Below are 133,776 nucleotides of genomic sequence, written 5' to 3' on the forward strand. Positions count from 1 at the left end.
GTGCGGGCGGTGGGCTCACGGGGTCTGTCGGACCCGGAGCCGGGTTCCCCATCAGCGGGTTTACTACGCTGGATAGTAAAGAAGGTTTCGACCAGGCGAACAAGAAGATCCGTGAGGCGATGCGCGAACGTGGCGAGCTGCGGCAGCGGAGGCAGCAACAACAGCACGGGAGGAAACGGTCCCAGGTGTTGTTGGGGGATGAGGATGGCTTGAGCAGTGGGAGTGAGGATGAGGATGGCAATGGGGCCCATGACGATGATGAAGATGGGGTGGAGAGTGTGGAGAGCGGGCTGGCCGATTATGAGGAGGCACGGAAGGCTCAGTAGGGTGTGGTCGGTCGTCTTTTTCAGGTCTGGAAGGGGTGGTGATGGTGTGCAGGTGGTATGATTGTGGAAGAGGATCGGAAGGAAGGGGAAGCAAGCTGATGAGGACAAGGGTAATGAAAGAGGTGTTCAGGCCGTTGGCTCTTCTATTTTTTGGACTAAAACTTGGAGGTAGCGTTGGCATGAATTTAACTCTGTTATGTTATTCGACTTCGGGAAATCTTCGCCCATGTATTGGAGGGGAGACTTGGTTCGAATACCTTACGGTCGACCCATTACACAGACACGGTAAGGAGGGCGTAACGGCCCCGGAGCTAGACGGACTTGCTCAGCCCGGCGTCGTCAAGCTAATGAATGAGTAGAGCCGTTCATGGGGAAAACAATGAATGTGTATTGAACTCCAGACGGAATCGCGAGGATTTTACCTGTCTATGGCTTGTATTCCTGTGCATCTACGCAAGCATGGTACATACATGCGTCTAGAGGATGGTAGAATTTCCAGCCCATCCTTTCATTTGAGTGGAAGAGTACGTACACAAAAGAATGAATACTACGCAGAAAAACGAAGTGCAGAGCGCGAGTTTAGCCAAGACAGGAAAGTAACACGCAACGGAAAATTACGCAGGACTTGTCTGATGATCTGATAAGCAATGATTACGCAATGCCTGCGCCAGCTTCCGTCAGCAGATTTCTCCTGCTCAGTCCGGAGGATGCAGTCTTCCCCAAAGGGTAAGTTTTAAGATTAACTCCCTCGAAAGGGTGGGAAGGGAAGGCCCCGTTCAATCTCTTTTGCTCGGCGTTACGAGGTTGTTGTCTAAGACGATGAGTTGGTCATGTTGCTTGTCTTGCCTGTCTGATCAACTCTCTCCTGTGTTGGGAAGGTGGGGGCGGGGCCGCATGCTGTCAACGGCCGGAGTTACGGTGTGCATCGGCTTCAAGACCAGGGGGTTTGTTTTTTTGAGGGGCCGTTGGCCGCGTCAGTGACTGAGAAGGAGTGAGGTTTCTCTATTTCGGGTACTTTTTCTCAGGAAAATACTACTATTCTATTTCCATTGGCTGGGTTGGTTTCTTCAATTATCAGTATTCCTCATTGTGTCGTATTGTTTGGTTGATTCCTGTTGGGGTGTGATTCTAGCTCGGGGCAGCTCAAGCAGCTCAAACACCTGCAGGGATATGGCCCGCTCAGGTGCAGATATCTCCCCGGCTCCACCAGATGTCTTCCGTTACCTCCGACCAAAGTCACCGACGCGGTCATTCGCGCATTTCAACACGCACGGATGATGAGCGGTTGGGGATTCCTTCTTTAAGGGTCCTACTATCCCGCCTGTTTGCCTCGAAGCGGGTTTCCAAATTGTCATTCTTCAGACAACAAGCCCACAGCAGCCTAAAGCAGGCTCCAAGATCCCACGCGCCCACGACGGGCTAAACACCACCGATAAAGCCCAACTTATTCAGACGGACAAAGGACGCTAGAGGCAAGATACAATGGCGGGGACCTTCAAATCACTGATCAACAGCGCCAAGGCGTTGGCCATCGGCAACTCGGGCAGCAAGGCGGGCTTGCAGGACCTGTTCCCCGTCGTGGACAAGGCGGTCGACGGTGAGGACTGCGACCGTGACTGCGACAGCTGCTCGGTCAAGTACCCGCGCGGCTTCAAGATTGATGAGTCGGACGAGCTGTACGGCTTTGTCAAGGGCTGGAGCACCCATCTGCTGGTAGCCACGGGCAAGTCCGACTGGGTGCGCGATGTCACCGATGAGAAGGGGAGTGTCATGCAGGCGATTGGTGCCGCCAAGGCACCTACGAATGGAGTGTGTATCCGCCTTTCAACCCCTCTCTTTTCTAGCTTCCCTCTCTAGCCTCCTAAGAAAAGCCGGGACCCATGACTTACAATATAACTCCAGCGCCTCATGCTCTCGGCCTCCAACATCCCCACGCCGCACCAGACAACCTCCTACTCCGAACCGACCACCGTCCTCCTCCTCCCAGCCTTCACCATCATCGAAAACGTCACACCAGCGACCGTCCCAACCCTACTCACCTCCATCGTCTCCCACGCGCCAACCAACACCACCCCTCTCGCGCCTTTCTCCCTCCCGCGCTCGTTACCCGCCCCGCTACCCGAAGGCACACCCGCAGCTATCAAGGACCTGACGACGCGCCCTTGTCCGCACAAGGCACTGATCCTGCTGTGCAGCCAAAAGACCCGCGATGCGCGCTGTGGGCAGTCGGCGCCACTGCTGCGGAAAGAGTTTCAGCGGCATCTGCAGCCACTGGGGCTATATCGGGACTTGGACGATGAGCGGCCGGGTGGGGTGGGGATTTATTTTATTAGCCATGTGGGCGGGCACAAGTATAGTGCGAATGTGATGGTGTATCGGAAGGGGGAGGCAAAGGAGGCCGATGGGGAAGAGAAAGGGAGAGAAAACAAGGATAAAGAAGAAGACAATAAGGAGACAGGGGAAAGTCAAGAAGAGGAAGGGGATGGGGAGGTTGGAGCAGCGCAGTGCATCTGGCTCGCCAGGGTCCGGCCGGAGGATTGCGAGGGTATTGTGAAGTTTACGGTGCTGCAGGGGAAGGTCGTCAAGCCAGATACCCAATTGCGGGGCGGGTTTGACAGGGAAAGGGGGCTGTTGAGTTGGTGAGATCTGCTCATAAGTTGACGAGGACCATGTTGAAGTGATTTTAGCAAAATAGAAAATAAATAATATAAAAATAGTGTCAAAAAACAACCACAAAAACGTCTCCCACGTGCCCAATTCCACGATGTAACAGAATCTCAGGATCCCGAGACAGATCACCCTCGATTCCCGTTGCCCAGGCGCCGCAGCGCCTTGCAGAACGCGCGGACAATTGCTTTTTGCGCACTCCGTCTTGTCCGTACGTGGAAGTGAGGACGCGGGATGCCTCCCCCAAAAGAATTTCTTGACCGCTTCTCAGCTCTGTCAAAAGTGACGCGGGGAAGTGGGGTTGATGTGCTGAGTGTGCGGGGCACTTCTTATTCCCGTAATGGGAATTCGCCAGCAGCGGGTGTAGCGGGGACCGTGGGACAACGGTCGGGGGTGCGTTAGTTGCCCGGCAACCGGGATGACCCCCTTGTAAACAACCGGACAAGCCCGCAACCCAATGCAGGGTCTCACTCGGAAGAAGGCCAAATCGCGCCCAAACTTGGGATGGAATGATTGATCCCCCTCCCCTCCCTTCCTTTTCTTCGCCACCGATCCAAAACCGATTTCTTGAAGAAAAGAAGAGCACGAAACGAAGAGAACAGACGCCCCCTTTTTTCGTTCATATAACGTTTTTCCACCGGACGGCCTCTTGGGTCTTCTGGGGGCATGCCGCTGAGATCTTTTTGCACGGCTTGAATGGCGATGGCATAGCGTCGGCGACTGCTTCTTCGCTTCATTCTCACCACCAGGTGTATTTCCACCTTCGACGCCCGCATCTTTTCTAGTGTCCGACTTTTTGTCTTTCCATTCTCCATTTTCGACTCGTTTTCCCTTTATTCTTGTTCGTTTCTAGCATTTGCATCGGCGTGTTCGCATTGGCACTGGCATTTGCATTTCCTCAAGCGACCCCCAAGCACGCAAGGTGAAGAAAGACGGCAATTGAACGGTTTTCCGAGACCAAGACCCCCCCAACGTTTCGAGTTGTCGGTCAGGTGCAGCAATTGTCTCGCACCCACCACGGAAACACGCATAGACCTAGCAAAAAAGGAGCAAACGAACAAACCCAACAATGGCCGGGTTCAACGCAATGCAGCAACAGCAGCAGCAGCAGAACGGCTTCCCGCTCCTAGCCCCTGCGCCAATCATCGAATCCCGACAGCGATCCAAGTCCAAGTCCTCCGTCCTACGGTCCCTCGTCGGCGGCGGTGGGCATAAACGAAACAATTCCGACGGCACGGCCCTCCCCGCCGCACCGCTCATCTCCCCGATCATGGCAACCCCCGCCTTCCACATGTCCCAGCAGAACCTCGCCCACGGTAATAGCAACCGGGACAGTAGCAGCAGCCACAGCAACGGCGGTGTCTTCCACGTCGGCTTCGACGCCGCAGCCGCCGCGGCCATGGAGCCACAACGATACGCCCACGCGCTGGGCGAGCTGCAGCAGAACCGGAAACATCACAATATCAACAGCAACGACCGGTCACCCGAACGACGGGGCCGCCGCGAGCGGGCCGGTTCGCATCTCCAACAAGCCGCGCTCCCACCACCATCTTCACCGACCAAGACAGGCGGGTTCTCGACCATCTCGCTGCGCCCGTTTGGTCGTGGCGACCGGGACACGAGCAAGCCGCCCAAGACGCGCGACAATTCGCCGACCAAGCCGAAGAAGGCCAAGTCAGCGACTAACTTGGCTTCGCTGCTGCGGCCGAAATCGATGAAGAATCTGAAGCAGTTGCTCACGGATGATAGTAAGGATAAAGAGAAGGACAAGGATAAGGAGAATAGGTCGCCCAGCGACTCTTCTGGTGTTCCTACTACTCCTGCTAGTGCTGGGGCAGTAGCAGCAGCTGGAGGAGCTATGCCAGGGTACCCGCCCACGCCCATCTACGCGCAGTTTTCCTCGCAACACTTCCCACGACACGGGTCGTCTGTTGATTTACCGATAGGAAGCGGCACAGGGATGGTCGCCGCGGCCGTTGCTGCGGCAGACAGGGCTGCTGCTGCCGCTGCCGCTGCCGCATCTGGGCCGACATCGTCCGGGCCAGACTCCTCGTTTCGCAAGAAGCCGCGGCCAAAGTCGTTCCAGCCGTATATCATGCGGAAGCGTAGTGATGATAGCAGTAAGACTGCGGGTAGCGGAGTTGGAGTTGGAGGGGGTAGAGAGAGCAACAGCAACAACAGCAGCAGCAACCGGGCGAAGCGGTTGACCTGGGGTAAGGGGAACTCGTCGTCAACGGCGGCGAATGGGTCTGCCAATGCTGCGTCGAGGCCTGGGATTGGATCACGCGGGGTGTCGGCTATGACACCAGCAGAGGGTCCTGGCGGTGATCTGTCTCAGACACCCGCGCAACAAGCGATTCAGCTGCCTGTGATTGACCCCAAGGACATCGACAAGCACCTCGAGGCGATGTTGGACCGCCGCAACATCCCTGAGAACCAGCGGTACAAGATGCGCAACTTGAGCGATACCATCAAGATGGAGTTTATCCGCCAGGACTGGGCCGAGATGCAGGCCAAGATGATGGGCCGCAGTGCGGGAGAGCGGCCGTCGTCGCACGACGGGCACATGCAATTGGGAGCTGCGGGTAGACGATCTGGCTCAGGGAGTGCAATGGGGAGTGGGAATGGCCGTGTGGCTGCGAACGGGAATGGAAATGGAGCGGTCAATGGCTTCGATCAACAGCAGGCACAGCAGCAGGACGAGCAAGGTGACACCGCGGCCCCCAAGAAGGACAAGAAAAAACACGGCCGTGGTCTCAGCCTCACGATTGTCCGCGGCAGCAACAAATCCAACGGTACGCCATCGTCTCCGACGAAGAAGCAGAAGAACAATGACGGCCACACTACCAGTCTCGGCCGACACTTTCGTTCCAAGTCCACGGAGAGCCTGGTCAGCAACGGTGATGGTACCATAGCCCCTTCTTCTCCCTTCCCTTCGGGGTATGGTAGCAGTTTTCTGGCTAAGGTGAAGGGCCAGCAGTTGCCAGGAGATTTTGTCGCGTATCTGCAAAAGGTGCAGCGACCGGAGTTGGTGGAGGTTGGGAAGCTGCATAAATTGAGGCTGTTGCTGCGGAATGAGACGGTGGCGTGGACCGAGGAGTTTATCAGGCTCGGCGGGATGGAGGAGATGGTTGAGTTGTTGCATCGGATCATGGCTGTTGAGTGGAGGTATGTCTTGTTTCTTTCCTCTACCTTTCTTCGGTTACTTTATCTTTTTTTTCTTGTTTCGTCGACGCTGACCGTCACCACAGAGAGGAACACGAGGACGCCCTGCTGCACGAGACCCTGCTCTGTCTCAAGGCGCTCTGCACGACCGACATGGCTCTTCAATACCTACACTCCATCCACACCACCCTCTTCCCAGCCCTGCTGCACATGATCTTCGACCCGGAGAAGAAAGGCCCTAGCGAGTTCACCACCCGCGGCATTATCACCTCACTGCTTTTGACCTACATCGAGTGTGCCACGCCCCTAGAGCGGGTAGCGCGTGCCAAGGCCGTGCTCGGGTTCCTGAGGGACCCCGAGCCCAAGGAGGAGGATCGGCCGGTGGATTTTGTGCTGGAGATGAGGCGCGATCGCCCGTATCGTGTGTGGTGTAAGGAGGTGGTCAACGTGACCAAAGAGGTGTTTTGGATCTTTTTGCACAATTTGAACATTGTTGCTTTGCCGGCGGATAACAACAATATCAACAACATCAAGACCGACGGTACCACCACCCCTGCCACCTCAGGCTCCACGACGACACCTTCAACCGCCGACTCCGACTCCTTCACCTACATGACCCGGCACTTCCCGCAAGAGCGGCCCCCCGTCCCTGCGGCCCCTTACGTCGGCGGCGTCGAATGGGACGCCACCAACTACCTGGCTTCGCACCTCGACCTGCTCAATGCCATCCTGGCCTGCACTGGTCCCACCGCGGCCGAGCGCAACGCCCTCCGCGCTGATCTGCGCATCTCCGGCTGGGAGCGTTGTCTTGGCGGCAGCTTGCGGTTGTGCAAGGAGAAGTTTTACGGCGGCGTGCATGACGGCTTGAGACGGTGGGTGGCTGCTGGGGTCGAGGATGGATGGTGTGTCAGGGATGTGCGCTATGGACCCCCGCCACCGGAAGGAGGGGCCAAATCGAGGGGCCAGAGTCCGGTGAAGAAGACCGCTGCTAACGGGAACGGGGGTGGTGAGGCTGTGGCGCCGCCGAGGATCGAGATGCCCCGGTTTGATTTTGGGGGCCCTGTTGCTGGTGCAGGAAGTGGAGGAGTGCGGCCCAACGAACCGTGGCTGGGCTGAGTCTGTGTTGTTCTCTTCGTTGTCTCCGCTCTTTTCGTCCTTTTCTTTATTTTTATTGTCTTTTCTTTTCGTTGCTTTTCCTCTTTCCGTTTTCCTGAACGGCTTTGGTACGTCCGGTTTGGGGCTCTGGATTGTTCGCTTATTTTCACGGTAGCTCGGGAAGCGCTTTTCTCAATGGCCAGCCAGGGCCGAGACAGGAGCAGAGCATCCCCTGGATCTCCCTCCCGCAAATCCGACAGCCGACGGGGTGGCAAAATATGGTTAGGGTACCCAGCCAGTCAGCCAGCTCGGGAGGTCTCAGACAGGCATCGGCAAGGGCGGGGACGATTCAAAGCCCGATGGCGATTCTCTACTGGCTACTGTGAAGGGGGGTGTCTTCTCGGGGGAAGAGAGGAAGAAGACGAGAGCACGCGACCGATTGAGCTTCCTCGGATTTGGTTGGTCACGCTGTCTTTCTTTTCTTTTCTCTTGTTGGTCCTTTCGCGACCAGACAAAATGAAACCGACTGTGCTCACGGGGGTTGCTTCATCACGAAACACCGCTACCCGAGGGAAACAGGAGGATGCGGGTCATTGATGAATGGCAAAGCCGGCACTGCGGCCGCCATCGCTTTTGCTTTCGTACGCCAACTTTTTAAGGACGATGGAGTTCACGAGGGTTTGTCGACTTCGATGGCCACGCCACTGAACGAGGGAAAAGCGTGTTGTGAATATGGGGGCAAAGGGGCATTTGCATTGGCAATAGGGTGTTATAGCTGGATTTGGTCTGGGTTTCTTGTTTTTGCCACACCTGTCTTCCCTAAGTCCGGGTCTACGCCACATAGGCGAAGGGAAAGGACGGAAAATGTAAAGGAGACGAGCACGGGAGAGGGGGGTATTTTTTTTTCGCTGAGGGTTCCTCCCTACCCCCGCCTCGGGCACTGGTCGAGGGAAGACTAGGTTTGATGAAGGTTATGACTGTATGCATAATGAGAGAAAGGGAAAATCTCAGATGTCACTCGTACAACATTCCTCAGGGTTCCTAGACGTGGTGTGGCGTATGAGGCTCCTGCTGCTGTGTTACCCCAACGTATTGACACATGACACGGCTCTGACTAAGATAAATAATAAACGATGCGCCACACGTAAACAAGAAGACAACAACTAGGAAGGACTTTGACGTGGAATTAAATGTTCCGAGGCAAAGAGACAATAAACAAAACCTGGAGCTGAGCACAAACAAGTCCGAAAAAGGCCGCCGAGGTCACGTTGCTCTCTTCGACACTTGGCGAAACCGCCACAGCCCCGTGCCTCCCTCTCCTGCAATAGGCCGCTGTCCCGCCGGCTTTTCCTCCATCGAAAGCGCCTCCGCGGACTGTCCCTATGCTGCTTGATTCATAGACACCCTGCGTCATCGGCAGGAACCAATTATATCCACAGCAGCCAGCGAGACAGGTCACAAGGAGACGGTCCGGGAGAGGCCTCCGTCTAAAATGGACTGGACTGGTAATTCCCTGTGAGCCTAGGTCAAGAGAACCGATTCATAGGCTCATCCGCCGTGTTTTGCACCTCATAGGATTGGCCACCGCCCCCTCGGTGCAAATCTCACTGTCTTAAAGACTCTCAGACCGATGCTGACCGACCAAGTCTGGAAGAATGCGGCCGGAAAAGGGGCGAGGTGAGGGACTGTTGAGGCAAGTGGTGGAACCAAACCCGTCCATAGGTCAAGGTAGACCATGCCGGCTGTGTACTGTGTGGTTGTTACTCGTGACCAGCCAGTCTTTTTGTTCAAGCCAGCAAACGGTTGGACCACATGTCCTCAATTCTCGTGGGGAAGCGGGTGTGTGACCGGGATCGCGTGTCAGGACTCAGGATAAACCACTGGCTTGTATTTCACTGCCCCCCCACGAAATATCCCGGTCACTGGACCTCGACCGGGGGACGGAGGCCGATTGATACCATGTTGGCATTGTCCGTTGGCCGCTGGCTGGTCGATGGCTTGCCGACGGCTGGCCGCCGAGAAGCCGCCGGTAACTCCCATCGCCGCCTTGGCAAAGCGGAAAGAGAATCGCATGAAGAACCAGCGCGTTCGCCTGTAGTCGTTGAGCTAGAGAGCTACGGAAGGTGGCTGTGTTGTTGGAGATCCATAGCCTAAGATATCTGGGAACCTTGTTCACAAGCGCAAGCGGCCCGTCAGAACTAAAGCACGGCGTAAGATAGAAGCTTCTCTAAGACAACGATCAAATGCAACAGCCGTGTCCTCGGGTATCCCAATTCTCAATGGCCAGGCCGGGTATGGTCTACGACAGGAGTCACTGTACTCCCTTCCCAGTGGGTGCATATCTCTTACCACACACAGCAAGACTACGAGCCTCGGCGTTCTGGCGAAGCCCTAGCATAACTTCACAGCAATGCGCAGTGGCTAGCAGTATTGGCAAATATCAACCCTCGCCGTCGTCGCGGAGTGATGAGGCTCCTGGACTGCATAAGCGTTAAAATTTGTGTGAAGTGAGGGCGTCCGTCTGGCGGGCTTCATTGCTCAAACATGTCGGTGAACTTTATCAAGCTATCCCCGTGGAAGACGCGGGGGTGCTCAGGGAGAGTAACCGGCGTGCGCATCTCTGCAAGCTCGCCAAGGACAGTCTCGCCTTTCTCGCCGTTATTGGGTGACGACGAAGAATGTTTGGTGGGTGACTAGACTATCCCGTGCCCCAGTTGAGAAGATGGGATCCAGCAGAGCGGATACTGGGTTTGATAGGGTTCGAGGAATGCAATAAACACGGCTAACTCACGGCAAGACCGAGCCGAAGTCGGGGATGAAGTCCGCAAGTGGAACTGGCAATGGCAAAACCGATGAGCTCCCGGGACGTCAATCCTGTTGTGGAACAAAGACCTGGGCCGCCTGTCCCCATCCGGATTGCTCAATCGAGATGTGCCGTTGCACACCCCAGGGCATGGAAAGGGTCCCATGGAGGATATTTTTTTCATGTGCCAGCCCCACGGACTGACCGGCAGGCAAAAACCACAGGTTGCCAGCAATCTCTCGTGCGGCCCGTCTTCTCTGCGGCGGGACCACCAGCCGGCGGCCGGAGGCCCTGGCCCATGGCTCGGCTCATCAGTTTGCTTTCCCCGGCGAACAGATCGCGGATTGTCAATGTGTTTGAATGGCAAAGGTTCTGTTCTCTTCTCGGGCCGGTCGCGGGTGAGGCAGTTCCCCACGTCCTGCTCGGCAAGGCCGGTCAGTGTCTGGTGTGGTTGACGAGCGAGGGGACGTGAGAGCTCCGGAAGGTGGGGCTGGACTCTTGCCCTTGCTGCCCTACATCGTCCTGGGCGGCGGTGAGCCGTCGACCAAGCTGGCGAAATTTGTACGTTTCGGGAAAGTGCCCTGTGTCCCTTGCCCTAGGTGTCAAAATTCCAACCAACCCCTGATAGGTGACGAGATGACGCCGAAGATGGACCCGTTGGCAACCCAGATTGAACAAATATGCACAGGAGGAAACAACGTCGGGGGACGGCGTAAACTTTGCCCCAGCACCTGGCCAACTAGGTCTGAGAATTCTGTGTCGGATATGTCGTATCTTCTTCCTCCGGGTCCGTTGTTGAGATTGCCGCTTGTGTCTTCGTACACTCGGCTTCACCCAAGATAATCCGGGCCGTGTCACAGGGAGGAACAATGAGGTCACCAACGGCGGTGGTGGATTGTTGGATCCCAGTGAATGCATGGTGGAGGGCGACCCGGAACACCGGAGCCACAAAACGGACAGCCCTGGGTAGCTTCATCAGAGTTAAATGACGTCTCGTGGAGGCATGGGTGCAGAGTGACAGGGGCCAGATGGAAGCTTGTCGTCCCAAATGCATTCCACGATCCACCGCCATGCTCTTCCTCCGGTGCTGAGTGGTGAGCTGGCGCTAGATGACGCCGACGAGACAAAAAGCGAACACGATCAGAGCGTGAGGCCGACAGGTTGGTTTGTGAAAAGAGAATCTGCGCGGAAGCCGGAAACTGGATGCCGGATGCCGGATGCCCGGGGCGATGGCTGTCGGGCTGGCGTTCCTTTCTCAAATGTGAGGCATGCCCCGAGAACAATATGATGGGGTTGAAAGGGAAACTAAAATTATCTTGGCTCGACTGCTTCATTGCCAGTTGGCCGGACGGCGAAGGGGAAGGAGGGTGCTGGGCCTGCGCGGGGGTTCTGTACGCCCGTGAGCACAAATCGGATATCTATCCCCATTCATCCATCCAGCGCACGTCGTCGAGGAATGCTCGCTTTGTTTTGAGTGACGGAATGGTTCCCGTGGCTGTGGTGTTGGTCGTGGTTGGACGATGACAGTCGCTCGTGGCTTGTGGCGATCGCCGGACCAGCGGCCCATCATACTACATAGTGTATGTAACTCGGGGGCTTGGGGGTCGAAGACATTTCTAAATAACCAGCGTTGCGGTATGTCGCGGGAGACAGTGGAGTGTTCGCTTTGGCGCGGTGCAGTTATGAGGGAAGCATGAAATTTTAACCTGGGCTGCAGAAGCAAAACCGGCGTCCCGTACCTTCCTCCCTAGTTGGATGGATAATTGGGGAGCGCTTCCCTGCCCTTTCCCGGACAAAACAAAACTCGGGGGAGTCTCCGAGTCGTCGTTGCCTTCCACGCATTCTGTCGAAGCTTCCGTTTGGCGGGAAGGAACTTCTTGCTAAGGGAAGTGGCCCGACATTCAGTGGACCGTGTCAGCAGAGCAGAATCAACTCCTTAGACAGACCGTGTCTAGCTGCTTCGGTCGGGATGCGTGCCTATCTCGATTTGACCTGCGATCTCTTCCTCGTTGAATTCCACTTGCCTGTCTTTCATTGTTGCAGTTCCTCGTCTTTGGTACCGAGACGGCGAGATACATGTCTGGAATATTTCTGTGTCATCCCATGGCCGCGGGGTTATGCATCTGCGGAGATATCTATTTTCAAGCTTCGGAAGTCCCTTGACGTCTCCCTTGTTCTGATATTAATGTTTTTCTGCGTTTGTTGGTTGACTGAAAATCGCGGCTTTCTTTGAAGCCATCAAACGCGCGTTTGCGTGTTAATGCATAGAGAGGTTAACTACCTCCCTTACCCGTCCAGCCGTCTTGCCGTCCGCGCCTTCCATGAGAACGGGTGTCACCGGCAGGTCCACTCCTGGAATGGGGCCCACAGTTCAACCGCTGCGGGCCACGGGTTGTTAGCGCGGGGTTCCAAAGGCCAGGATGGCACGCCACAGCAAGGGCTGTTGCTTGGCCTGTCCGTCCCCTGCCCATGTTCTGTCTACCCTGGACCTGGGAACCCATCCGGCAACCTTCCTCGCCAGTTCCCGAGTGTCAAGCTCCGGGACCACCACCCCGCAGACGCACAAGATCAACACACACGCGCAACGGCCTACACGATATTTCCTGCGCCTAGCTCAAGCCTGTGTGCGCTGTCAATCAATCGTTCTCCCGCCACGGATCGGCCTCGCGCTGGTTCCATCCATCCTCTTCGGACACCCCCCTCCTCAAGAGAGGCATCGTCTTCTTTTGCCTCGGCACCCGGCCTTCTTTTCCAGGCCCGGCAGGACGGACGGGGCGCAAAGAGGTTGGAAGTTGTGTTCTAGGTCGCCGAGGCGCATTAACAAGTCCCGCACCTCTATCTATCCACCGACCCGAGAATTCCACGCAATACTGGGTGCAAGAAAGGGCAAGGAGGGCAGGTAAACATAGGCTGCCAGCACTTCCAGCAAATCCGGCCCACCCCACAGATACCACAGCCTACGCATCGCTCCCAGACCTCTCAAGAAATCTCGGCTGGGTCTACTGCAGGCAAGGCATCGCCTGGTGCGGGAGGAACTGGTCGCTCCCCTTTTTTGCGTGTGCCGCTCCTGTGTGAACCCTGCGCTGGGGTGGATGGTGCTAGCGGGCACCGAATCTGACGAATCGAGACCCCATCGAACGGCCTCTTGTGGGACACCCAGACGACACCTCTGCGGGCACGGCGGGCCATTCTGCGGCCACCTCCCACCTACCTTACCTTCCCTAGGTACCAAGCCACCCGCCTCCTCAACATGTCAATAAAGTAAGTGGTGATTTTTTATCTTCCTCCATCCTCGAAAGTAGTGTTTCCGTACTCCTTGAAGCCTTTTTTTCTATACCTCCGAGCTGGACCATCCTCCAAGTCCTCGGTTCTCCCTCTCTCTCCCTCCTCCCCCCCTCCCATTCCATCTATTATCCCTTACACTTGCTGCCCACGACGCCTCTTCCCACCTGCTAGTGCCCTAGCCGCACATCACTTCCCTTACCTGACACGCCCTTTTGGCTTCTGTCCTGGGCCACACGCCGTCGACCCTGGTTTATCTCCTGCTGGATAATGGCAGACCAGTTCCTGGCGGAGCAGCACACATGGACGCTATTTCGAAATTCGCAATCTGACGAAGCGGACAGTTGGGTTATGTTGACCCGGGATGGTGAGATCGTTCCCATCCCAGGTGAGAAGATATTGCATACCTCACGGCCACGAGTGAGCCTCGAGGTGACAACACCCCGTGAGCTCCAGATCGCCGACCCGTTCTCCATCAAGTGTGACAACGGCATCGCCTACATCACGAATGAGCGAGTAAGTACACCGCCCTATCCGCCACTAGCTTTTCTTAGGTTGGCTCCAAACCTGGGTCCTTGGCCCCGGGTTTCGGAAGAGCAGGGCGGACTGGTCTTACTATGTAGAGCCCGAAGCTGACCAGGCCCAGGTGATCTTCTTGCCGGCTAGGCCGAGTGAGGATTTCAAGTCTTTTTTTACCCCCGCGCTGAATTTTACCGATACCCATGTTCATTCATCATGGATTGGTCCCTGGAGCTGGGGCGGGACAGTGAGACCGGTTCCTGGGGGAGGCATTCCCATGCATATTCCGCGGGTGGATGTCAAATTCGTCTTCCGGGACGGGGGCCACAGCGACTTCCAAGCCAAGTTTGAGTGGCTGAAGGAGCGCCTGCATCATGCCCAGGAATTGGGTCTGGTACCCGGGCAAAACCTCGAACCTCCGCCGCCGTACCAAGTCGACCGCCCGAGCCCCACTTCCACCAGCGACACTCAGCCTAGCACACAGGGACAACAACGGCAGGAGCCACAGCAGGAGCAGCAACAACAACAAGAAGCGCAGCAGCCCCAACCAGCTCCCGACGAACCGCCTCCGGATTACGTTCAGGCACAAACCCAAGCCATCAATATACGGTACGAGGAACGTGCGCGGGAGGAAGCTGAGAGGGGCTGAAGGGTTAAGATAGTGTTGAAATTGACGGGTTTTTAAAGGGGACTGGGGTGTGGGGGTTCCAAAGCCCTTTCTTTTTGCTCTGTTTAACCTTTCACTTCCCCCGCTTCTCCCTTTTCTTCTCTTAATTTTTGGGGGTTTCTTGTGACAGTCTGCAACTGTTGATACCATCCATCAGCTTTGAACGGTCTTGTGTTTTGAATTCAACTGCGGACGGTGGGTAATGAGGACGAGCGTTGCATCAATTTTGGCTGGCGTTTTTGAGTACAATGTTATTTCACAATCCTTCCGAAACTCCCCAAGAGTTTGGAAAAAAAGACAACTCGACGCTTCACCATTAGACCTTTTAACTTCAGCTAGAATTATACGTCCGCTACCCCTTAAACTCCATGATAATAATGTCGCCGTAGACACTGGGGTGTTTAGCGGACGCTGGTGTGGGCTGGCAGCTTGCGGCATGATGCCATAGGCCGGGGCTCACGGACCAAGCTTCAAAAAAAGAATGAGGGTTAACAGGGAGCTTTGAGCTGTCTCAAAATCACGTGATGAGCGGAATGACCCGGAGCTCGATCGGCCAACGAATCAACCAATCAGGGCCCGTCAATTGAAGAACCGGGCTGGTTTCGCCGACCCGATTTTTGCGAGAGCTCCAACGTCGCGCGATTGCCGACTCGACGCAAACCCCGTTCAGGCGTGCCCTGCCAAACCCACCAACCGAAGCATCGACAACCGCCGCCCACCGCTTGCCGCCAAACCCCGACCAGCCACATCGCAACAATGGGCTTCTGGGACACCATAACCGACCTCGTCGAGGCTGCCACCCCGTGGACAACGGCTGACGCCGAGGCCCCCGCCGACCAGGTATGCCGATTATGCGTCACTTTCTATGCCAGCTCCTAGATCCCGCCATGCCGCTGCCGAAACGACTGCCCAGGCTTGCCCAGCACCTGGGCTTCTCCATGATGCTATGAGGAAGGTTTTGGGAGCGTTGAGTGAGGGTATGGCTAACAGCTCGATTTCGTGATTTCGTAGCCCGAGGAGACCAGCACCGAAACCCCCAAGGAGGAGGCAACTGAGACCAAGCCCGAGGCGAAGGAGGCAGAGCCGGAGGAGGCGGCTGAAGAGGAAGAGGAGGAAGAAGAGGAGGAGGAGGAGGAGCCAGTTGACCCCAAAGAGACTCTCGAGGAAGGTGGGTTAATTGTTTTACCCCACCCCTGGCATCGCTATCATCACGATATAAGGTCGTTAGATCACAGCTGGGAGGCAAGGCGCATTGGGGGGTTAATGCTTGCTCCTGCTTGAAGAAAGGGTTACTGGGCACGGCTAGCCGTAACCCATATAACGACATGCGGATATTGGATGCGGCACACGACACTGAGGGTGGACTGTCGCTGACGATGAAATATAGAATGCCGGAATTCTAAGCAGTGCGCTCCGGCGAAGCACCACTTCGATGAGTGCGTTGAGCGCGTTACCAAAGCTGAAGCTGACAGCGACAACAAGGAGGACTGCGTTGAGGAGTGTAAGTCTTTTTTGTTTGCACCTCCCTCTTGTCTCCCTTGACCACGTTCACTAACCTGATGGATCAGTCTTCCATCTTGCCCACTGTGCGACCCAATGCGCTGCTCCCAAGCTGTGGTCTGTTCTCAAATAAACCAGCCCCAGCACGCCCCCCACGACTAGGCCGACCTACCCCCGGACCGACAACAACTACGACCAGCGATGCCCAGGAGTATAGATGGAGTGCTGATCTCTGGTTTCACGATGCGATGAATATGGTTTCTATAGAAGGTGCTTCTTCCTATAGACGAGACGGGAGTAGTTTGCTGGCCGGGTTGTTTGCGACACGAGGGTTGTTTGGCCGATGCACATCGTGAGACGGGGTTTTCATCCAGGACGGTGAGACGACGCAGCCCTGTATAACCGAACTCGCCCGGGTTTGTCTGGAGGTTCCGTCCGCTCGGGCTTGTTGTATCATTACCATCCCATTGTCGTCTCCTTTACACCGTGCGAAACAAAAATGACATACTCGAATATCACTGACCCCCAAGACCTCCGCTCTGAGTTCTCCGCCTTGGGCGTTTTCCTCCTCTCGATTATGACCCATTCGGGCTTCAAGTCGCAGATATCGTCTCGGATCTCCGCTTCCCCACTTCGTCTTCCCCGAAGATGAAGGTGTTTTTTCCTTTCTAGTAGGGCTGCATGGCGCCAACGGCGCTTCGATGGAGATATACAGACCAGATCCCTAGTGCCTTTTTCTCTCTCAGGCAGAATGCAGCCACAACCAAGATCAGAGGTGGGTGTCTCAACTTGTCAACCTTTTCTTTTTCTATCCCCTTCCAGACTTTCTAGCCCAGCCCCCTCTTTTCCCCTCTGGGCAGCGAAAGGTAAGAAAAAGAAAAAGCAGAAGACGTTTCCACGAGTTAAATCCTTCCACCCCCCGAACACGATTCCGGTGGACCCGGCTGCTTGCTGCACGCACACACCAAACCGGACATCGGAATGATGGGTAGTCGTAATCACCCTTCTTTCTGACGTCGAGTCCCATTGCCGTGGGATCGACGCCTGCGGGACATATCTCACATCAGGCCACACACGCATATGTACGCAGCAACGACAGATTACCCTAAGCCATTTCCATGCAGACACTTCGTGCGACCGTTGGGGGACCTTAACGTCATGGCTTTTCCGGACCAACTCAGCTCTTCCTAACCCCCATTCGCTCCTCTTCTCTGCCCTTCAACACCCCCGCCCCCTCGGAAACGATAACCAACCTTGCCAACGTAACGACTGGGCTTGCCCCTCTCCTTTTGGATTTCCTCTTAGCTGAAACGGGCTGCCGACATATTGGCGTCAAATGGCACAACAAGAGAGGCCCCGCAATGGTCGAGTTTCGGTCCCTACATGAAAGTCGTGAATCGAATGGGCGCAAAATGTCTTGCATACACTACAGCTAAGAGCTAGGAGGCTAGGTAACGTTGGATGGGATGGGGTGCCAGTGCATCATGCGAAGCACCAGGGATCGTCGTGAGCATGGCTATTTGTGTACCAAAGGGTCTTTTACAAAGTAAGCTCCGTTGGTCTAGCCTCATCTACGATGCGTCTGAATTACTCCGGATAGCAGTGATCGTTGGGGGTACCGTGTGGGCGGGGAATATCCCGATAGAATCGCCCTCTTTGGGTGTCTCGCTATGGCCAAAAAAAGCGGCACACCAAGTCCCTGGATAACTTTGCTAGAAAAGTGAAAAAAGACCAAAACGAATAAACCAAAAAAAGGGAAAGAAGAGAAAAAAGAATAAATCCAGAAAGTGAAAAAAGACAAAACAGAGTATATCAATCAAAATTTATCAAGATTGGATCCGATGTTGATGGATTAGACTTGAGCCCTCCGTTTTGGTGTGTCGCTTTTTTTGGCCACAGCGAGGGTGTGTATAAACGGGAGTTTTTCCGAGGTGAAAATACCGGCGGTGGTTTTTCCTTGAGAGATAAAGAGACAAGAAAAGGGAGGGGTTCGGTTCATCGTTTCCTCAATAGCTTCCGCAGTTCGTTTTCTTTTAAATCGCGTCCCTATCCCATTTCGTTCTTATTTACCTCTTTACTCAATTTTCGCTCACGACTCCTCTTCCTCAACTCTCACCCCGCCTCCTTACCCCTCCCTTCTTCATCGACGCAGAGCCCATTTCTGGGCTGGAACCAACCAAGTGATCAAACTCATCAGTGAAGGGGGGAAGGGGTGACATGAGAGGCTGAGAATAAGTTCCATCATCCATGCTGCTGCAGAAATATCCCCCGCATGCGTCGGCACCCTGTTGGGTTACACAGGAAACACATGGGAGAGACATGCTAATGCATGCCGTTAAGCGGTTGGGCTGGAATGACTTGCAGGTCGCGGGTTTTGGGGGTGCCGGGCGAGGGGGAGAGGGGAAATGGGGGGGCACGAGGTGGTTTTGAGGTCTTGGGGGGCAGCCAGTTGCGTAGTAACGATTTGTAGTCCGGAGGTGTGTTGGTGATTTTGGGAGGGAATTTGTCTGGCAATTGAGTCAACCCCGAAACAGGGCTGTCTAGAGTCGGATAACGATAGGTACGAAGTACCTCTGTGGTGTCCTGCGTCCGAAGAACAAGATCACTTGCTCGGCGCAGGTCGGCGCTTCGGACGAAAGCCTACTTACTACCTGATGGAGAGAGCTTGGATAAGGTACCCATCACATACAGGTATGTACCTCAGCATCTCAATGCACGGCTCTTGTCCGACCTTGTTAATTTGATCTGGTGCGTCGAATTGGAAGGCACTCGACCTGCAGGAGGATTTTCGATCTAAGCAGGGGCGCCTTCCTCGCTGAGATTTGAACCCACCATTTACTCAAAAGAGAAACTGTTGAAAAATGCCCGACAAGAAATTCGTCAGGTACCACGATCCCCCAAATCGAAGTCCGGTTGGTGTTGAGGATCGTGCACGTGGAGGAGCTCTTTCGATGTTTGAGATCACTTGACTCGACGTCTCTCGCACTTCTTCCCGATTCGGAAAGCGGTGGTGGTTCGGGTTCGGCTTCTGGTCGTCTTCGTTCGCTCTCTCGGTGCGGGGATCCCTCCAATTCGACAGGCCAGTTCCTTGTTTGGGTGGAATTTTGAGCTGCCAAGAACGGCAAAGGACTCGAAAATGGGACGATAGCAGGGAATCGGGACATTGGCACGCGCCCCATGCCGATGGCCGTTTCATCTGAAGGTTCAGAGCCGACTTCAGGCGGCCGAGTTGCTCGTCGGGGTCGGGTTCTCTATCATCGTGAACCTTTCACAGACGAGACAAGAACACTACAACCACCGCCGTCATTTTCACTGACGGCCTCAGTACTGGTCGGCGTAACCGTTCGCTGCAGTGTCGTTCTCGGTTCGAATAAGACCCGAGCCTGTTATCATATGCTGTGCGACACTCCAACCTAGGCATCATCGCACCGGGGCGGACGGCCCCCGGTATGGCCCATGGGAACCGCGGTACCAACTATAATGAAAAGCGACGCGGCCAGACATCAATAACCGATACTCACCTACCGAAATCTCATCCCTCACACTCACCCGACACCAGCCCCACCGTCAGCGAAATCGAGGAAGCGAGCCTTGGGTCCGGTGGGATGGGTAGCGGCCGTTCGCGCCGCTGGTTCAGGCTGAGGGAGGAACGCGCGGGTGAGACGGAAAAGGATTCTTCCCGGAGCAGCGACGGGAATGGCGTCAGCAATGCGGCCGGTGCCTCGGCGCTGCAGGGCAACACAGAGTCGATTGAGTTGGGCTCCGTTACGGCGGAAACAAGAAGTCCGGGCGGGCCGGTCCCGCGGAGGCCGCTTGGCCCTGGTTTGGTGAAGGAAGAGGGTGTTGAAGATGGGGGTGTGCGGGCCGGGGCCGACAACGAGACGACGGTGGAGTACAAGGTGTACAAGCGGCGGTGGTTCGGGTTGTTGCAGTTGACGCTGTTGAATATCATTGTTAGCTGGGACGTAAGTGGTGCCGTCTTATCACCCCCTTTTTTTGGTCATTTGTTGCACCGGAAGGTTGGTTGTCCGTGGGCGGGTCAAACGAGCTCCGGAAGATCGTGAGGGACACTCACTCCTTTTATCCTACTCGGCGAAGGACTGTTTGCCGTATGGGTGCGCTTAGTTAGCGTTTACCCGATTGTTTGCATCCCGTCTGCGCTTCCCGATTTGCCGAAACTGCGGGCTCGATGGTCTTGCGCTGCATCTTAGCACGCCACGAAGCAGCCAGCCGCATTTCTATCAGACCATCGACGCCTGCTGTTTTCCAGCTTGCTTCAAGGAGGGGGGATAGCCATAATGCAGTTCCTATCTGTGCTAACCTACCTTCACCTTTGCTAGTGGCTTACCTTCTCGCCCGTGTCCTCCCAAGCAGCAACCTACTTTGGCACCACGGATACCATCATCAACTGGCTGAGCACGGCCTTCCTGTTTGCGTTCGCCTTCTTCACCCCTGTGGTTATCTACGTGCTACATCTCGGCCCGAAACTGTCCATCGTTACGTCTGCCAGCCTTGTACTCGTCGGGAACTGGATCCGTTATGCCGGTTGCCATTCCAAGTCTGGCGGGCTCTTCGGAGTGGTCATGTTTGGCCAGATTCTGACTGGGCTAGCCCAGCCTTTTGTCCTTGCGGCCCCGGCACGATACTCAGACCTTTGGTTTACAAACCGAGGGCGGGTAACTGCCACAGCTTTGACAAGTCTTGCAAATCCTCTTGGTGCTGCGTTGGGCCAACTGATTAATCCTTTCTGGGTTTCGAAACCGGGCGATATCTCCAACATGGTCCTTTACGTCTCCATCATCGTAAGCCGACCCCTCAACTCTCTCCCATAGCAGAATCAAACTCAAGGATAACGGGCTTGCTCAACAACTAACAACGTAACAGTCCTCCGTCTGCGCAGTGCCTTCTTTCTTCATCCCCGCTCGACCACCTACGCCCGCAGCACCGTCCTCGGAAACCCCCAAACTCAGTATCCGCGCCTCCGCCCGCTTGCTATTTAGCCAGCTCGAGTTCTGGCTCCTATTCATCCCCTTCTCCATCTATGTCGGCCTCTTCAACTCCATCTCGTCCCTCATCAACCAGATCCTGCTTCCACACGGCTACACCGAGGAAGAAGCGGGCATCGCCGGCGCTCTGCTTATCGTCGTAGGCCTCGTCACGTCGGCGCTCACCTCCCCCATCATCGACCGAACCAAATCCTACTTACTCGCCGTCCGCGTCGCCGTGCCCATCATTGCGGCAAGCTACCTCATCTTCATCTGGATGCCTGGCACCCGTGCCTCTAGCGGCGGCAGTGTGGCCGGGCCGTATGTCATGATGGCCATCCTGGGCGCGTCCTCTTTCTCCCTCGTGCCTGTTGTTGTCGAGTATCTCGTCGAATTGACGCACCCCATCAGTCCGGCTGTGACGTCGACGTTAGGGTGGGCTGGCGGGCAGCTGTTGGGTGGGATTTTGATTGTGGCTTCGGGGGCGCTGAAGAAGGGTCCTGAGGGTGATCCGCCGGGGGATATGAAGGATGCGTTGGTATTGCATGCTGTGTGTGCGCTGGTGGCGTTGCCGCTTCCGTTGTGTTTGGGGTTGTTTGGGAGGAAGGAGAAGTTGATGCTGAGAAGGGTTGAATCGGATGATGAGGGGAGAGGTGGGGGTGGACATCATGGGCATCATGGTCATGGGCATGGGGATGAGAACCGCCATAGCCAGGCAGATCGGTTTGGCGAGGCGTGAGGTATTTGGGTTATTACTGGGATATGATGGGGCAGGGTCATGGGTTCTATTTTTTTTTGGATATGTATGCTTGTGAATGTACGGGTGGAAATGTATGGATGATGATGTGATGATAGGGGAGAAGGTGTTGGAGACAGGCGTGATTAGTGTGGCCATTTCCGTGTTTGCATAATTATATCCCCACGATTGGCATAGTTGTTTAGCATTACCATTACAATAAATCTTGGAATATCCAATTCATGTTCAATCCTCCCCTTCTACCCAGCCCAACGACTTCATCTCGTTTCATAAACCAACCTCACTTTGCCTAGTTCCCCTCCTTCACCGCCTTCAACGTCCTCTCCTCCCACGTCGCCCGCAACGCCTCCATCTTCTTCCAGCACGCCGCCCCCAACTCCTCAAACTGCGCCAGCCTCTCCTCCGTCACATCCACCGCGTCCCACTTCCGCCCCTTTATCTTCTGCTCCTTCTTCAACTGGTCCCGACCCCCTTCCACTTTCCCCTCCCACCCCCACCCATCCACCTCGGTCTTCTTGACGCGGCACTCGCCCCAGAAGTCGGTGCTGCTGCCCCACTTCACGCGCTGCGCACCCGCGGCGTCGAGGTCCTCTTGTTCCTGTAGGGCTAGCCAGACGGGGGCGCAGGCGCCGTTGTAGGCCGTGATGGGATGCCAGGGGGAACCGAGCCAGCGGGCCACGTAGAGGACGACGTTGTACCAGAAGAACATGAAGGCGTTGAGGGGGAATAGGGTGGTTTGCACCACACCTGGGTGGACGAGGTAGATTTTGGGTGGGGTTGCGGCTCCTGTCGGTGGTGATGGTTGTGATGCTTTTGTGGTGGATGGGGTCAGGTATTTGTCCACGTAGGGCTTGGAGGCTGGGAGGCTGGAGGTCAGCGCGAGGAGGTCGGTCAGGCGCTTGGTGGACTCGTAGGCGGCGTTTGTCTTGATGGCTTCGAAGTCATCGAGTGACAGGGTTTCCCAGTCCGGCTCGATGCTGGATTCCCAGATGATGCGACCGGGCGGGATGCCGGCTTGGGGCCGGCGCGCCATGAGTGGTACGAGGTGTTGGGCGAAGAGGTAGTGACCAAAGACGTTGGCGCAAAAGATCTCGCCCATTTGCGGGGCTGTTGCGGCTTCGTCATTGTTGTTCTTGGCTGTCTTCCCGTGGATCGGGTCGATCACGAAGCCGCTGAGGGCACCCTTGAAGGTCGGCCAGGTCGTCGCACTGACGAGGCCCTTCGTGAGGATGTTGTGGAAAACTTTCGGCCAGTTGAGCCCGTACCATCCTCCCATACCGGCATTGAAAATAATCGAGTCCAATCGCGGTATCCGGACGTCGGTGAGAGGCACGAAGTCATCGTCATCGCTGGGACTGCTGAGGGTTCCTGAGACGAGCTGCGTCGCGCAGCGGCGGATAGCCGGCAGGTTGCAAAGGTCGAGTTGGACGCTTAGGATGTGGACTCGTCGTGTAGTTTGGCGGGGATCGTAGTTCGGGCCGGTGCGGACGCGGAGGGCGGTCGAGGTGGCTGCGAATTCTCTGGTGTGTTTGCGCAGGCCGTCGATGGTTTCTCGGGACTTTTTGGCGCTGCGGGTGGTTGGAATGACGACGATATGCGACGAGAGCGAACGCGTGGTCAGGTACTCGTCAATGAGGCGTTCGCTAATGCCGAAGCCAATACCACTGTACAAGAAATTGGTGTCAGATATCAGACGGCAAATTGGATTAGCGGGCATCTTAGGACAACGACAAAACGTACCTATTCCCGCCCGTCACCAAAACGAAGAGGGTGTTTTCAATTGGGAGCTCGTCCCACGGTGCAAGAGCCATTATTGATTTATTTTATTCTAGGAGCGGTTTGGCCTTTTTCGTTTCGGTCAGTGTTCGGGCCAGGTCTTGTTAGTAGTCTCGTGGGTTCGACACATTGAAAGCAAGTTGTTTTGTTGATTTCCCCTGATGGAGAAATTTCCTTTCTTGACACGTCCAAGCACATCGCACGTGTGAATGCAGGGGTACTTCTCTGTAGGTACCACAGAACCTCCATGGTGACATTTTGAGAGCCTTCAAAGCTCTAGAAAATCCGAACCTTTCCAAAATTTCGCTTTGCAAGAAATTCCCATCACAATCCTAACAAAATAAGCCTTCGTTTTCTCCGCAGCTTTACGATGGGGTTGCCTAAAGGTTCAAGGGTTGAAAATATTGGATCTTGGTACGCGATCTCAAGCCCCACTCTCAGAAACTCCGCACAGTAAAATGCACAGTCGCCAGACTGTTATCTGGATCTCTCGATTTGCTGCCTGCGGATTGCACTTTCTGTTCCCGGGTCCTCCACTTTGTCCCGAGCTCCCGCCCGGCTGTACTTATTCTGACTCCCGTGGCTCTTCACCATGACTGGCAAAGTCTTGATATTCACTGGGGCCCCAGAGAACAGCACTCTTGATTGGGAAAACGGTGGTTTACTCTCCCATTTCCAAGACTCCATCGCGCGATTTGCTGGGATCGGTACCAACGATCATCAACCTGAGCCAGCTCTCTCACTACCGGACCATGCCCTATGGCGGTTGTTGCCTATCGACAAAACGAAAGAATCCCGACCTTGCTCGCCGAAACGAGTCGCCGATGCCCGTCAGTACGGGTACAATGATTACCCTCCGGATACGGCTCCCGAATTCTTCACCACGGCCTCGTTCTCTTTCGCTTCAGATAATGGAGATGGTGGAGGCGATACTGGCCCTTCCTTATCTCAGTTTTACGAGCAGTCTATCGTTGCCCACGAAGATGTAACCTCCTCTCACTTAGTTTTCCAATCAACTGAGCAAACAACATCGTTCACAAGCGACGCCACCACATCCTTTGTGAGCGGCTGTGGCAGCCAGTCCGGCCCCATCAAGGCCCCGATCGTGTTCCGAGGCAGCGATAACCTCTGTAATCTCAAGAACATTCCTTCCCCAAACCACATTGCCGGGATACAGCCGCAGACTATGACTATCAATATCATTGTCGGTCTCATATCTATCCCCCTGCCGCGAGCCGTCAAAACCCGCTGGGGAACTAGGTACTTGGTCGAGATTCTGGTCGGGGACGAGACCAAGGCCGGCTTCTCTATTACTTACTGGCTACCCTCCGACAACCTGGACGAAAGCCCGCTAGCCGGCCTACGACCCCGGGATATTGTCCTTTTCCAAAACGTTGGGCTCAATGTTTTCGCAAAGAAGGTCTACGGACATAGTCTTCGTAAAGGTCTTACCAGGATGTACTTGCTCTACCGGACGAAACTTGACTCTCGGGATGTGGGCGGGCACTATAGCACCTCCGACCTTTCCACCAGCGGGGTCCACCAACAACTCGACAAAACTCGTCTTGTCCGGGATTGGATACTCAACTTTGTGGGCCGAGGGGCCACGAGCGGCAGTAACAAACCGGACACGGGGCCTCGTTGGAATCGGCCACCAGCCGATGACACACAATTGACCTAAATATCGGCGCCGGACTTTTGGTTTCGATCGAAACTTTTGGGCCTTTGCAGTTTTCAAACTAACGGCCTTCGAACAGCCCCACAATCCCGGAGGGTGCTCCGCCCGGCCCGGCCCGGCTTCCCCTGACACCACGGGGTATCAGCGAGCCATTTGTGGCTGTGAGCCACGCAACGCGTCATGTCGAAAATCACGACAACGCGGCCGCCAGTAAACGGGCATACCTTCAGCAGCGCCCATTTGATTGAGATACCGTCTCTTTCGATTCTACTGATATTGTCCTTCGGAACCCTTCATCATCTCAATTACCAGTGATTTCCCCAGCACCTCGGACAGACAATGCGCAGAGCTCATAGAAAATCCCGAAAAGGATGTCTTGAGTGTAAGAAGCGCCATAGTAGGTCACCGCTTTGCCCTGGAGCCTTTTAAATCCATCGCTGACATGTATTCGGTAGTCAAAGTAGGCGACTCGCCACTCATCGCTAACCCAATGCAAAGCTAATCCTGTGTTGTAGTGTGATGAAACTCGCCCACAATGCATCAATTGCACAACGGTAACCCGAGAATGCCAATACTCTACGCCTTGGCTTGACGACGGGCGCCAGTCATCAGGCCGGTCGGTCAGCCCACAGATAAGGGTGTCCTCAAAAATGAGCACGCCGGCACCAACACCATCACCGACACCGTTCCCTGGGCTTCAACCGGCGGCCCCGCCCGAAAATGCGTACCCACGAGTCGACATGGTTCACATGGAGCTCCTCCATCATTACATGACCAGCGACTCCCTCCATCCACTCATAGATACATGTATGCAAAACCTCGTCGCCAAGGTTGCCGTCCGGGAGCCCTACGTCATGCACTCCGTGCTCGCACTCTCTGCCCACCATCTCAGCGTGGTACACCCGGAGAAACAGTCTTTCTACCACAACATCGCCATCCAACTCCAGACCCAGGCCCTCTCCCTCTTCAACAGCATCGACATTGCGCTCTGGGGGGATTCAGTCGAGAAACGCGTTCCGGCCTTCATGTTTTCGAGCGTGCTCGGCATCCACGCACTTTGCGATGCGCTTGCACACCGCGATCGAACGCCGGACGCCGCCATTACTCGATTCCTAACATACCTCACGCTCCACCGTGGCATGCACACCGTCATGGACGGCTACTGGGACCAGCTACGGAAGACGGAACTCAAGGTCATCTTTGACGAGCTTGTGCCTCAGTGGTTTCAGTTAACCAGCGAGGGTCACGACTGCGACGATATTCGCGCGAGACTAACCTCGGCAGACTTGGAAGAGGAAGAACTAAAAGAATCACTACGCGCCGTCGACCTAATCCAGTGGGTCTTCGATGGACAGCCCACGCGCGAAAGCAGGGCATATGTCCTGTGCTCCTGGGTCTCGATGCTCCACCGAACGTTTGTTCGCATGCTCGAGGCGCGCCGCCCAGAGGCACTGGCCGTACTGGCGTATTATTTCCTAGCCATGTACCACTGTCGGGGTGTGTGGCTGATGGACGGCGCTGGCCAGCACTTTTTGGGCCTGCTAGTAGACTACTTCCGGGGTGGGGAGTGGTATTCCTGGGTGGAAACGCCATGGAGGATGCTGCAGGAGTCTGTGGGGAAGGAGTCGCAAATAACAGGCGTAGGCGACGTTGAAACAGGAACCGACCCAGGCCATTCTCCTTCTCGGGACTCTGAGTCTGGGCCTGGGTCTGGGCCCGCTACTAGCCACTCGCAAGCAGCATGTTGATGCACGACATGTGGTGTGTGGCACCTGGCACCCGTCACATGACCCCCCTGCGTCACTTAGCTCGGTTTTCCTTTCCCTTAGTGTCTCGGCCTCAAAGCAACCAAGCACCATCTAAATCGAACACGGCAGCTAAAGCACCTAAACTAAGCTCCCGTCTCCCGTTCCATCCCCGTTCCCGTTCCCGTTCCCGCGCTCGCTTCCGCCATTGTGACATCCGAAACTAAAACCGCGGGTCATCCTAGCTCTCTCACCTTAAAACTATCTCACCGTCGCACACCGTCTCCCTCACCGGCTCGATGGCTCACCCCCCTCCCCCCACCCGATTCACGCTTACTCGCGCTCGGCCGGCTGACGCACCCCGCATCGCTGAAATCCACCTGGCCGCGATGGACGCCAACCCGTTGCTGCACGCCCAGTTCCCGAGTCCCACGGGCCTGGCAGGCCTGAGGCAATTTTTGGAGAGCGAGGTTTCCGAGCATGTGGCCTCGCTGGGCGATGGGCCGCTGCCATCATCTAGCACGGAAGGTGGTAGCGTAGGTGAAGGACAAGGATATGGCGGTGGGGGAATATCGGTGGCGCGTGATGTGGAAAGGGGGGTGATCGTGGGGTATATCAGGTGGGATGTGGAAGTGAAGTCAGACTCGCCAGGGAACGCCGAGAATTCCAAAGCCAAGTTAGAGAACGGCGATATACGGTTTGTAGAGGGGTGTAGACCGGAATTTTTGGAAGGGTATGCTGCGCTGGCGGAGGAGGCCAAGGGAAGATGCTTTAATGGGAGCAATCATTACTGTAAGTTTGCTTACAAGTCTTTTGTGCCTCTTACCTTTTCCTGTCCCGTTTTGTTTCCGTCCCGTGTGCCACAGTTTTGTTTATTCTATTCCGGAAAGGGGTTCTTGTCCTTGGGCCTCTATTCCCGATACCCGGCCCGGAAATACACCCCGGATATGGCATCCAGGGTCCTTTCCTCGGCCCGGCCCGTTGCAAGCCGGCGCTCGTCATCCTTCCTCCAACCAGTAACCCCGCCCCGCCTGGCCGGTACTCCGGATATCGTCCGGGTGCTTTTTTTTGTGGATCCAAGGAACCATGACCGCAAAGTCATAATCACATGGATATATAATACCACCTTCCCTAGCGTGTCATTTCTCAAACACACACATCTCGTGCCTATCACTTACCTCTTCATACGCAACACAAAAACAACAGGCCTCACTTTCGTCTGCATTGACCCGGCATGGCAAGGCCGCGGCGCCGGCGCGCTGTTGACCCGATACGTCCTCGATCTGGCGGCCGCCGACGGGTTGCCGGTGTACCTGGAGAGCACTGAGGTGGCGGTACCGTTGTATTGGAAGTTGGGGTTTCGGGTGCTAGATGGGTTTGAGATGAGGATACCGCGGCTGGGGCCCGCTGATGCGTCTGTTGCCGAGGTTGGCGGCGGTGAGGAAGAGGTTTGGTATAGGGAGAAGTGTATGCTCTGGACACCTCCATCGAAGGCTGATGGGGATGTATGAGGGATTGGCCGGGTTGATCTGGGGGGGTTGATGTGATGAGAGGGTCGAGGATATTAGCATGGAGTTTGCACACAACCTACTTCGTCGGCTAGCATTGTTGGTGAGTCGTGCGCCGACAAGGCCCATCCCTTCCATCTCCGCTGCAGTGTACCGGAAAATATACATCGGCAAACCCGGCAAGTTTAACGGAGACCCGTCCCCTTTTTTTTTGACAGCAGATCTTATCCACACCCGACGGTTTTGTAGTTGAGTAGAAGCCGAAGTTTCGCCGCAACAACCGTCCCGTTCGCTTGCCTCCGAACCCGGCCCGAGCATTGCTTGAGACATATCATCACCAAGGAACCCTTACAGCCAAATATACCAAGTGAGGTACCCCGTTTCATCTGGCTTCACCGGTGCACGGCCCGATGATCGTCTGTCTTCATCCGTACATAGTACACAGACAAGCCTTTCTTCGGGTGGGGCCGCGGAGTAGTGTAATTCGTTTAGCAGGTTGGCAGGCGAGTTTTGTGGATTCTGAGTGGAATTGTTTGTTGTTTGTTGAACCTGGAGGGTATACTCTGTAACTCGATGTCAGGCACCGACCGAGTTCAGGTATCATTGCTGCGTCAAGGGTCGGTCAGGTCAGACAGAGTTAACTTCCCGCTTCTTGTTCAAAGCTCCATTGTAACTTCGGTGAGCAAGAGGGTTGACGGGTTGGGCAAAGTCTGTTTAGGGCCATTTAGAAGATGATCCCCTTCTTACGGTTTTGGTGTTTCCACCAAACCTTTTCTTTTCATGCGTTCCTGCGTCATTCCTATCCTCCGATATCCGACGAATCAGAGGGGCCATAAAGGGTTGAACCCTCCGGCTCTGTCGATCCCCCGCTCTTGTCCTGGGCTGACACCGACCCTTTTGCTGCTGGATATGGAGATTGGCGAAGTCGGACAAAGACCCTTTTTTATTGATTTCCTCTTCTTTTTTTGGTGTGCATGCTTGCCCCCTCCTCCCCAGACCGTTAACGAAGGCCCCCTCATTCCCCGTGCCGTCCCCGGCGTCGGCCGAGGAGTGCGAATCCGGGGGAGAAGGTGGCTGGCTGGATAACCTGATTGGGCTGCATCGGGGTTGGTGTCACGACCTGGACAACGGGTGGGACGGTCTTGAGGTTGCGGTGCAGGAGAGGGGTGGGGTGCGTTTCGAAGTTTGGTCCTCGCGAGGTCTCGCTTTCCTCTTCTTTTTCCGGGTTGTTGTGTTTCGGGGATGACTATGATGCTTTGGGAATGACAAACGCACGGATGATCTGCCGGCTTGGGAATACGCTACACGTACAAGAACACGCGGCCACTCTTGAAAAATTGCCACCTCTGCGCGGGGAAGGGAGGGAGATCGTTTCTGGCAAAAAGTCATGTGCGGCGATGTGTCGGTCGTGTGCTCAGCTTGATCATTGTCGTGGGTGGGATCTGGAAGTGCAATGTGTAACGTACTCAGGTAACTGCGTAACATACCGTTTTAAGGCACGATGGGGGAAAAAAAAGGCCATGATCACCCCGAGATTTCCCTTTCGCTCCGCGAAGCGGGCTAGCGGGCCTTCCTCCCCCATAAACGAGCACCACAAATGGTGTTGCGCTTCCAGCTCCCGGTCGGGACAGTTTCGTCGTCTTCTCCTCAACTGGTCCAACCAGCGGTCAATTAGTTGCATGTGCAATTTCGCAGCCACCCCACGGTTGTGCTGTCCGATGCTCCCTCAGGGCTCTCAACCGCAGGCAGGACGATAAATACTCGGAGCCGCGACGGGCGGCAGCGGCGGTATCATTGGCCTGTGCCCAATCTCACGGCGCCGGGGCCGTTTCATCGTTTCCTCGCTGGGGGCCGTGTTTTCCGGTGTCGTGCATTGCCCCCCGGGCCGTCAACTCACTAACAGGCCCTTTGTCTTGGCCTTGGCCTTCGGAAGGGCCGTATTTGCTTCGTTTGGGTTTGGTCAGTCATCGCGGTGAAGAGAGGTTGCTGAGCGACGAGGCGCGAAGGTATGCATGAGGCTGCCGTAACCGTTATTTTCTTGTTTCTGTTTCGTCAGTCCCATGTTTCTTGTGCGCGTGCCCGTCTCTTGGCCTTCTTGGTAAGTTCCGACAAGGGAGGCCGGCAACGACTTCCATACCAATCGGGGACGGACAAACGGGCTGGGCGTTGGGCATCTCGGTGCATTTCTATTTGGTAATCAGGACCCCATCCGCAGCAGCGGTTCAATGATGGCGGGGCTAATGCGGAGAGCATCAGGGTTTGGTGGTGGCCCCCTGGTAGGTGACCTGGAGGTGACTTGTTAAACCACCAGAGGAGCCTCCCGGGGCAAGCACTTGGCGGTGTGGTTTTGCTCTGGCTTCGGTGTGGAGGGGCAAGCGGCTTGTTATTGCAGCGGCGCCCGGCAGGCAGGGTACAAGTCCCTGCAGGTCGCATGCACGCTGCAACGTTATCTCACTCTGCTTTGCCATTACACAGGAGGAATTTCAAAGTGAAATCGACGCCACGATAAGCTACCGAAGATCGCCTGGGCGTTATCGGACTGCATGCGGGCATCCCGCATGACAACGACCACTTCCCATCAATTCTTGTCTTTATCTCCATGCGTCGCGACGCAACCAACTCGCTGTGCTCAACACTCTGGCTGCTCCGGCATCGCGGGTGTCCTGAGCCTGACGCAGGGAAATTGATCTACAACACCTCCCAAAGCCACTAGTTGTTAACGAGACGACTGCGGAGCACGGCAATGCTGGGCTCGGGGGCGATACTGGCGGGGGAAAAAACCGGCATCAAACCCAGGGAATCTTGGTCTTCCTGCCGTCTCTTGTCCTCTTTTCCGTGATAGCGCGCCCTTGTTGTTTCGCCCAGCGGAGAGATTGACATCACTCACCTCTGTCCATCTCGGAGCTATCCCCTCCTTAATTCCCGGACTTGCCGATTTGATTTGGCGGGCCCAGGGCACTGGGGCTTCTTTGCTCTTTCTCCATCTGAGCTCCTTCCCAACTCGTCAATTGACTCCTTCCATTCAATGAACACCTAACGTTGTCCCGCTACCCTTGTTACCCTCTTATATTCACAACGGCAAATATCGGACCACTTTTCGGGAACCTCGACCCTAAGTCATAACACAGAAAATGTGATGATTTGAGACTGTTTGGACCTAGACAGCGCTTTCCATTCTCCGAGACCTCCGCATATCAGGTTGCCTTTTTTGTCTCTTCGAGCAATACAGAGGGCCGAAACCTCAAACCGCCGCACTGTTGTCCTGATGCAAATGACGCAGATAAGCCTAGCTTATCTTGTGCTCGCCTCCATCATCACCTAGATCTGGGCCCCCAAATTCGCGGGGTGCCGTGGCCTCCTTCTTCTTCCCAATCTACGGCCCTGCATATCACCGATAGTTACTGGTCACCTATCACTTCTTCGTTCCCCTTTCTCCACGCACGCCGCCTGGGTGCTGTGTTTCTCTCTTCAATCTTATCTTTTTGTCGAACACACACGATCACGGATCACACGCTGCGGCCAACGAATCCCCTTGATCTAGAACAACCAGGGCCCCTTAGAGGCCAGCCCGGAGAGATCTCGACGATAAGGATTAGCTCGCTGCCGGGCCGAGCAGGGTACCATCACCGAATCATACGCCAGACGTTCCCCCTTGTTTGAACTTGAAGAAAAGTACGGGCGTGGGGAAGTCAGCGGGTTGAGACAGACTTTGCTTGAGAACACTCCTCTGCAGCTGTCCGCAGCGCAGGAAGCGTCGACAGCACGTTAGCCTTATCAACGAACCAGCGAGCCGGTTCTTATCTTCCTCAGGCCTGACTGTCGATCAGCCTACCAACGTCGCCGCTGGGGTATCTTCCAGGGCTGATCAACGCAGCATCTGGAACAAGGACCGTGTTCCTCTCAAGGCCTTCCTCGACCTTTCCAACGGCTAAGGGCTTCTGTTTTTGGCTGTCATTCTACGTTGGGGCCCGCCACAACGCACCGACCAGCGGGGTCTTGCCTCTGATCTCAGGAACAAGTTGAGCCAAGCTCGTTGGCCGGGGTTATCAGCATCCCCGTGCGTGCCTCCATACGACCGACCCGTGATAGTCCGCGGGCTCGAGTCGCTTATTTGGCCGGGTTACATCTGTCGTCATCTTACCGGATTGCAGCGAGTTTGCCAGATGCCAACTTGGGCCACCCCCCACCGCTGTACTAGTGAGCCGTTTCCCGAGACCCCAATCTACTATTCACCATGTCTACCCCTTGCGCACTTCCCCGGACGGCTCCCATAGCCATTGCGCCAAAACCGCCACGCTTCCCTCCGAGTCGTCAGAGCAGCATACACCTAGATTCCTTCCGCAGCGGCTTCAACTCGCCCGACTCGGACTCTGTGAGCGGCTTTTCAGCACCGCCCTGCGAGGCCTGCCTCAACCGGAGGACTGACTGCGCCATGGGCGAAGAAGAAGAGAGCTGTGTTGCTTGTCTTGTAGCAGGGACAGAGTGTTCATTGATCGACAGCCCCGCGCCACGGAAACGCAAACTGAACGGGGACCTCGAAACCAGCAGTAGCAAAAGAAGGTGAGAGCCGTCCCCCTCCCCCGTCCTCAGGCCTAGCCCCAATACACCCCACGCTTTGCCTCGTCGCTGTCCTCTTCTCCCCCGCCTCAGTTCACCCCCCCATGCTTCCTCTCTGCGCCCCCCCGGGCCAGCACACGACACCGACTATCTAACACCCGATTGGCCAATCTAGTTCCCCTGGGCGGTCTGATATCAGGAGGCGGCGGCATCAGCAGCACAGCTTCTCGTGCACAACGACCAGCAGCTCCCTAATTGAGGAGATGGCGAACTTCGGGGGCCCGACATTGTTGAAGCGTACACTCGGCCTCCAAGCAGACCGATACAGTCAGTATATCGGGCCCACCACCGACTTTGAGCCATCCCTCATTAGCCTTTCCCCATTCGACCCGCACGACGAAAGCCTCCTCGCGCGGGGAACCCTCCGGAGGGTGAGCGACAATGACACCTTCCTGCTTCTCCCCGATAGCAACACGCCCGGCTATGACCACATCTTCGATGATGTCGACGAGATCGAGAATATCGTGGCGCCCCATAGCCGCAGGTTGATCGATCTGTACTTTCGGGTCGTGCACCCGGCCTTCCCCGTAATTCAGAAGAACGTCTTCCTCGAAAAATATGAGCGATCGCATCGCGAATTCTCGCCGCCGCTCCTTGCCGCTGTGTACATATTGGCCATCAACTGGTGGGAGCACTCGGAAGAGTTGGCTGGTCTTCCCCGTCCCAACGTCCGCGAGCTTGAGAGGCTAGTCCGGACCACTCTTGCAGATGCCATGTATCGACCGAAACTCTCGACGATACAAGCTGGGTTGATCCTTTCGCAGCGGCCCGAGGGCGACCAATGGGCACCGACGGCGCAACTTGTTGCCGTCGGGCAAGAACTTGGCCTGCACTTGGATTGCAGCCACTGGAAGATCCCACCATGGGAACGCGGGCTCCGGAAACGCCTGGCGTGGGCGTTGTATATGCAGGTAAGTTGCCCCCGCCTCGTCTTCTTGCGGCGGAGGTATGTACATACGGGTTCTAACACCTCAAATCCCGTAGGACAAATGGGGCGCGCTTGTCCATGGCCGACCGTCTCATATATTCGCTTCCAATTGGGCGGTCCAGTCCTTGAACCCGAACGACTTTCCGGACGTGGAATGGGACGATAACGATGTCGAGGAGAGGCTGGAAATTGAGCGCGGGCGAGTGTTGTTTGGGCAGATGGTGCAGCTCTCGCAGATCCTGGCCGAGATCCTTGAAACCTTTTACACATTGCAGGCTTCCCATACCGCGGCCAACGCGGGGGCTCAAGCGACGCAACTCATCCTCTCTCTTGCCAAACCGATCCAACTTAAGCTGAAGGAGTGGTATTCAGGTCTCCCGGCTGTCGTGAGGATGGACTCCAATTTTCAGAGCAGCCTCAACCAATCCAGCCGTCTCTGCAGTATAGGCTATCTCCACCTCGCCTACTTTGCCACCGAAATCACCCTCCACCGTCGCATCATCCGGTCCATGGACGCTGCCACAACGTCGGCTGCTTCTGCGACCCCAGGCTCTTCCCCGGTCGCTACAGCCGGCGGTGTCGACCCTTATATCCAACATATCTGCCGCAGCGCCGCCAAAGCCCGCCTTATCTCCGCCATGGACTTTGTGAACCGACTCACGCCATCCCACCTCCGTGCCTTTTGGTACTTCGCTTCCAAGACCAACTTTGCTCTTATCGGCACGTTTGGCTCCCTGCTCTGGGCGACGTCCCCAGGGAGAGAAGAGGGAGAGTGGTATCGACGAAGGTTAGGTGAATACCGCTGGACACTGTCTGTGAGCTCCAAGCCCGGCGAGGGTAGGGGATTAACCGAATTCGCGATGGGTATGTTGGATATCTCGACGGGGCTGCTCAAAAAGCTTCCCGAGAAGCCCCTGCTGAGTCGGAGCACGAGCGCGGTGGATATCGACGCGGCAAGGAGGCAAAGTCTTTTAGCCCTTGGGGGAACAGGGGCTCCGGTCCGAGGAAGCGGCACTGGGGCTGGAGGAAGTGGATTGAGTATGGGTGGATTCGGTAGCGGAAGTGGGAGCATGAGCGGGATAGAATTTGGAAGAGCCCATAGCACGGAGGCTAGCGGAATGCAAAGTCCGCTGAGTGAGGAGAGCGAGAGCGAAGAAGAGGAGGGATATGGCAACTTTTCGGCCACGGCAGGTATGGCTGGGCTCGGGGAGTAGAAGCTCCAAGAGCCATGACGTATTCAGCACTGGGCCATGAATATCGAAAGTTTGAAAGCTGAGTCCTGCGGGGACTGCAAAACAAGAAATACAACGCGGGTTGGGTTGGGGAACATAAGGGTCTGCTCAAGCCGTTCCCCAGGCGAGGCCGCGGACAAGCGATCGCCAAACTCAATCGGGGCGTGGGAAAGGGGAATGTTTGCGCTGCATGACGTGCGGAGCACGCGATTCCGTGGGGCGACCAGTCGCGGATTGTCAGGCTGCGATCAGGTGTCACTGGGTTCAGATGGCGTCATCCCAGTCAGGGCTGACGCCCTGCCTTTTTCCGGAGCTTGAAAGTCTTTTGGACTTGAAGCAAGACTATCAAAACATGCGATGATTGGAGGATTAAGGAATCCGGGTTTGGGGCCGCGAAAGTGACGATGTTGTCGCGCCGATACGATATATCTATCTCGTCAAGGCAACCCGCATCGTCGACTTGGATCTAAAGGAGAAGATACTTATCGTGATGAACGTATCAAGGGTATGGATATGGAGCAAATGACTGGTTGAATGGTTGGTAAAGTCGGATGAGCAAGATGTCAGCCATGAATGGATGAACAAATGAGCTAATGCGTTATGACTTCTGTTTTTGAGTTGTCTGGCTCTCTCCTTTTTTCTTTCGCTTGTGGGTGATGGGAGGCTTGATACCCGCCAGCATACGCAGGATAGACAATTTGTTTTTCAGGGTAGGTAGGTAGGAAAGAAGGGGGGGCGACGGGTAGGCTGGTTGTTTGTTACTGGAATATCTATCACATTGGGAGTTGGGTATTAGAGGGGTGGGATGGGATTATTTAGGTTAAATTTAGGGTTCAGACTGTCTAGAGTAGAAGTGAAGGAGTTGTTGACATGCTATCATGGTGCGTTTGTGCTCTGCTACTTTCTTGGGATGAGGATGTTAGGAACGGGCGAATCGATCTCTTTTCCTTGCCGATTCCTAGGTCTTCGTGGGAAGATGGTCGCTGCAACAGCGGGTGGAACCTATCTATGTGGAAGGGTCAAGATTCAATGTTGGGCTGTTATCCTCCTCAGTCCAGGAGGGCTAGGGCGGGTCCTTTGGGTCGTGATATACGGGTTGTGAAACAGTAGCGATTGGTGGCGTTGCTTGTTAGCTATATCTAAGCATCAAATACTTCCCCGAGCCTTTGGGCCGTTTAATAATTGGATTAGGGGCGACTGCGTGATGTACAGGCAAACAAGAGTAGGGTATCTTATTTCCAACACTTCAAGCTAATTATATACAATTCTCTACATTTAGATGAGCGACGCCCACCCATCTGTACAGTGAAATGACAGCCCGATCTATCGATACATGCCCAGACACATCTATCCTGACGCCCTTTTATAGACAGCCCCTAGTGTTCAGTCTCCTTTGCTGCAATCTCCCCACCCACCTCCCCCTTTTCCACCGCATCTGGCTCATTCTTAGGCGCCGCCCCCCTCTTTTGAATCTTCTTCCAACTCAACCCACACGCCGCCGCAAACGCCGCAGCCGCACACCCCACCGTAATAAAATACGATCCCCTCAACCCATCCAAGTAAGCAGCCAACACATCCCTCAGTTTATCCTCGGCGTGCAGCTGGGCCAGCACCTGACGGATCTGGGACGCACCGCTGTGGATGAAGATTTCGGCCGGGATTTGCGGCGTGTTGTGTTGGACGCCGGTGGTGAGACCGTTTTGGAAGACGGATTGCGCGACGGCGATGAAGATGGCGCCGCCCATGGATTGGAAGAATTGTACGCAGGCGGTCGCTTGGGGGATCCATTCGTGCGAGACGCTGTTTTGGACTACGAGGACGCCCGTTTGGAAGCCGACGCCTATGCCGAGGCCTGGAGGGTGTTAGTGAGTGAGGAGTGTGGAAGGGGAAAAAGAGAGAAGACATACCGGCGATGACTTGGTACCCGAACCAGACGCGCAAGGGGCTGTCGAGGGTGAAGGTGGTGATCATGCCTGCGCCTACGGTGAAGAGCACCATGCTGGGGAGGACAAAGGGGTTGTAGTAGCCGACTGCGGTGATCAGGCCGCCGGAGGCGACTGAGGTGATGACGACGGAGATGAGCAACGGGAGCAGCTTGATACCGGCCTGGACTGCGGTGTCGCCTTGGATGGCTTGGAAGTAGAGGGCTGTGATAGTTCCTTGTTAGGGGGCTGTTTGTTTATTTCAGGAGCGTAAAAGGGGGCGGACTTACACAGATAATAGACCAGCGGGAAGAAGGCAGCACCAAAGAAAAAGGCAAACATCATGGCGCAGACCACGTCGCGGTTCTTAAACAACCGCGGCGGCAACGTGCCCCTATCACCCTTCCAGATCTGAATCGCGACAAACGCAATCGCCATCAGCCCAAACCCCACAAACAACCCGATCACCACCGAACTATTCCAGGGGTGCTCGGTACCCCCCCACTGCAGCGCCAGCAGCAAACACACAATCGCTGGCACTAGCATCGCCGTGCCTAGCAAATCCAAACTCAAAATCCGCTGCACCACACTCAACCCCTGGTCCTGCGGTCTCCGCGTCTGGTTGATATGCAAAAACAAGAAAATCGCCAGCATCGCCGCCCCGCCGATAGGCAAGTTCACATAGAAACACCACCGCCACGTCGCATGATCCGTGAAAGCACCGCCCAACAACGGCCCAGCCACGCTCGCAATCCCCCACATCGCGCCAATCATCCCAAACCCCAGCGGCCGCACCCGCAACGGCAGCGTATACGACAAGATGACCACGCCTCCCGAAAACAAGCCCGCGGTACCCATACCAGCGACCGCGCGGCCAACGATGAAGGCATTACTCGTCGGCGCGAGGGCGCACACCAAACTGCCGAGCTCAAACACCGCGACGGCGGCGAGGTAGGTCCATTTGACGCTGAACATGCGGTAGAGCGAGCCGTAGGTGGGTTGGAGGGCGGTGGTGGTGAGCAGGTAGGAGGCGCCGTACCAACCGATGTCCCCGACAGAGGAAAACTCGCCGGTGATGGCGCCGAGGGCTGGGGCGATGATGGTTTGGTCGAGGGCGACGAGGAAGACGGCGAGACAGAGGGAGGCGATGATGAGGATGCGTTTGAGGCCCGTGGGGTAGATGATGGTGGCGGAGTCTTGGCCGGCAGTGTCGGTTGTGAATGGGTCGGCTGTTGTGCTGTTGCCATTTTGGGCTTTGGTTGTGGTTGTTGTTGCTGTGTCCGGCTTGGTGGTGTGGACGGTATCCGTATCGTCTTTCGGGCTGGGAGAGAGGCCCCTTGGCGGGGTGGGCTTTTCGAGCTCGGTATCTGTCGTCATGGCGTCTTTTTCGGCCATGTTGGTTGTGCTAGGGAAAGAAAGAGAGGGATGGGAAGAGGTTATACGCCTCTACGCCAACAAGGGAGCGTGGCTGAGGTATGAAGGCCGTTGTGAATAAATGAGACACGGGAGGGTGCGTCTCGTCCCGTGTGTGTAAGTGCTCGTGCGGTTGGAGCAGCTCTGTGCGTCCGTCCGTAAGGAGGCGAAAGGGGCCGTTAGTGTTGCGGTTGCGTGTTGGTTAAAAGCCCGGACGTCGTCGAAGGGTGTGTGGGGTCAAATGAAAAAAAAAAACAATAGCTCGATAGCTAGCCCAAGTTCGAATAGTTCGAATCGGCTCAGATCGAACGACGCGTCTCCAACGACAATGACGACAACGATGTACGACAACGAACCCCCAAGAGACAGCGAAGAAAAGAATGAACCAACCGATCCAGGCCACTTCTCAAAAAACGCGACGCCACCAACTTTATGAACCCATCACACACACACAACCCCATTCCGACAAACAACGAGCCGAGCCGAGGTGTGCGTGCCTATTCTAGCCCAACCCATCATCAACCGAAGTGAAGCGGAAGCCACAACTCACGAACCTCCTCATCTTACCCGGTCCTCGGACACATTCGCAGAACGAGCCGCCCCCCTGAAGTGACTTCAAGCAAATCCTGCCATCAACCTCGCCTATCCCGTGTGTGACTAACGTGTTTGCCTCGTACCAACCAACCCCAAAACATTAGGTCCTTGCTTGCTCGGGCCGTTCAAGAAAGGAGCGACACGCAAGCGAGAGAGCAAGAGAGGGGTAAGGGTAGTTAGTTAGTGTCAAAGTGCGTAAAAAAAACGACCCGAAAATAAACTCCAAACCCAGAGAAAAAAGCCACCGAACGCAACAATTGGCCACAAAATCTCGGTTTATTTCGGTTCCTTCATCAATCCCTCTGGAGAGAGCAAACACACAGACGCGGCAGCACGTAACGAACGACAGGCTGACCCGACTCGAGGGATCTGAAGGTCAAGAAAAGGTTCAGGGCCCTGCTGAAAATGGCAAGGGAATCGTGGGGAAGGACCACTCACAGGCCGTGCTGGGCCGGTAGTGGAGTGAACAGGGTCGGAGCTCGGTACTCTTGGCGTGCCGATGGCGGGCGCGCTAGACTTGTTTGGGCAAGTTGGGGTTGTTCCAGACGCGGGAGGCAAACCGTCCTTGCGTTTCGGGCTGTTCGTTGCCAATTGTTGAATTTCATTGCGGAGCGTGGCAAGGCTGAGATGGTTTCATTCTGGTAATACCGAGATTCGATTCCGATGAGGAACGGAATTATGATTTATGACGTTAAGTCCTTTGATCGACGGCTCGGGGTTTGGGGGCCGAGAGGTTGAGCTTGTCTGCGAGGTTGGCTAACAAACACATGGTTTTGATTCAGACCTTTTTCGCAATCTCGCATTCGCCAAAGTCTCCAGGCAATTGCGTAAGTTAACTATGCCAAGACAGCAAGCGGCACTAGCAAATCGAGGGTTAAGCACATGGTATCTATTCTCGTCTCTCAACCCTGGATACCTATCAAGGGGAGAGATCTCACCCAAACACAGCTGAAGGACCCCCAAAAAATGAAAATAAACGATAAAGGAAAAAGAACCCCCAAAAGAGGTAACCAGGTTTGCCAAAAAAAAAAAAAAGGTCTTGAACACACGCAGTGCAATGATCCTCTCCCCCAATCCAGTTCTCATCAATGCATACCAATTCCCGTACCCTGCCTTCCAGTCCCTTGTCTCCTAACTCCGGATATAAATCCCACATCTAACACCGCTAACTCCATCAACCCACTCCCAACCTTCCTAACTCCCCCCGTCAAGGGATATTTTGGAGTCTACTTCCGATTCCGCGTCTTCTTCTGCGTCTGAGCGGCCGCGGCCACCGCCTCCTCCTCAACCTCATCCTCGCCCTTCTTCAAATCCTCCGTCAACCCCCACGCTTCGCGATCATACCAGTCCTCGCCATCCGACATGTCACGATCCGGCCCGCAGTGCGCCTCGGCCTTCGACCACTGCCACACCGTCTTCCGCAGCCGGTCGGCTCGTAGAAGGCCCTCGTACAGGCGTGTGGTGCCGCGGCAGATTTCTTCTTGTTTTTGCACGTAGAGCAGTAGAAGGCGACGGACTTCTTCGGCTTCCTGCTCGGGGAGACCGAGGTCGCGGTCGGGGTGGGCTGCGGGCGGGAGGCGGAAGAGAGGGTGGATAAAGAGTTCGTCGAGGGATTCGGGGAGAGGGGAGGATGGGTCGGGAGCGTGCTGGTCGAGAGGGGGCAATACCCCGTGTGCCGGTGCTGGTGCTGGTGCTGATTTTGCGGGTAGCCTCTCGTTCCGAGCGGCGCTCGCAGCTGCTTCGGCCATATCCACGTCGCCGTCACCGTCCCTTGTGTTGCTTGAGGGTCCGTCTTTGCCGGGTGCTTCGCCTTGCCCCTCTGTGGCCCCATTGACCTTCCGCTCTGAGTTTGATTCTACCCCGCTAGGCTTGCTCTCCCCATTTGTATTTGCATGCGCATCTGGCAGGGTTTCCCCATCCTGATCTTGCACCTTTTCTGCTGTGTCCGCCTTTTCTTGCCCCACAATCTGTGCCGGCGCTCTCATCCCATCTGTCCCGCGTACCGCAGACTCTGCGGGACCTGGATAAAGGTTCCCGTTGGTACTGGGGGCAGTCAATAGACGGTTTGCAGCGCGGTTGAAGAAGCTGGCAGTGTCGCTAAACAGCAAAGCGTCGCGGTCGTCGGGGGCTGCCATGAGGCCGCAGGGGGCCCATGTGTTGTCGCCGACCATCTTAGTCAATAAGGGCTTAGCCTTCCACAGCGCCTTGTTCTCTTTCTGCATTAGGTTGCGCCCCTGTTCAATCAGCTCGTCGAGCGCTTTCGAGGTATACGGTCGAGAAAAGGTCGGGTGCGATGGCAAGTCGGTGACGGCGGTTAAGGGGGCAAGGATATCTGCGTGTTAAAACAAATGTCAGTTCCGGGTTCCCAATACCCTAGGCAACGTAATGTTTGCAGCCCACCTTCCAGCCGGACGTTGGCGTAGGGATTCTCCTCTAGCGCCGAGGCCAGAGCCTCCTGGACCTGCTCCTCATCGTCGTCGCTTTCGATATCATAGCCGTCCTCGTCGATCAGCGGCGGGTTGCGGTGGATGATGGAGCGGTGGTAGCCAGCGTGCTCAGCAACTTGCTTGTAGGCGGCTGGGCCCATAGATGAGGTCATGCGACCCTGGCGGACGAACCGCGCCCGCTTCTTAAGCTTGTTGCCGCGGTTTGTGGTTCCATCAATTGACGAGTCAGAGTCGGAGTCTGGAGAAAGAAGGTGCGGTCAGTGAGAATGCCGTCGGCGACGGGAGATTCCATGGTACTCAAGGGTGGGCTTACCGTAGGCTTTGCGCTTCAGCGTCCGCCGGAACGCGAGGATGGTCTCCATGACCAAGGCCTGTTGTTGGGACGCCATTTTGAATGTTGGAGGTGGTCAGTGAGGCTGAGAGTGGCAGGCGCCCAGAGCCAACAACCAGAGTTGTGTTCTGAGCCGAGGTGTTGGGGGTAAGGGTGGGCGAGAAGTGTGAAGAGTGAGGATTTTGGTCCACTTTTGGGGGCAGCTCTGCCGCGAGCGGGACGTGAGTGACCGCGACCCTGCGCATTTGCTCCAACTCCCGGCCAAAGGCGGAATGAAGCGGCAGAAACATGCCCCACAGTTTCCGCAGCGGCCCACAGTCAGCTTTTAAGGGTTAGGGTTAATTATGGATGTAACAAGAAGCGACTGAAGCTCTCGCCAAAAGCAGTTCCTTGCTTTACGTCATGCCACTTCCTCCCACAAGACCACCACGAAACCCGGCGCTGTTCTAACCCCGCATCGTAGGTATAAACACCACCCTCTCCGCGGCCACCCAATTGATCAATTGGTCATGCGCCGAGGCTAACAGCTCCAGACAAAAAGCCTCTGCCCCTCCCCAAGTCCCCATCAACCACCACCCCCCCACAGAAGAGGAAATAAAACAACGACACCATGTCGTGGCCGGGCGCAGACGACGCGCCCGGACAAGGATTCGGCACGGGCGATGGGTACCGGGCGGACCGGCCCACGGACGTCCGGAACATGGGCACGTTTAGGGGGAATCGTCTTGTTCGCATGACGCCAGCACAGGCCGAGGAAGGACTCAAGCTGCTCAGCGTGCCCTTTGACAGGCTGCCACAGATGCCGCTCGTGTCCCGGCCGTTTGGCTTCAGCCAGATGTGGCAAAAGGGGATGGTCGCATCCACCCTAGTCCAGACCTCGTCTTACATGAACCGCGTGCTGACGCCGGCTGAGGCGGACGCGCTTGCGCTGTACCGCAGCCAGAGACTGGTCCTGGGCGCCTACACCCTACCCCTCACGTTCACCGCGGCGGCCTACTTTACCTACAACAAACGCCGCGAATACCGCTTCCCCTTCTTCTCAGCGACTACACTGAACCCGGATGTCTTCCCGGCCCAGCGGTTGCCGATCGTGCGCGGCGTGCAGGCGCAATTACTGTGGCATGCCCTACGGTTCACGGCCTACACGCTGACCTCGTACTTCGTTATCCAACCGATCATGGCCTCAGTAGCCACGTCGTCATACTTGGTCAAGGTGCTGAATGACCCAAAACTCGAAGCTGTGAGAGAGTCCCTCACGCGCGCTGAAAAGGAGTCCCATAAGCTGCCTTCCGAGGAGGAGGGCGTCTCGCCCGCCGTGAATGATCCCATTTGGCCGCCACCGTCATCAGATGAACAACAACAACAACAACCACCGGAACCGGCAGCCCAAGTACCGCCGGCGTTCTCCAAGGATCGGTATCAAGGAAGGCAATCTTCGTGGAGCCGCAGCAGCGGAAGCCCCGGTAGCTCCGGCACCGGCACCTTCAACAGCGGTGCTAGCAGTAACGGCAGTCAGACCCGTAGCGACGACCTCGGTAGCGACAATTCGTCCATATTTGATGACGCTTCGCCTGTGGCCCCATCACACCAGAAGACGGCGCCGACGGCATCACGCTCCCCAACGACCACTACTGGCTCGGCCTGGGACAGAATTCGACAGCAATCGGGGGTTAAGGGTAGCCAGGAGGACCCTTCTGGCGGGCAGCAGACTGCTGATCAGTACACATATCGGAACCCAGACCAGGGCAAGACGACGTCACAAGAGCAGGCGCAGAAAGAGTTTGACGCCATGCTGGAGAGGGAACGGCGCGGGCAGGGTGATTCCGCACGGTAGGATCGAGGATAGCGCACAGTATTGCGTAATGTATCTTACCCGGAAGCTCAACGCCGTCACCATCTGTGATCCGCTCACATCACTAGGGGCGCGGGGTGTTCAGTGGAGCTTTCCCAAGTTACAGGATGATCTGCTTCTTTAATGATTGCGTCCGTAAAAAAAAAAACTGAACGAACGTGTGATTATTTCTTCTCCATTGTTACCACTGCTTAGCTCAGCCATACATAAACAGCTATCGAGGCAAACGGCAACCGTCTCTTGCCACATTGAATGGTTCCCTTTTATACTGTGACAGCTCCCCCTCACCTAGCAATCAACTACAATCCTTCCTTCCCCACAAACTCCTGCATCGTCGATTGAGTTTTTACCACCTGGCTTGATACTCTTTATCCCCCCCCCCCCGTTCGAGGTGCCGGTCGCAGAGTTTGGATGATGATGAATCGACGAATCTGATATTGTAACAGTCAGTATAAACGGGTACCGTTCGTTACGGCAATGGGCGAACGACTACCTTTTGACTTAAATAGCTTGTCCGTAGGAACGCCAAGACATCGTCGTGTTGGATTCATCCAGGCGCAGTGTCTATCAGGTCGTACTCTCGGAGGGTGGTTGAGACGGCCAGCCGGCCCAAGCATACACAGAAGGGAAGTTACCTCTAGACTAGTTCGGATCATGATTCACTACTGTTGGCTAGAAGTGAGAGAGGGTGGGATTTTGTTTAAATGTTGTTATCATCCGGCCGTTTTGCGATACGGGTGGGACTCAGGGAGGTCTTCTCTCGTCTCACTGTAGTGGCTCTAGTGTTTGGAGGATTTAACTTTCTTCCTCATTCTTTCTTCCCACTTCCTCGTTTACTGTAGGCAGTGAAGATGGGAACTACAATGGTAGTAGCTGGCCCTTCAGGAACAACAATAATAGGGAGGTGCAAACGGGCCTATTGAGGGCAAGAAGAATTCATTGAGCGAAGCTTCCTAATGAGTTTTCGACATGTACTATAAATACTGAAGAAGCGCAGAAGGAACGCTCAAGAAGTGAGGAAGGAACGCTGGAGGAGCGAAGAAGGGACGCTGAAGAAGCAAGAAAAGAACGCTCCGTTTTAGTTACGAAAATTCATCCTCCAACCTCCCAGCAGAATGATTAGATACCACAGTCGACGGTATATTTTCGGCATACATATATGGTATTGTTGTGGCTAAGACACATGGGTTATCACCGCTGTTCCTCCTGTTTTGTGCGACGAATCTGGACACACCAAGTTTCCCTTTTCGTACCTCGTTTACCCTACATACCTAGCTCAGGCGCGGCTCAGAATTGGCTCAGGATTTGCTTAGGATTTGCTCAGGCTTGCTCAGCCTAAGGACCATTTCCGGGAGGCTGCGCCGCAGCATGCACAATTACTTTAATTCTAGCCGAGCGAGCCCAGAATTGGTCCCATACATAAAAATGGCCAAATTGGTCCCAGGCCGAATTGTCGAGCATTGCTCCAGATTTGATGTTGCTTGTAGGCGGCGGTAATGACGAGATAACGGGATTCGTTTTGGTGCTACGTGTAGTTGGCCTTTAACGCACAGATCAGATGCGAGCGGCCCTAGTAATACGAGAGAGCGATTTAATTGTCCCGTGTACCTTTTGCGGGGATCTCGAGCTTGATGTAGTCGTCGCCCGCCTGGCTAACGTTAAGAAGGCGTGTGGGCAGCAGTCCCATCCCCTTGCACTGCTTGATCCAGCCACACAATAAAGCAAAGGCTTTCTTTGTCGGACCCGGCCAGCTGGATGCGTCGCCCGTATATCTTGTCTGGTGGGATCTGCACCAACGCCTGCTTACCCGCTGTGCCTCCCAAACGTCAGGAGAATCCATTTTTAGCGCCGTTTGAGTCTGTGCACACCAAAATTTGCACACGTTTGGCCTCGACATCTGCTCGCGAATTGAGCGTTTTGCCCCAAAACAGCCGCAAATTGAAGTTTTCGATCCGTTTTAATTGATATTTACATCGCCTACACCTATATATATCTTCTGATACCCGATTTTCTATACTAACGGCAATACACGTACAGTTCAATACCCTTTGATTTTAAGTTCGATTATTTATCTAATGTCTTAGCACTATCCGAGGCCTAGTAGGCTATTAAACTACTACAGTATACATACATTGCCATTAATACAGAAAAAAAGATATCAAAAGATAGGTACGAGTATAGGCAATATAGATCTTATCAAAATGGGTCGGAAAACTTCAATTTGGGGATGTTTTCGGGAAAACTGTGATTTTGTTCGTTGGGGCTAAACGTGTGCAAGTTTTGGTGTGCACTGAAAAAAACGGCGCTAAATTCTCCTGACGTTTGGGAGGCATAGCGATTTGGGCGAATGTGTCAATGGGTACACATTGGATAAGCCAAAGGCATCCCCGGCGCTGACCCTGATCGCACGCAGAGCGCCTTTATCCGTCAAGACGCCCCTGGAAGAGGACAGGGTTCGCCGTCTGCGCTTCTGCGTCTTGCTTGTTGAGGACTAGGCAGACAAGACAGCCCTTCTTTGCCGACATATCGAGCTGCTGAACCAGACGTGGTGGAGAACATCACGAGCCGCCTTGCCATATGCCGTCTGCAACACCTGGAGCCACAACACCCCTTCTTTCTGACAAATATACAGCCGCTCGAAAAAAAATACGGTATTCCCAACGATTGCATTTGCGCATAAGCATCAAAATAAACACCGGACCTCGTTCGGGTGCGGAAGTTGTCATACTCTCTAAAGAGGTACGGCCTTCCTCCGATCAGGTTCTAATTTATCCTCCTATACACCCCTACATTGAAAATTCTCACCATCTTGATTGTAACCTCCCCTTGATTAATCCCTGAAATTGCACGCTTAGTGCCACTGCACGGTTCCGAGAGCAATCGTTCTATAAAATTTAGGAATCAGCGGCTTACACAATCATATAGCTGTGGAAGGATAACCTACCTAACATGGGCTGCTACTGCAAATGATGTACTCCAGTTTTCTCAGGGTGTTTACTTGCGGCGGGAATGAGTTGAGACAAACATGCTTCGATTCGGCGAGATGTACCGCAAAAATGCCCTCGCCCATAGCGGGCCGCATATCCCGCTGCTCGTTGTCGCCAATGTAGGCAATGTCACCAGCTGAGATGCCCAGATGCCCCAGAACCGCACTGAAGAGGCCTGAAGTTTTGGTCAGCCGAAAATGATTGGTAGTGGCTAGGAAGTCGACGTATTGGCTGATGCCGAGAGCCTGAATTGTTCTCTCCTGTGCATCTTGCGGGCCTTCTGTCATGATGGCAACCTTCTTGCCCATATCCTTGATTGCCGAAAGCAAGCTCAGCGCCCCACACTTCAACTCAAGCGACTTTACGAGTGTATCCTCGTAAGACTCCAGAAGCTCTTCTATAAAGACCGCATCTAGCGGGATGGAAAAATGGGCTAGGACTGATGTGGATCTCTTCTTGCGATACTGAAACGATGTTTTGCCGTCGGAGAAGGAATTGCTGGCTTTCTCCTTGAGGATCCTGGTGTATTCATTCTTCAGCGCAGACATAGCGGTGCCGTATCGCTTGGAGATGCCCTCGAGGACCTTGGTGGTAGCTGCCCCGGAGGCGCGACGAAACTCGTGCAGTGTATCGTCGAGATCGAAGCTAATCCATGTTTTCTCTGCGAGAACTGCCCGCAGCCGTAGCACATCGCTCTGCCAGCAACTTAGGTACAATCGCTCTAGGTGCTGTTCCAGGTTGTCCTTCTCCGTGTTGGATAGAAGGCCATGGTATGGTGCGTCTTCTATAACAGACGAGTTGGACTCCACGGTCTCGAACAGACCAGGGGGCTTCTCTTCACAATAGATGGATCTCTCTCGCTCTGTCGCGAAGAGGAACGAAGATCCAAATGGTTGCAAAAATTGCAACATGTTTTTGGAAAACGGAACTCCCCAGCGGTCGCAGACGCGTCAAATTTCGCCCTCGGGCTCACGCACAAGCCGCTCGTACAAAAGGCACGAAATGTCGTGCGATGGCGCTTGCCCGAGCATCCGGAATATGTTGGTGAAGCAACCAACCAAGCTGCCTGCATCCGTCCATCCCATACTCTTCCAGCTGTCGAACACACGGATGGGATCGCGAACTATGAAGACTGGTCAGACTATGGGATATGCCCACCGTGGGCAAACGTCGTATAGGCATTCTCCTTTCCCGCTATCGTTCCCGAGCTCCTCCTTAGAGATGAGAAACTTCTTGCCGGAGTTCATGGCGTCAGCGAAAACATGGTGACGGGAGGGGTTTTCGAGAATTGAGTAATCCGGACGGAAAGCTGCATTCGAGTTCGCATTCCCCATTAGAATCAACCGGCTCGTAACTGTGCAGGCGGGTGATTCGGCGAATATCCTCATGAGCAGCGTGGAGCCGCTGCGGGGGCAGGCGATAAAAAAGCGAATCGGCAGCCCCTCGCCTGGCTACTGAGGCTTGCTCATCTCCATCGTCGTCGTCGTCGTCATTGGGAGAGGTTGGTCTGAGGTAGGGGTGTGGAATGTGTAGGTAGGTAGATTCGCGGGAAGAGCGGGTCCAAAGTTCTGTCAAGAGCTATTCGAGTATGCGGTCGTGGCTGCCCTCAGCACACCTTTATGGTTGCACAGCATGCATCATTTAACCACTTGTGCGAGGTCAATTCTCTTGGTAGAATGGCTCATGCATTCCTGATTACAAGAGGCAATCACAACCGCTCTTGCACCCTCGTGGTTAAAACGAAACGCTAGATGAACTCGGCCGAATTTGGAACGGGCCGAACATAACGCTGCCAACGGCCGTAATCACGACCATGTATTAGCGATGGGGTCTCGCAAATCTAGCCAGAGCAGATCGCAAAGTGCGCATGAATTACATAACTCGTCGAAAATGTGGAAGGCTACCACATATGAGGTTTCTCCTACCTAGTTAGATAGGATAATAAGTGGGGTACCCGGGTGCTTTCCTACGCTGTTCGGAGCCCCTCAACACCCCGACTGCTGACCAGTGCTGGAGAGCCGCCCCTTGAAGAAGAGCGAGGTGATTGAGGCTGTATTTTTTGTGTGGTCTTTGTCGGCGGTTTGCAGTCTGGTTGGCTGCATGATGGTGCCGACCAACGACCACAACAAACAGATCACTTCAGGTTTGCAACGTCTCTCTTGACCACCCAAAAAAGAAGTCTACGTCATTGTCCACAAATCGCTCGCCGCTTGTATCTTCTCTTCGAGCTTTCCTCCACAATGCGCCCAGACCATCCTATCAACCAGTCCCTCCAACAAATCGACGAGAACTCCTGGCTCTTCGGGGACCAGATCCTCCTCACCCGGCAGGCCTCCCCTTCTCCCGGTTGCCCATCCTGGGGGGACGGGAACGGACTCTACTACCTCGTTTCCGAGCCGCCAAGCCCTCTGCCTCCGTGTCAACCCTTACCAGCCGAAAGCCACATCAAGAAACTCTACGATGCAGGCGGCGTGTCTGCAGTCTGGAGGATCGGCGATGCCATCTGCAAAGCCAGGAAACACCCAGACCCGAATATGACCTGGGAGCACGTCACGCTAGATTATCTCCATACCAAATGCCCGCTTGGGAAGCTCAGCTTCGCCATCCCGAATGTCATCCACCATGTGGGAAGCGGAGACCGCTACTTCCTCATCCAGAGCCGCGTGCCGGGCGTGACCCTTTCCGAGGCATGACCGTCGATGGACGAGAGTACAAAGGAGTACTACGTCTCACGGGTCGCCGACATCTGCAAGGAGCTGGCTGCTTGGACAGGTAACGGCATTCATGGTGTCGACGGGCGGAATCTGTCGGATCTCTATCTTACTCCTCTCCATGGGGTGGAGGATATGAGTCCTCGGAACCTCCTTGCCAACTGCGCCCATCTCAAGATGGATTGTTCCTTATTCGTCTTTTACCATTGTGATCTTGGGCCGGGGAACATCATCGTGGAGCCTGAACAGAGATCTCTCGCTGTGGTTGACTGGGAGATGGCGGGGTTTGTTCCTCGGAAATGGATAAGGACAAAGGTCCGCGTTTCCAGCGGAATGGATCTTGAGGGCGAGGACGAAGACTCGAGACAGGAGTGGAGGAGGCGGCTTCAGAGACGATTGGGGCAGGATGGCTTTCCCGAACTTGCGGATGAGTGGATGGTTTGGTTTATGAATAGTGGAGAAGATGAGAAATAACGAGCAGGATCGATCTTTGCCGGTCAAACAAAACATCATGGTAAGTCCAAGTTGAGCGTTCCACCGTCTCCAACTCAACTCCAACTCTGAATTTCCAATTCCAAATCCATTGACCATTGCCCCCTGTTCTGCTCCGTCGGTCCTCAAACCGTTCCCCGCTGGAGATGGAGACGGAGATAACGTTAGCGTTAACTCGCCGCTTAGCACCATGCTATATTCGGCATAGATTACCGTCCAAGGCCCACGAGATCAGACGAACCAGTTCAATCGTTACGCTTTCCATCCAGGAAGATGGATCCGGCAAAACCTGAGCATGATGAGATGAGATGAATGGGCTTCGTTTCCCTCCAGGTGCTTGAACATCAACTGTCGACAAGTGTAAACGAGCGACCAGCTGCCCATGGCATTTGCAGCAGCTCACGTGCAGTCTCAACGATCCCGCGCCGTTTGCAGCGCCGGTCTCCCCGGCGCCCGGAGCTCCCACCGGACGAGCCCGGCGGCACGGAGGTTTGTGGTGTGTTGCGATGATGTGGTTCCAGCCCTTTGGCTTGCGTCTTGCGCGTCTTGGGGGGGGGGGCAGGGGGTTTCCCGTCTTTTTTTTTTCCCTCGGGTCGTTTTCGTTATTGCCGATGATCCTTCCCTGGACTAGGCGGGGCACAGCAATCCGTCGAGGAATAGGAAGAGGAAACAGTCGAGAGAACGGCTGCGTTGCCATTAGTTATAAAAAAAGAATCAATTGGCCCGCCTCCTCACACAAAGCGCACAGGCAACCCGTCAATGCCCCGTCGAGTGGCTGCAATGTTCGGTTTGCGCCTTGGTGCTCGGCTCGGCTGTGTCGCTAAGCAAGTATCCGCATGTTGCGGTGTTGCATATGTGTGTCCCAGTGTCTCCGCAACGGCTGCAGATTCCAACCTGAAATGGGAGAAGGGCAGAAAGGGGGGAGGGTTGCATCAGAGCGGCTCGCCCATCCACATGTGCGCATTCCACGTTGCTGGGATGTGAATTTGCTGGGGGACTTCTAGTTCCCCCCCTGGCGCTGGTGGTTGCTGCGCCGCGCGGTGTGAGCATTCGTCCCAATTGCCTTGCGGCTTCTTTTGCGAGGGAACTGTTTTTGCGGGTAGATGAGTGGAGGAAGAACGGGATGAGACGGGGGCAAGGGGGTAGACGATTCCGGGATTCCTACGAATAGTTAGGCGAGGAACTGTTGTGCAATGTATTCGTAATACGCTTTCTTCCAACATCCGCGCGGCTGTCTGGTCTCACCTCTACCTCTCAGTCTTCCTCTTGTTTTTCTTGGTTTGTAGTCGGGTTCTCAGGTCGGAATTGCCCTTGCGTGAGCGTGTTTCTGTGAGAAGAGACTTGTTTATGCTTCGGCTCTCTGCGCCCATGTAAAAAGGCCGCGCGTGTTTGTTTTCTTTTGAAGGGATCCGGCGATACCGCCGGACAGGGCAATATCCACCGTCAACACACCGCAGTCATCCATCACCATGACAATTACACTCCCGCCCCAAGCTACGCCCACGGCTGCGGCCCTCGTCGCCCGCGCAACCAACGGCTATCCGCTCCTCATCACCAGCTTCCCGTCCATCCCACTCACCACCACCTTCACCCCGCCCGACGGCGACTGCGGCGGTATTTACCTCCCCGAGACCCCGCGCATCTACGTTGTCGACGACAAGCCCTCCTGCCTCCCACCACGCTTCTCAACCTCCGACGCGTCCTTCTACTACTCCCCCGGGATCGCCTGCCCGTCCGGGTACTGGACCGCCTGTCACGACACCGCGGGGGTATCTACCATCACTACCGTCACCTGCTGCCCGACCATCGGCAGCGACATCTCACTATCATGTGTGCCGTCGCCGCAGATTCTGAGCGATATGTGGGAGACGCTGTATTGCACATGGATCGCACCGAGCGGGGATGGCACCCAGATTCCCGTGACCTTTTCCGACAATGGGGGGCGCACGTCGACGGTGCTGCAGTCGGTTGCCTCGCCGGGCGGTGTGAATGCGTATGGTGTGCGCATGGTACATGAGGCGAGCGATTTATCCAAGTCAACAACAACATCCGCGACGACAACATCAGAGCCCACGACGTCCACAGGAGCAGGCGGCGCCGGCAGAACCACAAATTCAGCAGCAACAGACACAGCCGCCGTCCCGGCCACCACGGACGGAGCCACGACATCCGGTGGTGGTGGTCTCTCCACAGGCGCCATCGCAGCAATTGCGGCCGTCGTACCCCTCGTCGTGATCGGTGCTGCGGTGCTCGGGTTTTTCGCCTGGAAACGCAAGCGAAAGAACCGCCAACTCCAACCAGAAGAACTGGACTCGCAAAGCCCCCCGCACGACCGTCACCACCACACATCCTACCCAGCCTCCTACCCTCCCCCGTCCTCTGCTACCGGACTACACTCCGCCCTCCCACAATCGGCTGCGCCCGCGTACGATTACCCCGCAGGAGCTGGTGCGAATGTGCACAGCAACGGACCGGGAGTCGAGCCTAAATATCCGGACTATTATTATTATGGAAGTGGGGGACCGCCGCCGACTGAAATGGATGGGGAGTCGAGGTTGGCGGAGATGCCAAGTGGGATGCCGGCAGCAGAATTGCAGGGGCACGGCGTCGGAGGGGGAGGGTGGGTGACAAGGAGATGATAACGGGAGATTAGCGGAATGGCGTGTTATTGGGATTTGTATATATTTATACTTCGTTTTGGCGTGGTTGGGTTATTTTATTGTTGCATTTGCATTGGTGAGCCGAGGACGGAAGGAAACGGTGATGATGCGGCAATATGGGCTATACTTACTTCTAAGGCGAGTGGTTGATCCGCCATAAGGATAGCTTGAATAGAAATAATTACCAATACATTGTGAAAAGGCCACGGGACCTTGAACCTATGGACGATGTAGGCCGAACCCAACCAGCACATCTCCCGACACCCAAGCGCAGCATCAACGAAACCGCCGCTTCCGAGAATTAATCGAGGGTTGAGGTGCACATTTTCATCGGCTAGTCTGCGGGTGTGTGGAATGGATGTGGTCATCGAAACTAAAGAGAAGAACGCAGAGAACAACACGTTTAGTACAAAGCAAAAATGAGGAAGATATCAAAATGCTCACCCATGGGGTCGGCCCCAGGGGTTACGAAAATCCGTTTGGCGGAAAAACGGATTTTGACTTTGTTCTTGTGCCCGACCTGGGGTTCGAACCCCAGGTGGCCGAGTTGCCGACGACACACCCCCAAGATGCGCCACATGGGCTTTCTGGGGAGTGGTTGGAAGGAATGATGAGAAGCGCGGTTATAAGGGGCGGTTTAGCCTAGAAGGCAGGGACGAAGGGGTCGAGGGAGCGTGACCTAAGGCCCTCTCTTGAAACTCGGAAGCAAGTCGTTCCTTCCGTTGAATGCTTGGTGCCGCAATACCCTTCTATACCCCGGTATGGTATCCGTGGGCTGTGAAACCTTCCATCTGGCAGCTTGAACGTTCTCTTGTTCCTCCGCCGAAAACTCAACACCTCGATAAGATCAGAGTCACCCCGTCAAAAGCCGCCCTCCTGGATATCCGTTGATGAAATGGCCAATACGTTAACACCCGCGCTACCACGGAGTATCTCCTGAACCCAAGCCATGTCTCGTTCATCATAAGTTCATTCCAAACCGACAAACCGCCACGCCCAGTCCCTCTCACCAAGACATCTATCTATTCTCAGACATACCTATAACCCCCCTCTACTCCCTCACAAACCTCCCCCCCTTCCCTCCCTCCCACCTCCCCAATACAGGCTCCAACAACCGTCCCAAAACCTCCCCCGCATCCCCAGCAAACGCAAAATCCCCCTCTTCCAACCTCCTCAAATTCCCCTCCTCCTCCGCCTCCAAATTCACATGCACCACACTCGCCCCAATCCCTTTCTCCTTCTCCTCTCTTGTCCGTCCCGCCATCCTCGCCTGCTCAGCAAACCCAGCCGCCGGCCAGACTACCCCGCTCGTGCCGATGACTAGGACGATGTCGATGGGTGTGTTGGGTTGCTCGATCCAGGTGTCGATGGAGGTGAGGAGGGGGTCGGAGAGGGGTTCGCCGAACCAGACTACGCCGGGGCGGAGGAGGGAGGTGTTGGGGGGACAACGGGGGCAGTGTGGGAGGGTAGAGGGGTCGAGAGGGGGGAGGGGGTTGGAGGGGTCTAGGAGGGGATCTTGAGAGAGAAAGAGAGAGAGGGTGGTGGTTAGCTTGGTTTGGTGTGTCTAGTATGGAGAGTTTATGGATGGGAAACGGTGGGTGAGGGTTAGGAATAGATACAGCAAAGAAATAACAACGTACGAATCTCGGTTGCCGACGCTGGCGCGTTGACAGCCGCCGGGGCCAACGCCGGACACAGCGGCGAGTCGTAGTTTTCCGTCTGATAATCACACGTAGGCGAGGCACACTTGAGCATAAAGAGCGAGCCATGCAGGAGTTTGAGCTGCGAGGGGGGATGATCCGCGCGGACGTGGAGGTCTTATCAAGGTAACTATACATTAGCGGTGATCTCAAGTCACTGACAAGCGTGAAAAAAAGGGGACAGACTGTCAACATTCTGGGACAAGCACCAAAACCCCGGGTTTCGCCTCGCAAGTTCAGCGAGGGCATAGTGTCCGGCATTAGGCTTCGCTTGCAAAGCCATGTGTCGTCGCTAGATCACATCTCATTGCGTCAGCCTCCTTCCTCTCCAAATTCACAACTCACACCATCAGTAGGTATCATCATCTCTCACAACCATCCCCTCCAACTCGAACGCCCGGGATTAAAGAGTTACTCACATAAGCATAAAACAACCAAACCAACCCCGGATCCCTCTCAAATGCCTCGGGCGTCGCCAAATCCATCGCCTCATAATTCCGCCACATCCCTCCGGCCCCACGAAACGTAGCCAACCCCGACGACGCCGACAGCCCCGCGCCACAAACTGCTAGGATCCGTCGGCTCGTCGCTAGCTTGGCGTGGAACGCCGGGACGCTGTTGTAATTCGGGTTGTGGGGGGGCATTGTGGTTGCGGCGTGGTGGTGGTGTGTTGGGTGCCTTTGTGGGAAATGGGTGGATAATGCGTTGTTGGTGAGGAGGGTTGCGAAGGGGGATGGTGGTGAGAATGAAGACGGGAATGGAATCACACCTATGTAGTTGTGTGCTTTGACTCTGGGCATTTGACGTTGTTAGTCGAAAAAAGGGGGGTTGAGGAAGGGGCCGTGTTAGTCACCCCGCAGCCGCAGTAACATGCGTGAGCCAGCTGAGAAGAGTAGACCAGGAAACAGACAACCTAATCCAGTAATGAACGCGAAAGAGTTGGTGAAGCTTCCGAAATACAAATCATGACTCGCACTTACATTTTAAGCATTCGTTTTCTTTTCCCCGAAAGCACCAAATTCGTTGCTGTGCCTTCCTTGCTTGTTGCTCGGTAGGGATTTAAGCTTCGGACGACCCTCTCTTTCTCCAACTCATACATCCAGGTACAAACCTCACTCACAATACCCAGGCTGATGCAAATTGTAGAGATGTCATGTATCAATATTGTCTAGTCTTCCATGTTACCTGGTACCAGGAGTATGGTGTAGTCCAGGATCTAGCCTAGGACGAGATAAAAAGAGATAAAACGCACGGGATCTAAAGCACACAAACCACACCAAGGTATCAATCGAGCGGTCAAAGTCAGGCAGGTATCAATCACGGATGCCATCCTTCGTGAACCTCCAGAAAACGCAACGCTCCATTCCAAAAGAGTAAGCAAGAACCCAAGACAACAACTACCAACGACCTCGGCGACCAACCAAGCCCGTTATCCGCTTCCATTCCCACCTCATAAACCTCGTTCGTCGACATTTCCCATGCACACATACGCCACGTCCCCAGGCCATCAACTATGTACCCGAAAAATGTCATCATCGCTAGCCTCCCCACACGTCCTCTCCGTTCCCTTGCCCCCCCAACGTTCCAATTGACCAACTCCGTTTTGTTTGCGCGGAGAGGTAGAAAAGAAAAAAAAGCCATGCCAACTGGCGCGCGTGACGTGTAACGTCTGCCATTCCCCATTCCCGGTGACCGGCATTAAAAAAAAAGAAGTGGTTAAACTTGGAATGAACGGGGCGCAATTGTTTTGTTTCCCGAAACCCGAGAACCAAATGGCCCGAAAGGAGTGTGGCGAAGCTGCAAAAATAGCATCGGTCCAAGAAGTGGAGACACAGCCGATATCCGAACGCGGCAATCGCTAGCCTTTTTCCCTCCCTTCACCTTACGTCGTCACAGCAACTAGAGGGCGAGGTAGCCAAAGAGAGCGGCAGCACCGACCGCAGCCATGTTGCCGACCATGGTGGGCGCAGCGCCAGTGGACACGGTCGAGGAGGCAGAGTTAGTAGCGCTACCGCCGTTGCCACTGGTCTTGCTAGGGCCAGAGGTGGTGGCGTGCTCAGCAGAGCTGCTAGCGCTGTGCGAGGCCGACGAGCTCTTGGTCGAGAGGGTGGTGGCAGTCGAGGTGTGCGAGGTGGTCGAGCTGGCCTTGGTGGAAGTGGGCTTAGCGGAGGTAGACTTGGTCGAGCTGGGCTTGACGGAGCTGCTGCTGTCCGAGTCGCCGCCGTTGCCGCCGACAACCTTGATGCTCTGCCACGTGCCGCTGCGGTCGGTGTACCGGTACTCGGAGGCACTGGTCGCGCCCTGGCCGCCCATGTAGTCCTGGATGTGCAGGCTCTGGTAGTAACCATCGAAGGGGGCATCGGTGAAGTCGGTAATACCGCCAGCCCAGTCGATCGTGCCCTGAGGCGCGTCCTTGCGGCCACCAACCCAGGTGCCGAGCTTGATCTGCATGGGGGTCTGGGGGTAGCCAGCGCAGCCGGCAACGCCGGTGTTCTTGAGCGTGCGCACAACGGCGCCATCGATGATCCAGTCGAGCTGGTCGGGAGTCCACTTGATGGTGTAGGTGTGGAACTGGTTCACCGGGTCGGCGACCGGCGAGAAACCACCGCGGTCGTAGGTGTCAGTGCAGCCCTTGCTGAAGAAGTTGGTCTGGACCTGGGTGGCATCACCACCGAGCCACTCCCAGTCGATCTCGTCGAGGTCGTCCGACTGCAGCACGAAGCTGGTCACGACACCAACACCACGAGCGGCGCGAACCGTCACATCGACCTGGCCGAAAAAGATGTACTGGTTGGACGAGATAGTGGGCGCGTCCGTCTCCTTGCTTATGGAGAAGACAGCGCCGAGGCCGTTGTCATACTTGAGGCTGGTGCCATCAGCGGGCTTGAAAAAGCTGTTGGCGCCCTTACGGAAGTCAACATCAACCGGCTTAGCGCCGACAGCCTTGGGGTTGGGGCAGCCATCTGCGCAAGATAGCTCGTTAGCACAGCCACTCTTTGGTATAAAGCATCTCTCTCTCAGCCACGCAAGCCGAGGGAGAAGAGACTCGAGACTCACCACGTTTGGTGGGATCGCAAGCCGTGAAGGTTTGCGCAGAGGCCAGCGAGGCCGCGAGGGCCACTGTGGTGAAGATCTTGGAAAGCATTGTTGCTGTTGCAGTCTTGGTGGCGTTTGGCTTGTTTGGGGGTGGCTGTCACTAAGTGGGTGCTGAGGTCGATCGATCTGCGTGGAGCGGGATCTACGGGTCTATTAAAGGTGGTAGACTCGATCGGAGGCCCAAAAAAGCGAGTGTCTGGGGTTTATGAAAGGGTTGTAAGAAAAAAATATATTGTCAGCGAGGTGGCTGTGAACGAGAGACTGGTGAAAGAAGCGACTGAATGCCACGAAGACCGGGCGGGTCTAAAGGGGGGGGTGAGCACAAGAAATGTTGCGGTGGTTGAAGATGCACAAGCAAAGGAGGAGCAAGATCAACATGGAATCCGGGCTCCATCCGCGATTTGAATCAAAACTCGCTCGCCCTTTCCGCCGCCCTCAAGGGGGGCTTTGCTGCTCGTGTTAGCTTTCATTGCGCCTGCCCCTGGGCTGGGACTCCGTCTGGGGCCGCCCAGGGTGGATGAGCCTGCAGCCTGCTCCGTCCGAAAAACGCGAAATCCAGCAAGTCACTTGTCTATCTGGCCAATGAACTGCTGCCCTGCTTCCCAGCCCGTCTCGGCGTGCCAGGGGCGACCTGCTGTTCCTGGTCATGCACTGCATCCCAAAATGGACCCCCGACCTCCTCGGCGCAAGCTTGCGGGCTTGGGCCACGGTCAATAATCGGCTTGGCAAATCTAGGCATGATGCATTGAGTGGGCCAATAACCAGCTAAACTATTCGCAGCCAACGCCGAAGGCTGGATACGAACGCCGTTTGCGGATGACTCGCGTGGCCGGACCACGACGGCGACGGGCGTCAGGATGGGATTTCCCTCCCACATTCCTATCACAATACGTCGTGTGCGCAATGCCAACCGCTCACCTGGTAACGTATATTCGCCCTTCCCTCTCTCTTTGTGTGACTATTTTTACCTGCCGTGCGACTCAGCGCTTCGCAGTCCCGAGTCGGTCGTACACGTGTTTGCAAATGAGCCATGATGCAGCAACGGCAGTTGGATCTTGCTGTTATTTGCTCGTCGGCGAGGGAGCGTTGGCGTCGTCTTCATTTCCCCATTGCACCCTCAGGCTCCTTTCAAAAAACTCAAAAGTGGGTCCACCCCGAAGACAGACGGATTTCACGGAAACCCGGCATCCGAGACGGCAAGCCGCGGGAGTTGGTGTTTTCTTTCTCGAACGATCCACGAGTTCCAACCAGAACTAGTGTAGTTGGCTTCCTCGTGCGCCCATCCTCGCCATCCTGTGTGGTGAAATCCATGATATCACGGGTTGCACATCGCGCCAGGTAAGCGGCTCCAGGGCGGCAACACAAAAATAGGGGTCTCTGCGGGTTTTCAGCCAATCCAATCAAAGAAGTGCCCTGAGCCCTTGCCGCAGATCCGCCTTCGCGCCCAGTTGCCGAGCGCGACCTCCAGTGCAGAAACGGTGCAGTGAAAATCATGCGAGAACGGTGGGGAACAAAAAGGCCAGGCTTCACCAGGCGGACACCAGCCCTCGCGGCCAGATCAACCCGGGTGCCCGACGGCCAGGCTGCTTCCACTTGGCGACTTGTTACACACAGCGGGTTCCATATTGCTGCCCTGTTGTGGAAGAATTTCCACCAGCCAGCCGCCGAAACAATTCTTCCGGTTGTTGGAGACAAATGGACAAATGTGCGTTCAACCTCGCCGTTTCCCCTCGGCCTGCTGAAACAGGAGAGCGTGCCAGCCAAGACGGAGCGAATGCCCCTCCTGCTCTCTCACTCCCCCAACAGGGCAAGATGTCCCCAACTCTGTTGATCAAAGATGTGCAAGAAGTGCGTTTCAAGATCATCGAATCCCGTTTCTAGTTTCGTTCCTCTTGCTCGTCCTCCACTCCGTTAGTTAGGTGGCGTGGGAAACTGATGATGGGCACCTTCGTACTCGGTCGTATGGAACGTTCCATCAGAAAATGACGGAAACCCCGAGTTGCTTTAGAGTAAAAGGTCTGTACATTCTAAACTCCTTCGTACAGAGGATGGAATGGATGAGTCGTGGGGCTGCCTCATGCGCTGTCAAACTTGTCAAAGGCGAATAAAGGGCTCAGCCTCCCTTCGGTCTCGCTCAATTGCCTCCGTCCCGAGTCTCGACGCGGGCGTCACTTTACCAGCGGCTCCCACTCTCTCGGGCGGCAACAGTCAGCACCTAACGGGAATTCGACGCACATGTGGGGGAAAACCCAGGCGAAACAACAATTCGTCTCGTATTCTAGGCCCGTCCACGTTCACGCCGTCACGCGACGCCGTCTTGTCTCCGGCGCCCACAAGAGTGGCAATCGTGGGTGGTTGGGGAATTGATGTCTCAGATAACGAACTCTTCGCCTCGGGTTTGGTGCATACGGAATTACGGATACAATTCTGCCTCGGGGTTTGGCGAGTCGGTCATTTTGAATTGGTCGAGCTCTCCGTAAAAAGGCTCGTGCCCTTTCTATCTTTGGCGTTCCAGAACTTTGTTTTTGTCCTAGTCGCTCGGACCGGCCGAATGCTGTTCCCCAGCCTTTAGCGCTGTCTCACTCAGCCCTCCTCAGCCCTGTGAGCGGCCAGGCTCTAATTTCAAGTTTGTTTGTCGGCTGTCTCCGGCGGCAATAGTTGATGGATCGCCAGCAAACACCATCACGAGATCTCGTGGTCAACCTACTTGCCCTTGGAAGTGAAGAAATGAGTTTTTTTTTATCGTGCAAGTCCGGTGACTTGAAGGATTGGGTGCCTAGCCCACCAAAATTTCGGTTCATCACCGCGAGGATCTTGTGCTTCGGCCCGTCTCAATGCGTTTCACAACTAGCGCGTTTCCGGGTTAGGTGGCCGTCCAACTGGCCGGGACACGGCACAAGTTCAGATGAGGCAGAACGGCCGTGGAGACGTGGCCCGAAACGACAAGCGAAAATGGGGTCAAAAAATGGCAAAAGAAAGGCCTCTCCCGCCGGGAATTGAACCCGGGTCTCGAGCGTTGTTATGGGGACTTGCCTCATTGACAAGCTCACATACTGACCACTATACTACGGAAGACTTGCGGATGTGATCATCCGCCGTAGCTGGTTGGTTGGAACGCCGACCGAATCCGAGGTATATCAAGCTGCTCACTGAGCCTCATGCTCTAACTTCCATCACACCCCCTGATCATTTTCTTTTTTTTTAGTCAACCCGTCGACAACCACACCAGCAAGTTAGCACTTCGTGATTGTCAAGGTATTAACGTGAATGGCTTGTCTGCTCGACGTCAGTATAATGCTGCCAACACCCGAGACATTCAGTATCTTGCCAGCCGGCCATTTTCCCCATTGCCACATGAGCCCGATTTCCGGGGACCTGCCTGGCAGTCACTGCAGCGCGCGTTTTGGTGTCAGTTTCGAAATGTTTATGAGCGTCCTCAGCGTTCAGAAAACGCCAGCTGGATCATAACGTTAGACAACCCGACAAACCCGAGAATTGGGCCGTTTCTTTGCACGTCTTACTCTCCCAGCCTTGCAGATCTTCGCACAGCCAAGTGAGGATCTACAACTCGCCGTTTGATCCCAGGCAAGGCGCACAGCAAACATTCCAACAGCTCGGTTTTGGAAATGATAACAAACGAGGAAGTGTCTTCGCAGTTGTCGGGGCGTGAACGAGACATCAGAGCGGTGTAGGGCCGACGAGGTCTGAGACTGAGAACATATCCGAAACCCCGGCGTCAATGAAAGGAGCACCAAATCAAGAGGGGAATGGGACAACGAGTATCTGTCCAACGAGGGCGGTGAGACTGTTGGAAAACATACAGTTGGTCACCGCGGTAATGCGATGGCTGGCGTGTCTTCAGAGGGCCAGTGAACCTACTTCAATGTCGAAACACAACACCTTCCAAGGAGCCCCGAGACCGGAAATAAACAATCACGACAACGCACCTGAACCACCAATGCCGAGTCAACTCATACACTCACCCCACACCTCGAATGTTGCCAACCACGGCGAAGAGTGTCCCAGCGAGGCGGGTTCGGCTTGTCGTGTTTGTACGGGTTATGGGCCATACAACGTTCTCCAACGCCGATTACATACCGTCTTCGACTTCGAGCACGATTTGTTAGGCCAAACAACGTCAACCAAAGACTCGTTATCTCGGAACTACCGCTTGTATCAGAAATGCTCACTTAGTTCTCTTCGTCAGCTAACCGCCATTCGTTCCATGGCCCCTTCCTGTCCACCCAACGTCATCGAATGACTCAATATCATGCTTCGAGGTTGATGTTTACTCGAAGACTACGCCACTTGATTTATCGCCACGTCAATATCGTGCCTTTCCACCGCTTCTGGTCCGCTAGCATCGTCTCCCACTTCATCTATCCTCTCTGTGTTTTCTCAGCCCCCCTGAGAGGGGATCCCCAAAGAAGTAGCACATTTGCCCTCGCTGAGCGCAACGACGGCATCAATGTTGACTCTAGGGCACCCGCACCCTCTCCGAGATTTCGACACCTTCGAATCCAATATCACCCTCACCCGCCGACTCAACATGGCAGTTACAAACGCCTATTAGCTATGAGGACCGCCTTCGATCGACTACTGCGTAGTTCCCGCAGGTGCGCCACGACGGATTGCTGCCCTGCCTCAGGCCTAGCACCCCCTTTTTTCCAATAATTGTGAAAGAATCGTCCGACCCCCAGAAGATACTCAAGCTGCTAGGCGGTGGTAGATACGATGATTGACATGTCTCCAAAATGTTCTTTCTCTCGGACTGTAGCGGAAAAGCAGAAGATATTGTTCCAGAGGGCCCGGTAGTAACCTGGCATTTTTGTAAAGACTCGCATCTCTAGAGGTCTACATGCGCTCCACGCCGTTGAAACATGATCTAAGTAACGTCAAGAATAACTTTATTCACCTAAAGCTTCCTGTTTCCGTGTGCTTAGAAAGCTCAAGTGCCATCTCATCACCTAAGGTCTAAATGTTCAATGTCATACTCGCGGGGCAAAGGGTAATTTGGAGTGTCCCACAGCCCCTGGTAAACAAGAGGAAATGCAACGATAGGGGAAATGAAAAGGCGCCGAAAGCCGAAAGGCTCATCGGTGACGAAAACCCATAAGTGAGTTATGCTTCGGCGAGATCGGGAGCCTAAGTTCCGTGGCGCGCGCGTTGACGCCCACGAACCCCATATTCGCCTTCCGGAAAGTCGAGCATTGTCGGCTATGGATGGAAGGGACTGCATGGGGTTTACTTGGAAGGGGAGAGGAGCGGGAAAAAAGATGAAGGTTAGGCTAAATGGTCTGGTAATATACTCCGCCAACTCGACATTCCTACTCTGCTCTCAATATGGAGGTCAACATATAAAAATTAATATTTTCCTCTTCCTTGGCTAACATACTGGTTCACATCATCCCTATGTACCCCTCTAGCACCGGTCGGGACCAAGAAAAAAAGAAAAGACACGCAATATGAAAGAATACATAGTATATGATACTATTAAATTCCTCATGCTGTTTCTGCGAAGTTACCTGTTAGCCAAGGAAGCTAAGACCAAAATCACCACCGTCAACACCATTAACGCTCGTTCTGACGCAAATCAATCGACCATCTTGTCGTATTTCCAAAAGCCGGAAAGCTCGAGTTGTTCGCCCGAGCTAAGTACGCCGTGTTCTGAATCTGGAGTTTGAGGCTGGGTACTGAGTCGAATGAAACGTCTTCGCCGTCACTCTAAATCGTCCGTTAGCTTGGAAGGCTTGCAGCAACCCCCCTCGTGGGAAGTTCATGAGTCATCCGGCCTGGGAACATACCCTCTGTATCACAAACCTCAACTCTCGCTCCAGGAAACTTATCGCCTCTCCCATCGGGGAATCTTTCAACGTATGGTCCCCCACCATCACATTCTTCAGCGGTACGCTGATCGATGCCACACCATCGACGGGCATGCTTAGCAACGATACACGCCCTATTACAATATCCCCGGCGGCAAGTCTCAGTATGACAGGAAGAGGCAGCTCGCTTCGATCCACGGTAATCTCGGCCGTAAAATAATTCTTGGTCGCAACGTTCCACCCTTCCCCACTCGCCCGAACATGTCCCACGCCATTGTCACTATGGCTATAGAGCGAGTTGATGTACGCCGTAACGTGGCTGGCGCGCTCCTCTGGTGGCATCCTCCAGTCTGGCATTTCTGGGTAAGTGTACCCAAACCTGGAGATGTTGGCCACCGAGATGGTCGTGTGGAAGTTCAGGTTCTCGTCGAAGAAGGGCTTCAGCGGACTTTCGGCCGTGATATTAGTCCCCCTCGGGGTACCATATTGGCCGGTCGAGTAAGCTGTGACATTAAATACGGCTTCGGTGTAATAAATTGTCTGCCACAAGGCTACAAGGCGGTCGACATTGCTGTGGTGCAACATGCTGTTTCCGTCAGCAAAAAGGGTCTTGGGATGCTGTGGGGATGTAGTTAACATACAAAAGGGGGTCGAATGCTGACCAGTTAGTGTCAGAAAAGGTCCCATTGCACACTGACATTGCATGGACTAGATTGTGAGGGAACTCGAGGCTCGAAATTCGCCACCCGGTATTGTCGAAAACTCTGGTCCTGGCAAAGATATCATACTGTTCCCGCGTCAGGTAGCTATTCCCGACACGTCGGCTAGTCCTCAGGTAGAGAGGCTGGGTCACTGGCACCCGAATGAATAACCTACCACATCACTCATTAAATCCTGTGCCACTTTGGCCATCGCGTGGTTGGATGTAGTGATATTGCAGAAAGTGTTCCCATCGCCAAGACATCTGATCGTTTGGGGATACGTCCCCAGGAAACCGCCGAAGCTGGAGACAACGTTGGGCTGCTGGTACCGATAGCTGTACAGAGGATTGGGGATTCTCCTCCTGCCGCTCGGCGCTCTGACGGAGATGTTGACAGCATAAACGGCGGGTGGCAAAGCGGGATCAGAAGCCCAGTCCCAGTAGGGTTGCCGAAGAGTCTGGGCGGCTGCCACGTACTCAGTCTTGAGGTTTGGGGGATACTCATTTGCTATTCTTGCCGCGCGGGAGACCAGAACTTGCTACCACCACGTTAGCTGTAGCCCGCAATATGAGATATTAGGACGGAAAGTACTCTTCTAACCTCGAAAAGGGCCACGTAGGGCCGGTGCCAAGTCACAAACATGATGTCCTAGGGGCAACGGATCAGCCGAAGGACGCCGAAAGGAACGTCCTCGTTGGGCTCGCATACACCGTGAGGGCAGAACCCCGTGACGGGGGCGCCGTCTACATTGCCGACTCCGTTCCACGCACTGTGAGGAAACCCATGGACTCCTGGAGGGTGGTTAGTATCGAGGTTTAACCGTTTGGGGAAGTGTTAGTCAAGCAAGGGATGCGAGTCGAGAGGAAGTACCTGTAAGTCCAAAGTAAGAAAGCTCGTCGGTCTCGTTCATGGCTTGAAGTTCGGCCAGGGCGAGCATGTAGAGATCCCTGCGGACAAATCAGAACCTGTTTTTCCCATTCTCGATTTGCCGCGGCGAGCGCTGCTCCGTACCATTGCGGCCCTCCCCGCGCCCATAGCGTCTTGACGTTGAGTCTTGCCGGCGCCTCTCCTGTGCGTTTGTTTATCCCACTTTTGACACCGACCACTGGAAAGGGGGAAGCGGATGGGGCGGGAGACTCGGATCGGATCCCTGCCCATAACAAAGCCGCGGTGACCAAGCTTGCAGCTCTCCGCATCTTCTTTCACCGTGACGGCCGGCGAGGCGTGAGGAGACTCTTGTTGGGCATGAGTTGGGGGTCCTGGAGGCGGGGTCAGAAACTGACAGCGGTGCTCAGCTGACGCAAAGGGGATGGACGGAGGGACTCGTGATTTATTTTGAACAGCGAGTCATCACAAAGAGGAGCCGCGGGATCCGCCATGGTCATAGCATATTCCCGCAAGGCGAAGTTGTAACGATATGACAAACTCTGCGGCCCTGGTACACAAGGAACGTTGACAAGAAGTGGTCAGCATCTCTGTGAAACCGAATGCTGTGTCCATGTGGCGGCAGTAAGAGGGTCTGCTTGAGCTGAGAAACCTCTCCCATACACCCATGATGGGGTTATGATACCCCGAATGTGCTTGTTACTATGGCTGCCTTTAGCTCCTGCTTAGGTCTCTAGTGCATCTAGCTATGGGTTTTCAGGGAAAGGGGGAACCTAAGGCATATGTGTCCCAGAAAGGAGACTGGCCCGGAATCCGACGCGCTCCCATCGCAAGCAAGTGAGCACCAGAGGTCCCATGTTCTCTCAGTTTGGTACAAAATTAGATAGGTTGTATTGTACACCCTGAAGACATCGTTGTCACGCCTCGGTTGGGCTAGACGGCGAAAGAAGCGGTAAGGGCAGCCGGTTCTCGGCTCGGTTTGCGAGCAAAACTTTGCATCGAGACTAGAATGCTGATGAAGGTAAGAATGCTAGGTTCTTTCTTCGTTCCCACTCCACCTCGCCGCTGCCCTTCAATGCGTGGGGGTTCGTGTTGGTTCCTCCTTCTCGCCCCAAAGCAGGAAGGCCGATGCGAGTCGAGACCCCCATCCAAAGGTCGGCAAGAGCTTGCGATGTCGTGCCTGCCGAGGTCAAGACGCTGAGCTGAAGTCGTCGGAAGGAGCCCCCGAGCGACTGGGAAGGAATGTAACTAAACCCCGTGAGCCACTGGGGTCACTCGGGGTCATCTGGGGTACAATATTTCCCACCCACGTTGAAGGTGGCTTGCATTTCTTCCCCTGGTTCCGGTGGTTAGTGTTTTTCCGTTTTCGATCAGCTCGGCGGATTCTGGAATTTCCGACTGGCGCTCGGGCACCATGTTACACTTTTCATCTTCTCATCATCATTCGTCGGCGTCAGGCAAAATCAACAACTGCAACCTCACTTGGCCGCCCAGCGCAGTTTGGTTGAATTGACTTCGAGGTACCCAAGGTTTTGCAGGATACTTTCTTTCGTGCAAGCACATCCATAGTACACAGTAGGACAAGTTCTCTACCTCAGACCCCCACTTCTAACCCGGTATCTTTTTACGACTAGTATCCCGCCGATCGGCGATGATGTTGACAACAGGGGCATGTGTTGATGTTGACTTGCCGCCGCAGCCAACAAAAAAAAAAAAATTCCAGCCGTTCCCGCATTCACGCCTTTCCATCACTATTACCTACCCATGCCGTTCGTTCCTTCCTCCCCAGCTCCGGCATTGCCCGCCTTGCCTGCCCGCCTCACACTACCCCCGAGACTGAGGTCCCGCCATCCAATGGCGCCTAACCCGGCTCTGCGGTTCTTCAACCCCCTGGCAGCATTTTCTCCCCCACCTTCTTCTCCCCCATTCAATGTCACACATTTCGGGTAGTGTACCTGGAAACGCTTGGACACCTTCTGTCATCTGCGCGTGTGAACGTGAGGGGTACGCACCTAGGCGGATGTCCCTCGCAGTGGCACCACACACCTATCCATCCACACTCGCATCTAGACACCCCGGCCGACCGGCCTAGGTTCCTGGAACCGAGACATTCCCGCATTGGGTGTCTCTCTCTCACTTTTTTTTTGTTTCTTTCGTTTCCTTCTTCATCGAGACGCGCAGCAAGACGTGGTATTTGGTTTCATCGTATCCGACAGAGAGTGGCTTGCCCCCCGCGGGAGCAGCAGCTCGTAGCGGGACCGGTGAGAGAGAGCCAAGCAATTTGTGACAATGACCAGACCCTTGCACCCCTTCCAGAGGGCCCCCTTTCCCCTTTCCCCCTAAAGGAAATAGAGTGGGAGCAAACATCACCTATTCCTACTATGTATTCTCACTTTTTTTTCTTCTGGCGATGCAAGGTAATAACGTTAATGCGGACTGCGCTCTCGTCGAGTGGGTAGCAGGCGATCGTGCTGTGGTGCTACCCAAAACCTGCAGGGGTGCGCAGTTTGGGCTCACAGCACGAGAGCAGGAGATGGAGCAGGAGGAAGGAAAGAGGAGAGAGAGTAACTATTCGTACCGCGCAGCTACTCGGAGGCCTCGCAATTGCCACTGCCTACCTACCAGGCCTGTAACAGTGTCAAGTTTTCTTCGCCTTCTCCTGCAGGTGTCTCATGAGTTCTGGCGCCGGCACTTGTGACGAAAAAAGGCGGCCGGCCACGCGGCTTGTCATACTGGAGTGCTCCACTGCTTGCGTGCGAGGCAAACGCGGCCAGAAGAGGTTGATCGAGACGCGCAGGCCGGTGCGGTCTTCGCTGACGTTGGGGGGCACGGTGTTCCGGTGATTGGTGGAATCTATGGTGTTCGGGGGATGTGTGTGACTTAGGCACTGGGCGAAAGCTTACATAGTAGATCACGTTATATCCGAGTTTTGGACCACGGTCAAGGAGACAAGGTATCGAGTAGATAGTTGGGAAGTGAGGTGTGATATTGATATTAAAAATAAAATGCTAAGTAAGCTTGAATCCCGTGGTGTCCGTTAGTTTTTGATCCCGTAAACGCCGAGAGATAGTACCATGTCTATCTCTTTTGGTTTTCCCCCAGTTGGTTTCCATGATCCGTCATGAACGCCGAGTATGTGCCCGTGTCCCCGATTTCCGGTTTCCGGTCCTTCCCCCTTCCCCTAAACCCCTTTCACCCCCGTGTCCCCAGCCCCATTGACCGTCCGGCCCAACGGAAGACCGTGCTATGCTGTTCCATGATGTTGGAAAAAAATAATGATGGTGATGGTGGTGATGCGATGAGAAAGAGGGGAAAAAAACACAATAAAAGATCGTAGAGGGTAAGAAATCAGGCATGTCCCCTTCTTCAAACTCCCAAATTACATCTCTTGCCCTCTCATTCTCAGAGGCTTTTCTCAAGCATGACCAGGTCCCGGAAGCCCTCCTTCCACTTCTTCGCCTGCTCCCCGCTCGGGCGCGGCAGTGGGCTGCGCGCAACACCGCCATAGCCCATCCATCCTTGCAGTCCAGATTTGACGCCAACGACGCCGCCTTGAATGGCGGTCCAGTCGCCTTCCGCAACAATATCCTGCATGCCCTGGGCCTCGGCCGTCTTCCCCTGCGCGTACAGCTCCATCGTCTTGATGCACGCCTTGGGCGCGATGTTGGCCAGCCCCGCGAGAATGCCATGCCCGCCCGCGACAAGCGATTGCAGTGTGAAATCGGCCGAGCCCGCGAGGACGAGGAAGTCCGGCTTGGCTGGGTTGTAAGCCGCGCCCGCACGCTTTCGCGTGGCAGCTGCTACGCGGTTGAGCTTGCCGGTGTTGCCGCAAGTCAGCTTGACGCCGACGATGTTGGGGTGTTCAGCGAGGCTGAGGATGACGTCGGAGGAGAGATCCATCCCCCCAACGGCGCCTGGGAAGTTGTAGATGATGAGCGGGATAGGGGAGGCATCGGCCACGGCGGTGAAGTAGGAGATGATGGTCTCTGAGGCGGGCGCAAAGAGCGAGGCGTAGTACGATGGGGGCAGGACGAGGGCGTAATCGCCGCCGGCTTCCCAGGCCTCGCGGCAGAGCTGGATAGCCTCGCGCGTGGACTGCGAGCCGCATCCAACAATGATGGGGATGTGTGCGTGTCCGGATTCGTTCAGCGCCTTGCGGGTCGTCGCGGTGACGAGTTGGCGTTCCGCGTGCGTGAGGTGGACGGCTTCACCGTTGGAGCCTTGGGTGGCGAGACCGGTGACACCAGCGCGAGCCAGGCGCACGGCGTGCCGGGCAATGGTCTCGGTGTCAACGTCTTCCGTGCCCTCTTCGAAGAAGCACATGGTGGGCACATAGACGCCTGGTACTAGTGGCCGATCCATGTGGAAGTCTGTGGAATCGGAAGTGGTGCTGAAAGAGCTGCTGAGTGGGGAGTGAGGCTCCATGGCCGAGAGATGTCCTGTCACAAGGTGGGAGTTGAACTGCATCCTGTTGAAGCCAGCGGTGTAGCTGCCGCTGGGAGAAGGTGCGTCGTTGTGGGGAGACATTGTGGAAGGTGCGGTTGGTGGTTGTTGTTGATGATGATAATTATGATTATGAATAAGTTCCTTGAGCAATAACAGGCCGAACCAGAACTGGTGAGGTATGAATGATCTTGGAGAGACGAGAGGATGATGGAGATATTGTCCTGGGAGAAGAGGGAGAGGGGAGCAGCTTATTTGTATACATGACGACTTATGAGAACGGAGAGCGGGTGGCGGGTAAGGAGGACAGTTTTCTTGGGCTAAGGAGGTCAGGGGGGCTTGAGCAAGGAACGGGAGTCATGGAGTGTCGATGACAAGGATCAAGGCATGATCCGATGCCTAGAGTTACCGGTGTGTGGGAAAGTAACAAAGTATTTTTCTTTTTTTGTTTCTTGTGTTGGACACCCCCTTCTTGGGCCCGGTGGAGTCCCGCGTGGAGGTCACTTCGCTGTAAACTTGACCCGAGGATGGCGCCCAGCGCGCGGCTCTGAGCAAGGCCAACTCCCATGTCTCTTGTGGACGCAGAGGTACCATGAAGGTACGTGTACATATCCGTTGCCAGCTAGCCGACAGACTTTTTGTCTGGACCTGAGAAGTTCCTAGGAATAGCCAGCTCCAACAACCGCGGAGAATGGGATCACGTCCGCTCTTTCCTGTGGGTTGTTGACAAGGGTGCCGGAGCCGTCATTGACCTTGGCGCTAGAGTACCTGCGCACAGTGCGCGCTCCAGAACTGGCCAGGCTCTCAAATCCGGGGTGCCTCCCTTGTCTGGGCCCAGCGAGGACAAGGATTGGTGCAGGATCAGCGGTTGCCAAGTGTGGGGGTCCAGGTGGGAGATCGGGGAGCGCCCCTCGCCAAGGCGCGGCGTGGGGCTAGACTGAGAAGGGAAAGACGAAAGCTGTTTTAAGCTAGACTGGAAAGGGGAAAACGAAACCTGCTTTGAGCTTGAGCCTTGAAAGGGGGGGGAGGGCGCGCTGCGGCCTCAAGTAAAGAGATGTCGTTGCTGGTCGAGCTGCATTCATGAAGACAGGGCGTCATCCTCAACTCGATCGACTACCTGGAGCAACTTTGACAAGGCATTGAATAGGAAGCATTCCAGAGCCATCCTGTTGGTGGTTCCTAAGATTTCCCACAAGGAGAAACTCGCCGTGATTGGTAGTGCTCGGCGGTTGTTTGTGCTGACAGGTCCAAAAACTAATGGCCGTTGCATGATCAGCTGCCCTCGGCGCATCGGTCGGTAATGTTCCTCAAAGAATAACACATGTGGCCTGTTCCTTTATGTGGCATGCTCCTTGGGCTCCACGTATACCGTTAAGAGTCGGGACGGCCGGTACAGTTTCGATGCGGCGACGGTCAAAAACTGAGAGGGCGCTGGCAGCTTGGTATCCTGTCAAATGCGCGGAGACCGGATCTGCGCATGCCCTCCTCGCCAATCAATTGTACGGCACCTTTTTGTGTGGTAGTACGAGTGGAGGAATTGAGCGCGTGAGAACGCCTGAAAGAGCTCGTGTCAACCGCCGTATTGTCACGTCGTTGAACCGTCTGCAAGGCTCCCGTCCCTCTCGAGGCTCCGGTTGGCGGTGCCCCGAACGCGAATCGCCAACAGAGCCGCAAGGTGTTACTCGCCAGTTTCTGCACGTCCATAGTAGGTGGCCGCCATGGTCCGAACTCAGCATCATTCTTTATTACATCATCGACTCGTCCGGTTCGAAGCCCTGTGTCGATCTTGAGGCAGCCTGTGATCAGGCTAGAAGCCCAGCCTCTTGGCTTTGTAGTTGCTAGTACAGTTAGGTTCTTGTTCTTGTGCTGGGGGGTAGCGAGCCATGAGCCAACCACTGGCATGAAGGCCCCAGGGGCGCTCATTGCTCGAGCCGCCGTGACGGGCCTTCCAAATTCGGGACCGGATATAACACTGTGTCTAAGGCTGGTCTCTGATCCCCTGGTCAGCTCAGCACGCACCGGCTGTGCAAACCGGGACACCCAATTTGGCATAGGTGATCCTGGGGAAGAACGATTTCTGGTCTGCTGATGGTTAAAATTTTGCTGGCTCCGGCGAACGCCAGTCTCCCCGGATCCGCCATGGTGAGCGTCGTGGTCGAGAGGCCCCGGGATGTCGTCTGGAGTTGGGGTCACCAACGGGGTGGGTTTCACAATCGCTGTTCTCGCCCATCCAAAATTCAACCGAGGGTCGGGAAGGGCGGTATGTTCGAAGCGTTCGACCCGATACAAACGTGTACGAGCGAAGCAGCATCGAGGGACCCACCAATGTCCTCGAATGGCCTGCATCGATATTTCTTAACCTGGAGCGGCCAATTGGCGCAAAGAGGAGGATGTCGAAGGGCCTGAGTCGGCTGATGCCAACGAAGCTTTCAAGCCATGGCCCCGAGTATTCATCGAGGGCGCCCGCTAATTCTCCGCTCTTGCAGCTCTCGGCGGTCCTCGCCGGCTGCGGCTGGCTGTTTCGGGGTTCGGGGAGCGACGACGCGCACGGCGGGGCAGTGAGGGGTCGCTGAAGCAGCTGACACGATCTCGACACGGCACCCGATCACTCAGCCACACGGAGGCGGCCTCTTGAGTGCTCCTGCATCTGTAACCCGGCTGACCGACGTTGCTTCAAGTCTTGCTTCGGGCTGCAAGGATGACTTGTTCGCGCGATGTTGCTTGTGTTTCCTCGAATTGGCAATGTTGTGGTGGAGCGAAATCGGGCTAATATTGGCCAAACGCAACAACGTCGCATCGTGCGGTGAGGGGAAATCCTGTGTGAGGATTGAGAAGGAGGAGAGAATGACAATGGGGCCCGAGCATGGCGGCCGGGATGCTTCATTGTTGTGGTGGTGCTGCTGCTTGTGGTAATTAGTCGAAAAGCGAGGAGTTGATTCTCCAGTGGAAATTCCCGTTGAGGTGCGTCTTCTCCCCGGTTCGTCTGAAATTAGAGCACTGGTCAGTGCACGATCCCGCTTTCTGGCAGTTGTGCCTGAAACTGGGGGTTTCTGGGGATGCGGCTCTCTTTTGACCTCGTGGTCGGGGTGTTCCCAGCTCACAAAACCTTTTGGCGTCACTGAAATAAACCTCATAGCGAAGGGGTACTATGAACAGATGAACGGCCGGGTTTGGCACCCTCTCAGCGTTTTGGTTCAGCAAAATCAGAATTCCTTGGCTCGTCTGTCTGTTTTCCTGTTGTTTGGAAGTGTTGGGAAGAATGTGCACTGTGATATGCACTGTGCCCCTTGCAGATCCCCGGAATCCAGTCTGGGGTCAGCATTCGCATCGGCGATCGTGTGACTGGTTCGCTGCCCCATCGATCAATATCGAGTCCTGCATATTCTGGGGAATTGATGAACCCAAAAACGCCGAGTTGGGAAGAAATTGCAGCAAGAGATTCGAAGTGACAGTACGTGTACACGACAAGACGGACGGACACAGGAGTGTAGGACGGTGTCGAGCCATCCCAGAGTCATTCCTTCCACTTTCGTGTACAGTACCAGGAAGACCCACCAGAGAACACATGACCGCTGACTTCGATTGACTGGAGCCCGGTGGATTTTTGACCCCAGTGTACCCCCCAAACCCCCACGTTTTTGCGACCTCGGACCTGGATAACGTCGAAAACGTCCCGACCATCAATTTCGAGAGCTCCGTCGGCAATGACCGTTGGCATGTTTCAACGAGCACGGTACCTTTACCCCAAGTATTCTACGCGTCCCAGTTCGTCGGCTTGCCACATCAGTATCGGGTTCTCGCCAAACGTTTTCCGCCAACCGTGGGATTCCACGACGCAAATGTGGTGGCCTGAGACCAAATGGACTGAGACAATGGCGTAAAGGTCGACTGGCTTACCGGCACACGGGCTCCTCCCCCCGCCCTTACACTAGCTCGGTACGATGCACGAGTTTCGCATTTTGTTTTCAATGCCTTGTCAGTATCCAATACATATATGCTGAACACTGCGATGCAGCTCAAGGACGGAAAAGGAAGACTACTCCCCAACCTCGACGAACTCTTCATCGAGCATCGGGCACCGCGGTTGGAAATTTACAACGAGAGTGTCTCTTCGAGCCGTTTCCCCAAGACCCCTGGCGGTAATATTTCCAGGTTGGGGTTGATGGACGTCAAAAGCAGCACCAAAAGCACCAATAGGAGAATAAGGAGACATGACACACATCAATGGTGACGTGCAGATACCGAAGGTCTGGCTCGGCTCAAGCCCGGAACAATGCCCCTGCCGAGGCTCACCGTTTAGCGGGATGCACCTCGCCGAATCGATGAGCGCCACGGGGGCGAGACACCTGTTGGAAGTTGGAAGACGACGTTGGATGCTGCTGAGCCACTAGAACCTCGGTATGAGAGTCGGAGAGGTCGCGAGGCAAACCACAGCCGCCCTTATTGGCTGCCCTCGGCGCGGGGAGCAACCTCTTCAACCCAAGCGGTCCGATAACTGGCTCAAGCGAGGTTGAGTTTCCATGCAAACGAAGAGTGGGATGCCATCGGTCTCATATTTCCTGCAGCAAGAGGCACAGACCCCACGTGGTTGGTGTGGTCAAGAAGAACTGGAGGGTTGCGATCTTGATGCTTGGCCGATGCGAGATCGAACGGAAAGAGTATCATCTCCTGCAGCTCGGCCCGCGGATTTCATCCGATTAACCCCTTGTTCGGCTACCATCACCGAAGCCTCGCCGGGGTCGGATCCGATATACTTTGAGAGTGATGTCAACCGCCGTTATCCATATCGAGGTGACGTTTCGACACTGTTGCAGGAGCCGCCAACAAGGCCTGGGTGAAGATACCGTTGGGTCGACGATATTTGGGCGCAGCGTGGCTTCTTTCAGAAACCGGTCCCATCCGTCCCTTGTCTTCGTCTTTGTGTGACCTTAACCGTTCTGCTCCAGCGTCGAAGAAGAAGGGCTGGCTAATGCCCATAAAAGAGATCGAGAGGGAAGATGTATGTAAGTGGTGGGACACCAACTTGTGTGTAAACTGACCTGAATCCACAGCACAATTCATACCCGGTTGCCATTTTCCTTGTCTCACACAGATCAAGACATAATGCGACCTGTTCCTTTGATGTTTGAAGAAGTTCTTGTTGCAGGGTGGTAGGTCACGCGACAGCATTTACATCCGGAGCAAACCCGGACCCTAATGTGTGCGGAGTTATGTAAGAGTTTGCTAACAGGCCGCGCTGTGAGGGTGAGCTGGGGTTCCACACAGCGCCGGGCCCCTCATCGGCGAACCCCCCGCAAATGCTTTGCACACCCAGCCGACCGGCACCTGCAGGACGGGAGGCGATCTGATACAAAGTTTACAGTGTGCAATCTTCCGTTTGACTGTTCTGGCTTGCCTTGTGCGACCTGGGACAGCCCAGAATTCTCCACTCATGCCACGCTGACCCCCAAACGTTTGGGGGAACTCGCCTCCAGTGGGGGAAAAGAGAAAGTGATGGAGCATTCTACGCCGACGAGCGATTTGTTGCGCGGCTACTGTGTATGTTTACGAATTTGGAGGACACACAAGGAGGCCTGGATCCATCAGCAGCAGCATTGAGACCCGACCGTGGCCGAGGGAAACGCGGCAGCGAAAGGAGCCACCGGCCTGCACGCGGATCGTCACGAGTTCTCCCTGACGCTGACTTGTCGACAGCAGGCTTTCCTCCAGAACTCCACCTTTCGGCAGGACCTCATGTGGTGCCCAAGAAAAGGAAACACAAAGCCTGCCCTTCTCGCAGCTACCCCTGCAATGACAGACCGAACAGTCGATTCTTGGCATGCGACCTGTCACGAACGAACGTTGCTGGATGCCATGGCCCAATCATCGCTTGGAAGGGTTGAATTGAGCCCCCCCACCGACATATTGCTGCACATGCGCGGGTGACAAAAAGGTTTGCGTGTTGTGTTGAGACTAGTTCTCATTCTGTTTAGCTTGGGGGGTCCTTCGCTGGAAAATTCCACGAACCCGCGGTTAGGCGGTTACGCGGTTGCACGGCTGCGCGGGGAACTGGTGTGATATTCAAGAACGTGCTGGTAAGAAGCTCGATTGGAAGCGGAGGAACGCAAGAGAAAAAGCAATTGGAAGGTGTTGGCAAGGTTGGGTTTGGATCGGGTCTTGCCCGGCTGTCGCAGGAGACCTTGAGAACATTAGGGCCGTCCCTGAGGTCGCCGGAGCGGGGCGTGAAGCGGAACCTCAACGGTGGGCTTGTGGGCCGAACTCAGCGTTCAATTCTCCATCTTTTCCGACAACCGCTCCGGCCGTCACCGACTCCCGTCCGGCAGACGTCCGGGAGGCCCCGAGCGCCGCGAGGCGTTCTGAACACCAGTGTTGACTTGCGGCTTGTGTCTCGCTTGAACTATCACGTATTCCGGACCCGGCAACGGCCACGCGAAGATGAACGAAAGACCGATTGAGAGTAAGCTGACTTGCAGACCGCTCCGAGCCAAAGTTAATTGTGCATCATATTGGCCAACTCGCCGATTGGGACCAATTCTGCAGGGGATTGGCCAATTCCAGGATCAACACAACCTCAACCCCCACGGCCGTTCAGGGGCACGCGACGTCATGTCACATCTCACTCATGGACAGGCCGGAATCGGACCCGAGGCGGTGCTGCCGGCGTGACGGGCTCACGGGCTCTCTTCTCAGTCAGCTTTGCCACTTTTCACTCCATCACCTGCAATTTTTGCCTTCCCTAGAAAGGCGAATAAGCGTTCCAGGGGTTGACATCTTGACGTCTCCCTGGTAAGACCCCCAACATTTTAATAATTTTAAAGGTCTCCCATCCCACGCTTCTGCCGTGCCTGGGGCTTGCGAGCTGGGCAAGGGCGAGCAAGGGCAGACGAGCGGTCAGCAAAAGTCAAAAGGTAGTACGAAGTATTTCGTACTCATTCGTGTCTGTCAGTCTGCGCGCCCTGGCGGAAAAGGAAGTTTGGATTGGCGAGTACCTGCTGCGAACGACAGGACGACGTCGAAGCAAGCTGTGACCACACTGCATGTCCCGAGCTTCGCCCACGTTGCATGCCGGGAAAGCAAGGCTTGGGAAGATCGCCGCCCAGATGGCTAATTTTGTGTTGGACCGGTGTACTTTGGTACACAGTATGGAAGAACTTGATTGAGGCAAAGGAGGGATGCCAAGGTCGAACGAGCCCGTCGCCTTGTTTTCTTTGGTGGCCTTGGAAAATGCTCGACCTTTTTTTTCCTTCCTTTTTTTCGTTACTCGCAGCAGCTGCATGCCCTAAGCTAATTCACGCAGTAACGTTATGCATTCCTGTCTCTGTGCCTATTGCGCATGATTTGCCATAAGCGCCCACAGCGCGCCAGCAGAGACAGGCAGGAGAGAAGAACAGGCAGAGAAGACTGTCCCGAAGGAGTTCCCGTCCCCGGTCAGCAGCAGCGAGACAACAACAAAGATGTTCAGGGGTATTCTCAATATCCCATACACCTGAGCGCACACTGCGTCATCGACCAACCGCCCCTTGAGGTAGCCCATGCACGGCCAGTACATGCCGACGGCGGCCTCGAACGGGCAAAATACCCAAAAGGCAGCCTGTTCTAATGTTGGCGCGGCCGAGAGAAAGAAGCAGGCCGCGGATAGCACGAGGATGGCCACGAGCAGAGCGGCGTGCTGCATGAGCCGGCGCTCGGTGATGGTGTAGAAGGCGAGTGATGAGGCGAGGGTCGCGGCGATGAAGCGGCGATGAAGCGGGAGAAGATGATGCCGTAGGGGAGTTCGCTTGAGGACGAAGACGGCTGCTAGAAGGACTTGAGAGCGGGCGCCCAGAAGAAAACGAACAGGTACATGGACCCTTCGAAGACGGTGGATGCGAGGCCGAGGGCGAGTACTTGCGGGCTGGAGAGGACCGTCCATACGTTACGTTTTGGTTTGCCTTTGCCTTTGTCGTTTGTTGTTTTTGTCCCGCCGTAGTTTTCGTCCTTGTGGTTTGTTAGCAGTCCAACCTTACTTTAACCTAGACTCTTTCCCACCTCCAATAGGTAGGCGCATCTTCACACAACTTACCCAATACCTCCAAATCACAGTCCCAGCCAACACCAACAACCCCGCAGCCAGCGCAAAAGGCCTCTTCCTCGACCCTGTCACCGTCACAGCTTTCATTCACTAACAGAAAGTGGGGGATTTCCATACATGAAGATGACAGAAACAGCCACAAAGAAGTCGCCCAGCTGAAAGCTATTGATCCGTCCCGAAGAACTCCCCCCAACTGAGTATCAGCTAGGGACTAGATCTTCTCAACGTTTGCTCATTCGAATACAGTACGTCCTGTAAAACTTACCCAATCCACTACCCAGGTGATCGATCGTTAACACTCGACCCCATCCCAGCCCAGCCCAGTCAACCCCTTTCCCCAAACTCACCGCACCTTCCCTCCCACACTCTATATACTTGATCCCGCAGCAAAACAGTCACCAACTCCTCCCAATGTGCCAAACAGCGTGTTTGGCCCAGCGGTATTGGGAGGGGCGCTGGCCCCGCCAACTACCGTCGTAAATCGAGATGGTCCCGGGTTCGATTCCCAGACCAGCAAAGAAAAAACACCGGCTTTTCGTAACCACCAACCGCTATCCCTCCGGATGGGGATAGGCGCTTGGCGGTGAGCTTTTTTGCTTTTGTTTACACAACTGTGATTAATGTGTCTGTAAGATAACTTTGTACTTACGATCTCGGTTCCCGGGCAGTAGGCACCGGCATTGCGGCATTCATGGGTGAATGCTGACTGAGTTAGGAGATTTATTCGCGATTGTTTCTGTCATCTCCATGCTTGAAAGTCTGACACAGCACCTCAAATCTGAGGTGGTACATACAACGTGTTCGTGACAACCTTTTCCTTGAGTAAAGTAGTCTCAAATTTTATTTGTGCGCTCCACTCACTAGCATCAGGAATCCAATACTCTCGATTTCTAGTCGAAATCTATACTCCGCTGTATACATGTCTACGTTTCGCATCCTAACCCGCTGATAGCTAAACAAACCACCCTATAACAAACCACCCGCCCGATCTCCCACAAATACCCGCTGTATCCAATATAGCCGCCACGAGCTGCCCCTCAAATCCACTCGGTCCCGTCGTTATCGACCCCCTCAAGTCGAGCAAGAGCCTCAGCACGAGCAGCAAGTCTCTCGTTCCACGCCCTCGCTGCCCTCAATCTCAACCACCCCATCCGATAACCTGTGTCCGCCCCCCCGGGACCTCCTGGGCCGGGTCCTCCCCCTTGGGACCCTGGAGCACCGCTGCTTGGGCCAGGCATACCATCTTGTAACGTCGGCTCACTGTTACTCGGCACGGGTACAGCAGCATGCGGTCTCAAACCATCACCACTCGGACCGGGTCTACTGCTTTGTGCCCTCAAAGCACTGGTACTCGGCCCTGGTCCGCCATTACTTGGCGCGGGTATGGTGGCGTGCGATCTCAAATCACCACTACTCGGCCCTGGCCTAGCATCATGTGAGCTGGAATCACCACCGTGATGTCGTGAACCATCGCCATGATGTCTTGAAACATCAACAGGCTGTCTCGAACCACCACTATGATGCCTTGGACCGTCAGCATGATGTCTCGAACCACCATGCTGTTTTGAAATATCACCATGCTGTCCTGAGCCATCGCCGGGATGTCTAGAATCATCACTAGGATGTCTTGGACCGTCAGTATGGTGGTGTCTTGAGCCATCCCTATAGTGTCTAGAACCAATAGGCCTCGGGTTGCGTCCACCATTTTGGAACCTCGGAGCAGCACTGCTTGGCCCTGGTCCAGCATCATGTGAGCTTGAACCACCACCGGGATGCCTCGAACTCTCACCATGATGCCTTGAACTGTGATGATGAGGTCGTGAACCGTCGCTATGATGTCCTGGACCGCCACCACTACCGCCATGTTGTCCTGAACCATCACCGTGTGGCCTTGAACTGTCACCATGATGTCGTCCCCCTCTACCACCATGGGTCTGCACACCGTCATCATCTCGTACAGGACCACCATCAGCCTGTGGTGGCGGGAGAAAATGGCTACCAATTGTCTGGTAGTCCTCCAAAATTGTCGTCCATAAAGGCCCTGGTGAGCGTATCAGCTCCCATGGATTCTCATCGGTACGCGCTAAATTCCGGTACGTGTCGTCGTCAAGGGGATGTCTGAAACGATAAACCGGCGGCCTGTGTATAGGGAGGGGTTCGTCGCGTATTTCCGGTCGGCGGTTGTCGCGGTCCCTGGTCCGACTTGACACAAGAGTAGTTCTGCCCAGACCAATCCAATCTCTTTCCCAGCCCCTAGGCGCAAAACTGGAGATCTGGCCACTCGAAAGTGCCGCTCGACGGGCTCTCCAGGAAGGCCGGGTCCCTATTTGCCACGGACCAGGATCCTGGAACGGTTGGGCCACATTCAACATCGTGGCATTATCCATCGGTGTAACGGCAGTCGTGGCCTGCGGAGGCGAAGAATATATTGAATCAAACCATCTCTGTTCCTGCGCCGAAGGAACCAACCGGCTATCCACCGCATTCGCCGGCACCCACCCGCAATCAGGTAGGCCATGAAGCCACGGTAGGACAAATGCGGCCGCCTCCGGCCCCGTCACGGCCGGCACCACCCCTAGCTCGTGCGCTAACTCGAGGCCGGCGGATAGTCGACTCCGGAGGTCCCCAGGCAAGTTTTCCGGCAGCCCCTGAGCGTCTAGGGCGGGGACGGGGACGGGAGCGGGAGTGGGTGTGGGGGTAGGATGGGTAGGATCCGGCCGGTAAAGATAGGGGTTGGGGTTGGGGCCCGACCTTGACCTGGCCCCAGATCGAATTTCACCCGTTACCGGACCAGCAGCACCGGTCATCACCACATTCATATTTCGACGGATCCTCGCGACTATACCCTCAGAACCCACAGATATAACCCTGTCTCCGCCCCTGCCTCCACCCCCATCGTCGCTCTCACTTCCACCGTCACTCTCACTTCCACCGTCGCTCTCACTTCCACCGTCGTCCTGACCGTCATCCCGGTGGTTGTCCCGGTGGTTGTCCCGGCGGTTGTTCCGGCGGTCATCGCTCTCGCGCTCGATCCCGAGCAGTCTCGCCCCAAATTTCATCCGCTTCACATCAGATTCCCACCCAACGTGTGCTGATGTACGCGGCGACCTGTTGGCCTTTTCGTACGCGGCTTCCCGGATCATAACCTGCCCCAGACCATCCGTGGGTGAGATCCACGGTGGTGGCACGGCCGCCCTGTGAATCGTCGACAGTGCCAGTGATTTCGCCACGTCTGGGTTGCGTGATGTCCGGATGCGGTTGACGAAGCTGTCGAGCTGGTACATGGGCGCTGTCCACCAGGGCTTGGAGCGAAGCAGCCGGTGTGGGGTAACGGGCTCGGGAGCGGGCTTCTTGGTCGTGTTGATGGTGCTGTTGCGATGACGAAGATTTACGTTGCTTTCCTCCGGGGTTGGCTCGACGACTGTAGCAGGAGCGGAAGCAACCGGGACCTCTCCCGTCACGCCCGAAGCACCATACTCCTCCTTTCTCCCCAGCCGATACGCCCGAAACTTCTTAGTCTTGGACCGCTTCTTGATCAGCTTGTGGGTATCCAGGTGGTACAGCATCCCGGTCTCTTCCACAACGATCGAGTGCTGCGATGGCGGACCATCGAACCAGCGCAGCTTGACCGAGCGCACAACCTCCCAGGCCGATCCCGCCGGGGGAGACGGCTTGGGCGGCTCCCCTGCCGGGGACCAGTCCGACGGTGACAGTGTCTGCGTGAAATGCCGTACCTCCACCGTGACGCCCGCGTCGGGGCACAACACCGGCACGCCGAGCCTGGAGTCTACTCGTGCCGTGCCCATTACCTCGCCGATTCCCCCCTGCGGAAACTGCCAGACCGAGCCGTGTTCGTAGTCCCCCTCCCACTCGCCTCCGCGACGTGACAGATCGATGCGACTCTGTGCACATGACATGGGGTTGGCCCCAAACACAGACCGCAGCAGCGTCAGCCCAAACGACACGTCCATCTTTGACCCGCCCGCGTGCTCAAACCGGAACCGCACGTCCTTGTCCAGCTCCCACGTGACCGGCAGAACAATCGACACCTTGACGTGCGCGAGGCGCTCGCGATCGATCGCCTTTTCAAACTCGAGCCAGCTCGGGTGGAAGCGGAACGGCATGACCTCCGAAAAGACCGGGTAGAAGGGCAACGGGGCCCGGAGCAGCGGCGAGTTGAACAGCCGCTCGGCGTGTGCCACGGTGCCCACCCCGGGCGAGTCGAGGAGGACGTGCTTGCCCTGAGCAAGAGACCTCACCGTCCACTCAAAGGCATAATGCACGCCGCACGAGACCAAGACGGCGTCGATATGGGGGTCCGCGAGTAGGTCTAGCAGTGTCAGCGTATCAGCCCGTATCCTCTCGCGAAATGTAATACGACACAAGCAGCTCCAAGCGCACCTTGATAGATGGTGTATGTCTTGGGAATACTATACCGCTTGCTCCACTCTTTGCAGTTAAGCCAGCTATGTGACGCAATTGCCGTAACGACGACATACGGGTTGTGCTCCGCCGGTTTAATGAGGATCGTATATCTGCGTCGCGAAAGGGGGGAAATTGTTAGCCCAACGGTCTCGGTTCTATCTCGGCTCATTTCTTGAGTCCGGGTTCTCGAGGGAAAGCATGAAGGGAAGAAAGAAAGGGCCAGAAACGCACGCAGAATCAGAAGCCCCCAAGATCCCGAACCGCAGCGCGCCCTCCTTTTTCGCAGGTTTCTCCGGCGGCATCACCCAGAAGCGGACAGCCCGCCGGTACTGATCGTGCATGAGATCTTTGGTAGTCCTTGTTGAGGAAGCCATGGTGTTGATGGTTTCTGGCTCTGGCTCGTGGGAATTCTGGAATGTAGCCGAAGAGAGAGGGGAAAAGGGGGGGGTGTGGGAGAAGAGGTCGCAGGTTTCTGTGGTTGGTGCTTGAGCTATAAAAATGAGGGCTAGTGACGTCGTCAGAGGATAATGTGCTGTTTTAAGGGATGCAAAAAGATGACGATAGCATTATAGGGTGGTCGGATACATACATTAGCAGTTGGATAGTTCGGGAAGTGTGCTGATAACACACCAAGGTCAGAGCTATGAGGGCGGCCCGTGCAATTCACCATCGGACCTTCCGCATGGCGATGTACTTTAGGTATGAAGTAAACGGCAAGAGCGAGGGGCTATCAGCGTATAAGATCCCAGTGCGAAGACAGAGAGCACGCGGCCCCGCCTTCAGTCAACAAGGTGTTTTTCATTAGCCTAACATACAACTATACACATGCAGAAAGCATACTATAGTCGATCCATGGGCACATACACGCCCCGAACCACCGAGACGTCACGGACCGCGGCACAAGGAGGCCAGAGGGCAGCTTCCGTTGCCCCTTTCTGAGTCCGCCCGCCTGCCTGAGTGGCTATCCATACAATACTCTCGACATGTCCCATCTCCTTTCAGATCCCAGATGGACCCACCACCATTTGTTAACCCACAGCCACGCCAACCCGCTAATTTTCAACGTATGCAATACGCATCATGCCTCGCAGCCCTATTTCCCACCGTGTCCACCGCTAACAAGCGTGATCTCATGCTCTTCCTGTCCTGCTCGCCCACACCGGGCAACCAGCCAAAGCGAAGATGAAAAGGGAATAAGGAACTGGTATGGCTAGTGACCAAAAAGCAAAAAAAGGCAGAAATGTGAAACACATAAAACGCCAAGCTCGACCACGCGCCGTAAAACACCGGCTCCAGGGAGCCCAAATGATGCGTTCAAAAGATATGTACTCGCTTTGCTCGTGATCGACTAGCCCGGGCCATACCCACTCAGCAGGACTAGCGATTGTTGGTGGCCACAGGTAGCCAGAATAGGAAGGGAGGTGAGTATATATACAACCCAGCCGTAGCCGGTATTGCGGCAGGACGCCAACTGATACTTGATTCTATTGCTTCGAGTTCCAAGAAGGGGGTCATGACAACAGACGGGTGGGTGCAAAGATAGCAGCGATGTTGTTTGGTAGCGAATCTTCTTAGTATCGCGGCACGCGCCTTAGCTGGGAAAGGAGGGAATCGAGTTGTGTCCAGTTATCGTTATTCTCCGCGAATTTACGGTGCTTGCGGGATACGATGTGCTGTGTCACGTTATTTAGTGAATAATTCCTTCAAGCAGGCTAAGAGGGTAACCCCAAACGTACCTCGTCAAAATCCGCAAACTTATCCTGGCAGTTCTCACAATACCCCGGCTTCGGGTCGCGCTTCGGCCGCGGCTGCGAGACCGGGACACTGGCGGTCCGCCGCAACTTCTCCCTCTGTCTCGACATGCCCTCCTCGTCAACCGGGCCCAACCTCCGCTGCGATGTCTGGCTGATGCTGGCAGATCGGACGCAAGCGTTGCTATCATGGCTCATCTCGGCCAAACGACGGGAGCTGAGATCCTGCGAGAGCGCGGGATTGCTGGCCTTTTGCAGAACGACCTTGCGTTGGAGACCGTGAATTTCCTTGCTGGTGCCGGCCTTGGCGCCTAACACGCCCCCTGTAGTGGATGAGATCATCTGGGACCGGATCGCCGACGTGATGTTGGAAGCCTGGAGGCCGGATGCCACCGGCTCACCCGCTAGAAACCGGCCCGCCTTCGCATGGCTAATGAATGCGTTTTGAGAGCGAAAGTCGAAAGAAGGGGGGTTCGAGACCTTGGCCCTATCCAGCGGCTCGGCGGTACGAGAGCTCGTAGTACCTCGGTTGTGGCCGTCTTCCATTTCCGTCAGGGTACGCTTTCCAGTTGTTGCTTTCGACGGAATCTCGCTAGCTCTGGGCTTTGGCATGACTTGCTCGGCTTGCTTTTCAGCAGCCGCTCTAGCAGCCTTTGCCTTGGCCCGGGCCCGGGCCCTGGCCGCCTCTAGCTCACGATCTTCCTTCTCTGGCGCGTCGCAGCTCTCTTCATAAATAAAGGGGCAGCGACCCTGTGATGCGACACGGAATTGCGGCCACTCTTGGTCCTTTGGCTCGCTAGCTTTGGGGTACTCCCTGACCATAATAGGCTTCGTCCTCTCTTCGACGTCATACACATAGATGTAGACGCCCTTGAACGAGTGCAGCTCCTTGTTCGACACGGCGGCATTGACGCGTTCCTCCTGCAGAAGTTTCGCTAGATTGGCTGTCGGCTCAGCAGGCTGTTTGTTTGTGCTTTGCGTGCTTGCCCGGCCTTCTGTCTTGGTGCACGGGTCCGACTTCAATGCAATCTCCAGAATTTTCACCAGCTTCTCCAGAGACCAAATCTTTTTCCCCATGTCCCGGGCACGGTCCAGAATATCGGTGCTTCGCATCTTGGGACGCCGGAGCGGGTCGTTCGGGTTCAAGGCCGAGGGCTTTCGGCCGGATAGTGAGTCGTACGTCAACCGCCTCCGGGTAACATCCACGGGCCGGTTCAAGAGAGCAGGGTCAATCGTCTTGGGTTGTTCGCTATCCCCCTGGCCATTAAGGACTCGCTCGCGTTCCTGTCTCGACTTGTCAGGTGGGATCGGCCGGGTGGTGACGATGTGAGTGATGTCGATGGAGAAAAATTTCTCCTCGCGCTGGGGGGGAATAGTACGTTAGCTGACATGTGTACACTCGCAGGCGCCTGTGATAGCTTATGGTAGCTTAGAAAAGCTCGTAGGAAAAATACATACGGCATGCAGACGGGCAACCTGCTTTGCGAGCCTGGCCCGCGTGTCGTCTGGGACGCTTTCGAAGTAGAACACCATCTTGGGGAACCGGGCACGAATCTGGGTGTACCACGTCCGCAAGTTCGCCTGCTCCTCTTCGTCTGCCTCCTCAGGGTATATCGTAGCGGCTGTCGACTCCTTCTGCGTTGCCGCGGGGTTTGCTGTCGCCCGTGTAGCGGTCCTATGAACAACAGTCCGGGTCGTCCTGACGCGCGACGGCGACGCGACGCCACGCTCGACCATCTGGCGTTTTGCGGGCGGAGGCTGACCGTATACATCCTCCCTCGCCGCATCCGCGTGGGAACGGGACTTTTTGATGCCATTGGCAATAGCCGCGGCTCTCATGGGCGAATTGGCCACATTGGGATTGGTGGTAGAGAGCGGAACTCTCCTCGTCGACATGGCCGAGAACGGTGGAGGTGAACTCGGCGATAGAAATATTAGTACCCCACGAATGTCCCGTCAACATGCCACACCCGTGTTGTTTTGGGCGGGTAGAAAAGGGTGCGGGCTGCGGTGGTGGGATTTGACGGGCGAGTGGCTTCTCGACAGGAAATGGAGGAAACCAGTGAGCAGGGGAGGGGCTGGTGTTTGGGAACTGTGGGTGTGGGTTCCAGGTTGCTGGGGTGGGCTGGTAACAAGCAACCGAGCACACGCGACGTGCAGCACACCCAGAACGCGTCTGCTGCGGGCTAAGGTTCCCGCGCTACGCACAGCGAATGGGAGAAGGGAGGAAAAAAGAGATCGGGGCCGACGGCACAGCGAGAATGGCCAATGGCTTAAGACAAGCACCAAGGGCCAGAATTCCACACAGGAGAGCGTCGACGAGGCGGAGGTGTGTCGGTGGGTGGCTACTCCTTGGTCCAGTCCCAGAGCAGTCCAAGTTCGGGAAGCACTGTTTAGGAGCAAGTGCGGGTCGCGAAATCGACAAAAGGCAGAAGAAAAAATGTGGCCCGAGCTTCCGTGAGCTAAGCCAGCTTGGAGGGGAACACAACAAACGGGGGCCCCACAGACGCGGCTGCCAGTCAAGCGACGCTGTCGCTCACAGCAACGCCCTCTGCAAATCCCAGTACCAGCTGGCAACTGCTGACAGCGCCTTCCCATGCAAGGGAAACCTGGAAAGGAATACTATGTGCATGGAAGGCAGGAGGAAACCGAGTCTAAGATAGAAAACGCACTGGCTTCCATTTTCTCACAGGTTGTAAAAACAGGTGAAATACGGATACACAAGACCACAGTTTAAGGCCTCGTCCTCCACCTTCAGCCTTCCAAGTTCCAAACCATGTGCGAGTTGCAGGCAAGACGCTGTCTGTCTAGCTGCTGTGGGGCAATGATAGGCGCGCCAAGAGCTTGAACTTCAAATTCAGAAACCCGTTTTTGTCGTCACTGCAATTCACTTACAGCCACATCCACATCTGAATTCCGCCCAAAATGAGGTCTCTCAGAGCCGCATTTCGGCAAATACATAAGCCACTGCAGGCTTTGGCAAGCCCAACATTACCAAGGAGAATATTATCAAGCCGCGGCTTTGCTACGTCAATTCCGGCCGCTGAGCTGGATTTCGGGCAGCCTGTTCATGAAACACACCCTCACCTTCTCCAGGCTGGTGAAAGTGAGATTACTCGTCTGCCTTCGTATGTCGAATTCTCACACTGATAATTTACAGTAACACCTGGTATTACGGCTCAGGAGTATGCCGATCGCCGTGCCAAACTTGCCTTCAGTTTACCTGAAGGCGGCGTGGCCGTCCTGCCCTCGGCTGAGACAAAATACCGTTCTGGTGCCGTCTTCTACTCCTTCCGTCAAGAATCCAACTTTCTCTACCTCACCGGGTTTTCGGAACCTCAGTCCCTTGCCGTAATTCGGAAAACGGGACCTTCTCTCGGCGACTACACCTTCCACCTCTTTTGCCGTCCTAAAGATGCCCTAGCCGAGCAGTGGGCCGGGCCTTGGAGTGGCCTGCGTGCCGCGGAGGACGTTTTCAACGCCGATGAGGCGGCCGATATTAACAGTCTCGCCGTGCTCCTCCCTCCACTCCTCCGCTCCGCCAACCGCATTTACACCGACGCACCGCTGTCTTCCACCTCCGAGCTCTCCTCACCGCTTTCCTTGCCTTCCATCATCCGCGCCCTCCCTACTACACCCTCCACGGCCCCATTAAGCCCCCTTGTCAACGCCCTCCGCGCTATCAAATCACCCGCCGAAGTCGAGGTCATGCGTCACACTGGCCGCGTCTCTGGGCGCGCCATCACCGCCGCTATGAGCCGCCCTTGGTCCACCGAACCCGACCTGCACAACTTCCTCGCTCACGCCTTCACCAACGACAACTGCACGGGCCCAGCCTATGTCCCCGTCATCGCCGGCGGCCGCCGCGGCCGCATGATCCACTACACCCACAACACCGCCCGCCTCCGCGGCGACGAGATGATCCTCGTTGACGCCGGCGCCGAGTACGGCTGGTACATCACCGACATCACGCGCGTGTGGCCGGCGAGCGGCCGCTTCACCCAACCACAACGTGATCTGTACGCCGCCGTGCTGGCCGTCCAACGTAAAGGTGTCGCCCTCTGCACGGCGCGCGCGGGGTTGTCGCTGGACGAAGTACACCGCGTGACGGAGTCGGCGCTGCAGGAGGAGCTCACCCAGCTCGGGTTCGATTTCGCCAGTGGCAGCCTTCTCCGTAGCAGGGGCGACCTCATGAGCACTCTCTTCCCGCACCACGTCGGGCACTATGTCGGCCTGGATGTGCACGATGTGCCCGGGTACCCGCGCTCGGTGCCGATGAAGCCGGGCCACTGCGTGACGATCGAGCCGGGCGTGTATGTCCCCGACGACGAGAGGTTCCCGAAGCACTTCCGCGGGCTGGCGGTGCGGATCGAGGATAGTGTGTGTGTGGGCGAGGAGGATCCGTTGGTGTTGACCCCTGAGGCGGTGAAGGAGTTGGATGATATCGAGGCGCTGCGGTGGGGTTCGAAACCGACAGAATCCCCCTTGTAAGGGAGGTATGTATCTATAGTACCACTGCATAGCAATCATGTTGCATTCACAATATCTCTGTGGTCGCCATCTGCACTTTGTTACACTCGTTGAACCGAGAAGGATGCACGCCACTGAATACTATTTAAGGTTTGAGCAGTGGTGCAAGTTACCATAACTCCCAACAACTAATCCTCAACCCCTAGCTTGGGTTTGAGGCTGAAAACCAATATTCTAAAAAAAAAAAAAAAAGCAGGAAACGATGCCGGGCTGTCCCGGTTATCAGAACTAGGAATCGAAACCGATTGCTGTAAATACCGGACAGAATTTTGTACCCAACGATATCTAATCGCCTGAAAAAGAAGCGCAATAAAGGCACCAAGAGTCGAAGAGGTCAACAAAACCCCCTCGGATCAAACAACACCCTACTACACGTCGTCGATGACGTCGCGGCGGTCTGCTGCTGCGCCACCGAACTCAGCAACTGCTCAACCACCTGCAGTCGCCGTACGAGTTCGCGCTGGTCCTCCACAAGATCCTTGTTTCGACGTTCGAGGTCGCGGATGTACTCCGTCGCTTTGGTTAAGACCATGCTCTATGGGAAGGAGAAGGACCGCCTATTAGTTACGGTTTTGGTGGGAGGTAGGGGCTGGTTTATTAGACTGGGATAGAGAGAGTGCGGAAGGGGAGAAGGGGGACACGCACTTTGCTGATTTTGGGGGGGTTGCCCGGGTGTGTTTCCTCGTCATCGTCGCCATCTTTGTCTTGGGATACCCGTAGTGCGGGAACCGCGTTTTGTAACTCTAGGATCCTGTCTTTTAAGTTGGTTCGGTATTTTCGCTCAATATTGTTATGCGCAGCTCGGTCGGCCGCTTTGGTTTCTTCTTTTCCTCCCTTTTTGTCCAGCCTCCTTTGACTTCTACTACTAGGGATGTTGGGTGGTGCTGAATAAGACTGCAATAGGGCCGGACGTAATAGGGGCGTGGACTTCAAACTCTGTCTGATTTCTGGCTCTTCTGATGCGCCGAATACCACAGGGGTGGTCTCACTGGTTCCGTGGAAATCGATGTGAACGTTAGATCCAATCCCATCTGGGCCCCGTCCTTGGTTGGTAGTAGTGGTGGCCAACCCGCCCTTTCCCTCTTCGTTCAAGGGTGGGCTACGAGAGACAGTCGGCTCTGGGTGCCGCCCGGGCTGTGGGCGCTCCCAGCTAAGCGGCGTCGAGTACAACCCCTCACGAAGGGGTACTTCTAGAGGCGGTTCCATATCGATATCGGCAAGCTGCTCGCGGAGGTTGATGGACGATGAACCTTGAACATCAGATGGTGCGTTTCTAGTCACGATGTTATCGGTAGATTCCCGGGTTTCCGTGACGGATGTTGGACGCACTATCCTGGCGAAACATTAGCCAAATGGGGATGGCTAAAAGAGGACACTGCCATGAATGTTGCTGTTTTTGGTTACGTACTGCTCCATGATGGGGGCAGCACCCTTTTCTTCCACCGGCGGTGGTGATTGGGAGTGAGGCTTGGATTTATCGGGAAGACCATCGTCATTGTCAAAGTCCATCCAGTATTCAATCGTATCAAGTGCGGTGGTTGTTTCCAAGCTCAACCTAGAACGTTTCCTGTCGTGTCCCTCTCTGCGTCTGGTATGAGGTGACAGAATCTGCCGAGACTGGAGCCGTTGAATAGAAGGTGTTTGTGAAGAACCGCCAGAGGGCATGGCGCTAAATCCTAAGGTATGAGGTAGTTCCGTGGTTGGGTTAAGAGACAGGGTGGTGAAAGCTGCTGATGGCGGGTGAGTAAGAGGGGTTGTGCCGGGCTCCGGCTCAGTCGCCCCCCATATTGAAGGAGATTGTATGGGGCTATTGTTGAGAAAAGATTGGCCAAAGAGGTGGGCGGGCTGGAAGAGTCAGCTAAACAACGGTATACCCGAAGGGAAAGGCAGGAATACTGGATTATTGGAGATGATAAACTCCTCGCCGTGTCTGTGATGGTATGAATCCATTCCCCTTTTTGAGACCCGCCAGATGGGGCGGGCGGTTGGGTGAATAATGGACAAATGTCTCGGGAGTTGAGTGTAGGGCGTTGCGTCAACACTTCAGGTTAACTGTGGGTGGCACGGCCTACCCTACTAGGTGTCCGGCCAGGGTAAGGCTGTGCTTATGTGGCATAAACTAAACGGGAGCGGAATGATAGCACAGGCCGGGCTAGGAGTGACGGCCTTTGAAGGTGAGACGAACGTGAGATGTCGTTGAAAGCAGCCGTCCCTTTGTGATGGTAAGGGTCGCTGTTATGTGGGTATAATGAGGCTGTAGCGGAATGGTAACGTGGAGAGGGTCGCGGCGGGTATTCAATGTGTCACGAGGTGTCGGTATAAACGGCCGGGGGCCGACAACTCTGGGTGTGTGGACGGATGGTTGTCGGTCTGAGTGAGCTAGGGCGAATAGCGGTGCGCGATGTTATGATGTGTCTTGGCCGGGGACTTGTGGGCTGGGAACTCCAGCGAGGAAAGGGAACGGTTTGAGAAGAGGATCGTGATCTCTGCGGGGGACCGTGGGATATGCTACGGTAATTGACTGTGGTCGAGTATCGTGTCGCTACTTATGGGCATGAGCCGGAATTTCGGAGCGATACGGGATGAAGGAAGAAAGAAAAGACGAGCGGGTGTTCTTGTGGGCTGACAGGGTCGAGTAGCTCCCGGCTGTCGAGCCACAAACAATTGAACACCCGACTCGAAGGATTACGAGAAACCGAGTGGCCTGAGAAAAAGTTGAATGGTATCCGGGGAGTGGCACCATTTCTTTTCGCTTCCCTGGAGCAATGGCCATTCCACGGCCCGATGCCCGACGGATCGAGATTTGGGACGAGGACCCTTCTCTTTCAGAGCTCTATCCATGAACCACCTCCCATTCCGGGTACCTCTAAGTACCTTTACCAATTCACAGAAGCTTGTGGACGACCAGCCTGGGCTGGTCGAGCTATTTCTTGGATGTAAAATCTCCTTCAAAGGAATGCCCGTCTCGCGGTCTTCCTCACAAGGAGAGTTGGCATTCCCAATCCGCGCGCCGCGGCCCTCGGGGCACACATGACACCGATTTTGTGGCGATGGGGGACAAGTGACAAGTCTGAAGACTGAGCCAACTCACGGTATTTTCAGGATCCTCCGATATTCCTTCTCGATGATTGCTTGTGTCTCCAGAGGCCAATCAAATTCCGCAGTTTTGACGCACAGCGTTCAAACTGGGCCCATTTCTTTCCAAAATCATGCCACTTTTTGTCCGTGAGTGCCATGACGGGAAAGAGTTTCATGTGCCGAGACGGAAAGTGGCTGGTGAATCGCTGCTGGTTGGCTCACCTTGCCGATGAATGGATCTACTGTGGCTGTCAGCCTCACTTGGCCGGTCTGGAACAATGACGCTTTGGCGGTTCAACGGCCGCCGTTTGCAGACCCACAGTTGCCGAGCCACGGAAAGTGAATGGATACTATGTAGTGTAGTCATTCGATGATGGGGGTTTTGGATCAACTCTTTTCCTGAAGGATGTTTGTCATGATAGCGATCAACGCTGAACCGTATTCTTCCATGCCCGGAGAATGGCAAATGGGATGGAAGGATCTCCGTTCAGGTCGCATCGTCTTAACCCTAACCCTCAAAATACCGCGGAGGTGGGGGCCCTGCGAGGTGATTTGAGGCACTCACTGAAGCTCACTCCAGCTCACTTGAACGTCAACAACACCTCTCATTCTCATCCTCACCATCCGGCGAAAGCGTAGGAACACGGAACCTTTTTTCTCCGCTTTCCTTGACATAGCTGCTCACACGCCAACACACTCAAAATTATCACCACTAAAAAGCTCAATCGTTGAACCCCTAGGACCTCGACGCCGAGGCTCAATTTCAAAATGGCCTCCCTCACGCCCGACAGCACCAATGACCCATCCAACAACGCGCCCGCGTCGCCCGCCCTCTCCGGCCGCGACTCCCCCGACCTGCCCCTCACCATGACAGCATCAACCGTGCTCCTAACCCTCCCGCGCGACGCGACAGCAGCGCTCGCAGCGGCAGGCGCTTTCCCCCAGGAGAAAGTGGTGGTGCGGTTCAAGCCGGTGGGCGGGTCGGCCCCGCCGATCAAGCGGGATCTGGTCAAAGTCGCGAGCGCACACAAGTTTGAGTCGGTCGTGGCGTACTTGCGGCGGACGTTGCGTGTTGCGGAGACGGACAGCGTGTTTCTGTATGTGAACAACACGTTCGCGCCGGCGCTGGATGAGGTAGTGGGGAACTTATGGAGGGTAGGTCTTGTCTCATTGCCGCCTTGTCATGAATTGCGTTGGGTTGTACTAATGAGTGTTGCAGTGCTTCAAGGATTCGAGTGATCATCTCAACGTCTCCTATTCCATCACGCCGGCGTTTGGGTGAGGAGACTAAGCAGGGCTATTTCGATGCCGAATGTCCAATCGCTGGCTTGAGTTGATTGCTACAGAAGTCTACTACTACCGATACATGATATCCGCTGAATATGCTATAAAATGCCGCCTACGCCAACTTGCTTCGCCATGACAACGCTGAACCCAAAGATGCGCCTAAGGAAAACAGAATACAACAACTACAGCCCAGGCAATCACACACTCTCAGCCACCTCGGCGAATCCCTCAAGTTCCTTTTGAGGCATATCGTAGGTATGCTCAGGGGCCGGGTACTGTCGACTTCTCACCTCGTCCCGATACGTCTCGATGGCCCGGAAGCTCTCTGCCCAGACGTTACCGTACTGTTTGGCGAACTTAGGAATGCGCCTACCGGGAGGGAAGTTGCCCGTCATGTCGACCTGGACCAGCACCTGTCCGGAGCAACCGTTGCCGGCGCCTATCCCAATGGTTGGGATCGACAACCTCTTGGTAATAAGCGTGGCTACCTCCGAGGGAACCGCTTCGATGACAAGCGCAAAACAACCAGCTTTTTCGAGAGCGAGGGCGTCCTCGAGAATCTTAGTCGCGCTGGCTGTGGTTTTGCCCTGAACCCGGAAGCCCCCTAGCATATCCCGCCGCTGAGGGGTCAGGCCGACGTGCCCAAGGACGGGTATACCAGCACTAACGATTTTCTCGATCGCCGGCGCCATCTCTTTGCCGCCCTCCAACTTGACTGCCTGCATGCGGCCTTCCTTCTTGAAGCGGATAGCGGTTTCAAGTGCTTGGGCAGGTGCAATCTCATATGACCCCATGGGAAGGTCGCCGATCTGGAAGACGGAACGAAAAGAACTTGGTTGGCAACCGAAACAGAGAGGTACCACAAACTAGAGGGAAAGGGACATACCGTGAAGGCGGACTTGGTAGCGCGTGCTACCGACCGACAATGCAACAACATCTCCTCAACCAAGACTTCGCTCGTATCAGTCATCCCGAGGGCCACCATGGCCAGGCTGTCACCAACCAAGATGACGTCTACCTGGGCGGCGTCGGCGACGTGGGCGCTGGGGAAGTCGTGAGCCGTGATGACGGTGATGGGGTTACCCTGCTTGTGCATCTTTTTGAGCATCGGTAACGTGACGGGGGTTCTGGGGTTGGCCGGGGCCGAGCCCATGGGCGAGTGGGAGCTCCATCTGGTTTGGGCGGGCCATGCCGGTGTTGTTGGCGGGATTTTTGTTGTGGCAAGAGGTGGTGGTGTTGGGGAAATGGATAGGAGACGGGATACGGCTGCGAGATGAGAGGGCCGCGTGCCCCTTGGCAGCGACCGCGTTACTACCGGTAGTGACATGGGTAACTGAGGTCCTTGATACTACTTATAATACTCTTGTCCCAGAGTATGTGGTGCTGGATGCACAGCAAGAGATGTGCAAAGGGTTATAGGAAGAAAAAAGCCCGAGAAAAAAATTTCAAAATTTTGGGTGTGACAGAGTGAGTTCCTTGCGTTTGCAAGAGAGGAAATGGAAGAGGCCCATCGGCTGGCGGGTTTTGGCGAGTCTTATTTACCAGGGCATGATGGTTTTTGCTGCGTACAATTGAGTATCTGGGTCTGGAGTTGTGAGTCGCGGGTGTGGTGGGTTCGGCTGACCGGGAGTCTCAAGCCCCACCACGCCGGATGGGGCTAAGTTGATTGGGTGGGTTTCCTTTCATGGGGAAGGCTTGACTAGGGGTACCGAGGCACAATTGATTCGGACTTGCTCTTCACAACGGCGTTAGAAGGTCTCTAGGAAGGCGCCGAAGGTTCTCAACTCAGATAAGACACAAATTGGAGAGAGAACAGATTCGGAGACAAGGGTGGCATATCGTCTGATCTTCGATCCGCAAGGCTGGGCTCCGTTCAGCCCATCTGATGCTGAGCGAGGGAGCAGGGCGAGAGCTGAGTGATTGGCTTGCCCCGCCATGCATCCCGCACTGCAAAAAAGGCGCGTGACTTGCAACCATAAAGGACGTGAAGGTTAGCCGTCCCTGAGTTACCAGGCATGGGTGCCCGAGGTTTGCTCCCTTGCGCTGTTTAACAAGTAAGGACTCTTGGTGATGTTCGGGAGCATATTAGTATTCCGTACGATTCGAGCTCCGGGTTCAGGAAATTGTAGTCTCCTTTGAGTGGTTTCCGTATCCTCCTCTAGACAAGTCCGACTATCTCTTAATAAGCGGTGAGCTGAACCACAATAGCGAGTTTCAACTTTTGTCGTTCGGACATAGGGCCCTTGTGGAATAAAGTGTGTCGGCAGACCCCTGCAAATCCGTGACATTGCGTCACCGCAGCACCCGTCGATTAAGTCATCATTCTCGAGATAACTTGGCGGTTCGGTCTTCCAGGCAACCAAAAAAACCGAGGTCTCACTTGCTAACAATGAGGAGAACACCAGTTTCAAATGATCGGGTGCTCTCTTTTTTCGGGCTGCAAGTCAACGCCGGTGGTTTCCGCTTGTTCGGTTTCAGCTTGAAGGCGGGTTAACGGTGGTCCCCAGTCGAGTGGGTGAGGGTGGATCTTGCCACTGAGTGTGCCGGTGACAGCAGCAGCGCTTCTTTGTTGCCCAAACAGCTGGGAGCTGCAGATTCCCATTCGCTTGTGGCCATCTTCGAGGCCCGACCCGTTTTTTGATGTTCCGCAGCATCAACTATTCGTTTCCCGCGTTCTCCCTTGAAACTTCGCAGTTTTAAGGCACAAACGCAACGGGGACACAAAGCTGCCTACCGGTTTGGGGAAACGGCGCCTGAGTCAACTGACTAACCCCTCATTGAGATCGCTGTTCTGTGTCTGGGTGCCACTAATTGCCAGCACCTCACTTTCAACCCCCAAGGTTCCCCACCCCCACCTCTTTGACCTCACGCCTTCAGTCCCGTCAACTTAAGCTCGTCTCCGCCACCTCCCGTTGGAAGCCGCGCTTTCATTCCTTTGGCCAGTCCCACTCTCCATCATTACGATTACTCACCGATTTTGACCTTCACCTTCCCTTGGCCAACTTATTTCGCCTTCAAGCGTACTTTTTAACCCAAACAACCTCGAGGGAACCCAACCGGAAGCCGCCCAAAATGGCATCTCCACGCCGCCGCATCGAGACAGACGTAAGTTGAACTTCAGCGTACCCGGTGCTGGAGTCTCCGCGTACTTTATGCTACAGGTTAAGCTTGGGACGGATGGCTCACATGCGAAACTCTAGGTCATGAAAATGTACGCTTTCCTTGCACAGGCAGACCGCTCCCAGAGGGCGAGCCACCGCTCAGCTTATCTTGTTGGGGGTGTGTGATGTGGATGCGGTACTGATATGTAGTACAGGCTTATGAGTGACTACGAAGTGACTCTTGTCAACGACAATAGTGCGTCTCTCATCTACCTTTTTCTTGCCGCTAGATCTAGGGTTGCTGCCCAACGGCTTTCTATCTGGGGTCGTAGCTAACCGATGTTTTCACTTCTAGTGTAAGCATATCTCCGAACCGCAGCACCGAACATCCCGAGATTCCCTTGCCCACCCGACGAGGGCCCGGATACTAATTTACGGCACCGATAATACAGGCAAGAGTTTTTTGTCAAGTTCAAAGGGCCCACAGAAAGTCAGTAACATGTTCTCCTGCTCGCCGGTTGATAGTTTTAAGGCTTAGACTTACCTTGTACATCTACGCAGCTCCCTTCGAAGGCGGAATCTGGAAGGTGCACGTCGAATTGCCAGACCAGTACCCGTATAAGTCCCCAAGTATTGGGTTCGTGAACCGGATCTTCCACCCGAATATCGACGAACTGTAAGTTGGATACCAAGAGAAGGATGGGCAGCGCAGTCAAGAGAGAGGAAAGAAGAAAAGGAAACGATGGTTAACATTCTTCCTACAACAACCAGCTCTGGGTCAGTCTGCTTGGATGTGATCAACCAGACTTGGTCCCCGATGTACGACATGATCAACATCTTCGAAGTCTTCCTTCCGCAGCTGCTCCGCTACCCGAACCCGGCCGACCCGCTCAACGGCGAAGCCGCTGCCCTGTTGCTTCGCGATGCACCGACCTATAACAACAAAGTCAAGGGTAAGACGTTCCCCTTGGTCTTCTCGGGCTCCCATTGCCCTAGGGCCCTTCTAGGCTTCTTCAGAGAAGGAAATAAGGGAGGGAATGGGATTGCTAACATGCACGGCGAATTGCACAGAGTATGTCACACGGTACGCGACCAAGACTGCGGCGGACGAGGCCGGTGCGGAAAGCGAAGACGACGACGATCTCTCCTCGGTGGGTAGCTACAACGACGAGGACGACGAAGAGCCAGCGGGACAGATGGATGACGTATGATGGACGGCGTGTTGTGGAGAGGGGGGGAGGGGGGTGGGTAGTCATGGGTCCGTTGGTTTCCGGTACGGCCTCCTTTTCAGAATGGAGAGGTTAGCGAAAGAGGGGGGGGTGGGCCCCGGTTTTGCCTTTGCTTTGCTCTTGTTTTCGATTTTGGGTCTTGCGTTTTCTAGACTTTTTACACCTGACTGGGAGGAGTTGTATATGGCTGGATGGAAGGGTGTGCTTTCTGGCTGCTTTTTCTTGCTTTTTCCCCCGTACCGGCAGCCACCATTCTATAATGAACGCAGCAGCTCCGGTATCCAAGCGGGATGGATGGCTTCTGGCGCGAATGGGAGTTGTAATTCACTCTTCTAGGCTGGGTTAGTTTTTAACTGAACATATCTTTGCTCAAACACAGAGCGGGGCGTTGCTTCACTGTAACTATTCCGCAGCAGAAGCCGAGTGTAACTGTTCGTCGTAGACTGTGTAGCCGTATTGGTATCCATCTAAAGTATCCTAGGGGTATCATATTCGTTTCCCAACCGTATGGTATATGCCATAAACCATCATATAAGCCACCCAGCGGCTAATCCGAGTCCGAGCCATAATCTACCAAAGACGTGGAGCTAGCCACCTGCTCTGATGCACCCTTTTCTTTCGGTACATCCCCGTTCCCCCTTAATTTCAACGAGCTGCCCTGGCTTTCTTCCGGCACATCCTTCTCATTCTCCTCACCTTCACGTCCTACTTCCTCTACAGGCCGCTTCCGCTTGATCCCCGGCAGCCGGGCCGGCCGACCTTTTGGCGTGCCGTTACCTTTTGTACCGAAATCGAGGAATGGATCGCGTGTCGCGCGGGTGTTGCTGACGATTTCCGACACGAGGTTCTCGCGGGTGCGAGCAGCTGCGAGTTCGGATTTGAGTTTCTTTTTCGCTGGGACCGTTGCGGTTGTCCTGGTGGGTTTGGGTTTGTTGCTAGCGTTTGTGGTGAGTTGTTCTTCTCGTTTCGGCGGGCTATTATGTGATGATGATGATGGTGCAAAGAGCGGTTTCGCCAACGCCCTGCCCACACTGACATCTTTCTCAACATCCACCTCCCCAAAATCAACCAGCCTCGCCCGTTTCGCATCCTCCTCCGCTTCCGGCAACAACTCAATCCCCAACCCCATCCGCTCCGTCAACGCCTCCGTCCTAACCGCCTCCTCCTCCCTCGCATGCCGCCCGACACGAAACGCCTTCCGCAACCGCTGATTCAGCGCATACGGATCCTCCCACTGCCTCTCCGCAGCCTCCTGCAGCTCCTCAATCCGCTGTGTCGCACCCACCAACTTCTCCCGATCAGCAATCGTCCTCTCCAATTTCCCAAACGCCCCCGCCCGCTGCTCCGCCCTCTCCCGCTCCGTCACAATCGGCGCAACCGACGACAACGACGCCACCAACGAATCATCACCCTTCCCCTCCCCACCATAATCCCTCCTCCTCGCCCCAGACACAACCACAAACTCGGCATTCTTCGGATCCGTCCTCATCTCCACCACCCCACCACACGCCGCATGACGCAACGTAAACCCCCACACCGGCGTCGAGTAATACTCCCCCACCCGGCGCTTCTCAGCGTTAAACCGCACACCTTGGCCGATGAGTGTCGGTTGCGGGCAATGGGCACACCACACGGCAAAGGGCATCTCGAAGCGCACGATCAGGATGCCGTGGGAGGCGAGGCGCGATGCGCGTGAGCCGAGTGCGTGGGGCTTGGAGTGTAGGCGGTTGCCGGAGGTGTGCGTGCCGTGCGCGTCCGGCGGGAGGTACCGCCCCATGTTGAAGCCTTGCATTTTTGATGGGAGGTTGGCGCACCCCGAGGGGAGGCCGCTGCTTAGGTATGGAAGGGTTTGGGGGGCTTTGGAGGGTCGTTCGTCGGGGTGAGGCTTGCGCCGACGTTTGTTGTTGAGGGGTCGGTTCTTGGGATCGCGCGTGGGTATTGGATGGGGTGTTCGTTTGTCGGGGGGAGTTAGGCGTTGCGATATCCGCTCGGCGATGTTGTGAAACGGAGGTGATGATTGTTGGAAGAGCTCGGTCAAATTTAAAGCGAGTCTAGTGGGGCAAGTTTGGTTAAGTGTATAACCCTAACCCTGAAGACCAGAACCATCTGGTTGACCCTAACCCTAACTTGTTCTCCCATATTCCCTGAGGTGTTCTTACCTCCAACTGGGCTCCGGCTGTACCTCTTTAATTCCCTACTCACGAGCCAGCAGCTAGCGGGGTCTAATGGTATGACTCGAACCCTTCATGATTTGCGGCGATCTCAGGACATTAGTCCCAGACGCCTGGACGCCGTTCGCTCGGTGTCACAGGCAAAGCTCGAAAAAGATATTGTGAAGGACTCACGCAAGCAGTACCTGCACTAAGCGTAAAAGAATTGGATTCTTACAAAGCACATAGACATACATCACACAGTCCCCTTCCGCCTCCGAATCTCAATCTTCGTCTGCACCGGCGGTATAGCATTCACCCCCAGCCACATCGACTTGGGCTTCTCCGCCAGCGGCTTGACCTCATAGTTCTGCAGGAAATACGCCAGAATCATCTTGAGCTCGTGTGCTACGAAAAACCGTCCGGGGCTGTCAATTTCGCGAATGGTTAGTTAATAATTAGCACACACGCCACTATTTCGTATCACACCCGAACTCAAGAGCCTCGTAATACTAGCGGGGATAGGTAACTCACCATGCGTGCCGACCATGGCTAAAAGGCAGGTACTCCGGGCTGGTCGTGACCATACCAAGTCGTTTAATCCGCAACCCTTCCTCACGATCCGCCCCCTTTTCACCTGCTGCTGCTGCTGTTGTTGCTGCCGACCGCGCCTCATACCTTTCCTTCTCCCGCGAAAAGCGCCACGCATCGTACCGCTCCGGTTCCTCATACAGTGTCGGATCGGTGTGTGTCCCGCCCAGATCCAGCATCAGCGATGCCCCGTAGGGCGCGTGCCAGCCCTCAGCCGGGTTGGTCACGCCCTCGGGCGCCACCACCTTGCGGTGCGTGAGCGAGCGGGCGATAGGGCTGATGCGCATGCTCTCTTTGATGGCGCTGTCGGTGCGGGTGAGACGGGCGAGGCTTTGTTTTGACCAGGCGCCGTTTTCTTCGGCGAACACACGGGCGGTTTCTCCGCGGATGGTATCGAGGTAGTTGAGGGATGGGTCGGAGGAGAGGAGGTCGAGGAAGAGGTTGAAACCGGTTAGGACGGTGGTGTGGATGGCGGCGAATTCGACGGAGAGGATGCTCTTGGAGAGGAGGTCTGCGGTGAGCTGGTTGGCGAACCCCTCTGTTTGGGCCTGGCGGATCAGCCAGGTGATCATGTCCTCTGGCGGTCGCCAGTCTTTGTGCGCCGGGTCGTTGCTGGTCATGTCGTGGATGCGCTGCGTGATCAGGGGTTCGGCAAGGAGGTGAGTCTTGCGCCAGTGCCATCGATTCGCGAGGACTAGAAGTGGGCCGATAAGGGGCTGGAGGACGCGCGGGAACAGGTCCAACAGGATGCTGTTGCGAACCACGTCGTCGGCAAAGGCGACCTGGGCGCTGAGGAACTCCTGGTTGCGACACAACGGCGCGCCAACGATAATCCGGCTGGTGACCCGCGGGACGATGCCCAGCCAAACCTCCCACAAGTTCAGCGACTTCCAATTCTCCGTGTCCTTCCCTAGAACGGCGTCCAGCGCGCCGTGGACTTCCTCTTGGACGCCGGGAATGAGACCGGTGATATTGCGCGCCAGATGTTTATGGATCGTCTGGATAGGAAAATGGTCGTCGATACCCAAGAATTGGTAGTCGTTGCGCAGGACATCCTGGTGCGCTTCCTTGGCCGACAGGACGCGGTCAGGAAGCTCCAGCATCCATGCTGTCTGGGATCGAGGGACAACGATCTCGTGCGGGCGGCTTGGTGCGGACGGGACGACGAAGGCGCGCTGGTCTTTGGAGTACTGGGGACGGGTCGAGGTCAGCTTGAGCGCTTCTTATAGAGATACGCCATAATGGAATTGTGGGCGATTAACACACCTTCTTGTAGCCTTCGGCTACCCAGTCGTTGTACCGCGTCACAAAGAAGAACCAGTTCTGGAGCGTCCCCAACAAGCCACGGCCACACCCAGCCCGCGGAAGGGAGTCGGCATAGCGCGGTTTCCATGTGAAGTCGACGATGAAAGAGCTGATGGTGAGGACGACAACAGCTGCAACAATCCGCCCCAGAGTCAGCGACTCAAGAAGCTGCGCGCTAATCCCGGTGGCCATCTTCAGTCTCTACGGCGGGGTGTAGTTCTCGGATTCGATCGGGAGGCGTCGAGTCCCGTCGTCTGATCTGCTGGCGTGTCTCGTCTTTCAATGCCAATGCCTTAGGGCGGCCAGCAACCTTCGGAATGGAGTTGGGTCGGCGGAAACATGACGATTTGTTTTTCCAGGGGCTTGTCAGAACTGGCGGGTGAGATACCTACTTGAAACCAGAGCTCGAGCTGACATGCAGGGCTGTCGTAACTGACTAAGGATGGAGGTGAGAGTTGGGGACAATATGCAGGGGGAGAACGGTGCAGAGGCCCTATTTTGTGGGGCTATGGGCCCCTGACGTCGAAGACCGGGCGCCTGGACCGCCACGCCTAGGCCCTCTAACCACCTTGTCTTTTGCTGGCGATTGTCGATCAGTCACGATGATTTCCCAAGTTGTTGATATTCACCTTTCTGTTGACAAGTCCGGTGTTGAGTCGGGGACATCGTTTCACTTAGAATGAAGATGAACTAAAACTCGGAGCGGAATAATTCTAGAGAAATAGTTCTGCAATCACTGCGGAAAAGGGACGCCTAAGGATCTTTTGGGGGGGGAAAGGACTGTCTGGAAGAGGCTATTTTCCAAGTGTTACTGGCAATGTGACTGAAATTTATAAAAGAGAGCAAGGGATTCCCCATGGTCGTCGTTCAGGTCGTTGAGATGAGGCTGTGAAACTTGTTCAGTCATGTTTTACCGAAACACTTCCTGTGGGTCACCTGCTGCCTATTCCGGGGAGCGCCTTCCTCTGTTAGTCTACAACTTTTTCCCTTCAACATCTTCATTCAAAAGACTAATTGGAGAAACAATGTCTACCTTTAATGGCCTTGTGGCCGAGTTTCCCGATATCAGAGGTACGAAGTGTCCTCGCTCCGTGTTTGGTGGGAAATGGTAGGGCAGAGGAAGAGGAAACTTGATCTCAGGGGTTAACTCTTCAACAGTTGACTTTTTCCGTTCTCATCCTGATCTCCGTCCCCCTTTGGCATGTTTCCTGAGCCACATTCATAGCGATCATCTTGCCGGGCTAGAGAGCTTGCGATCCCCATTGTAGGTCTTACCCCTATGTGAAAGGATATTGGCAGGAGCTTCTAACACGCCCCCAAAGTGTTTATTGCTCTGCTGCTACGAAGCAAATGCTCCTGCGGCTTGAGAGATATCCATGTCGGATCAACTATGCTACCGGTATCTTAGAGGCTCGGGTTCAAAGATATCGGCATCTTCGCAATCTCCTGGTAGGCAAACCTTTCGCGCTTAGTATTTACTGAGGCCAAGGCTCACCCTCGCAGAAATCCATACCCCTAGCTACCCCCACCGTTCTCGAACTTGAACCTGGGAACCATCTCCAGGTCACGCTCTTTGACGCCAACCATTGCCCAGGCGCCGTCATGTTCTGTGAGCAGCCGTCATCCAAGTCACAAGCTATTTCCCGCGTTTGTTAACAGTTTCTGGGAAGTATTCGAGGGTCGGGGGAAAGCCGTCCTGTATACAGGGGACATGAGAAGTGAGCCGTGGTTCGTCAATGCCATCGCGAGATCGCCGCATCTCATCGAGTATTCGTCTGGCCTGAAGACACTGGACACGATCTACCTTGATACATCGTTCACTGAGAATGTCGCCTTTCCGACTAAGGCGGAGGGTATCAGCGAGTTGCTTCGGAAAGTGTCTAGGTATCCCGACGACACGGTGTTTCATTTCCAGGCTTGGACATATGGGTACGAGTTCTTCAATAAATCTAGCGGTGCTACATATCCTAACGCGTGGTTTTAGGTACGAAGACGTTTTGTTGGCACTCACTAGGTTTCTGAAATCCAAGGTGCGCGCCCTCTATCAGTGGTGGCTGTTGTGATTTAACCTAGAATTTATAGATCCACGTCGACGAATACAAAATGTCGATATTTCGGTCCCTTGTAACTACCCATTTTGACGACAAGTCCGCACCCCTTAACCACCTCGCCCCTGAAGCGCCCGGCTTGGTGGGATTTATGTGTGGCAACGCTCACCACTCCGGTTGCCTCACCCGGGACGAATCCGTCCGGCTCCACAGCTGCGAGAAGGGGGCTTACTGCACTACCATAAAGAACTCCCCAGTTGTATGGATCCGCCCCATTATCACCCATCTTCCAGACGGCCATGATGTCGCTGAGGTGGGGGTAGGGGGAGGGGCAGATGATTTAGAGAGGGAAGCGGAACTGGACCATCTTTCCCCGGACGATGTTACGTCGATTATGAATGCGTAAGTGTACTACGAACCTCGTAGTGTGCGGATAGACACTAACATAATCACAGGCTTGGTAATATTGATGGGATATCTGACGACATGAGGGAGTCACTGGGCCAGTTCCTCCACAGTGTCATTGCGAATGGCCGAAACATTCCGCTTGACATGGAGAGAAATGCATTTGGAGAGAACAACAAAGCGGACCTGGCGAGCGGCCTTCGGTCCATTGTCGAGAAGCTCCGTACGCGTGGTCAAGGAGCACCGACGGAAAGCCTGAGAGAGGATCTCCCCAGCGTTGTCACATTCCCGTATTCTCGCCACTCGTCGTACCCTGAGCTCCGCCACTTTGCCGAGACTTTTAAGCCGAGGGATGTTTGGCCGTGTACCGTTGACGAGCCTCGGTGGATACGAGAAGGTGTGTCTATCTCTAGCTCTAAGGAGGGTTGGATGGACGAGGTAACGAAGCTAACACTGGGGATCAAGGAATCACAATCGAGAGTCTTTTCTCCGAGTGTTGTTCAGGCGATACATTCCGGCATGATGAGTACATGAAAGAGCGGTACAGACACTCCGCCGACGTTATCCTTCTAAATGCCGAAAGCCAAATCACAATTTCGTCCGCTACGGCCTCTCAGCTTTCCTCTATCGTCGAGTACAGACCAAAAGTGTACGAGGTGCCGCTCTCTGTTCTGGACTCTAACATTCCGCCTCAAGCAGCTGGTAGTCCCGGACTTGACTCCCAGGTTGCTAGAGCCGAAGAGGGACTGTCGCAAAACGCTGCAGGCAATGGAGAATCGAGCTGCGCTGTGCTTGGTGACTCGCAAATGTCTGGAGTATCGGATTGGGCGTTTGAGACCCGTTTACAGGCCTTCCAGGCGGCGCTCAGTAATGCTCGAGGGCATGGTGGTGGTGAGATTAGACTGATGTCCACGACGGACAACCATTCGACTCTGGATGTTGAATTGGGGGGTGACTGAGTTTGGTAACGCAGTCCTCGGTAGTGACTCGTCTCTAGGTTGAGAGGTTGATCATCACCACTCCCGCATAAACTGCCGGGTCCCCGCAATAACACCCAACACGGACCTCGGATCTCTCTGCTCTGGAAGTTACATTCCCCCGTTCAAGACACAATTATTCCACAAATCCGCCGCCATTCCCGCTCGCCAAGACCGAGCGAGTTTGGGTCGAACACACCATCCTCGAGCATCAACGGGCCGTAGCGGGGTTATTAAGAGGTAGCTTCCTCTACTTGAACCTAGTGACCCTCGAGAGCTTTTTTTCAGGGAATTTCTCCAATGTGCTGACTTAAAATGTCGACATTTTAGCCAGCGATGGGCACAATCGCTCCGGGCTGTTTGAGGCTAAATGGAACGATCCTTGAACGACCTGCGGGGAATCATGTTGAACGAACGCGAGTTGCGAGGTTGGATACTACCTTGAGATGGACAAGAGCAATATAACCATATCGATCTCCTTGATGCGGGGATGGACGCATCCGCGATTTGTTTCTTCCCAACAACTGGGTTCACGTGTCAACGTTGAGCCGGGCCGGGCCGATACAGTATCCTCACGATGCGGCTAATAAACTCGAAGATGATTCCCGCCTTCACGGTTCTCCTCGCATCATGGCTCTCCCTTGCCCTTGCATTCGCAATCGACGTCCCAAATCTCGGCGGAGTGGCCCGCCGTGCTGACTCCGACCTGGCCGGGTATCTAGGCGTGTTCTTTCTCGGGGCCGATCCCTATGTCTACTTCTACCTCAGCGAGGGTAACGACCCGCTGGCTTTCAACGCATTGAATGGTGGCTCGCCGATTATCCGACCGACAAAAGGGACTGGGGGTGTTCGAGACCCTACTATTATCCCTGCGGGTGGAGAGGAGGCGGGCAAGAAGTGGTACATTATTGGCACCGATTTGGATATTGGGAAGGTGGGTTAATCATCATTGCTGGAGGGGATATCGTTACGTTCGAACGGCACCTGACACGCGGTAGACCTCGTGGGACGCGGCACAGCGGACTGGATCGCGGGGGATCTATGTGTGGGAGAGCACCGACCTGATCAACTGGGAACAAGAGCGGCTTGTGGTTGTGGAAGACGAGACGGCCGGCATGGTCTGGGCTCCGGAGGCGATCTGGGATCCTGAGCAAGGTCAATACCTGGTCTACTGGGCATCCAAATTTGTAAGAGCCCATAATTCTACTCTACTCCCTAGAACCGCACAACTCACCATCACCACAGTACCTAACCTCAGACCCCAACCACACCGGCTCCCCCTCCAACACCCGCATCCGCTACGCCTACACGGCCGACTTCACCACCTTCACCACCCCACAAACCCTCATCGACAAATCCCCCACCGACATCATCGACCTCACCATCCTCCCAGTCCCCGACGACGACGACACCTCCAACACCACCACCTCCTCCTTCCTCCGCTTCATGAAAGACGAAACTCTCAAAACCGTCTTCGTCGAGGTCTCCTCCACGGGCCTCTTCGGCACCTGGACCCGTCCCGGCGGCGACTCAGCCATCATCCAGTCCAACGTCGAAGGCCCCGCGGCCTGCTGGGATAATACCGAGCCCGGCAAGGCGCATTTGCTATTGGACTTTTACGGCGGGGATGGATACCGGCCGTTTGAGAGCACAGACCCGGGGCGGAATGATGTTAACGCGTGGACAGACAGTGAGCGCGGGGCGTTTCCCAGCGATCTGAGACATGGGAGTGTGTTGCCGGTTGGGAAGGGGGCGTATGAGGCGTTGAGGGCGCAGTGGGGGTCTTAGAGGGTTTGTTTACCGATGAAGAGAAGAAAAGTAAAACAAAACGGGAGGGGTTGTTCGGGACGGGATATCATCAGCCTTCACACCCCCTTTCCCTCCAAGCTAAACATCTACCGAGATACCAAAAGTTCACCAAACCTCCAAATTCCCAGTTCCCAATATCGCTGTCTAGACTAGACGAGACCAGACCAAACGAACGAACACACACATGCCAAGACCCTCCCGAATCACTCCCTTCCTCCCGAGACATTTCCCCATCACCATTCCGAGACATTCAGCATACTAGTGAAGCCACCATACGAATACTCCATCCACACCCCACGAATTAGACCGCCTAACCTCCTCCACCACCGATGCATCAAACCGTCCCAGCTAAAACCGTGCTCATCGTCTCTCAGGTCGTTTGATCGTTTGTAACCCCCCCCCCTTCTCCCCGTCACGTCCTGGTGTTAGGCTAGGTAAGATGTGATGATGAGATCTGTCGGTTGGGTGAGGGAATGGACACTGCGTAAACCCGGAAACATGCTGGAGAGATGGATGGATGGATGGTACTCTGTACTGTACTGTACCTGTACCCGCACTACACGCACGGCATATCACATCCCATCCATCCATCCATCCATCCATCCATCCACCCCGCCGCCGCTTCCCAGCCGGAACTGGATCCCGGTCCGGGTCGGTTTAGTTTCGTTTGTTGTGTCCCGAGTGGATAGGATAGGATAGGATAGATAGGCCAACGTTAGCGTAGGTAGGTCTGGGAAGGGAAGTCCGTTGAGGGAGGGCGAGCGAGCGAGCGAGCGGGGAACGAGAACCTGTTGGTCCCGTATTTGCCTGCCTGCCCGCCTACCTGCCTGCTAGCAGTGAAGTTTGAGAGAGTGATCCAGACGACTGACTGACTGGGACAGGCGGTTCATAGTGGGACCCCCTCTGCCTCAACACATCATCACCTGCCGCCCGGTCTAGAAACATTTGTTTGGTGACTTTTCGTGTTTCGGGGGTTGGAAGTGGGCAGCGGGACTACCACTCGGTGGGTGGTGGTTGGATCTGTTAGTCTCAAAGTTGGTGACACCATGGGAGTCGCCATGGGCAGGAGGGAGTGAGACCAAGTTACCTAGGCAAAACAACGGGGCCCCTCGCTTCGCCCAACGACAACAAGCTCGTGCTATCCAGAACCTCTCCCCATTGGGACTATACACCTTTGCACACATCAATAACAAGCCCAGACTCATGCTTATTACTAACAATAAGAATAAGAATAAGAATATGGTAGGTAGGTAGGTAGGTAGTAGGGAGCTAGCTAGCTAGACGTCCAGCAGCCGAAGCAGGGGAAGTAGTAATACCAATCCCAACCGCAACAGCAACAGCAACCACAACAGCGTACACCAACGCAAAAAAGACAAATAGCCACACCACCTATTTGCACAATCCGTCCCGTCCATCCCAATTTGTTGATCAGTTCCAACCTGGTCCAAACCCGTCCTGTCGAAATCCAGTCCGTCCCAGTCCCGTCCCTCCCGCCCGGTAGTATGTCCTATCCAATCTGTCCAGTCTGTCCAGTCTGCCCAGGCCCAGTCCAACCCGTAACAAAACAAGACAAGACATAGCAAAAGATAACCCAACAAAATCCAAGGGGGCTGAATATCACTGCGAGTGAGTACACTCTATATCCTACCTCCTCCACTTACTTGCCCCTGCAGCTGTACAGTGTTCCGCCCCAGTACCGAGATATCACAACCCAAGTCCGCGGACCAGTAACTAGCTCGGAAAAGACAAAAGCCAAAAAAGAAAAAGGGATATCTGGTAAAATAGACAAAGCAAATACCAAAAAAAAAAAAAAAAAAAAAAAAAAAAGAGGGGAATTTGTTTCGTCTGCGCAGACAAGCAAAGTTGACCGGCCCATAATATCACACGCAACCGCACCGGTAACCGTGCCCATAAGCAGCAAAAACCAGCATCTGTACCCATCCTGATGATCACCGAAGCCACACTGGGAATCACAAATCCTCCCTTATTCCTACCTCTTTCTCCTTCCAGGTCCAAATCAGTCTTCCATATCAAGCCACACCGCCACGTACAGAAACACATTACACCACAATCCACAGAAGAAACACGACGTCTCCTCTCTCAACCCTGCAGCGAGATTCCACCCTCCCAACTCTTATAGAACCCCCCCAACCTTTTTATTCGCCCCATCCTCGAGACACCGGCCGAAAACACCAGCCACGACACCTACGACCTCTCCTCCAAATCCAGCCCTACAACCCCCAACCCCAACCCCGCTCCTGCATGGCCCCCATGCCCACCATGATGACCGACCCCATGAGCACCATGTGCATGTCCATACCCACCGCCACCACCGCCACCACCTCCACCGCCATGCATCGAAACACCCCCATGATACGAGGTAGGTGAAGAGGACACCCCCGCGGCAAACATCGCCGCAGCCGCGGCGGCCGCGGCACTACCACCATGGTATGGCGATGACGACGGGATATACCCACCTGCACTAGTGGGACTCCTTCTACTGCTACCGCCCACGCTACCAACACCGCCCGCGCTCGTGACCCCCCCAACGGTAGGCGAATGCGGGTTCCCCTGCAGATGCCCGTGGCTCGTATCTAACCGTGGAATCGACGCGTACAGCCCCGCTGCGGTAGAGGACGCCGTGGTGGTGGAGGTCAGGGGCATAGGCAGACTGGTCACGGATGTTGGCCCACCTCCGCCGTGGCCGAGGACGCCCGGTGGTTGCGGCTGTGGCGGTAGAAGCGGGTAAGTTGCGCTGGTGGGGGTGGACGTGGCTGTTGCTGTCGTTGGTGTGGTAGAGATCCCCCCGGCCAAGGGGTAGATGGAGCCGAGGGCAGAGGTGTTGTCGGGGACGGTGCGTGGGCCGGCAGCGTGGTGAGGCCCATGTGGGTGTGGGTGGTGCGCGTGGTGGTGGTGCGAGGCATACGAGTGATGGTAGCCGTCGTCGTAGGCGCCCCCGCCGAGTGAAGGATGCGGGCTATCGGGAGATGATCCGTCCAGACGTGCGCGTTTGTGCGGTTTTTGATCATCGTACGCAGCATACCCATACGCGGCAGAAGCGTACTCACCAGCGCGCATTTGCGGAGACTCTGAGTAGTAACTGCGGGAACGGTCGATCGGGGACGGGTCGTGAAGGGAGCTGAGACGGCGAAGATGATGCGGAGACTGGGCTTGGGCGTGCCCGTTGTGTCCGTTGTGCCCAAGATCGTGGCCGCCCCCGTCGTGCGGAAGATACCCGTGTATCCCCGCGCCCTGCGCCGCGCGGATCGACTCGGTCTGGCTGATGGTGCGTTTCTTCGTCGAGACCGTCCGCGAGTCCTTGCGCAGCCGCAGCCGCACGCCCTGGTCACTGAAGGAGCGCGTCAAAAATGTCGATTCGGCGAGCCCGGGAAATGTCTTGGTCGCGTAAACCACAAACGGGTCTGAAACGGTGCGCGACAGCAGCCAGCACTCCTTCTCCGCCAGCCTCAGCTCGTACAGAATAAACGCCAGGCGGTATGTGCCCACCCTCCGCACCGACAGGTCGCCAAATACAAAGAAGCCGCCTTGGGTGTTGTCCGTGTCCTTGAGGCTATACAGCGATGACACCAGCGTGCCCGTCAGATCGCTCTCCTTGGGGCCTGTCGGCTCCTCCTGGTCCTCGTCTCCCTTCCGGATCAGCCGGGCAGTGAGAATGAGGTACGGGTTCTGGAGGAAGGTACGCGCGGGGTCTTTTCGGGTGTTGACCGCGAGCTGCACAATGGGTGGCGGGTCGATCGGTTTCCGCTCTGTGCTCGTGTTAGCCGCGTCTGCACCGCACTAGGATGTATTCATGACTGCCTAACGGTCGTTACCTTTCCCCTTCCCAATGGCGACGCATGCATACTTCGGCTGCTGTCGTACCACCAGCTCGAAGTCGCCTTGCCCTAACGTGGACATCATGGTGCAAGTGCCCTGACTGAGGTAGCAGGGGAGTGAGGCGGCTTGTTGTTTGTTGTCTTCTTCTTTGCGTCGTGAATGAGCACAAACGCGGGGATCCGTCTGGAGAACCGTTGGGTCAGTAAGTATGGGGGCGGCGGAGGATGGTATAAGCTCGGAGGCGATGGATGATGAGTGCTGTGGTGTACTGTATGTATGAGAGGGGTGGGGGACAGAAGGAGTGGGCTGTCCCTCGTGGAGGGGCGTGGGTCTAATGGGCACCGACCAGAGTAAGCAGCAGCAGAGTGTGCTGCAGGTGCGTTCTTGGTGTGTGTGCGTGGTGCGAAGCTTGCCCGCGTATTGGCGCTGCTGCAGCTAGTTCGACAGTAGTGGACGAAGTAAGAAGTTCACCACACTCTCTCGCACAGAGAGGATTCGATCGGTCCCTAAGGGTGGGGCCTTCCGAGAGTTATGAGAGAGAAAGCCGGATCGAGAACCCAGGTCCCGAAGTGGGTGTCGAGGGGGCCGGTGCAGGCTGCGCCGTGGGAGGAGAGCCGGGGAGGGGGGGGTCCTGTTGCCACTGCTCCGACCTCCCGATGCTGGGGATTGGACCTCGGAGTCTTGCCACGCCTAGTCCTTCGCCTGCTTCTTCTCCTCCGTATCGTTTTCTCTCGTGCTCACACTTCCCGTTTTTTTTTCTCTCCGGGCGCTCTGTTGGGGGTAATGTCGTGCCTCACTCGAGTACTAGTTGAAGGTCTAAAGTTAAAATCCGGCCAAGGCAGTCGGTCTCTGGTTGTTTGTTGTCCACAACATAAAGTTTGGTAGCCAAGTATCAGGTATTCCTTGCGGTTTGGTGGGCGCGATTGACTTTTGAATGGTCACCCCGGAGGAAGAAGAAAAAAGACGGGCCTGTCTGCAAGGGGAGGAGAGGAGGGAGGGGCCAGGCTAAGGCGGAGGGTCAGGGGTAGGCCGAGCAGGGAGAGGTGAGTGGCGTGAGTTCACCACTTGCAGCTCAGCAAAGATTGTTGTTGGAAGACGGAAGCAAGTCCAGTTGTAAATCCCGGAGTGAGGGACAGCCCAAACGAGTAATGGCAATATGCCGTCTCTCATGCGTGGGAGTTTGTTGGCCGTCTACGAATGTCTGAGGAGCGAGCGTGCTGTGCGCCTAGCCGTGAAGACGTTGAGGGGGAGGAGAGAAAAGGGCGGCCCGGTGACAGGGAAAGCTTCATCCGGGAGTCCTGGAACTGATCTTCTTCGCCCTTCATAGCAGAGGGTGGCCGGAGCACAGCAGTGTGGCCAATATGGGACGGAAGAATAAGCGGAGGAGTCAGGGCGCTGGAGAGGTCGATCAGATATAGCTCTCCCGGTCTGCTAAGTTGCATTGGAACCCAGAGTTGCAGCAATTGCAGCAGTTGCAGCAGCAGAAGGCCAGAACGGGCGACAAGGAGCTCCGGGAATGCTACCCAGTCGAATGCCGTTTCTCCAATTCTCCCTGCGCATCCTAGGAGACGTCAATAATCGAACCACTCGTGAGTGATACGGATAGTTATTAGTGTACGGAGGAGACTGGACACTCGACATTGGATGGAGCCTGTGATGGCCCGCGGGGACGAGAGGCCCTTCGACCCTCGCGGCCAGGTGAATGACCTTGCTGGATGGATAGTTACAGGGCCGACAGGGTCACCCTCCTCGGAACACTCCCCGAAGGGACTCCACGGTTCGCGCTTGACGTCCTCCCAGGACTCCATGGGTCCCTCTTCACCCATGAATCCATGATGCATCCCAGATGGTCGATGGCCCGCGATCGCCCAGGCCTGCCAGGTCTTGCCAGGCAAGGAGGGGAGGAGGGGAGCTTGGGGACGGACTTCGCGAACTCGCAGATTCCCTGGTGGGCCGTTTGGACTTTCTCTTTTGCGCGAACCCTGTCTGTCATGAATACCCCACTGTCTCCAGGGGTCGTCATGTTCGCCACGGGAGCTCGACGGCAGAGCAGTGAAGCAGTCAAGCATCACGCCGTCATTGCTGGGAAAGAGAACAGGTTGCATGGGGAGTAAGGTGTGCGAGTAGAAAGAACAAGGGCGGGGGCGTGGTGCCAGCGCCCGGCTGACGGACGGGAAGCTCTTGGCAGGCGTTTGCGGTCCTGGGAATCTCGTTTCTGTCCCCGGCAAGGATGAGACGAGACGGCCGTCTTCCCCATCTCCTCAAGATGATCATCTCTCTGTCGGAGCTTCTGGAACCTCTGGAACACACCGCGGTTTCTTGGAGAACGCTCCCGTCTTATAACTGCAGTAAGTGAGCCTTCACAGCGCCCCCGCACTGTGTCCTTTTCTACCCGAGCCTACGCCTAATTCCCAAGAGAACTGGGTGTCCGACGCTCCCGAGCCTCCGTCCACAACTTCTCTTCGTGGTGTTGTGCAAGGCAGGTACCCGGTCCAGTGCCAAGATGGCAATGCCCTTCTGGATAAATGTGCCGGAAGTCGGCCAACAGCGGAGGCGGACCCGTTGCATCCACCGGCCGTCACTTGTCCTTGCTGAACCTGGATTAGCGCCTGGTAATGCTCCGAGTGACCAGGTACCTTGCAACAGGGATGGGGTTTCCCGCACCCCCTCGCAGACACCTTGTCCCCTTCATGCTCTGTCCTCCCCTTCACTCGTCGGTTCACGGAGAACGGCCCTTGAGGAGGAGGACAGCATGTTTCCAGTTGCCGGGACTGAGGTCGCATTCAGGCCGCTGTGCGTGCCCTGCCGGTGTGGTTTGTTCCGATCGGAAGGGAGTCAAGATTGACCGTTGCGGTTCCTGCTGTCGGTGTCGACTGGTGTGGCTAATGTTCACGATGCTGAGATCTGTCTCTGCAGCCCTTCCCCGCCTTGTCATCTGGATTCTGGGCCTGGTCCGCCAGTTTCGACTCGCCCCCCACGTTCTACGGGGAACACGATAATGTGCTCATCCTCCATATCCCTTCTGCTTTGCCCCCCACCTTCCCTCCCACGCAAGCTTGCGAGCGGCCAGACAAGGCTCAGAAGCGTGTGGCAGCCCTCAGCGCACCCCAGCCCGTCAGCAGCTCGCAGGTGGGCATCGGGCGTCGTGGGCTGGCTGGTCTTGTCGAAATCGAATGGCAGACTCAGCATTGAGCCAGGCCAGCTGTCCGACGATTCCGTTCCGAGCTTGCGACCGTCTGTGCGTTGCATACGAACAGGACATGCATTAATGCAGGCGTCGACTCCTAGCCTTTTCGAGCCTTGGAGCAAGGCCCTTTCCGCCTCTTTTCGGTCGAAGCGGCTCTTGAAGCTGTCAACCACACCCTGTTCAGACCCCATTCGCCCGGCCGTTTGGATGCGACCCTGTTGGATGCCCTTCCTGCTTGCAGCTTTGGTAGACCCCTTGTCCCGGGTTCGGTTAATTCACGAGGCTCGCCCGAAGAAATGCATCTTTCCCACGCGATCGAGCCATGGCAGGTCGGAAAATTGACTCTTCGCGGGGCAAACCACACAGGGGAGAGCAAGCGAAGGGGGTCGTCCTTGAAACTTCAGGGCCGGCAACAACGTCATGTGCTAGCATGTTTGCGGATCCCAAAGGACCAGAACCCTCTCGCACATCACGGTCCATCTCGCCGTTGGACAAAAGTTGTCCTCGTACATCGAGTAGCTGACGTTCGTCGTCTTCGATACCAGGAGTAATGATGCCGCCTTTTGGCATGCTTCGAAGGTATTCGCCAGCTCATGCACGGAGGGCTGGCGTAGCATGACAATCGACACGTATGTTATTAGTGTCGCTACGAATGCCAAAGGAGGGCCAGTCTGGCCAGTTTCGAGTCGTTTCCTGCCGGAGCCACCCAGATATTAATTGGCTCTGTGCCGTCTCGGAGCAAATGCACTTAGAAACCACTGAAACGAGACTTGATGATGGAATCATCTGTCATGGCGACCATCAACGAACGAAGCAGGGAGCAGGATTCGACAAGTTCGGGGGGCGTTTGGGCGGGCAGGTGGGTGTCGTTCGGCACGCATCGAGAGTCGGGTCATTTCACTGATTGGCACTTTCGAACCTCGAGAGAACCTTCGAAAAGAGGTCAAAGCGACGGGGAGGCCGTGCAAGCGTCTTGAGAGCTGCTAGAGCACAGGGGTCGAGACCAGGGATTAGGCTTGATGCAGTGGACCCCTGCCACACCCACGGCACGCCCCACACATCCATCCCAGAACTTGATCCAAGGTGGCCCATTGCTGCGATCGTCGTAGTCTTGGGAGTGCACTGTGTAGTCTCGTAATGGTTTTGGCGCGGCTGTCTGAGGTGGATGTGCTTTAGTATCGAGCGTTCGGAGCTAAGGGAGTCGGGCATCCCACCTTTTGGAGGACCATCAAAATGGTAACGTCAGTGCCGATGCCGATTCACCGCGGCGTTTCGAAGCGGCCAAAGGCCCGGTTGGGTGGTGGGGGCACAAAAGGTGAGCAAAGCCGTTGTGACCCTAGAGAGTGGGGAAAACGTAGGTTTGTGAGGTCCATCTCCTAACCTCAATTTTCCAAATCTTGGTTGGCCATGTGCCAAACGGGCGGAAAGGGGATCCGCCGCTGGTGCCGTATGAGCATGCGGAGCAAGATCGCCAATGACGGCACCTCATCAAACCGGGAGTGGACAGCCGTGGCTTATGAGAATGTCAACCTCGCTGCCGTCGATAAAAGCTGCTGCGGAGTTCACGGAGCCGTGAATGTCAATTCAGCTAGGCATCTTCCCTCCAATTATTATCTGTCAAATACTCGAAGAAAGCATAGGCTACTCCGGCGTGGTCATGCGCCGCTGGTTGATTGAGGGTAAGGCAAGGCTTGACCAAAGCAATGTCCCGTGCCGTGCGTATAATCCTTCGGCGCCCGGCGATTCGGCCAATTCGATCCTCGTGTGAGATTTAAAGGTGGCGGGCAAGGCGGGGAACCGCAAGACTTCCGGATGCGCAAAACGTTGGATAGAATGAAAGGTGAGAAGAGATGGGCCATGCCTGGTTGTTGAGCGGGTGGAGAAGCTCTTTCGGGAAATTCAAGGAAGGTCCAGACGAACAGGACGGCAGCCCCGCCAATTGGAGGAGCTGATCGTGTGGGGAACGGCTTCAAATCGCAACATGCTATCCCAATAAGGAAAGCACGCCTCGATCTGAATCTCCCGTTCTCGGCAAAGAAAGCAGCCGGGAAGCAGCATGTCATCTGATATCCCCGCTTGCTCCTTCCACCACTGCCTACTTTCAAACCTCCCCTCGGCAGTGTCGATGCAGCGAGCCTCGACTCCAATACAAAGTTCGACAAAACTAGCAATGCTATGAAGTAACTACTTAAGCTGGGTCGAGATCCGTCCGCACCTTGGGCGGGTGGTGGTTAATGGGTTCCAGTCGGGCAAAGACGGCCACTTCACGATTAACAAATGGCCAATTTGAGACCGAAATTATTGGCGGCCATTGACGACTCGTTTTCGGTCCTTGAAAACAACAATCAGCTTTCTGACAACGCGGAAAGTGTTCAGGGTCCTTTGGTCCAAGGTAACGGGGAATTACCAAGGGGCTCATATTCGCAAAAGAGGTGTGTGCAGCAAGCTGAGCTGCGAGGTCAACAACCATCTCTAGCTTTTCCTGGCCAGACCTCTCAACGGCTGCGTGTCTCGCCTCGTCCCGTCCGGTACCACAATTACCAGCGGTAGGACTTCCACAAGGTAACCTGGTTGGGTGTCTCCCGCCAACTTTGGGTCAAGTTGGTTGGTAGTATACACGCTGGCTTGCCGCTCACAGCTGGCAGCAAACACCTCAGCCATATGGGGAAGCTAGCAAAATAAGCCCTTGGGTTGAGTAACCCCTCCTCCTCCCCCAGCTTCCACGGTGTTTTCGCGATGCAGCGCTCTGGTTTCATCTGATGCAATCCGTCTCATAGCAGCAGAGACGCCTGCCGAGCTAGAGTCGCAGGACCGTGAGGAGATACAGGGCACAGGCTGATCAGCAAGACAAGGCGGTGACGAGGGGCAGATCAGTTCTCCTTGTCTGTGCATTACTTATCGTAATCCATTCCTTTCTTGTGTTCGTAGGAGTTACGTTGTATACCTAGTTACCGCACATCAGAATCGCCCGGTCTGAAACCAGGAATTTACCAGATTTGCGCGCGAAGGTGGTGTTAGGCTATCAAATCCCCGCGAGAGGGGGCTGATGGTCAAGGCTATTCGGACTACTAATCACTTACCCCCCAAGCTCGTCAGCACAATGGTCGAAATCATAGGCCCCGTCTTCGTCACTCCGCCGGCTCATCTGCTCTCTCCGCCCATAAAGGACCAATTGTCGACCTGGGACACCAACCACAACATAGGCAGATACCGGGCGCAGGTCTCACCGTCTCCTAGCTCCTCTCTATATACTTAGCAATCGCGAAGGTCGTGCGGCCAGGGCCTAGGCTTTGATCTCTGCTCAGCATTCAGAACCCCGGATTTGTGAGCGCCGTTCATCCGAAGCCGCTGGTTTAATTTCATGTTTTTGGGCGGTGCGGCCGCTCAGATGATACCGATGTCTCGGCTCGACGATCAAAACCCGTCTACACTAGAAGGACTTAAGTCCAACGTTTGACTCCTGGTCTAAAGCCCTGAGCCCCAGTTTTCTACTCCTAGCGGAAATCAAGTTTCGAAGCTCTGCTGCCATCACCCTAAGCAAAATCAACATGAGTTTTACTTTTCTCATAACTCTTGTTTCTCCCTTCACACCCTTAGATTTTCACTTCATACAGCATCCGGCGTGGTTCAAGCAATGAGAGACAAACCCTTGGGCTCTCAGGCTTCCAGTCCAAGTAACCTCCAGCCATTCGGGTCGAGCCTCGGGGATTGCATGATTTAGAATTCGAGACCAGCTCCATGCCAGGACCAGACAACAACGGGCGACACTATGTGCGCGGCTTCTACCAGGTACCCCTTGTCTTACGAAGCACCCATCGTCGTTCCGTAATTTTGCTATCGAGGCACGAAACACTGCGGTCCCGCGCGGCATGAGCAAAGGCGCGGGGTTGGATAAATTCAGCGAACCGGGGAAATACCTCGCGGAACTGCCTCATCCTGCCGTTTCATCGGCCCAGCTTGTAAAGTCAGCACAGGCGTTGGACGCCATATTATACCTTGCCGTTACGGGAGGGAAATGTGTGTCCCGGCTGGCCGCCCTTGGCCCTGGGCGCCCTCAATGCTTGCGCCACGCAGGTGATAACCACAGGGTGATCGGGGCCTTGCAGTTCAATATAAATTAATATCGAGTGAGGCTCTATACTTTGTCCGCCCAGTAAAAGGCGGAGCGTCCAGGACTAGCCCAGATTTCACCGGAGGGTTCGCCTCTTGCACCGTCGTTGTGGTCCCCGAATTCTTCCTAGCGCCCGTTTGTTTTCGAACCGTGTCCGGGATATGATAGGGAGTTGATGTTGTACCGGAATCCTTCGCCTAGCCCCGCAAACAAAGAACGTTAAAAAGGGAATGCGGAGTGATCCGAGATGGCAGCTTCAGCGGACGTGACAGACGAGGTCCTCCACACATGTACACTACATACGAACCCCTGATTTAGGACACATCGAATGTGCCGTTGCAACCGAGTCTCGATCAGCACAATACTCCTATTTTCCGCATGGCACGCCGGCAATGCTGTTTCCAACAGATATTACGACTCCAGAGTTCCATTAATTACGGGAACAACGTTCCTTGTAACCTTATTTGTTACACCAACCACTTGACGGCCAGGTACCGCAAAAAACACTGCACCGCCCCATTTCGTGATGTTTCCCCTTTTGAAAAACAGAGAAAAAAGAAGACAGAAATAAAGAAGCCCCAAAACCCGGCATTTGTTAACAGACCCGGTGGCGCGGATCCAGCTTTCCCCGGATATTCTCAACAATCAATTCTGTGGTTCTGGGCCCGTCGGAGCGCGGCGCAACCCGCGCAAGTTGTGCCATTCATCCAGCGCCCGTGGAAGCGGGACACGAGGGTTGGCCTTACCAGGCGTATATTTCCTTTCTTTTCTTTTTTCGGGACGGCCGAGAGTTTTAACACCAGGCGGGCTATTTTTGTCCCGTTTCTCTATTCTTGCGGGCACGCAGTTAACGAGGTGCTCTGGTGGTGGCTTGGTTGATTGTGCGTTTGATAACGCTATGGTCGACAAGGCAGGCCCAACGCTGATGACAGAACTCTGGGCTTGTCAGAAACCCTCCATTATGACCTCGGAAATCGTCGGACTTGAAACCACCGTTTAGTCTGGTGTGGCTCGGCCTCAAAGCTGCAGATATGCAACACCGAACATCTTTGATAACATGGACTTGACCAGAGCTCCCAAGGTAAGGGTGAACTGCACTGCATCTGCTCCCCGCTCAAAGAGAGAATAAAGTAATTCCAGCCGAGCTTCGAGAGGCCCATCCAGCCCACCCGAAGACCCAGCAAACGAAGCCCGTGACAAGCTGCCAGTTCTCAACCAAACACCAATCTCAAAAGCCCTGTTTCGGCTCCAGATTGAGTGACTGATTACTCCCTGTTCCCAAGCAAGCTACTTCTCCCGCCGTGGTGGGAACCAACGCTGGGGTCCCTTGATGACCTCGGGAAAACACATGGTGACCACCTGACCGTGATGTTCACCAACACGCAAATTTCAATGGGCAAAACACAAATTCCTTTTCTCACTCACCCCAGGCTCACCAAATCGAACCATCCACCCCCACGCACTCACCACGGTCGAGAACCCTGTCCGGTAAATCAACGTCAAAAAAGAAAACACCCCCCTCCCCCTAACAGGCTAATCGTCGAACCCCCGTAGTTAACGAGCTCTGACGGTTGTGAGCATGAGCTCGAACGTCCTCTGCCAGAGTGAAGACAAAGAATGAAAGAAACAGTTAATTAGGCCATTTCGCATCATCGCAAACCATCACCGACCTCAGCGAGAAATGCAACGGTGAAAAACAAGCGACCATAATCACCCGAACGCAACGGTCGGATCATACCGTTGCAGCCTAGGGAGACACGTTGCGCTGCGCTCGGAGGAAAAAAAAATGAAAATAAATCAAACACAGGGAAAGGAGAAAAAGGAAATCAACGGTCGAGCGAAAAGACAGGGTGGGAAATGGCCGGAAACGGACGGACGGCCAAGATAATTGACAGATCTGGAAAAATATTTGAAGGATCACTAAACGAGAATGGATGGTTGTGCCAAAAGAGAAAGGAAAAAAAAAGGACGAAAAGAGGATGGTTCGAGGGTTCCACTTGACCCAAACTTCGGTCGTGTTTGGGACCCAAGTCAAACCGAACGGTGAACCCATCTAGCAAGGATTGCCGATGGTTTTCTTCTGTCCTTCCCCTCGCTCACGGACTCACGGGCTCACGGGAGGAGAGGGTGAATCTCATCGTCGCGTTTGCTGTTGATGCTCGTGAGAAGCCCCCAGTAATTGTGGCAAATTGGTAACGTTGCCCTTCCATTTCGTGATTTCGTCTTCGGATGGAGTACAGTAGTCCGTTTAAACAAATATTCTGTACCATAATTAATATTTGGGATCAGAGTACCAAGGTGGTTTGCCGTTGTGTCCAGCTCACACCTCCTGTGTCCACTGCCTTTTGAGATCGGTCGTTCGCCGTTTGCCCGATTTTAGCCATGCGCAGTGGCCGTCACCTGCAAACGCACGCATATGCATGTCTCAGGTGTTGTGCCGCGGCGGTTGAGCGATGGTTCTGAAAGGGGATAAGCTGCTGAGCGGGTTCGGAGAGCAGTCTAACCTCAGCCTCGTCTCCTCCGCAACTTGATTCAAATTTGAAAATGGAAAGGTCTAGCCGTGGCAGTTGGGATTATGGCCACGGCCCGCTTTGTTTGACGCGGCCCGGCTCACTACACTACTATAATATCCCCTAAGATTTAAGAACTTGCTGCGGAAACACAGTAGCACTCTTGGAAAGCGTGATGATCCAAAGAGTTTGACCGATCTGTCGTCCCCCTCTCACTTTGCAGCCATTCCATGTCAGTCGACGTGTCAGTCCTTAAGGTTGGTTCACCGCTGACACCCTCCGTTTCTCACCCTACAGAGTACGCATGGACGGTCACGATCGGCCCGCTCCCGGGATCGAATGCTCCTTGGTCCCCCTCCATCGTCCCCAATTTCTCGGAAACCCCGCGGGCATGGAAGGCGCGCCCGTGCCGAGACAGCGCTGGACTTCCGATTGGTAAACAGGGAGCCTCACCGGTCTGGATATTGGCTGATTAATTCTCAAGTTTGCTCCTTCCTCATTGGCATTATTCCGTCTTTTTGGTGTTCCCCTCCTGCCCCAGGGGGGCCAGGCAGGGTGGGGGTCTGCCCGTTGTGGTGGTCAGCTCTCATTTTGAAGGAAATCGTGCGGATCACTAACTATCGTGAATTTGTGCCGGTCACCGCCAAGTTAATAAGTTTGCTTGAGGCCCGTCAAGTGGTGGGTTTCACGGGAATTTGCGTTTTCCCCGGTGCTTGTCAGCAGGCAGTGGTGTGCGCGGATACCTGAGCACTTTGGTTACAGGGATAGCAATGGTCCATGTTATTTGTGCCGGCCTAATCTCGATTTGCCCCCTGGGAGGTCTCGTCCTTCGAGATTGGCCGTTGGATGTTCATTTCGCAAGAGGTCTCTCTGTCGTGTTTGCCGTTTGATTTTCAATAGTTATGCCTCGAGGTGAGTTGGCCAGACACGAAGTTCACCGAGCTCATGACTCATGAGTGGTCATGCCGTTGAGTGCTGTCTCAGCCTTACACCGTGATGTCTCAAAAAAAAGTCAGACACTCTGACTCCAGTGAGCCGTCCCTCTTCGCATCAACGTCACACAACTGTTGAATCCCTCCATGTCGAAGCGCGTTGAAAGGGAATAGTGTGCACGACACTCCACGACGCGTAGTCATCCATGATTGGCGAAGAAAGTCCGACCCTGCCAGAAGCAACCCCCCGCCCTGCGGATCTTGAGCTGAGGATGTTTTTCCAATCCTACACCCCCCTCCTAAACCTCATTGCTGCCGAGTGCCGAAGAAGACTTGGTGACCACGCCGATCAAAGTAATCAATTCACATGTTGCACGTGTCGCGGTGACGCAGCTTCATCAAATGGAAACACCACGTTGTTGTCAACGATCGGCAAGCCGATCCATATCAGAAGCTGGAACGGAGTCCGATGGGTGGGCGCTAGGCTGACATCATGATGGACGTCACCGAGCCGGCTCAGACCTCCTAAACGGAGTCCTGGAAGGATGAGTGGCAGGCGGGGGGGACACAACCGCCCAGCTCGATAGCAGGTTTGTTAATCTCTTCCCGGACGACGAGCGAAGCCGAGTGCAAATTCCTCATGGACGGGGCGACGAAATTGCAAGAGCAACATTATTTCTTGTTGTATTCCCCTCTCAGTCTCCAATTCTCCAGAAACTCACAACGCGGGATCTTGGGTGTGGGCCGCAGGGACTGGGCCCAAACCGCTGTGCAGCAACGGATGGTGCGATCGATTCCGGTACCGAACCGAAGGGACGGTCATGAACCTGGCTCAGCCCGGAAGTGGATGCAACAGTTTGGTCAAGGGCCGCGCCCGGGCGAACGCGCGAACGCGGCGCCCACTCGCTTTTCGACAACAACCCGTCGCCCACTCCCATGCATCCCTTGTCACGCGGTGAGCTTTCCTTGGTCTGGCTGGCCCTCGTGGACAATGAACAAGAGATTGGCAAGATTGGGTCCTTGGTTGATTCGGAGCCTTGGAGGTGTGCCCAGCATCCATGATTGGTTTTGTCGCATGCTCGACGCGATGTAACAGCGGCTCGCGGGAATGTCAAGTGTGTGGGAGGGCTGGACCCCTGGCTCACCCATCCGCCACACCTTTGACCAGCGTTACAGCGACCGCTGTTCCAATCTCGCTCCTGGGCTTTGCGCTCGGCGGCTTGAGCTTGCAAAAAGACGAGGCTTGTCCTCGTTGAGATTTCAACCGGAGCTGGGCCATTGTTGTCGGCTTAGCGGGCAACGAAGTGTCAAATACGCATACTAATTGAACACGAATCAGCCTATCGCAGAAAGCTGGACCACGCACTTTCGTCATGTGGCCCAGATCACAGTCATATCAATGGCGCCGCGCGGGGTTTGCAGGATGAGGGGAAGCCGATAGTCGTGCGGAGAAGTGGCCACATCGCCGGGCCGGCCGGTTTGAAGAGGCTGCGAGGCTGTTGGACAGTTGGACTTCCCCTTCCTGTTGGCATGCACTGTACCCAAACCAAGGCGCAGGCGGAGGAGGAGGGAATGCGAAGGGTCGACTGGGTGTTGACCGGTTTTTCGTCACACTCCAGAGGTGTACACTGAGACCAAAAAAATGTCAAGTTCGCCTTCTCAGACTCGGGGCGGCAAAGATGTCCGATTGTGACTATGGGCCAGAAGTCTGTGAGACAAGATTGGGTTCGTCGTTCGGACTTTATCCCGTGTCCCAACTGCGGCGATTGCCAAACTGAGAAGGTGCAAAGCTTTTGCTCTAGAGCTCCGAAATGATGTCGAAGCGAGTTGCGAACTTTGCCGCGACATCGCCTGCCGGCCCGGGCGCAGCTCGCCTACTTTCCCCGACGGCTGGGTCGGTCGTGGGAACGCGGTCTGCGTCTAGCCGCATGTGAAGGTGTGGAAATGTGAAAAAACAGGACTGGAGGCAAAGCTTGGTTTGTTGCCCTGCTGTCACCTTGTCCTCCGTTGTGACATTTTGGGCAAAAGGGTAGGCGTTTGGCATAGCGAACCCAGCTTGGAGTTGGGAGAAGAAACATGAATCCGGATTAGGAGAAATGGAAGAGTCCGAATCTAGAATAGCTTAACGGCTGGCTGTGTGTTCGTGTACCACACACAGGATGCAGGCACTCATCAAGATGCCGGACTCCACCGGGTCAGCCGGGATGCGGCCGTTCTCCGCACCAGCGTCGTCCCGGATGAGATGGAGCTTCAATGCGTCCGCATCTGCATTTGGCATCACCAGTACAGAGCCCGGGAGGAAGCGGGCAGAGGCAAAGGTATACAGTAGAGGAACGGGTGGCCGCGTCCGACTTCCCGCATTTGACTCTGGAGCTTGCGAATTCGTGCCGCGATTCTGCACTTTCGAGGATTGCACCTGCTATAATCCGACTCCTATAGCTTCAAAGCGCAGACGCGGCATCTGAATCGCGGAGGGGGATTCTTTGGATTGGCCTGGCCAAAAGGGGTGTGTGGTGTGCCAACCCCTTCCCAAACCACTCCCTGGCGAGCCTCGAGATAAACCCTGGTCGTGAGGGGGGAGGGGTGGCATCGTCGTGGTGTCCCATCGAGTTCTCGTTCCATCGTTCGAGAGTTGCATCGTCTCATCGTGCCGTCATCCCACTGTTCCATTGTGTGTCATCGCTGTGACATTGTGGTGTGTGTGTCCTTGAGGGCGAGCTTAGTCGGTTTGGCGGGCGATCGAGCAGAATTGGGATTGTTCGACTCCGATTCGAGAGAAGGACGAGATACGTTGGGAAATGCCCCGGGCCTGTGAGGGATGAGGACCCGACTGATCGCTGCGGAGAGGCCCTGCCGATCTGACGAGACCGAGCACAACCTGCACCTGCCTTGCCCCACTGATTTCACTTTTCCCTTCAGGCTTCACTCGCACGGACTTCTCATTCAGAAAAAATGGCGCCAAATGCCTCCATCGCTCCTCCCTCAACTCACCACGGCAATTCATAGCTCCCAGCCATTGGTCGAGATACGCCAACCTCCTGTGTATTATCGGACAAGCTTGTGGAAGTCGCGGCCCGAAGTTGCCGTTAAAGGCTGTTGTTCACTGGTCTAAATAGATTGCTGCAGCATTGGCGGCCAGAGGCGGTTCATAGTTGAGGAACTAATTCTTTCTCCGATTGAAGGCTGGAGGGGCAGAAACAAGTCGGGTAAACAAAGGAGCAAAAGGGACGGAAAAGAGATAGCAAACGAGGGGGGGTTGATAAAAGGGGGGACAGAGCTAGAAAGAGTTGGGAAAATAGTAGAAGCTCAAAGCTTGGATTTTAATACTGGAAGCAGTAATTATTTAGGTAGTTAATTAGCTTTCTCCGTAAGTTCTAAGTCCGGAGTTTGACAGCAATCAACACACCCCCGGGCGAGCAGACTATCATACCTAGGTAGTCTCCAATAATAGAGAAATATGCAAACTATACTTCGACCTTGTCCCGTCATACGTGAACCAACCGGAAAAAAAGGGAGATAAACAATTGAAAACAAAAACTAGACAACTTTAAGCCGGTGTTCATTCTACTCTAACACGGATGGCCACGATTACCTAACCGCCCTAATAATGAAAGCGGTGAATAAGTATTGTTGTCCGAGCCCTTAATATCGAAGGCAGCGGGTGTAACATGAATTGAAGAACTAACCGGACGATCCTACCAGCCGACGGGTGGGTGAGGACTCGAAAGGTATGGAACACTGGGTTTGGAACCTCAGGATATCAGATGACAAGAATAGCCTCCTCTTTCTCGCGGTAATTCTTGTGCTTGATTCAGTTGGTCGGACTACATAGTAACCGGACAACCGGATGATTACGGACGACGACGGTCACGAAAGGGGTTACAGATGCCAACAAGACATTCGCCATCCGGTGATTACCATGGAGCGGACCTGACATGTGCAACAGGCTCCGGAGCCTACCTGCATACCTAGGTACCTTTGCTAACTTTAGAACTATATCAATGAAGAAGAGTTGGCGGCGCTGGAACGGGCCAATACTGCTGAACGATATGGTTTTGAATATGATTTTGAATTCTCCCCTATGTTTTACATCATCAAACTCCATAACTTGGTATCTCATCCCAACATTTACCTAGCCATATCCTTTCGATCGACTAACAACTGTACTTCGGAAACGCTCCCACATTTCTAATCCCCTCAAGCAACAAATATCATCTTGACAATCCGATACGCTCTCGCATAGTCGCTCAGGTCCAGAAAGTCCCTCCACGGACTCAACTGCACATGCAGCGCCTGACACCCCTCATGAAAGATCACCACGCCCTCCCTGTACCCGCTAGCATCATTCCACGTCTGTACCGCATGAATCGCGTACGAGACACTAAAAAAGATGCTGATGAACGACGCAAACGCCAGATAAAAGCTCGGCCCCGGGTTAAACACCTTCCACAAGTACCGCGCATCCTCCTTCACCTTCTCTGCCGAGTCCCCAACCAACTTATTACCCAGCCAGCCGATCAGCAAAAACACAAACGGCAACACAGCCATCAGCGTCCAGATCCAAAAATACGCAATCAACGCAAACCGCCCATCGGCAGTAAACATCTCAGCAGCCCTATACTCCCTATTCCGGAAAAACCCTTCCCGCCCGCACAATTCCTCCGCCGAACACTCGCCGACGGGATTCGCCTGGCCCTGTCCTAACACCTTCCCCACCTCCTCACTCACACACTCATACCCCCTCAACCCATCCCCCTTCCCCCCAAACTCCCCCAAATACACCACCATCACATACACCCCCCCAGCCCACTGCAACAACGCCATTCCCTGAAACCCCCTCGGCACCCACTTCTTCGCTCCCTCCCCTAGTTGCCCCAACAGGCACGAATACGGATGATACCGCATGACCGCCCCCAACTTCCAAGCCGCTACCCACGCCGTAATAGCTACCGTAGCCGACTGTGCCGGGGAAGACGCGAATAGCCCAAAGGATACCCACCAGAGGAGAATGGGACCGAGCAGGTCGTAGGCGAGGAAGAGCCAGTCGAGGATACTCATGTCGCGGCGGCCGCGGCAGGGTTTGCTGCTGTTACTACCAGGTGTGGTCTGGAAGGCGGAGAGTAAAATGCGGCTTGCAGACCAGAGCGCGCCGGCGGAGGTGGCCATGACTGTCCACCAGCAGAGGAGGTGGGGGAGGATGGTGGCTGCTGGGAGTGGGGTGGAGGGGAGGACGGTGAAGGTGGAGAGGCAGGTGGCGAGGGCGCACCAGGTGTGTTTTGTGGTGTTGGTGTTACTGCTGCTGCTGCTGCTGCTGGCAGGTAAGGAAGAGATCAGGTCGCGGTCGAGGTAGCCAAAGTCGGAGCCGGACGAGGCTGTGAGGTTGGCGCGGATGATGGCGCATTCTGGTTCGGTTAGTAGCGTTGTGTCGGGGCTGCCGGTGGAAGAGGAGCATGCTTTGAAGCGGGTGTTTTTGTAGAGGGCAAAGTCCGGGTGGGAGGAGTCGAAGCCGGTGTTGTCGGTGGTGACGGCGCGGATGATGAGGGCTAGGGCGACGGCTAAGAAGAAGGCGGCGGCAAGCAGGCCGATCCCTAGGATGCCGAGGAGGATGTATTTGGCGAGGGTCCATTTGCGGACCCAGTCGGAGAGGACGATGGCTTGTTTGCACTCGGGGGCGGCTGGGGTGTTGGTTAGTACAGTCAACTATCCAGATACTCTCTCTCTTTTTGTTTTATTGTTCCAGGAAAAAGGGGTGATTCGTGGTCACTTACTCTGGTACTGGTCCTCTTCGATTTCCAAGGCGCTGTAGTCGATTTGCGTTCTGGGCTTGCCTGCCTTGCGAGGCCCGTTGCGGGGCATCGTGTATTTTGTGGTTCGTGTTGAATTTTATGAAATTGGTAGTTACTGTTGAATATGTTGACGTTAACTCTGAGTTATCTCTGGTGTTTGAGAGTCCGAAGTATGTTGTGTCAATTCATATGTCGTTGAGTCGTTCACACTTGTTAGGACCTCATGTTGAATTGGTTTGAATCAAGTTCAAGTCTGGCGGTGCCAGCTCATTTCAACAAGAAAACGAAACGAAACGAAACGAACGAAAATCAATTCTGAAGCTCTCTTCCAACACTGCCCCCATTGCCGGCCCCCATTGCCGGCCCCCATTCACAACGCCTTGCTCCTCCGCGCCCTCGGACCAACCCTCCAAATCTAGGGTGATGAGCGGCCGCTGCCGGCACGGCGCAGCAGCCCTAAAGCCCGGCACATTCTTGTCCGGGGAACAGTCCCCGTGGTCGCATGTGTATGCCGGATGGGGGCCCCACGCCCTTGAGCTGGCGCGCCATTCAGACGGAGTTATGGTGCTGGGGTTTGTTCCTTGGGGTCGCTTGGGCGGCTATTTCCGTGAAGTTGAGAGGCAAACCTCGCTCACAAGCCAATGTTATCGGGTTAGCTTGAGATGTGCTGTTTGACTGCGCTCTGCGTCTCTCGTAGGCAGCCGCGATGATCAGGAAATTTCTATTCATTAGGTATAATTAGTTAGCTTCCTGCGCGGCAGGATTGAGCTGAAGGGGCTGCACCTGAACAGCGCCAAGGCCCTAGCATAAAAGGGGGTTTGCCCCGGGCTTGGCGAGGGCGTATTTCTCTTCTCCCTCCTCTCGAGAACGATTTGTTTGACGCAGTTACCGCAAGAGTCTGCCCTGAAGGATACACTAAAAGGTCCGCCTTTGTAGCAGGCACACCAGGAGGATTGAATCACCTCGCAAGTTGACCGAGCCACCTTTCCAGATCAGCCATGATGCCCTCTCCCATTGCCACATCCACCGCGACATCCGCCCAGCTGGCGCTAACAGACATTCCCCGGCCGGCAACGCTAACAGGGGAAAACTCGATGGCTGCAGCGGGGACCTCGGTGCTGAGTCCAAACTGCGCTCGGCCGATCGACCACTTCTGACCATCACCACCACCTCCCGCTGTTGTTGTTGTCGTTGATGCATTGCCGCCGTCCAGCACGCCAATGTTGGTCACCAGCCACGAGAACTGGCGCGTCCTATTCGCCATGCCCTTCATAGTCTGTTTCCAGTCCGTCACATACTGGAACAGCCCGACCACATCGTTCCGCAGCCCGGCTTCTAGCCTATCCACTATCTCCCGCCGATTCTGTGCCGACAGATCCCAGAGTTCGCGCTGCAGGTCGGCGGATAGATCTCTTCCGAGCCCCTCCTCCTGACTGGCATCCTCATCACCAGCTGGTACTGGTACTGGTACTGGTAGTTTGGAGCGAACCCGCGCCACGAGTGCTGTGTCCCATTTGTGCAGGCATTGCGTCACGTAGTTGCTCACTGCTCTGTCGGATCGGCCCCACGGAGCGTCCGGCTGGGGGGCTGGAGGCAGATTCCGGCGGTGATCCACGACGGTGGAGCTTTGGAAGGCCGGGGCGGCCGCGGCGTCGAGGCGGGATGAGAAGGCAATAAGCGCTAATCCGTTTATAAGTCCGGTGATGGTGGTTTGGTTCTGTCGGCAGAGAGCTTGGATCGCAAGCAGAGAGGCGTTGTCGATGAAGAACGTCCGGAACTGGGTCTTGTATGGGGATGGGCGGACCGGGCACCAGACCGCCCAGGATATGTCGCGATTTAGGAACCCGGGCCGGGTTTCCTCCCAGAATGCTTTGAGCAGGTATTTCAAATCCACCGGGAGGCGTTTCAAGCCCTCGAGTGGTGTGGGGAGCAAGGGGGCCGTTGGAGGTAGTGTCAGGACATCGCCGTCCAAGCCTGGCCGTTCGCGAGACCCTTTGTTGAGCGCATTGAGTCTCTCGAGCAAGTCCTCGTGAATCACCTTGGCGCCCATGGCGTCGAACTGGGGATGGTTCCAAGTGAGTAAAACCTCCATGACGGGCGCATTCCCTTGCCGAATGATAGCAAGCGTCCAGTCGGGCTGTCGGATGGCAACGTCGGGGAAACGGTCGTCGAGCTGAGCGCAGAAGATTTCTTGCACCTTGTTCTCAAAGTCTTCATGCTCTGGGAGATACAGCCATTTGATATGTTGCGTCAAGTCGAGGCTCGGTAGCTGGACCCATGAGGGAGTCTTGGAAGTTGCGTTCACCATGCCAACTTGCAGCATCGGATGTCTCATGATAATATCCACGACTGCGACCTTGACGGCCTCCTCCAATTGGGCCCGTGACTCTGCCGCTGCAAGATGAGGTGGTATTTCATAGCGACAAGAGACGGTCGTGCCGCGGTACTGGTCCAGTTGGTACATGGCCAATTGGTATGTCTCGCTGGACACGTGGTCGTTGGTTAGATGGCCGGAGATCCTGTCATGCTAGCATGTGAGAACAGGCACTTACTTGATTCCTAATTTGCGAAGCACCGGCGGCGCTGGGCCAGAGGGGGCCTTTTTTGCCATAATGACTGCGGGTAGTTTGTGTTGTTATTAACTTAATAATGCAGCCAGTTCAAGAAGAGACGAAGAGACAAAGTCACAAAGTTGGTGAATGACTTGATGGTTGTCGCCTAACAACTTCATTCAATATCGTCTTGACGAGACGAGGCTGTTTTTTGTTGAAAAAAATGAAACAGAAGAACATTATCGGTAACCTCGGAAAAGCATCCCTCGCATGTGTATGTAGGTACCTATTAATTCAGGTATTAACCAGGTACTGGTGGAGCACAGGAACCGACGCGTTTTAACCAATAAATTCAACACGCTTATTTTCACCGTGTTCACCTCGGACTCCAAGAGATTTGCAGAGCCCCAACCAGCAGTCAGCCAACGGCTCAAGCATCGCCATACCTATTTTGGTAACAGCCTGACGTGCCTGGGGGAAAGTGACTTCCGCATGCGGTCGTTTCCGACATTTGGTGGCTGTGTGTTAACCTGATCTAGCCCACTTCGGTTAGAGGGGCATGGGTTTATGAGAAGGACATAGTATATTTAGTACAGAGCATGTAAGCGCTGAATCCTGATGACCCTCCTCAATTTCCACCGGATCAAATCCTCCTCAGTTAGCGCGGCTAGATATTCGCGTTGCACCAAGGCAAGCAGCTATCCGGCACCGTTCCTGTATGGCTCACATCCATAGTGTAGTAATTACACTAGTTAGGACCGCACGGCAAGGCTGACTGTCCAAAGATTGTCTTGACTTGACAATTTCAACGAAGTCGTCAGAGGCTTTGTCTAGACGGCTTAGACCATAATATATCAGTGCTAGTTAATTGATTTTGTCCCTCACTTCGTCATCCACATTGTTATTCTCATTGTCATTACTTTTGTCTTTTTGATATTAAAAAAAGAAGAAACGTGGAAGAAAACCAAACCACCTGTATTGCCCATGCCTACATTTTCCGAGACCAACACCCAAAACACCTGCCCACAATCCTCTCACAACCTATCGACCCCACGATGGAAGTCCTAAGACTCGCCTAGAAAACGGATCTCCTCAATTTTCCCCCCTGACCTGGCCTTGATGCTGGCAAAGACGTCCTCGATCGGTGTCACGTACGTGAACCAATTCATGGATTGAGCGGGAGATTGTCCTCTAAACAATAATCCCACTGCGCATCCGTTTGTGTCCCAGACAACCGATCCAGAATCACCCCACCGGGCAAATGGCACCCCCCAGTTGTGCACCCCCAACTTGTACGCCCCCAAGCTGGGTATGAACACAAACTCGGTAGATTTGAGAGGCACTTTGCGTCCTTGTCCGTTCATGTACCGCTCCTCTTTGATGACGCAGTCGGCCTTGAAGCCATTAAATTCGCCGATCGTCCACTTTGTTGAGGCACCGACCTTGTAAACAACATCACCGTGCTTCATGTCGTGAATAGACGTCATGCTACCTGGTTGCGGTGACGTGATGGCGACACCCGTACGGTGAGGGTATTCGCCCATACCCCAGGTAGCCTGCCACTCTTCCGATGTTGGGAGTAAGTTTTGCCCGACACGGCTATCTTTCGTTGGGTTGATCAGCGCCCAATCTAACCTCCCATTTTGGGAGGTCCGTTGCAGGTAGCCCGAGGCAAAGCAAACCCTCCCCAGAACGTGCTTCTCATCGTTGAAAAATGCAAGCCACTCTTTTTCTTGAGCTTCCATTTCGGATATGCGGGCCGTAGCAAAAGCATCGGGGTTCTCTTTGCGTTTCTTCTCCACACCAGCTCTATTCACGCTGACACTGAAGTTCAGCTTTGCCCGGGTTGGACTCTCCACCTGTACCTGGAGCTGCTTGGCCGCACCAGTCCCCAGCCCCTCCTTATCCGCCTTCCAAAGCTCTGTGTCCCTTGCCACCGGGCCCGAACAGCGCCCTCCACCAGCCTCGACAATGTGATACCCGGATAAGCAAGGTCGGATGACGTGGTAGTTGGTCAGGCCTACGGTCCGCCATCCACGGTCCCGGACCTTGATCTCCAGCCAGCAACCTAGCGTGCCAACCGCCGGATTCGCAAGTTCGTCGTTACCAACAGGGGGGCTCTTGTTTTTGGGAACGTAGGTGCATGCGCCAATGTCGGCCCCCGCATTGACTTTAGCCGTCAGGTGTTGCGGCAAGGCCATGTTGAAGTGATTCACCTTGTCACTGATTTCAGCCCCTGTAAGGGCCTTTGTGACAGATAGAAGGGGAAAGCCTGGGTCGGCTAGAGGGCTTGGAAAGTTGTGTTCTATATGGCCGTGGAGGTCGAAACCGTAACCATCTAGAAAAGATTGTATCTCTGCCAACACAGGGGGCCATCCGGCCTCGTCCGAATCGTGAGAGACGGAGATATAGACTGTTTTGGGGTTGTTAAACAACCAGTCAAATCCTAGTTTGAAAAGTGCAATGCATGTCATGCAATCGGCTGTCGCCGGGGAGCTTTGTAAGATGTCGTGAACCCCCGCCTTGATCTCGGGCCAGGCCGCGAGAATCGGAAGGTACATATCGTCATTGTCAAGGTTGCTGAAATACTTTTCGCGGACCAAGTCCTCACAGATCACCTCAACACTTATGTCAAGTGAGCTGATGGCCGGATGGTTGGTAACCCGGCTGTCTAGATAGTTATGCCCAAACATGTCAGCGAAAGCCCAACAAGAAAAAGAGAAAGAAAAAAAGAGCAAAAAGGAAAAAGGAAAAAAAGAAGGGGAAAAAGGAAAAAAAGGGGGAAAAGGAAAAAAAAGAAAGAAAAAAGAAAAAAGAAAAAAGAGGAAAGAGGAAAAAGGAAAAATGGGGAAAAATGGGGAAAAATGGGGAAAAATGGGGAAAAGAAACAAAAAGAAAAAAAGAAAAGAAAAGTAAATCACCAGACGCAGACATACCGATATATCTCTTAGTTTCCTCTACAATTTCCTGCCACAGGCCAGGTGAAGTTTCCGCTGCCCAGTTCTTCATGGCAACAAGGACTGTTAACAGGGAGTCCGACGGGTCAAAGCGAGAAAACCGTGATGTCAAGTTGACCCAAGCGACCGAGTCCCTCAGGCCAAGGCGGGAGGCTACCTCAACGGCCTTCTCCGTAAACTCGTCACCGAAAACGTTTGTGATGGCCTGTTCTGCCGCTTCACGCGGGGAATTGTCGAGTGGGAGCCGACGAGGTGGCGTCATGACTCGAGACGGAAGGTTCAAGATGTCGAAAGTGCCAAGGGGGCCTTCCTCCGTGCTTGTAGGCGGGAGGCGGGAGCCTTGCGAAAAGGAGACATGAGCAGACATGGATTCTTTCTGGTTGGAAAACTTGGATGATTGGGCGCGATTCGTGATTTTCTTTTCTTGGTGCAAAGTAGCAGCAGCCTGTGCCAGGAGATAGGGTATTTTATGTCCAAGCACATGTGGAGGCCCCCGTCGCCTGGCCGCATGCGGCGGGCAAGAGGAAGTGACGGGCCTCATGACGGAGTCGGGTGTACCAAAAAAAGTTACCCAGCATAGCCACGGTCCATATCATCCCTACGTGACGGGCATGCGTACATGTGTATATATATAGGCAAGTTCTCAGTCGCTGCGCCTCCTTTGACTACAAAGCGCATCCAATGTCTATGGTCCGGCTTTGCCTTTATTTGACAAACAGGGGGAAACAGCTGCAGATTTCAATCAAACATGGGCAGACGACGTCCGCCTCAGGCGATGCTACCACAAAGAAGAATAAAGACAACCCATGTTGAGAGAGGATGGAGATGTCGGAGCTCTGGAGGAGACCCACCCCCCTTAGGCATGGCTAACACGATCCGTAAGAAAGGAACTTGGGGTTGCAGCAAATGATAATCTATCAAACTGACTATATCCCAGGCAGTATGATTGTAGGAATGACAAAAATGTGAATGGTAAAAACGATGTAAAGGAAACTGTGTTAGTCAATCTAATTGACAACCTGTTAGACAATCAAATTGACAACCGACAACGTGAATGACTGGGAAAATATGATGCCATCAATGGCAACAGCAATGACGATAAAAATGACAAAGCAAATTGACAGCAAAGCAAAACAAAAAATGCACTAATAGATTCTGTGAATTACACATCGAAATCTTTACCACCTGACATTTCCAATCAACTTACATGGCCGATACCTGTACGTCTCTAGGGCCACACAATTCCAACAAATGACATCGATGGATGGACCGCTGCGGAGTTCAACTTCGGCTCATCTAAGCCCGGCCGTGTGGTTGGGTGGTTGGGTGGCTGGGTGGACTAGGAGCGTCTCCGTGAAGCTGGCATCGGTTGAGGCGTTGGGGCGTCGGGAGAGCACGGGAAAATCTGAAGTAGATAGGGACAGCGCGCTTGACACTTAATCGAAAGAAACCTGGTCTAGTTTTAGATGGAATTAGAGGGTATCCTCAAAGCACTCTCCTCCTAAAAGGACCGAACATGTCGGGAGGAGTCGCGAAATTGGAAATCCAGAAGTTTGTTGAAGCCGCCTGAAAGGGGAAAGATTCGAGACAACCCCTGCAGTGGTGTGCAGCTTGTGGGTTGCTCATGGTAACCAATCAGCGAACGCTCCACTCAAGAATTCCGACTTCACACCCCAATTCTCTGGATCTCAAAGTTGGGCAAGACCGAGTTTTTAATCCCTTTCTAGTTCCCTCTCATTATTCGCACTTACACATTTGGCGGTCTAAGTTTACTACTTTACAGTCAGAAAGCCGAGCATTTATTTAGTGTAGATTTTTCCCGCTAGGACGAGTGCAAA

The 133,776-nt window shown here is 55.0% G+C and overlaps 36 protein-coding genes and 1 non-coding gene across 37 annotated transcripts in view; 17 read left to right on the forward strand and 20 right to left on the reverse strand.

The window, feature by feature from the left end:
• Positions 1–326, forward strand: part of C8A04DRAFT_24812 (uncharacterized protein) — a gene marked incomplete at both ends in the record, with an annotated part of 2,527 nt that extends 2,201 nt beyond the window's left edge. Inside the window, one exon of the mRNA XM_062779312.1 lies at positions 1–326. This exon is cut by the window's left edge and continues 1,915 nt beyond it. Coding sequence (XP_062640925.1) covers positions 1–326 — 326 coding nt within the window.
• A 1,482-nt stretch (positions 327–1,808) lies between these two features.
• Positions 1,809–2,969, forward strand: C8A04DRAFT_9135 (Sucrase/ferredoxin-like-domain-containing protein; the record flags this gene model as incomplete). The annotated part of the gene is made up of 2 exons (XM_062785367.1): positions 1,809–2,135; positions 2,229–2,969. 2 exons carry the CDS (start codon positions 1,809–1,811, stop codon positions 2,967–2,969), a joined length of 1,068 nt encoding a protein of 355 aa, XP_062640926.1.
• A 1,111-nt stretch (positions 2,970–4,080) lies between these two features.
• Positions 4,081–7,274, forward strand: C8A04DRAFT_9057 (armadillo-type protein; the record flags this gene model as incomplete). Its single annotated transcript, XM_062785338.1, has 3 exons — positions 4,081–5,578; positions 5,654–6,161; positions 6,245–7,274. 3 exons carry the CDS (start codon positions 4,081–4,083, stop codon positions 7,272–7,274), a joined length of 3,036 nt encoding a protein of 1,011 aa, XP_062640927.1.
• A 6,334-nt stretch (positions 7,275–13,608) lies between these two features.
• C8A04DRAFT_34254 (uncharacterized protein) lies at positions 13,609–14,506 on the forward strand (the record flags this gene model as incomplete). The annotated part of the gene is made up of 2 exons (XM_062782766.1): positions 13,609–13,854; positions 13,985–14,506. 2 exons carry the CDS (start codon positions 13,609–13,611, stop codon positions 14,504–14,506), a joined length of 768 nt encoding a protein of 255 aa, XP_062640928.1.
• Positions 14,507–15,280: 774 nt separating this feature from the next.
• C8A04DRAFT_24816 (ubiquinol-cytochrome C reductase hinge protein-domain-containing protein) lies at positions 15,281–16,157 on the forward strand (the record flags this gene model as incomplete). Its single annotated transcript, XM_062779313.1, has 4 exons — positions 15,281–15,364; positions 15,536–15,692; positions 15,912–16,025; positions 16,093–16,157. The coding sequence occupies 4 exons, from the start codon at positions 15,281–15,283 to the stop codon at positions 16,155–16,157; spliced, it is 420 nt and encodes a 139-aa protein (XP_062640929.1).
• Positions 16,158–19,629: 3,472 nt separating this feature from the next.
• On the forward strand, positions 19,630–21,920 carry C8A04DRAFT_34256 (major facilitator superfamily domain-containing protein; the record flags this gene model as incomplete). The annotated part of the gene is made up of 4 exons (XM_062782767.1): positions 19,630–19,989; positions 20,365–20,826; positions 20,909–21,662; positions 21,865–21,920. The coding sequence occupies 4 exons, from the start codon at positions 19,630–19,632 to the stop codon at positions 21,918–21,920; spliced, it is 1,632 nt and encodes a 543-aa protein (XP_062640930.1).
• A 135-nt stretch (positions 21,921–22,055) lies between these two features.
• C8A04DRAFT_8998 (3-keto steroid reductase) lies at positions 22,056–23,577 on the reverse strand (the record flags this gene model as incomplete). The annotated part of the gene is made up of 2 exons (XM_062785315.1): positions 22,056–23,430; positions 23,507–23,577. 2 exons carry the CDS (start codon positions 23,575–23,577, stop codon positions 22,056–22,058), a joined length of 1,446 nt encoding a protein of 481 aa, XP_062640931.1.
• A 557-nt stretch (positions 23,578–24,134) lies between these two features.
• On the forward strand, positions 24,135–25,223 carry C8A04DRAFT_34258 (uncharacterized protein; the record flags this gene model as incomplete). The annotated part of the gene is made up of 1 exon (XM_062782768.1): positions 24,135–25,223. One exon carries the CDS (start codon positions 24,135–24,137, stop codon positions 25,221–25,223), a length of 1,089 nt encoding a protein of 362 aa, XP_062640932.1.
• A 336-nt stretch (positions 25,224–25,559) lies between these two features.
• C8A04DRAFT_34259 (uncharacterized protein) lies at positions 25,560–28,476 on the forward strand (the record flags this gene model as incomplete). Its single annotated transcript, XM_062782769.1, has 5 exons — positions 25,560–25,617; positions 25,676–25,680; positions 25,736–26,833; positions 27,211–27,757; positions 28,172–28,476. 5 exons carry the CDS (start codon positions 25,560–25,562, stop codon positions 28,474–28,476), a joined length of 2,013 nt encoding a protein of 670 aa, XP_062640933.1.
• Positions 28,477–32,707: 4,231 nt separating this feature from the next.
• On the forward strand, positions 32,708–35,232 carry C8A04DRAFT_8899 (fungal-specific transcription factor domain-containing protein; the record flags this gene model as incomplete). The annotated part of the gene is made up of 3 exons (XM_062785284.1): positions 32,708–33,033; positions 33,206–34,001; positions 34,075–35,232. 3 exons carry the CDS (start codon positions 32,708–32,710, stop codon positions 35,230–35,232), a joined length of 2,280 nt encoding a protein of 759 aa, XP_062640934.1.
• A 1,394-nt stretch (positions 35,233–36,626) lies between these two features.
• On the reverse strand, positions 36,627–38,567 carry C8A04DRAFT_24823 (major facilitator superfamily domain-containing protein; the record flags this gene model as incomplete). Its single annotated transcript, XM_062779314.1, has 3 exons — positions 36,627–37,102; positions 37,158–37,397; positions 37,463–38,567. The coding sequence occupies 3 exons, from the start codon at positions 38,565–38,567 to the stop codon at positions 36,627–36,629; spliced, it is 1,821 nt and encodes a 606-aa protein (XP_062640935.1).
• A 1,838-nt stretch (positions 38,568–40,405) lies between these two features.
• On the reverse strand, positions 40,406–42,015 carry C8A04DRAFT_8973 (uncharacterized protein; the record flags this gene model as incomplete). Its single annotated transcript, XM_062785308.1, has 3 exons — positions 40,406–41,511; positions 41,580–41,864; positions 41,940–42,015. 3 exons carry the CDS (start codon positions 42,013–42,015, stop codon positions 40,406–40,408), a joined length of 1,467 nt encoding a protein of 488 aa, XP_062640936.1.
• Positions 42,016–42,567: 552 nt separating this feature from the next.
• On the forward strand, positions 42,568–43,791 carry C8A04DRAFT_9029 (uncharacterized protein; the record flags this gene model as incomplete). Its single annotated transcript, XM_062785326.1, has 2 exons — positions 42,568–43,358; positions 43,482–43,791. The coding sequence occupies 2 exons, from the start codon at positions 42,568–42,570 to the stop codon at positions 43,789–43,791; spliced, it is 1,101 nt and encodes a 366-aa protein (XP_062640937.1).
• Positions 43,792–46,753: 2,962 nt separating this feature from the next.
• Positions 46,754–48,184, reverse strand: C8A04DRAFT_34263 (HAD-like domain-containing protein; the record flags this gene model as incomplete). Its single annotated transcript, XM_062782770.1, has 3 exons — positions 46,754–47,724; positions 47,770–47,891; positions 47,955–48,184. The coding sequence occupies 3 exons, from the start codon at positions 48,182–48,184 to the stop codon at positions 46,754–46,756; spliced, it is 1,323 nt and encodes a 440-aa protein (XP_062640938.1).
• An 852-nt stretch (positions 48,185–49,036) lies between these two features.
• Positions 49,037–49,981, forward strand: C8A04DRAFT_34264 (uncharacterized protein; the record flags this gene model as incomplete). The annotated part of the gene is made up of 2 exons (XM_062782771.1): positions 49,037–49,468; positions 49,505–49,981. The coding sequence occupies 2 exons, from the start codon at positions 49,037–49,039 to the stop codon at positions 49,979–49,981; spliced, it is 909 nt and encodes a 302-aa protein (XP_062640939.1).
• Positions 49,982–51,468: 1,487 nt separating this feature from the next.
• Positions 51,469–52,638, forward strand: C8A04DRAFT_24828 (uncharacterized protein; the record flags this gene model as incomplete). The annotated part of the gene is made up of 1 exon (XM_062779315.1): positions 51,469–52,638. One exon carries the CDS (start codon positions 51,469–51,471, stop codon positions 52,636–52,638), a length of 1,170 nt encoding a protein of 389 aa, XP_062640940.1.
• Positions 52,639–53,710: 1,072 nt separating this feature from the next.
• Positions 53,711–55,003, reverse strand: C8A04DRAFT_9091 (NAD-dependent protein deacylase; the record flags this gene model as incomplete). The annotated part of the gene is made up of 4 exons (XM_062785348.1): positions 53,711–54,174; positions 54,300–54,476; positions 54,546–54,651; positions 54,779–55,003. 4 exons carry the CDS (start codon positions 55,001–55,003, stop codon positions 53,711–53,713), a joined length of 972 nt encoding a protein of 323 aa, XP_062640941.1.
• Positions 55,004–56,258: 1,255 nt separating this feature from the next.
• C8A04DRAFT_24830 (glycoside hydrolase) lies at positions 56,259–57,504 on the reverse strand (the record flags this gene model as incomplete). Its single annotated transcript, XM_062779316.1, has 2 exons — positions 56,259–57,322; positions 57,417–57,504. The coding sequence occupies 2 exons, from the start codon at positions 57,502–57,504 to the stop codon at positions 56,259–56,261; spliced, it is 1,152 nt and encodes a 383-aa protein (XP_062640942.1).
• Positions 57,505–60,436: 2,932 nt separating this feature from the next.
• C8A04DRAFT_t14 lies at positions 60,437–60,530 on the reverse strand. The gene has a single exon. It is a non-coding gene; the product is annotated as a tRNA-Asp (tRNA).
• A 2,496-nt stretch (positions 60,531–63,026) lies between these two features.
• Positions 63,027–65,177, reverse strand: C8A04DRAFT_9090 (uncharacterized protein; the record flags this gene model as incomplete). The annotated part of the gene is made up of 8 exons (XM_062785347.1): positions 63,027–63,179; positions 63,260–63,463; positions 63,551–63,898; positions 63,975–64,067; positions 64,157–64,519; positions 64,690–64,772; positions 64,852–64,928; positions 64,993–65,177. The coding sequence occupies 8 exons, from the start codon at positions 65,175–65,177 to the stop codon at positions 63,027–63,029; spliced, it is 1,506 nt and encodes a 501-aa protein (XP_062640943.1).
• Positions 65,178–68,268: 3,091 nt separating this feature from the next.
• On the reverse strand, positions 68,269–69,393 carry C8A04DRAFT_34269 (uncharacterized protein; the record flags this gene model as incomplete). The annotated part of the gene is made up of 1 exon (XM_062782772.1): positions 68,269–69,393. The coding sequence occupies one exon, from the start codon at positions 69,391–69,393 to the stop codon at positions 68,269–68,271; it is 1,125 nt and encodes a 374-aa protein (XP_062640944.1).
• A 7,240-nt stretch (positions 69,394–76,633) lies between these two features.
• On the reverse strand, positions 76,634–77,467 carry C8A04DRAFT_24833 (uncharacterized protein; the record flags this gene model as incomplete). The annotated part of the gene is made up of 3 exons (XM_062779317.1): positions 76,634–77,106; positions 77,229–77,286; positions 77,372–77,467. 3 exons carry the CDS (start codon positions 77,465–77,467, stop codon positions 76,634–76,636), a joined length of 627 nt encoding a protein of 208 aa, XP_062640945.1.
• Positions 77,468–78,779: 1,312 nt separating this feature from the next.
• On the reverse strand, positions 78,780–82,179 carry C8A04DRAFT_24834 (uncharacterized protein; the record flags this gene model as incomplete). The annotated part of the gene is made up of 4 exons (XM_062779318.1): positions 78,780–79,375; positions 79,719–81,710; positions 81,782–81,915; positions 82,037–82,179. The coding sequence occupies 4 exons, from the start codon at positions 82,177–82,179 to the stop codon at positions 78,780–78,782; spliced, it is 2,865 nt and encodes a 954-aa protein (XP_062640946.1).
• A 1,197-nt stretch (positions 82,180–83,376) lies between these two features.
• Positions 83,377–85,452, reverse strand: C8A04DRAFT_34270 (Dfp1/Him1, central region-domain-containing protein; the record flags this gene model as incomplete). Its single annotated transcript, XM_062782773.1, has 3 exons — positions 83,377–83,478; positions 83,542–84,918; positions 85,015–85,452. 3 exons carry the CDS (start codon positions 85,450–85,452, stop codon positions 83,377–83,379), a joined length of 1,917 nt encoding a protein of 638 aa, XP_062640947.1.
• Positions 85,453–86,481: 1,029 nt separating this feature from the next.
• Positions 86,482–88,047, forward strand: C8A04DRAFT_34271 (aminopeptidase-like protein; the record flags this gene model as incomplete). The annotated part of the gene is made up of 2 exons (XM_062782774.1): positions 86,482–86,662; positions 86,717–88,047. The coding sequence occupies 2 exons, from the start codon at positions 86,482–86,484 to the stop codon at positions 88,045–88,047; spliced, it is 1,512 nt and encodes a 503-aa protein (XP_062640948.1).
• A 373-nt stretch (positions 88,048–88,420) lies between these two features.
• On the reverse strand, positions 88,421–89,751 carry C8A04DRAFT_34272 (uncharacterized protein; the record flags this gene model as incomplete). The annotated part of the gene is made up of 3 exons (XM_062782775.1): positions 88,421–88,621; positions 88,732–89,419; positions 89,495–89,751. The coding sequence occupies 3 exons, from the start codon at positions 89,749–89,751 to the stop codon at positions 88,421–88,423; spliced, it is 1,146 nt and encodes a 381-aa protein (XP_062640949.1).
• A 2,181-nt stretch (positions 89,752–91,932) lies between these two features.
• On the forward strand, positions 91,933–92,446 carry C8A04DRAFT_24838 (uncharacterized protein; the record flags this gene model as incomplete). The annotated part of the gene is made up of 2 exons (XM_062779319.1): positions 91,933–92,319; positions 92,384–92,446. 2 exons carry the CDS (start codon positions 91,933–91,935, stop codon positions 92,444–92,446), a joined length of 450 nt encoding a protein of 149 aa, XP_062640950.1.
• Positions 92,447–92,648: 202 nt separating this feature from the next.
• On the reverse strand, positions 92,649–93,604 carry C8A04DRAFT_24839 (ketopantoate hydroxymethyltransferase; the record flags this gene model as incomplete). The annotated part of the gene is made up of 2 exons (XM_062779320.1): positions 92,649–93,260; positions 93,338–93,604. 2 exons carry the CDS (start codon positions 93,602–93,604, stop codon positions 92,649–92,651), a joined length of 879 nt encoding a protein of 292 aa, XP_062640951.1.
• Positions 93,605–95,523: 1,919 nt separating this feature from the next.
• On the forward strand, positions 95,524–96,763 carry C8A04DRAFT_34275 (ubiquitin-conjugating enzyme E2 H; the record flags this gene model as incomplete). The annotated part of the gene is made up of 6 exons (XM_062782776.1): positions 95,524–95,556; positions 95,763–95,812; positions 96,005–96,042; positions 96,114–96,228; positions 96,324–96,505; positions 96,624–96,763. 6 exons carry the CDS (start codon positions 95,524–95,526, stop codon positions 96,761–96,763), a joined length of 558 nt encoding a protein of 185 aa, XP_062640952.1.
• A 565-nt stretch (positions 96,764–97,328) lies between these two features.
• Positions 97,329–98,573, reverse strand: C8A04DRAFT_9031 (CWC16 protein; the record flags this gene model as incomplete). Its single annotated transcript, XM_062785327.1, has 1 exon — positions 97,329–98,573. The coding sequence occupies one exon, from the start codon at positions 98,571–98,573 to the stop codon at positions 97,329–97,331; it is 1,245 nt and encodes a 414-aa protein (XP_062640953.1).
• Positions 98,574–99,187: 614 nt separating this feature from the next.
• On the reverse strand, positions 99,188–101,019 carry C8A04DRAFT_24842 (cytochrome P450; the record flags this gene model as incomplete). The annotated part of the gene is made up of 3 exons (XM_062779321.1): positions 99,188–99,359; positions 99,466–100,712; positions 100,789–101,019. 3 exons carry the CDS (start codon positions 101,017–101,019, stop codon positions 99,188–99,190), a joined length of 1,650 nt encoding a protein of 549 aa, XP_062640954.1.
• Positions 101,020–101,852: 833 nt separating this feature from the next.
• On the forward strand, positions 101,853–104,239 carry C8A04DRAFT_34278 (protein artemis; the record flags this gene model as incomplete). The annotated part of the gene is made up of 9 exons (XM_062782777.1): positions 101,853–101,898; positions 101,968–102,091; positions 102,150–102,276; positions 102,331–102,436; positions 102,498–102,756; positions 102,812–102,857; positions 102,910–103,277; positions 103,331–103,704; positions 103,746–104,239. The coding sequence occupies 9 exons, from the start codon at positions 101,853–101,855 to the stop codon at positions 104,237–104,239; spliced, it is 1,944 nt and encodes a 647-aa protein (XP_062640955.1).
• Positions 104,240–104,834: 595 nt separating this feature from the next.
• Positions 104,835–106,045, forward strand: C8A04DRAFT_9105 (glycoside hydrolase; the record flags this gene model as incomplete). The annotated part of the gene is made up of 3 exons (XM_062785357.1): positions 104,835–105,191; positions 105,256–105,444; positions 105,503–106,045. The coding sequence occupies 3 exons, from the start codon at positions 104,835–104,837 to the stop codon at positions 106,043–106,045; spliced, it is 1,089 nt and encodes a 362-aa protein (XP_062640956.1).
• Positions 106,046–108,271: 2,226 nt separating this feature from the next.
• On the reverse strand, positions 108,272–109,984 carry C8A04DRAFT_9049 (velvet factor-domain-containing protein; the record flags this gene model as incomplete). The annotated part of the gene is made up of 3 exons (XM_062785334.1): positions 108,272–108,737; positions 108,837–109,864; positions 109,922–109,984. The coding sequence occupies 3 exons, from the start codon at positions 109,982–109,984 to the stop codon at positions 108,272–108,274; spliced, it is 1,557 nt and encodes a 518-aa protein (XP_062640957.1).
• Positions 109,985–124,840: 14,856 nt separating this feature from the next.
• Positions 124,841–126,499, reverse strand: C8A04DRAFT_24846 (uncharacterized protein; the record flags this gene model as incomplete). The annotated part of the gene is made up of 2 exons (XM_062779322.1): positions 124,841–126,318; positions 126,412–126,499. 2 exons carry the CDS (start codon positions 126,497–126,499, stop codon positions 124,841–124,843), a joined length of 1,566 nt encoding a protein of 521 aa, XP_062640958.1.
• Positions 126,500–127,387: 888 nt separating this feature from the next.
• Positions 127,388–129,040, reverse strand: C8A04DRAFT_24847 (uncharacterized protein; the record flags this gene model as incomplete). Its single annotated transcript, XM_062779323.1, has 2 exons — positions 127,388–128,912; positions 128,982–129,040. The coding sequence occupies 2 exons, from the start codon at positions 129,038–129,040 to the stop codon at positions 127,388–127,390; spliced, it is 1,584 nt and encodes a 527-aa protein (XP_062640959.1).
• A 1,005-nt stretch (positions 129,041–130,045) lies between these two features.
• C8A04DRAFT_9095 (uncharacterized protein) lies at positions 130,046–132,305 on the reverse strand (the record flags this gene model as incomplete). The annotated part of the gene is made up of 3 exons (XM_062785351.1): positions 130,046–131,099; positions 131,346–131,477; positions 132,040–132,305. 3 exons carry the CDS (start codon positions 132,303–132,305, stop codon positions 130,046–130,048), a joined length of 1,452 nt encoding a protein of 483 aa, XP_062640960.1.
• Between the last annotated feature and the right edge of the window lie 1,471 nt (positions 132,306–133,776).

Source organism: Dichotomopilus funicola, assembly GCF_033296635.1.
Source record: "Dichotomopilus funicola strain CBS 141.50 unplaced genomic scaffold C8A04scaffold_3, whole genome shotgun sequence".
NCBI classification, from domain to species: domain Eukaryota; kingdom Fungi; phylum Ascomycota; class Sordariomycetes; order Sordariales; family Chaetomiaceae; genus Dichotomopilus; species Dichotomopilus funicola.